The sequence below is a fragment of the Ceratotherium simum genome, chromosome 35, assembly GCF_057802395.1.
Source record: "Ceratotherium simum simum isolate JZ-2026a chromosome 35, ASM5780239v1, whole genome shotgun sequence".
Classification (NCBI taxonomy): Eukaryota; Metazoa; Chordata; class Mammalia; order Perissodactyla; family Rhinocerotidae; genus Ceratotherium; species Ceratotherium simum.
This window is the reverse complement of record NC_141934.1, coordinates 6,123,947-6,268,125: the sequence shown is the minus strand read 5'-3', so window position 1 is coordinate 6,268,125 and position 144,179 is coordinate 6,123,947. Positions and strand designations below refer to the sequence as shown.

Sequence of the window (144,179 nt, the reverse complement as noted above, 5' to 3'; positions counted from 1 at the left end):
TCTTCCACCACCCACCAACTACCACATAGCAGGTGTTTCCCTGGGGTGGGCAGAGACACTTTCCTACAAGTAGAGAGGCCCGAAAGAGTGGACACCCAGCAGATGACACAGAAAGGACTGCCCTCGGCCTGGGATGATCACAGAGACACCTTCACATCACAGCAGAGACTCTGAAGGACCAGGGGTCATCAACGTGAGGGACATCAGCTGATTTTTTCTCTTGTATAAATCAGGTACAAAAAATTCAGCTTCCTAATCTTTAGGAAACACATGCCAAAATGTGTGAATCTGTTCCGATATGCTGTCCAGGGATACAGAAGTATCTACAATTAAGGACCAGGTCAGAGGGGATGAGGAGAGGCTGGTGCAGGAAGCAGATTTGCATGGAGGCCCCCCCCTCCTCTGAGGCAGGGGGAAAGGATAAGAGAGGTCTTGGGAGCCAGGCCCAGAGTTGGGGTCTCAGAAGGCAATGATCTTGGGGTGTCTACACCATGGCCTGGGCTGTGCTCCTCCTTACTCTCCTCACTCAGGGCAGAGGTTAGCCCTCTAGGGAAGGGACTAGGGTGACATCTGATGTCATTCTTTGTCTTCTCCTTCTCAGGCTCACCTGGGGCCCAGCAATGAACTCACCAAAGTGTGTTTTTCCTCTTTTCAGCGTCCTGGGTTCAGTCTGCTCTGACTCAGCCTCGCTTAGCATTTGGCAATCTCGGAAAATCAGTGACCATCTCCTGTGATGGAAGCAGCAACTTCCCAACCTCTTATTGGGGGTTATAACCTTGTTTCCTGGTGCCGACATCACCAGGGGCTGCCGGGCGACTTGCTGACTTGTGATTTAAGTTCTCAGCCTTCAAGGAGCCCTGATCAACTTCTCTGGCTCTATACCTGGTGACATGTCTTCCCTTACAATCTCTCAGCTCCAACCAAAGGGTGAGACTGATTGTTACCGCTACTCACACAGAGGGTCATACTCATACTCATACACAGTGGTCCATGTTTGAGAGAGGGACACTTAAACCTGCCTTGTGCTCATAGGCTCCCTTCTTTCTCCAAAGATGCGTCAACAACTCTCTGCATAGGGGTTCTCAAGCAACATGGCCCTGAGAATTCAATTCTCTCTTACTTCCTCTCCCCTCCCACAATGAAGTTCAAAAGCAAACACCTTCTGAGATGAGTTATCAGTGCACAATGAAGGCATCCTCTTTGTCTGTGTGATGTTGTCCCACAGGCAAATCTTTTGGACTCTTCCACCACAGGGACAGAGCAACAAGGAGACCCCTGCTTGGTGCAGCTCCTGCCCTTCACAGGGAAATCCTGACCTTACATGCCTGCCTCGACCACACTGGGGAGGACCAGCCCGGATTCAGGCCTCCAGAAATGAGGTTGTCCTAGTCATTTCTGTGTCCCGCATGCTATAGTCAAGATGGCCCTCCTTGAGGAGTTATTCCTCTGCACATCTGTTGATCAAGGAATTGCAACTGAGAAAGATCTGAAAACGCTGTGAGAGAAAGAAGACAGTGAGCAAGAGGTTGTTTTTCATTTAGCGTCCCTCATCTTTAACTCCAAATCCAGTGGTGCAGGGGTCTGAGTGACAGACTCTGTACTGAATCAGAATCACCCCACCCCCCATATCCCTGAACCCTTGTCCTGAAGGAGGTCCTGCACATGGACTTTCTCCCTGTGGGATGAGCGCTTTCAAAATGGCTCCTTCGTTCCACAAGTTAGAGATATCTGCTAGATCTCTCTCTTATTCTTCAGGAATAGCCAAGGGTGTTGATTTCCAGAGAAAGTCAACCCCGTTTCTAGATGGAATCCTGTTAAAGTGAGTCACTAAGTGCACACACGCCCAATGTCAGTGAAAGTATCATTGACTCCTGTGGGAACTCGAGCTTTCCTTCCACATAGACCTGGTAGGGTGACCCATTCTCACCGTCCGGTTTTAGCACTGATTTCCTGTATCCTGCTTGCACCCTGAGTCCAGGGTCCCCCATGATGGTGGGTCACCATGCCAGAGCTCAGCCTTTCTATCCACCTTCAATTACTTTTTGAAAACTTTTTCCAATAGCCTTCTTTCTTCCTAAGTAAAGGTCAATATCTTCATACTTGAAACAGCTTGAGCTGGAGCCGTGATCACATTGACCCCTAAGCAGATGCCAGAGGACCATGCATGGGAAGGTGCCTCTGCTCTCGGAGTCACAGAATAAATCCCTGAATCACAGCCCTGTGTCTGGGATAGGCTGATCTTGGCTGCACATGCCCAAAGGGTGTGAGTCCCTGTGGAGATAATCGGTAGGGGGCAGAAGGTCACTGTCTGGTTTTCATCTGTTGTTCTTTTCCAATAGCTGCTCCCTGACTGTAGTAAAAACTCTAGAATTCTTGATGAAAATTTAAGTGTGGGCAGGAGGGCGGGGAGCCACCACTAAGTCTTCTATTGTTTCTACTCTTTAAGATTTGTACAATTCCCTTCTAAGGATATTCACTATATTTTACACATAAGGAGCAGAATATAGAACACCAGTAGTTGATACTGAGTCCACAGGTTCCATCCATAGTGCCATTGCTAGAGCTGCCACAGCCCTTTCTGTCCTGTTTACGTGGACACTCATGCTGCAGGAAGAGCCTGCTGCGTTTTCTCAGTAATAAGTCCACACATTTAAAAAATACTTTTAGGGCTGGCCCCGTGGCTTAGCGGTTGGGTGGGCGCTCTCCACTGCTGGCGACCCGGGTTCGGGTCCCGGGCCCGCACCAACGCACCGCTTCTCCGGCCGTGCTGAGGTCGCGTCCCACATGCAGCGACTAGAAGGATGTGCAGCTATGACATACAGCTATCTGCTGGGGCTTTGGGGGGGAAAAAAATAAATAAAATCTTTAAAAAATACTTTTAAAGGGCCTGGCCCAGTGGCGTAGTGGTCAAGTTGGCATGCTCCACTTCAGTGTCCCGGGGTACACGGCTTCAGATCCTGGGCACGGACCGACACACCACTCATCAAGCCATGCTGTGGTGGCATCCCTTGTACAAAGTAGAGGAAGACTGGCACAGATATTAGCTCAGGGACCACCTTCCTCAAGCGAAAAAGAGGAATATTGGCAACAGATGTTAGATCAGGGCTGATCTTCCCCTTTCCCCCACCAAAAAAAAATATATATTTTAATAAGTTTATAGATGGGGCATTTTGATAGATGTCATTTGCAATATTTTGGTGTCCCCATTGTCAAAATATTTGAGAGTGTGTTACTGCTGTTCACCGAAACCAGGGAATCAGCATCTTAGGACATTTTCCATTCAATCGTCCATCGGATTCTGGGTCAGGTGTCACACATTTTCCATAGTATTTCTTCTGGATATTTCACTCTTTTTAAAAATTGCTATAGTGCAAGGAACCATCAGGTTAAATTAGGCCTGAGAGAGAAGCATCAAGAATTAATTTTTGCATATTTTTAATACATTTCTTTGGTTTAATTGGTTGTTAATCATATCACGTGCAGGGGCTCTGTTTGCTTCTCCATTGCTGGTGTCATCCTTCTTCTTTCCATGTCATGTTTGAAGTCAGGGCACAAAAATCCAGAGCAATCTTAAATAAGAATTGGGAGTCTTGCAGCATGTGACTCTTGCTGAGTTTGCTCCTGTTCGTGAACATGAGAAAGAGACTACGACGGCCTCTTCTGAAGACCAGAGGTTTCCCTCCTGAAAGAAGAATGAAGACCCCTGGAAAGTACAGGGACCTCTCCACAGTGATCCCAAGACAAGGATGAAACACTCCACTGGCCCCTTGCCAGAACTCAGTCACCAAGTTGATGGCTTTCTAAGCAGACAATCACACAGTTACCATTTTATTATCTAAAGTAATAGAAATTGTTGACAAACCTAATGTCTAAAATATGCAGCACATGAAATTTTGAAGCACACACTCACACAGACGATAGTCTGAAGTCCAAAACCATTACTTCCTTCAATGACCTTTCTCTCCCAATCCCTGAGGACACCACCTTGTTCCTCTCACCCTTGGCCAGGAAGTCATCTTTTCATGGTCTTGAAAACATCTGACATGTGGTATAAACAGTGACTAAAATAATTTCCTCACAACATTCACACCTCACAGAACTCCTAGTCCATTTGCTGAGGAGATGTTTCTATTTCCGTTCTTGCAATGACCAGTTGGCCATGATTAGAGTCTTTACCACAAACCCATATCTTTCAAAAAAACACCATGGGTCAAGCATTTGTCTTTGAAGGGAGGAGACATTACCTCAGAAAGGTGTGCAGAACTGAGGTGAGATCATCTCAGTATCCACAAGGGGGCAAGAGAAGGAATGTCCACTTCCCCATGTGACAGGGAGACACACCTCCATGAGAGGTCCTTGGAGCTGAGTCCTTAGGACAATCCTGAGTGCAGTCCCTTCTCTCAGATCCTCAAACACTCGAACCTCTCCTGCTTTCCATCAGGTTTTTCTCAATCCTACAGATCACTCTGTGATTCATTGTTTTCCCCAACATATTTAGAAGTCATTCAGTCCATTCCTGGTCCCATATTTCTCATCCAGCCTTCCTCTTGGGGTTGGTTTTATTTTACATCTAATGTTTCCTCAGCCTGAGGAGGAGAGCTTCCACAGGAGCTCTAACCCTGTGACAAGGTCATCCTGTGACACTAGGTGGTCTTGAAGGGGAGTGTCAGGGCCACCTGGTATGTCAGGGGACACATTCTCTCCTGGAGGAAGCTAATGGACAAAGGGAAAGGAACATGGAGAGGGTGAGAAGGACAGGGGTTTGGTCCTGAGCATGAGGGGAAGTAGGGAGGAGGGTAGCTGGCAGGGATTTGAGGCCACCAGAGAGCAGCCAGGGCCTGGATTGAGGAAGGTCATTGCTGTGGTTCACCCTGGTCTCTATGAACTCCCAAGAGCTGCTTTTCGCTGAGCTCCTTCTAAAGGGGAAACGTGGTGGTGTGCCCCAATTCTCTTTTGTGTGTTGAATCCAGGCCACGGGACACTGAGGGAAAAACAGGACAGCCTCCATAGGTTCGATGTTACTTCAAATGCCGTTGTGTCTCCCCGAGTCTGCCTTCCATGGTTCACTTTCCTATGCACTCAAATAGCTACTCCCTGCATGTTCCCCAGGCTCCTAGTTGCATTCAGTGGGAGAAGTGGTGGTGCATCCTTATGAAATCTTAAGAAGAAACAGAACCTGATATTACTACTTTCAATCTGGAAATATAAGTCAGTTTGAACCCTAGGGAGTAGAAAAAGGGGAGAATTAAAAAAGAGTTTTAAAAGCTTTTAGAGAGAAGAAAGAGGAAGACCTCTTCACAATGGGCTGTGTCTTCAGTGTTCCAGCACTGGGATGTCAGTTTTTTCTTGGGCTGCAAATTTGGTGAGGTAGAAGAGAACACTTGTGTGTAGAAAAAGACAAGTTTCTGACCAAGGAAATAAATCAAGGATAAAATAGAATGAAATCTTGCATAATGTAAAGTTCATAAAAATTTCACTCCTGTGTACTTAGAAATGCCCCATAATCACACCTGTAATTCCCTTCTCTGAGTAACCTCTCCACATAACACCTGTCATGGGAAGCACAATCTATCATCTTCTCAGATTGAGATCAGAGTCAGAGATAGGGCAAGATGTGTGTTCAATAGTGTAAAGGGCAGAATGAGGAGAAGCAGACACGGGGTCAGGACTGTGGCTCACGGCTGGTGCTGCTTCCTTTCAAAGGCTCCTGCACCCCTGTGCACCTGGGTGCTCCGTGTGATGTGAGGGTAAGTGGACTGAGAGTGAGTGATATGCTCATGGGATTTGATGCTGCAGATGCTTCAGCACAAGCAAGTGAGGATGGGGATGGTGACAAGGCTACAGGTAGAGGAGACACCCCCACCACCCCAACCCCACAGCAGGTGTCTCCCCAGGGTGGGCATCAACACACCCTAATGGTAGGGAGACCTGAAGAGTGGGAACCCAGGAGAGGGCACTGCCAGGGGTACCTCAAGCCTCGGAGGGTCACAGAGACACAATCACATCACAGCAGAGACACTGAAGCTCTATAAGCTCATCAACATGAGGGACTTCAGCAGATCAGTCTCTCCTGTGCAAATCAGGTAAAAAGAAATCTAAGTTCCCACCTCTGAGAAAATACACATCAAAGAGAGTTAATTCCCAGCTATGCCGTCAAAAGATACAGAAACATCTAGCGTCCAGGGCCAGGGCAGAGTGGGTGAGTAGAGGCAGATGGAGGAAGCAGATTTGCATGGAGGCTGCTCCCTCCTCTGAGGTGGGGGGAGCGGAATAAGAGAGGTCTGGGGGAGCCAGGCCCAGGGTTGGAGTCTCAGAAGGCAGTGCTCTTGGGGCATCTCCACCATGGCCTGGGCTCTGCTCCTCCTCACCCTTCTCACTCAGGGCACAGGTGAGGCCTCTAGGGAAAGGGCCCCTAGACATCTGGGCTGATTCTTTGTCTCCTCCTCCTCAGGATCAGCTGAGGCCCAGCACTTGAACTCCCCAGAATGCATTTTTCCTCTTTTCAGAGTCCTGGGCCCAGACTGCCCTGTCTCAGCTTCCCTCTGCATCCGGGACTCTGGGACATTTGGTCACCATCTCTTTGCGCTGGAAGCAGCACTGACATTGGGAGCACTGTGTCTCCTGGCACCAACAGCATCTGGGCACAGCCCCCAAACTCCTGATTTACTATAACAGTAGGCTGCCCTCAGGGATCCATGATCGCTTCTCTGGCTCCAAGTCTGCCAACACAGCCTCCCTGACCATCTCTGGGCTCCAGGCTGAGTACACAGCAGATTATTACTGTAGCTCATATAGGAGCAGTTACCCTGTCCACAGTGGTTCAAGCTCATGAGGAAGTGAGACCAAAACCTCCTCTGAGCTCACTTGAGTCCTTACATCTCTAACTCAAGCTCTCTTCTAATTTTTCTTTGTTATTATTTTATTATGATTTATTTACAAGCTTAAAGAAAATTTTTAAAGATATTATCAAGAACTCCTGCATATCAATTTCTCAGACTCATCAATTTTCTTTCTTTCTTTCTTTCTTTCTTTTTTTGTTGATGAAGATTTGCCCTGAGCTAACATCTTTTGCCAATCTTCCTCTTTTTTTGCTTGAGGATGATTAGCCCTGAGATAACTGTGCCAGTCTTCCTCTATTTTGTCTGTGGGTCACCACTGCAACATGGCTGTTGAGTTGTGTAGGTCCACGCCTGGGATCTGAACCAGTAAACCCAGGCCACAGAAGTGGAGCAGGTGACCTTAACCACTACACCATGGAGCCGGCCCCTCCTTTGCCCAGACTCATCATTTGAAACAAAAAAACTGTATTTGTTTTTCATTACAACAATTTTTCTCTCTGTATATCTGCCCCTTTGTGTCTCTCTCTCTCTATGTATATACACATATAGTATACAACATACACACACACGCACAAACACCAACACAGAGATACATACTCATAGTCACACAAAAGCACACACAAAACTTATTCATTTTCTGAACTGTTGGAGAATGTGTTGCATCCATCAAGCCCCTGGACCTTAATACTTTCTGGGGGTATAATTAACATCCCCTAAATTCATTATTTTATGTTGTGTAATTCAGTGATTTTTAATATTTTTACAAGTGTGTTCAACCTTTAACACTCTCTAAATCCAGAACATTTTCAATCACTCCTACAGGAAACACCTCACCAGTTAGCAATCACTCCCCATTGTCCACTTCCTCAACCCCTGCCAGCCATACCTTCTGTCTCTATGGATGTGCTTCGTCTGGCCATGTCATGTACATGGAACCCTAGAAGATGTGGCCCTTTGTGTCTGGCTTCTTTCACTTATCGTCATGTTTTCAAGGATCATCCATGTTGGAACATGTATCTGTACTTCATTTGCTTCTATTATTGACTAATACTCAATTGTATGGATATACCACAGTTGTTGATGTATCCACCAGTTGATGGACTCTCATTCATTTTTGCTGTCCTTCTCTCACAACCCAAGCCAGAGTGACCCTTTTGAGATCCAGGGCATGAAAATCCTACATTGACATCACTCCTCAAGAAAAAATAAAAATACCATATTCACTCTCAGGGAAATTTTTACATTCTTCTCTCATTCTTAGAGCCTGATAAGGATTCCTCACTGAACTGCACATTTCCTTCTTTTCCGCTTGCTATCTGGACATGCCCTGGACACGCTGGACAAGGCAGGGAGGGGGCCCTGGATCTGGGCCTCAGCTTCATCAGAACTGTATGAGACGGTGCCTTGTTCAGTCACTGGTTCTGACTTTTTCTTTTCCAGATTCTTTGTTCAAGGGTTCTGGCTGACTTTATTTCTATTGACATTCAAAAAACTTACAAAGTCAGTTCTTTCACATTTTTTTGGTAGTTTCAGATGGAAACTTTCTCCACTTCTACATTTCTTCTGAGTCCTTGTCTATGTAGTCAAGGAAAGTCAAAGGATTCTGACGTTTCATTTTATTTTTCTGTAATCCCTTTATTGTGAAGTGTTTCCTACTTTAAAAGGAGTGCATGAAATGAGTATTTACTATTTAAAGAAGAAGAAGAAATGGAATCCACAAGTACCCACCCAAATCATATCCATCCATGCTAGGCTCCAAGTAGTCAGTATCCGAACTTGAGGTCAATCATTCCATTGCTTTGTGTTCATTCTTGCCAACAATATCTGCATCCCTAAATAATATAGATTATGTCACTGACACAGTGATTAGCAAACATGAACAAGCTGAGTAGGGAAAGGACACTGTTTGCACAGATGTGGCCCACAGGAGACATTACGCACATCAGAGACTCAGGGTCGGTGTCTGGCTGAGCTTCCCTCGGAAATTACCACAGCTCCTCCTGAGAATTAGAGCAGCAGGGGAGCCCTCAGAGAAAGGCAAGGATCCATACAGTCAGGCACCATCACTGATGGGGTGTGGGCCAGGTACCAGGCATCTAGAAAGAATCCTGTCTGCAGATTACGTACCCCACATTCTCTGCTTCTCAGATCAGCATGTTCTTCCAGGAGTAGTCCATGATCACTCTCTACTAGGGGAGAGAGGAAATTATTATTCTTGTCTTATGAGAACACTAGGGCATGCTTGTGATCAAGATACGCAGATAAGATTCTGAGTCAGAGGCAAGCAAATATCACATCCTCGGGTGTACAGATGATATGGCTACCAGCAGCTTGGAAAGGTCAGTTTTCCTACAAATGAGCTGGGCTTTCTTGCCTGGCAAGAAGGGTCTTTGGGGACAATGAGTAGAGGTAGGTGGTCCCAGAACTGAGCATCCATGAGGCATGCAGTGTTCTCCTCATGATACCCACAGGGTCCACTCTACCTCACCTGCCTTCATCCAGAGATGTGGGCTTTGTCCTCTGCCTGGGAAAATCAAGGTGGAGGAGGGGCTATTTGGCAGCGGTCTACCTGCCTCACTACTGGGAATGACACAGGGTCTAGGGACCTACCTGCTTCTCTAACAGCTCCACTCACCTGTTCTAACTTTAGTCTTCCCATCACCCATCTCAGCCACACCCACAGTCAAGTAAGAATTTCCACAGGAATCTCAGGTGGGCTCTGCCTGCAGATTTGGCACTGGTTTCCCTCAGGTGTAAGTCAGGTAACATTTGTCCACCTGCTTCCTGGCTCCAGACAGGGACTTTTATCCTGCTGTTCCTGACAACCCTGACAGTGAACACATGCTTGAATCTCTTCAGGGCAGTTTTAGTGGAGTTTCAGTGGGGACACACTCAGATGTGTGTTCACTCACTTTCAGTCCATCTACTTAAGCTGTTCCCGGCCCAGGTGCATCTTCTCTGTAGTCCCACTGGCTCCAGAGAAGTGTTCCTGTGATTGTCAAAACCAGGACCCAGCTGTCACATTGGCTGCGTGAGAATTAGCCTTGAGATTATAGTCTGTGGCCTGAGTGTGGGGAGAGGAAGTGAAAGAAGGAAATTTGCTGATAGAATCTTCAAGGAACTGTCCTCCATTGTTGACAATTTACTAACAAATGAATAGAGACTGAGGAGAAAGTGGTTCTAGACAGGCTTCTGCCAAAAAAGGAATATTGTTTATAATGAAACTTGGTGTGGTTTTTTCCGTGTTTCTCATGCTTTGCCTTCATGGAAGTCTTGGCTCCATGAGGTACAGTTGTCATCAGGTGGGGGAGGGTTTTCTCCATCAATTCTTCCTCTGTTGCTTCTCCTTTCAAGACCACAGTTCCATGTATAGTGGGACGTTGGAAGTTATCACACAGCTCGCTGATATTCTTTTTTTTTTATGGTCATTTTTGGGTTTCCTTTTGTTCATAGATTTTTGATTCATTTCTATTGCTATACTTTTGAAGTCCTAATGTTTTCTTCTGTAATATCTAATCCCCTATTAATAGCATCCAGCATAGTTGTCATTTCTCCCAGTGCCACTTCATTCCCCCCCTTTTTTTTTTTGTGAGGAAGATTAGCCATCAGTTAACATCTGTTGCAAATCCTCCTCTTTTGGCTGAGGAAGATTGGCCCTGGGCTAACATCCATGCCCATCTCTGCCTACTTTATATGGCATGCCACCACAGCATGGCTCGACAAGCGGTGTGTTTGTCTGTGCCTGGGATCTGAACCAGCGAACCTAGGGCTGTCAAACAGAGCACCTGAACTTAACTGCTACGCCACTGGGCCGGCCTCCTCCACTTCATGCCTTTTTGTATCATTGATCTCTGTAGAAACTTTCTTTCTGCTCATTTCAACAGTACTCTCCCTTACTTCTTGGATCAATTTTATGATCAAGGCTGTAATGCTTTCGTCAGATGATTTCAATTATAGTGTTACCACTGGGTAATCAGGCTTTCAGTGTCTTTCCCACATCGGGTAAGATTTTTCTGCTTTTATAGGTTAAATTATTTAGGGTTCTATCCTAGACATATAAAATATTATGTAGGAGAGAAGTCAAGATGGCGGTGTAAGCAGACTCTGAACTCACATCCTCCCGCGGACACAGCCAATTTACAGCTACTCGTGGAATAATTACCACTGAGAGAGAACTGAAAACTGGATAAGGGGAACTCCTGTAACAAAAGACAATCCTAATTGAGGTGGAAGAGGCAGAAACTCCCTTCTGGAGAGAAAAAACGCCACCTTCACAAGCAGCAGCACTTCACGGCCACCCGGGAGCAGCCCACAGGTATGCAGCCCTCACTGGAGGAGCGGGGCCCTGAGCCGAGGAGCACTCCCACTGTGGGAATTCTGTGGACCCGGGACAATCGAGATGAGTGGCATAACATCTGACTTTGCCAGCTACTAAGACATTAGGGAGTACCCCCAGAGGAGCTGGTTCACAAAGAAATTAAAACTGGTGGGCCCACGCGCAAACTCACCCATTTCAGAAAGCACCCTAAAATCACCAGAAATAAAGGTGCACAGTGCTTTGGTGAAAAGAGACTCACCAGATAGGCTCTGAGTGCATTGCAGTGAGAGGTGAGACCTCTCCAGGGACTGGGACATTGACAGTGGCCATTGTTGTGGCCTCGTGTGGGCATGCTGACACAGATGCCATTGGAGTTCTCCCTGGGGCCTGCTAGCCCAGGATCTGCCCCACCCACTAGAGCACCTATTTAATCCAGCTTAGCCAGGGCAGGTAGCCCACCCTAGGGACTGGCCCCACCCAACAACAAGCCCTCAGGCAACTTGTGGGCCTGCATAGATTGGTGACTGGATTCTCTGCAGGCTGGTGACTGAGCCCACTTCAGTGGGGCAGGGTGTGCACAAGGAGTGGGTGGAGAGTGTGGGGCGGTGGTGGAGTGTGTGGGGCTCCTGCCGTGGAGAGACTGGTTCCACATCAGGAGGTAAGGGCACGTACACAGGGCAGGACTGTGTTGACTGTGTGTGTGGACCTGTGGGCAGAAGGCCTTGTCAGATGCAGAAGACTTGTGCTTCTCAAAGACTCACATAGGGGGTTTGCCCCACCTTCTAAAACCTGAAACAATTGGGTGCTCCTGTGACTGAGGCCAGCCCCACCTAGCTGCAATCCTCAGGGAGCTGACAAGAGACATAAAGCCTGGAGGCTTATAGCAATTGTAAGCCCCTGAGCCTAACAACCTGCCACGCTGCGGGCCTACTCACTTAAAAGAAATACTGCAACACAAATGTGGTATTAGAACTCGCAACCAACTGTGCTGGGGCTTCCCAGACCCAATAAAGAGACTGAAGGACCCACAACAACTACAGGCAACTGAGTATTACAACAGCTGGCCAAGAGCATAACTCAGCCTCCCTGGGTGCCTACAGGGAGAGCAAACACGCCACAACAGAAGGACACATGTAGCCCACATAGGGGTCACTCCTGGAACATTGAGAACTGAGGGAAACACACTGCAGATCTCCTAAGGCATCAGTTATATAAGGTCACCTATCCAAATGCAGGAGACATAGCTGACCCACCTAATACACAGACACAAGAACAGGGAAAGAGGCAAAATGAGAAGGCAAAGGAATACATTCCAAGTAAGGGAACAGGACAAAACCCCAGAAAAGGAACTAACCGAAACACAAATGAGCAACCTACCTGACAGTGAGTTCAAACAAAGAGTGTTAAGGATGCTCACTCATCTGGGGAGAAGAATAGATGAACTCAGTGAGAACATCAACAAAGAAATGGAAGATATAAAAAAGAACCAATCAGAAATGAAGAATACAATACTGGACATGAAAAAGTCACTAAAGGGAATCAAAAGCAGAGTAGAGGATACAGAAGAACAGATCTGCGAGCTGGATGAAAGACTAGAAGAAATTACCCAAGCTGAACAGGTAAAAGAAAAAAGAATTAAAAAGAGTGAGGACAGTATAAGGGACCTCTGGGACAACATCAAACATGCTAATATCCATGTTATAGGTGTCCCAGAAGGAGAAGAGCGAGACAAAGGGGCAGAGAATCCATTTGATGAAATAATAGCTGAAAACTTCCCTAACCTGATGAAGGAAGCTGATATCCAGTTACAGGAAGCACAGAGAGCACCAAACAAGATAAACCCAAAGAGGCCCACACCAAGACACATGATAATCCAAATGTCCAGAATTAAAGATAAAGAGACAATCCTAAAAGCCGCAAGAGAAAGACAAGTTACATACAAAGGAAACCCCACAAGGCTATCAGCTGACTTCTCAGCAGAAACTTTACAGGCTAGAAGAGAGTGGCACGATATATTTAATTTGCTAAAAGGAAAAAACTTACAGCCAAGAATACTTTACCTGGCAAGGTTATCATTCAAAATAGAAGGAGAGATTAAAAGTTTCTCTGACAAGCAAAAATTAAAGGAGTTTGTCACCAAGAAACTAGTGCTACAATAAATGTTAAAGGGACTGATTTAAGGGGAAAAGAGAAGACCACAAATAGGAAAAATAATCTATTTCCATGATAAGAGGGTAATGGATAAAATGCACAATAAAGAGGTTAGATATGATATCAAAAACATAAAATGATGGAGGACGGGTGTTAAAGAGTAGAGCTTTCAGACAGAGGTCAAAGTAAAGAGATCATCAATTCTGTATAGAGGACTACTAAAACACTGAAAAAAAAGTTAAAATATGGCAGTAAGTACATACTTATCAATAGCTACTTTAAATGTCAATGGACTAAATGTTCCCATTAAAAGGCATAGGGTGGCTGATTGGATAAAAAAACAAGACCCATATATATGCTGCATACAAGAGACACACTTCAGACCTAAAGACACTCACAAACTGAAAGTGAAGGGATGTAAAAAGATACTCCACACAAATAGCAATGAAAAGAAAGCTGGGGTAGCAATACTCATATCAGACAAAATAGACTTTAAAACAAAAACTGTGAAAAGAGACAAAGAAGGGCATTACATAATGATCAAGGGAGGAATCCAACAAGAGGATATAACACTTGTAAATATCTACGCATCCAACGTAGGAGCACATAAATATATAAAGCAATTATTGACAGGCATAAAAAGATAAATAGACAGTAACACAATAATAGTAGGGGACTTTAACACTCCACTTACACCAAGGGATAGATCATCCAAACAGAAGATCAATAAGGAAACATTGGCCTTAAACGACACACTAGAACAGATGGACCTAGTAGATATATACAGAGGATTCCATCCAAAAACTGAAGAATACACTGTCTTTTCAAATGCACATGGAACATTCTCCAGGATTGATCACATATTAGGCCACAAAACAAGTCTACATAAATTTAAGAAGATTGAAATAATACCAAGCATCTTTTCTGACCACAACGGTATGAAACTAGAAATCAACTATAGGAAGAAAATCAGAAAAGCCACAAATATGTGGAGATTAAACAAAATGCTACTGAACACCCATTGGGTCAATGAAGAAATGAAAGCAGAAATCAAAAAATACCTGCAGACAAATGAAAATGAAAATACGACATGCCAGAATTTATGGGATACAGCAAAAGCGGTTCTAAGAGGGAAGTTTATAACAATACAGGTCTATCTCAACAAACAAGAAAAATATCAAATAAATAATCTAACAATGCACCTAAAGGAGCTGAAAAAGAAGAACAAAGTCCAAAATCAGTAGAAGAAGGGAAATAAGAAAAATCAGAGCAGAAATAAATGAAATAGAGACTTAAAAAACAATAGAAAAAATTAATAAAATCAAGAGCTGGTTCTTTGAAAAGATAAATAAAATTGATAAACCTTTAGCTAGACTCACCAAAAAAAAGAGAGACGACTCAAATAAATAATATCAGAAATGAAAGAGGAGAAATTACAACAGACACCTCAGGAATACAAAGGATTATAAGAGAATACTATGAAAAGTTATATGCCAACCAACTGGACAATCTGGAAGAAATGGATAAATTCTTAGAATCATACAACCTTCCAAAACTGGATCAAGAAGAAGTAGAGAATTTGAATAGACCAATCACCAGTAAGGAGATCGAAACAGTAATCACAAACCTCCCCAAAAATAAAAGTCCAGGACCAGACAGCTTCCCTGGTGAATTCTACCAACCGTTCAAAGAAGACGTAATACCTATCCTTCTCAAACTCTTCCAAAAACTTGAGGAGGCTGGGAAGCTCCCTAACTCATTCTACGATGCTGACATTACCCCTGATACCAAAACCAGACAAGGACAACACAAAAAACGAAAATTACAGGCCAGTATCACCCACGAACATAGATGCAAAAATCCTCAACAAAATACTAGCAAATCACATACAAGAATACATTAAAAAGATTATACACCATGATCAAGTGGGATTTATTCCAGGTATGCAGGGATGGTTCAACATTCGCAAATCAATCAACGTAATACGCCACATTAATAAAATGAAGACTAAAAATCACATGATCATCTCAATACACGCAGAGAAAGCATTTGACAAGATACAGCATCCATTTATGCTAAAAACTCTGAATAAAATGGGGATAGAAGGAAAGTACCTCAACATAATAAAGGCCATATATGACAAACCCACAGCTAGTATCATCCTCAATGGTGAAAAACTGAAAGCTATCCCTCTAAGAACAGGAGCCAGACAACGATGCCCGCTCTCACCACTCCTATTTAACATAGTACTGGAAGTCTTAGCCAGAGCAATCAGGCAAGAAAAAGAAATAAAAGGGATCCAAATTGGAAAGGATGAAATGAAACCCTCACTATTTGCAGATGACATGATTTTATACATAGAAAACCCTAAAGAATCCACCAAAAAACTTTTAGAAGTAATAAACGAATACGGTAATGTTGCAGGATACAAAATCAACATACACAAATCAGTTGCATTTCTATACACTAACAACGAAGTAGCAGAAAGAGAAACTAAGAATACCATCTCATTTACAATTGCAACAAAAAGAATAAAATACCTAGGAATAAACTTAACCAAAGAGGTGAAAGAGCTGTACACCAAAAACTATAAAACATTGCTGAAAGAAATTGAAGAAGACAAAAAGAAATGGAAAGATATTCCACGCTCTTGGATTGGAAGAATTAACATAGTTAAGATGTCCATACTTCCTAAAGCAATATATAGATTCAATGCAATCCCTATCAAAGTTCCAACAAATTTTTCACAGAAATAGAACAAAGAATCCTAAAATTTATATGGAACAACAAAAGACCCTGAGTAGCTAAAGGAATCCAGAGAAAAAAGAACAAAGCTGGAGGTATCACACTCCCTGATTCAAAATATACTACAAAGCTATAGTAACCAAAACAGCATGGTACTGGCACAAAAACAGACACACAGATCAATAGAATAGAATCGAAAGTCCAGAAATAAATCCACACATCTATGGACAGCTAATCTTCAACAAAGGAGCCAAGAACATACAATGGAGTAAAGAAAGTCTCTTTAACAAACGGTGTTGGGAAAACTGGACTGCCACATGCAAAAAAATGAAAGTATACCCTTACCTTACACCATACACAAAAATTAACTCCAAATGGATTAAAGATTTGAATGTAAGACCTGAAACTATGAAATGTCTAGAAGAAAACATAGGCAGTACGCTCTTCGACATCGATCTTAGCAACATATTTTCAAGCATCATGTCTGATCGGGCAAGAGAGACAATAGAAAAAATAAACAAATGGGACTACATCAAGCTAAAAAGCTTCTGCACAGCAAAGGAAACCATCAACAAAACAAAAAGACAACCTAACAATTGGGAGCAGATATTTGCAAACCATACATCTGATAAGGGGTTAATCTCCAAAATATATAAAGAACACATGCATCTCAACAACAACAAAACTAACAACCCAATTAAAAAGTGGGCAAAAGAGAACAGACATTTCTCCAAAGAAGATATACAGATGGCCAACATACGCATGAAAAGATGTTCAACATCATTAACTATCAGGTAAATGCAAGTCAAAAGTACAATGAGATATCACCTCACGCCAGTCAGAATGGCTATAATTAACAAGACAGGAAACAACATGTGTTGGAGAGGATGTGGAGAGTAGGGAACTCTCATACACTGCTGGTGGGAGTGCAAACTGGCACAGTCACTATGGAAAACAGTATAGAGATTCCTCAAAAAATTAAGGCTAGAACTACCATATATCCAGCTATTCCACTGCTGTGTATTTATCCAAAGAACTTGAAAACACCAATGCGTAAAGATACATGCACCCCTGTGTTCATTGCAGCATTATTCACAATAGCCAAGACTTGGAAGCAACCTAAGTGCCCATCAAGGGACGGATGGATAAAGAAGCTGTGGTATATATACACAATGGAATACTACTCAGCCATAAGAAACGATGAAATCCATCCATTTGTGACAACATGGATGGACATTGAGGGTATTATGCAAAGTGTAATAAGTCAGAGGGAGAAGGTCAAATACCATATGATCTCACTCCTAAGTAGAATATAAAAACAACAGACAAACACATAGAGACAGAGATTGGATTGGTGGTTACCAGAGGGGAAGAGGGTAGGGAGGAGGGCAAAAGGGATAATTAGGCACATGTGTGTGGTGATGGGTTGTAATTAGTATTTGGGTGGTGAACATGATGTAATCTATGCAGAAATAGAAGTATAATGATGTACACCTGAAATTTATACAATGTTATAAACCAATGTTTCTGCAATAAACAAAAAAATAAAATCAAAAAGATATATTTAAGATGAAAAGAAAATATTGTGTAACAAGGTGTAGGTATTCTTTAAATACCATGAATATGTTTTTGTATTAATAACAATCCACCCCGTTTGGTGAAGGCTGCAAATTCCAAACAGGCTTCTGTGGGTTGTTGTTTCTTTGTCACTTCAATTCCACAACCTTTTCAATGTTGTTTTCATCTGTCCTGGGTGTGCACCACCAAGTGTCTTACCTGGGATCTAAGTGGTGTTCTGACCTCTAATTTTGTTCTCAAAATCTTTCCCATCCTACTGATGATTCAATACACTCTGGCCTCACATAGAGTAGGGCCAGGGCCTCTTATACTGATTACAGAATTTGCTTTCCCAAGCTGATCTCTTTCTACAAACCTCCTAGTACCACCCAGGCCTGGGCAGGACTTTACTCTGCATTGCTGGGTACTTCCTGGGTCTGAGCCCATTCCCTGGGTCGGGTAGCAGGAGGATGGAGGAACCAAAGCAATGCTGTCATCTCAATGTGCACAAAGAGGACAACAGGAAAAATTCCTTTTTTCTATGACAGACAGACATATCCTTATGAGAGGTCCCTTGGCCTGGAGCCCTTGGGGACAATCCTGACCCGAGTCTCCTTCTCTTGGAAACTCAAACATTGGAACTATCCTTCTTTCCAAGGGTCTTCTCAATCCTACTGAGCTCTCTTTCCTTCAGGCAATATTTTTTTCTTTCACCATTTTGAGAAGCCAGTTTGTCGATCCTCTTCTATTTTGGTCATCCCATCTTTCTACTGGTTTGGTTGGTTTTATTTTATTTGGTTGGTTTCCTCAGCCCTGAGCTGAGAGCTGCCTCAGGAGCCCTAACTCTGTGACAAGACTGGGACAAGCAAAGTGGTCCCGAGGGCAGCTTGTGAGCTATGATGTGGCAGGTGACATATTCCTTTCAGGAGAGAGTTATTGGACAAAGAAAAGGAGCGTGGAGAAGATTAGAAGGGGTCAGGGGGCCCAGTGCTGAGCTGGAGGAGGGGAGGGGAGCAGCGCAGGGATTTCCAGTCGCACTCAGCTGCTTTCCCTGGTACTTGGGTTGCACCACATGCGGCCACCAGGGGGCAGCGGTGGCCTGAGTTTGAGGAGGTGATTGCTATGGTTTACCCTGACCTGTATGACGTCCCAATAGCTGGTTGCTCCTGAGCCACTGCAAACGGGCATGAACTGTGTGCCATGAGCAAAATCTATTGTGCCCCAATAAGTCTTTGCTAGAAAGGGCAATAAACGTCCCCTGGCCTCAGCCTCAGAGCACTGCAGAGGCAGGGGACAGAGGGATACATGAGGACCCATCCTAACTGAGGAGGATAGGAAGGGGATGAGGGAGAATGAACAACCCACAGCTCTGCCTCTCGTGTGTGGGAAGAGAAACAATTGAATCTCTCCTAATCCCAGGCCTCCTTGCCCCCCTCCTCACCCTCCATGCTCGCAGTGAAGACTAAGTACTGGGATTATGAACAACCAAATCGTGACTCCCACAGTGGGAAGGACAGAGACATTTCAAGTCTGCCCGCATTTCCAGGGAACCATCTTGGGTTCGTTTTAGAAAATCTATGTCAAAGGTTTTAATCCCTCATATTACCTCGGCTGTCCAGGGTGCAGAAGTACTAGAGTCCAGGACCAGTTTAAAGTGGGGTGAGGCCAGGCAGGTGAAGTAGATTTGCATGGAGGCTCCTCCATCCTCTGAGGCGTTGGGGGGTGACAAGAGAGATTTGGGGGTGCCAGGCCTAGGGTTGGGGTCTCGGAAGACAGCACTTTAAGGCATCTCTACCATGGCCTGGGCTCTCTTCCTCCTCACCCTCCTCACTCAGGGCACAAGTGACGCCTCCAGGGAAGGGACCATGGAGACATCTGGGCTGATCCTTTGTCTCCTCCTTCTCAGGCTCTGCTCAAGCCCTAGCCTGAACTCACCAGAATGTGTTTCTCCTCTTTTCAGGATTCTGGGCTCAGTCTACCCTGACTCATCCTCCCTCAGTATCCGAACCCCTGGAAATTCAGTCACCATCTCCTGTTCTGGAAGCAGCAGTCACATCGGGGATTATAATCTGTGTCCTGGCAGCAACAGTGCCAGGGCACAGCCCCCAAACTCCTGATTTGTGTTGTCAATATTCAGCATTAAGGGATCCTGGATTGCTTCTCTGGCTCCAAATCTGGCAACACAGCCTCCATGGCCATCTCTGGGCTCCAACCCGAGGATGATGGTGACTATTACTGTTGTTAAAATACAAGCCGTGAAATTCACCACAGTCGCCCAAGTTCATGAGGAAGTGAGACAAAACATGCACTCTGCTCACAGGCTCCCTCCTTGCTCTGAAGATGTTTCCCCAACCCTGGGCAGAGGGGCCTCCCTGCAGCATGGTCTTCAGAACTCAGTTTTCTCAGTTCCTCTCCCCACCACCATGATGTCTGAAAGGAAGCATGCTCTGTTTTTTTTGTTTGTACAGTAAGAGTTTCTTTCTTTGCCTGTGTCACATTTGTCCCCAAAGACGAGACTCTTTCCACCTCTTCACTTGCAAGAACTTCATGAAAAGGAGATGACTGCTGTGTGTAGTTTCCACAGGTCTCATGGGAATTTTCACGTTTACAAATTTTTTGTTCTTTTTGTTGATGATTTTACCATGGAAAACGTCTCCTAGGGATAATATGAGATACTGTGTAGTGTTCCTAAATTCAAGAAGGCTGTGATTTGCCTTAGAGAGAAAATCTACATGTTAGATGAACTTCATTCAAGCATGAGTCCCCTCCATTCCACCAACTCAGTGGCATTCCCATATCCTATTATCTTCTGGTCCCATCTCTGAGAACCTAAGAAATTGGAAGTAGACAGGTGTTCAAACTTTTCCTTTCAGATACATCTTGACAACTCTGGTTTTTTAAACTCTGGCTTAGTTTGATCTGTGTCTTCAAATGTCATGCTGGTCTAAAGCTGAGTAAATATTTTCTTTATTCACTGCATTTCAACTTTTACAAAAAGTTTCTTTGTACCTGTGATTGGTCACAGATCAGGTACAGTGTAAAGAATCTTTACTCAATCCTTTTCTGGACCTTAGTCTTCATTAGACATACAGCAGCTGCTTAGTCTGTGCAATGCAGGAAGTGGAGTGTTTTTGCACAGGGATGACATTTTTAGAGCGTGTTGGTGAACACAAAATTAAGGATATCTTAGTCTGCCTCTTAAACATGATGTGATAATATGTGGACAAGTTTTGACACAATTTGGAAGGTATGCTTGATACTGTAGGATTGCCAAATGACTCCTTTCCAAGGTAGATGCTGTTTTGATTCTCTGACTCTCAATGAGAAATAAATCTCAGAACACAAAGAAACAGATTCGAGTTAAAAGTGTCTCTGCCCTTTTATCCCCCAGGACTCAGCATGGAGTCGTACTCATTCTGTAGTTATTACAGCGACATGAGCCAACGTGACAACAGCAAAGGGAAAATGTCCATGAGGCTGTGCCCAGAGAAACCAGAAGAAGCTTCCAGGAGTCCTGGCCCAGTGGAGTTCACGGGACGTGCTTCATTCCCCAGCATCAAATCGTGACAACCACATGTGAAGTACTGTTCACCAGGGAGGATCCTTAGACACTCAGTACTCAAGGATTTTATTGGAGGCTGGTGACCTAGGCACCCCCTGCCTTGCATCTACTGAAATTCCAGACTTCCAGAAGGAAAGCAGGCATTCAGCAAAAATCATATTGCTTTCACAACCAGCATAGGCACAGTGGCTCATTCTTATCACAGAACAGTGGGAACTCTCTGGAAATCAAGTTCCTAGACACAAACCAAGGGCCACACCTGCCCACAGGTCTTCCCAAGGAGAGCAGTCTCAGAGCTGCCAGGTAACTCTTTTCTGCACAACTCCTCTTTCTATTCTGGTCTGAGCTTAGGGTCTGGATCCAAGGGAAACCCAGCACTTCACCGTGAACTCCATGAAATCGTCAATCTCAATCTCAGCTCACTCTTTATCTCTCTGTGTCTCTGTTTCTCTCTCTCACTCTATGTCTCTCTCTCTCTGTCAAACACACACACACACACACACACACACACACATACGCACACACACACAGTGTTCTGTCACTCCTGCGACCCCCATGACTGCACCCTGGAAGGAAACGGTATTCAGACTATGGATTTCAGGTGCTACCTTCTACCATCACTACCAAAGGCTGCACACCCAAGAAGCAGGAGAGTAAACCCTGGGTTTCAAAAGACAATTAAACCAATTGTCAGTTTTCTGTGTAATCAGGTGCAACATATTTAAACTAGATGAGGAAATGATAACCTTGAAAGTCATAATTCTCCACACTTATTGAGCATCTACCAGGTTTTGGAAAAATAGGCCCTTACCTATGTTACCACCTTTAACTCCCACAGCACTCTCCCATGTCAGTGTTACTATTCACGTCTGAAGGCTAAGGGGCTGGGTCTGGGAGGTTCAGTGGCTTGGCCAATATCCCAGTTGGCAGATGGGCTGAGGGGAGGAGTCAGGTCCCCCGTGTGATCAGTTAGAACAGGGCAAGAACAGACAGAGGGTTCAGCCTGGATGAAAGAAGTCTCTGGAACTTCAAGGAAAGCAGCAAAGTAGCAGAAGCACCAGCCAGTTTGGTTTAAGATACTTGGCCCCCAGGGGAGGAGAGAGAAGCAGGTATAAAATCATTTCAGAAGTCTTTTTAGCCACATTACATTTGAGACATCCCTAGTGTTGATTGAAAAAATCAAGGACAGATAGTTCATACAATATCATCTTATTCACATAAAATCATAAAGGTTTATTCATTTCTTCTTCCCATTGAATGACTATTGAAACGTCTCCATCTGGACTTTATCCAGGACTCCAAGGGGGTGAGAGGAAGGCTGGTGTTCTCTGGCTTGAGAGTGACCTCTGCTCAGTGGCTGTGTCTCCCTGAGGATTCCATTTAGGCTTATTTCAGGGAAACGCATCTCTTGACCACACCGTCCTGGCCAGGCTCCACATGGCAGGACACCCTGAAGGGTCCCATCCTCAAGGATCGGGAGCCAGAGAGAGCAGAGAATATGGATGAAGATTGGTGAGAATTTGCATAAAGCTCCTACCCCCACAGCCCCTGAAACACAGTGCAGCCTAGTGAGATCAAGACCCTGGAGTCTGCCCTGCCCAGCTGTGGGCTGAGGAGGGGGATCTCGGACTGTCTCCACCATGGCGGGACCCTGCTGCTCCTCAGGCTCCTCACTCACTGCACAGGTGAGACACCCCATTATTGATTCATGGGTGACCCCCACTTTTACTCCTCCTTCAACCATCTGTGTCTTCGTCCTGAAATCACCAACACATTTTGTGTTTTTCTTTTCAGAAACAGCAGTAGGAAGTGCCTGCTAGGTTTCCACAAATATTGAAACTACTTTTTAAAAAGGAGGAGAGAATAATCATTTTATAATGGCATTTAAAGTTGGTTGTGCACATCTCATGTTTCTGAGACATGTCACAGCACTGCTGTGAAGCATCCTGGGACCAACACCTCAGGCCGTTTCCTATGCATGTGCCTCAGTACGACTTGAGGGCTGGTTTGGTACCTTGTGTAATGTCCCCAAAGATATCCATGTCCTAGTCCCTGAAACCCGTGAATGTAATCTTATCCGGCAGATGTGATTAAGCAACTTGAGATGGGAACATTACCCTGGATTATTCAGTGTGCCCTAAATGTCATCACGTGTCTTTATTGGGGGTGCAGAGGGAGATGTGAGGACTGAAGAGAAGGAGGTATGACCACAGAGCAAATATTGGAGTGATGAGGCTCTGAGCCAAGGAACACCAACAGCCTCTAGCAGCTAGAAGAGGCAAGAAAACAGACTCTCCTTGGAATTTCCAGAAGGAACCAGCCCTGCTGAGACCTTGATTTCAAAGCTTCATTTCAGACTTCAGGCATTCAGAACTGTAAGAGAATACCTTTCTGTTTTTACAAGTAACCAAGTTTGTGGTAATTTGTTATAGCAACAGAATGAATCTAAGAGATATGGGTACCAAATCTTTGTGACAAAGTCTTCCCAACATCACACCATTTTAATTTGTAATGTATGTCCGTCCACCTCTCACTTGGTAATGCGACTTGGAGATCCTGAAGTGTCACAGCACAGGGACTCATTCCCTGATCCTGCTCCCTCCCATCCCTTGCACAGGGGTTGATGCCAACAGTGCTCCCTAATAAACATCTGTGTGCTCACCTCCACCTTAGTGTCTGTTTCCAGGGAGAACCAGTCTGTGACAGACAGTATCAGGAAGGTGACTAACTAGCCCAATTTTCATAAAAGTGATGGGTTGTCGGGACATGGGTCTTTCAGTGCTAAATCCAGGATAACTCTGGGTTTCCCTAGACCAGGAGTGTCTGAGAAACAGACATGGAGAAATGGATTCTGGAACAATGGTAACTCCAGTATGGGAGGCAGAAGCATGGATAGTCCCTGCCACAGAGGAGAAATGTATGATATTAAACTTTTCCCACCTGAAGGAGGAAATGCAAAACAGAGCAATGTGTCAGACATTTGAGAAATATGAAGCATAGAGGGCTTTTAAGGACCGTGGATTTTCAACCCTGCTGCTTGTGCAATTGATGATTTGTAAGACATAAAAGAATGAGAGTGAAAATCAGAGAGGACAAGCTAAGAGTGAAAACCAGAAGGTCTCCTTATTCCCTGAAAACCCTCTCATCTGCTCAGACAGAGTCAGGGAGAGCTAAGGTCCAGGACTGAATCCTAATAGCGGCAGAGCTTGGAGAACAGTGAACACTCCAGTGGGCAGCTCTGCTCTGCCTGGTCAGCGCCCTGTCTGGGAAACAACAGGGTCCTGAGTCATGAGTGGGGCCATGTGGAATCAAGTGTCCCTGAATGTTCAATCTAAAATTCCTCTGAATATCCCAGTCTGCAGAGTTGTCCTTCTCTTACACATTCTGGCCCATGTCTTCCCTCACTTTGCTTAAAGATGGTGCAGAGGCCTCTGCCTTGTGAGATAATATTCACTGTCACCAGCAGCCCTTGTGTCTGCTCCCTCTTCTGGTTAAGCCAAATAGACCATTGACTAGGAATGAGTCCCAGCAAACCTGGTCAGGTATGTGCAGGGCTTGCTCACAGGGCTAAGGAGCTACAGAATCAGCCAACAATGTGGTGGGACCCGGGAGAATGTGCACAGGGTGGATTCTGAGGGTTCAGGATCAAGGGGTGCAGCTAAGAATGAAGAGGGAGTTTATCTGCTGGAAGATCTCTCCAGAGACTCAGGATTTAACCCTGTGGCATGGACATCAAGACCATCTGCAAGCCTGCTTCTGGGAGGACTCTTAGCAGGAAGGAGAAAATGATGGTCTACACCAGTGAAGTGGACTGTCAAACTCGCCATGGAGTGACAAGAAAGGAATTAATGGGCAGAGAAATTGCTTAGCAGGAGTGGCTCTACCAGGTAAGGATGGACACCTCCCCAGGGGAGATGATCCTCAGGAGAGCCTGGAGGACACAGCATTTACTCCAGTGATAAGGACTGTGCAGGCAGAGAAGCACCAGCATCATTGAGAAGCTCAGTGGACGTCTCTCCTCCAGGACCAGGTAGAGCAGGTGGGTCAGGAAGAGCTTCTTCGATACCAACAGAGATGGCAGGACCCAAAGTGTTAGAGGCACACTGAAGAGGCTTAACCACAGAAGCCAAGTGAGCGGCAAAAGAGAAGTGACAGTCAGGGCGCCTGACCCTTGGGATCCTGGAGAGGGTCTATAGAGTACAGCACTGCTCAGAACAAGACAGATGGGCCCCCAAGAAAGGTACCACTCACTGTAAGTGGTCGGAGGGAAACAGGGAAGGAGGGCCAGGAAACTCAGAGCCAAATATCTCTAACAAGTTTCCTAAGAGCCCAAACTGCAATATCCAGTCACCTCAGAGCAGAGTATTTACCTCATGAATCAGTTTCCTCAGGCTGCCATGACACACATAGATTGGGTGGAAAAAAACCAAGAGAAATGATTCTGTCATAGTCTGCAGCCCAGGATTTCTTTGGGTCCACATCAAGGTGTCTGAGGAGGCTGGCCTCCCACCAGGGGCTCTAGGGGAGAATACCTTCTTGGTTCTTCCAGCTTCATGGGGCTGCCGGCATTCCTTGGCTTGGTGCCATACCACCAATCTCTGTCTACTGGTCACATTGCCTTCTCCTCTGTGTGTGTGACATCTCCTTCATTCTTTCTCTTATAAGGACACTTGCGATGGCATTTAGAGCCCTCCCAGATATTCCAGGATAATCTTCTTTACTCCAGATCCTTGATTTCATCACAACCACGTAGAAGCCTTTTCCAAATATGGTGAAATTTACAGGACCTGTAACTGATTAGACCTGATGTCTTTGAGGCCACCATTCAGCCCACCTCATCCCATTCCAAGTCTTCGTAGAAAAACATAGATAAATCACACATGTATTTACAGGTGAAAGGCTTCACTCCAGGTATGCAAACTGCTCTCAGTTATGACTTTCCCAAGAAGGAAATGGCAGATGATAAAGGAGGAGCCAGAGTCCTGCTGCGTTCAGACAGGACTCCACTCTGAAGGGAGGTCCTTGGACTGGCCATAGGGTCAAGCCTCCTTCCAGACCTGTCCACATTCTCCCTAGTTGAAAGACAACATTTGTGAGGGTTCCTGGAATCTCCTCATTCTCCCTGTCTCTTTCCTCCTGGAGCTTCATGTCACACATGTTGAGACTCCAAAATGTTTTCTCCCTTTTTCCTTTCTCCTGCATTTCTAATACCAGGGCTGGCTTCATTTTACACCCAGTATTTCCCTATCCCTGAACAGAGACCTGCCTCCCAAACAGTGATCCATTGACAAGGGTCCCTGGTTAAGCTGTTGATCCTGAGGGAGGAGTATTTTGGTCAGCAGGTGTGGTGGGTGACACATTCCATTCCAGATGGCGCTGCAGGAACTGAGCCAGGGAGCTCAGAGTCAATTAGAAGGAAAAGTTGGGGTGCGGAAGGAACAAGTTCGTATTTGTGAAAGAGGTGGAGGAAGTGTGCTGGGGAAGCAGAGCGGTGATTCATGGAACTCTCCCCTCCTGTCAGGCTCTCCCATCTGAGCTACCAGGGGGCAGTGAGGGTCTGAGTTTGGGGACTGCAATGGCCCCAAGGCACTGCTGAGGATTTCCCTGGGTGTAGGAGATTCCAGTAGCTCCTTTCTCTCCTGTCACTCCAAAGGAGACACACTCATAATTCCCTGTCCCCATTCAATCCCTTCTCTACATAGGACAGTAAACACCCCAGGCCTCATTCTCAGACCAAATCTCAGACCACTGCAGAAGCTGGGACAGAGGGTGTGAGCATCCACCCCAAGGAGAGGTGGAGGCGGACTGCCACGTCCCCACCTTGATTTTTCCCTGGGAAGGGAGTTACTGGACATTTTCTCAGATAGATTGGAATCCTCTCCTCCACCTCAGCATTCAGAGCAGGGGAGAGTAAGTAAGTCCTCAGCCTTCTCTGCAGCCATATCCTGCTTTCCAGAAAAGGATAACATGGGAAAGATCAGATCCTATGCCCCTTCCCTCCTCTAAGCCATGGGCCACTGCAGAGAGAGAGCAAGAGAGTGCAAGCAGAGCCCCAAGTGTGACATTTGCCGGGGGACATATGAGGAAACTGCATCAAAATCTATCTCTATTTGGGGTCCTCTCTCAGACCCGAATGGGGACATTTTTTTTCTAACCTGCTGAATGCGGCCCTGAGACTCTTTGGGGAAATGCTGCAGCTCAGCTTCCCCACCTGAGCTCTCTCCTCGATTCATTCAACAAACAGGCCTTATGGAGTGGGTGGCTGGTGCACATTTCTGCCTCCTCAGACAGATCCAGACATGTGAATATGAGGACATGAGAATTTCAGACAGAGGAGCTGCCTGTGCAAAGGCACTGAGGTAGCAATAATATGGCCAATTGCAGGACCAGAAAGAAATCCACCCTGCCTGAAGTATCATCAACTGGGGCCTGAGAAGAGGAAGATGAGGGGGAATGGTGGGTGGCACAGAGATCACATGATGACTGACAGCCTAGGTAAAGAGGTTGAGTATTTTTCTACACAAAAAGGGAATTACTTTGAAAATTTTCCATAATTTGTCCAGTCAGTATTGCTGAGACTTTACCCCAAACCCATTCCTTTTTAGAAAAACACACTAGCAAGGGGAGAAGTCAAGACGGTGGCATAGGCAGACTCTGAACTCACCTCCTCTCACAGACACAGCCAATTTACCACTACTTTTGGGAAAATTCCACCTGAGAGAGAACTGAAAAGTGCATAAGAAGAACCCCTACAACAAATGACAATCCTAACTGAGGTGGAAGTGGCATAAATTGCCTTCTGCAGAGAAAAAATGCACCTTCACAAGCCATAGCGCTTCACAGCCACCCGGGAGCAGCCCCAAAATATGCAGCCTTCCCTGGAGGAGTGGGGCCCTGAGCCAGGGAGCACTCCCGCTATAGGCATTTTTGGACCCAGCACAACCGAGATGAGTGGCATAATATCTGACTTTGCTTGCTACTAAAAACATTGGGGAATACCCCCAGAAAAGCTGGTTCACCAAGAAATTAAAGCTGTCTTTGAAAGGGCCCACGCACAAATTCAGCCATCTCAGAAAGCAACCTAAAATCACCAGAAAGCAAGGTGCACAGTCCTTTGATGAAAAAAGACTCACCTGATAGGCTCTGAGGGCATCTTGGTGAGAGGTGAGACCTCTCCAGGGACTGGCACATTTGTGGAGGCCATTGTTGTGACCTGGTGTGGCCATGCTGACACAAACGCTGGCAGACGCCATTGGAATTCTCCCTGTGGCCTGCTATCGCAGGGTCTTCCCCAGCCACTAGACCATGGATTTAATCCAGCTGGCCAGGGCAGGCAGCCCATCCTAGGGACTGGCCCCACCCACCAACAAGCCCTCGGGCAATATGTGGGCCTGCATAGATTGGTGACTGGATTCTCCACTGCCCAGCTAGTGGGTCTACCTCTGTGGGGCAAGGTGTCCACAAGGAGCAGATGGAGAGTATAGGGCATTGGTGGAGTGTGTCGGGCTCCTGCCTTGGAGAGACTGGGTCCACTTCAGGGGTTCAGGGTGCACACATGAGGCAGGACTATGTTGAACCTCTGGGCGGCAGGGCTTGTCAGCTGCAGAAGACTTGTGCTTCTCAAAGACCCACATAGGGGATTGGCCTACCTTCCAAAATCTGAAACAATTGGGTGCTCCTGTGCAGTGGGCCAGCCACGCTCAGCTGCAATCCTCAGAGAGCTGTCAAGAACCTTATAGGCTGGAGGCTTATAGCAATTGAAAGCACCTGAGCCTAACAGCCAGCCACGCTGGGGGCCTACTCACTTAATAGAAAAGCTGTAGCAGGAATGTGCTATTAGATCTTCAGCCAACTGTGCTGGGGCTCCCCTCACCCGAAAAAGAGACTGAAGGGCCCACAACAACTACAAGGGGCTGAGCATTACAACAGCTGGCCAGGGGGACAGCTCAATCTCCCTGGGCACCTATGGGAAGAGCAACCATGCCACAACAGAAGGACACATGTAGCCCACACAGGGGTCACTCCTGGAACATTTGGAACTGGTGATGAGAGGGAAGCACACTGCAGGCTTCCTAAGGCATCACTTACGTAAGGTCACCTCTCCAAGATCAGGAGATGTAGCTGACCTACCTAATACTTAGACACAAGCACAGGGAAAGAGGGAAAATGAGGAGGCAAAAGAATATGTTCCAAGGAAGAGAATAGGACAAAATCCCAGAAAAGGAACTAAATGAAGTGGAAATGAGCTACCTACCAGACAGAGACTTCAAACAAATAGTGTTAAGGATGCTCACTGATCTTGGTAGAAGAATGGATGACCTCAGTGAGAACGCCAACAAAGAAATACTAGATATAAAAAAGAACCAATCAGAAATGAAGAATACAATACTGGAAATAAAAAATTCACTAGAGAGACTCAAAAGCAGAGTAGAGGATACAGAAAAATGGATCAGCGAGCTGGATGAAAGACTAGAAGAAATCACCCAAGCTGAACAGATAAAAGAAGAAAGAATTAAAATGAGTGAGGACAGTCTAAGGGACCTCTGGGACAACATCAAGCACACTAACATCCATATTATAGGTGTCCCAGAAGGAGAAGAGCCAGACAAAGGGGCAGAGAATCTATTTGAAGAGATAATAGCTGAAAACTTCCCTAACCTTAGGAAGGAAACCGACGTTCAGGTACAGGAAGCACAGAGAGCACCAAACAAGATAAACCCAAAGAGGCCCACACGAAGACACATCATAATTAAAATGTACAGGATTAATGATAAAGAGAGAATCCTAAAAGCCCCAAGAGAAAGCCAACAAATTACATACAAAGGAAACCCCATAAGGTTATGAGCTGGCTTCTCAGCAGAAAACTTACAGGCTAGAAGTGAGTGGCACGATCTATTTAAAGTGCTAAAAGGAAAAAACCTACAGCCAAGAATACTCTCCCCAGCAAGGTTATCGTTAAAAATGGAAGGAGAAATAAAAAGTTTCTCAGACAAGCAACAAATAAAGGAGTTTGTCACCAAGAAACCCGTCCTACAAGAAATGCTAAAAGGACTTTTCTAAGGGGGAAAGAGAAGACCACAAATAGGAAAAATTATCTATTTCCATGATAAGAGAGTATCAGATACAAATGCACAAAAAAGAGGTTAGATATGATATCAAAAACATAAAATGTGGGACGACGAGTGTTAAAGTGTAGAGCTATCAGATAGAGGTCAATATAAGAGACCATCAACTTAAAATATTGCTATATACGTAGGTTAATGTATATGAACTCCATAGTAATCACAAACCAGAGACCTATAATAAATACACAAAAAACTAACAGAAAGAAACCCAAACATAACACTAAAGAAAGCCAACAAACCACAAGGGAAGAGAGCAAGAGAAGAAGAACAACTGAGAAGAACTAGTGAAACACCAAGAAAAGAAAGTTAAAAAATGGAAGTAAGTCCATCCTTATCAATAGCTACTTTAAATGTCAGTGGACTAATGCTCCAATTAAAAGGCATAGGGTGGCTGATTGGATAAAAATACATGACCCATATTTATGCTGCATACAAGAGACACACTTCAAACCTAGAAAAACACACTAGATGAAACAACTCTCTGTGGATGGAAGAGACTTGACCTCAAGAAGTCTCACAGCACTGAGGTGAGGTTGTCTTGATGTGTGTGAAGAGCAGAATAAGAAGAAAAGTCCCCTCTTCCGTGACACCAAAACATGCTCTGAGGAGAGGTCCCTGGAGAGGGGCCCTCAGGCCAATTCTGACCCAGGTGCTCTTCTCCCAACTCCTCAAACACTGGAATTCACCTCCTGCTTTTCTTGAAGTCTTTCCCAATCGCACAGAGCTTTCTCTTCCTCAGGTAGTATTTTTTCTTTCCAGACATTGAGAAGCCAGTCTATCTTCACCACGTCTCGTTTTTCTCATCTGCCCTTCCTACTGGGGGTTGGTTATATTTCACAACTAATGTTTCCTCATCTCTGAGCCCACAGAAGCCTCACAAGCAATAATCTTGCGAGGCTGTGGTGGGACATGCTAGATTGTCCTGAGGTGACCCATGGGCCACCTGGAGTGGCAGGTGACACATTCCATTCTGGAGGAAGTTAATAGACAAAAAGAACAGAGATAAGAGGGAAATGGAAGGGATCAGGGGCCAGGTACTGAGCTGGACAGGGAAGGAGGGAGGAGGGGAGGGGAGCAAATGAGGGGTTTCCAGCTCCTGCTCAGCTGCCTTCCCTGGTGCTTGGGCTGTACCATCTGAGGCCACCAGGGGGCAGAAAGCACCTGGACTTGGGAAGGTCTTTGCTGTGGCTTGTGCTGTCCTGGATGAAATTGAAGAGCTGCTTCCCTCTGAGCCCCTCTGTGTCCCAAAGTGCTTTTGCCCCCAAGAACTCACCTTCTAAAAGGGCTAATAAACCATCCAGGGCTCAGCCTCAGACCTCAGTCTCAAGCCGCTGCAGAGACAGAGGGTAGGGTGATTCCTGAAGTACCCTCCTAACAGAGGGGTCTAATGGTTGAGGGCCCTAAGTGGTCCTTAGCTTTCCCCTGATACCAGGGAAATGAAGCAATGGGATCTCTATCAGCCAGTCTGGCACCCTGTCCTCACATTTGCCCCACACAGCACAGAGTGCAATCCTGGGATTTCTTACCCAGGAGCTACCTCATCTCCATAACAGGAAAAAGGGGGATACCCCTGGGCTGGATCCAGTTCTGCAAGTGTCATAGGCTGAGTCTGTCCTGCCTCAGAACATGTTAAAGAGTTTTAATCCATGTGCAAGTTCTGCTGACCAAGGATGCAGAAATATCTAGAATCAAGGACCAGGTCAGAAGGGATGAGGAGAGGCAGGTGCAGGAAGCAGATTTGCATGGAGGCCCCTCCCAACTCTGAGGTAGAAGGAAGGGATAAGAGAGGTCTGGGGGAGGCAGGCCCAGGGTTGGGGTCTCAGAAGGCAGTGCTGTTGAGGCACGTCCACCATGGCCTGGGCTGTGCTCCTCCTCACCCTCCTCACTCAGGGCACAGGTGAGGCCTTCAGGGAAGGGACCATGGGGACATCTGGGCTGATCCTTTGTCTCCTCCTCAGGCTCATTGAGATGCCAACAGTGAACTCACCAGAGTGTATTTTTCCTCTTTCCAGGGTCCTGGGCGCAGTCAGCCCTGACTCATCCTCCGTCTGCGTCTGGGGCTCTGGGTCAGTGGGTCACCATCTCCTGTGCTGGAAGCAGCAGCGACATTGGGGGTTATAACTACATCTCCCGGTACCAACAGCACCCAGGCATAGTCCCCAAACTCCTGATTTTTGATGTCAGTTCTAGAGCCTCAGGGATCCCTGCTCGCTTCTCTGGCTCCAAGTCTGGCAACACCGCCTCGCTGACCATCTCTGGGCTCCAGGCTGAGGATGAGGCTGATTAATACTGTAGCTTGTATAGAAGTAGTCACAATTTCCACAGTGGTTTAAGTTCATGGGGAAATGAGACCAAAACCTCCTCTGAGCTCACTCAACTCCCTTCATTCCAAAACTCAGACTTTCAATTTTTCTTTATTATTTTATTTTGAAATAATTACAAATTTTTAATAAAAAATTAAAGAAAACTAAAGAAATCCTGAATAACCTTTTTCCAGATGCACCAATTTTTAACAATTTGCTTATTTGTGTTACATTAAATCTCCTTATTTCTCATCTCTCTCTCTGTATATATATGTATGTGTTTGTATATGTGCATACACATCTATAAATATACGTACACAACAGACACACACAAAACTTATTCATTTTCTGGATCATTTGAGAGTAAGTTGTATACACTACCTCCTAAGCCTTAATACTTTTTAAAGATAGAATTCACATTCTGTAAAATTCTTCATTTTAAGGTGTAGAATTCAGTGGATTTTAATATATTCACAGTTTGTGCATCTGTTGACACTTACTTATTCCAGGACACATTCGTCCCCCTAAAGAAACTCCGCATCCATTAACAATCACTCCCCACTTCACTCACACTTCAACCACTCACAACCCTTAATTAATACCTCTGTGTATGGATATGCCTATTCTGGACATTTCACATACAGGAAATCCTACACTAAAGGGTCTTTTGTGTCTGGATTCCTTTGCTCATCATGGTGTTTGCAAAGTTCATCCATATGGAAGCATATAGTATCAGTACTTCACCACTTCTTGTGACTGAATAATATAGCATTGTATCGATATACCCCATTTATTTATCCATTAATCAGTTGATGGAGTGCCATTAATTTTTCTGTCTCTTCTTGTGTCACAACCCAAGGGCGAATGATCCTTTCAGGATCTAGGGCAAGAAGATTCTAAGTTTACATGACTTCACATGACAAAATAAAAATATCACATTCACTCTCGGGGACACTTTAGGAGGCAGTCAACGCTACCTTCTTCTCTCATTCTTAGACCCTCCTAAGGATTCCACATTGAAGGGCATCCTTCCTTCTTTTCTATGTGTTGTTTGAACTTGTCCTGGAAATGCTGGAGAGAGCAGGGTGGGGTTGGGCCTCAGATTCATCAAAGTAAGAGGGAACTTTGTCCCACATTTGACTCTTTCTTTTCCTTTTTCAGTTTCATTTCTTTTGCTCCTGAGGAAGATTTACCCTGTGTGAAGATACACTGCCAATCTTTCTTTATTTGTATGTGAGCCGCTGCCAAAGCATGGCCACTGACAGACAAGTGGTGTAGGTCCATGTCCAGGAAGCAAACCCTGGCCGTGGAAGTGGAGGGCACTGAACTTAACCACTAGGCCCCTGGGGTGGGGTCCCTTTCCCAGTTTCTTTGTACAAAGGTTCTAGGTGACGGTTTCTACCATCTCCAAAGGCTAAAAACACAGACTTTTCACCTTATAATTGTGGTTTCTCGCAAAAACTTTCTCTACATCTACATTTGTTCCGAATTCCTAACTATGTAGCTAAGGAAAGGAAAAGCGTTCAGGTACATTTCAGTTTATTTTTCTAAATTCCTCTTATTATGAAATGTATCATTCCTAAAGAAGTGGACATGAAATGAATATTCACAACTTAAGAAAGAATAATAAATGGAAACCACATGGACCCACCGATACGTCTACCCACTGAAGCCTCTGCATCCATCCCACTCTCCAATTAGTCACTGTGCTGCAGTTGGTATTAATCATCTGTTGTTTTCTTTACATTCTTTCACTGCACCTTCCTAGGTTGTATCCCCAAACAACAGAGTTTGAAACAGTGGGAACCAGCAACAACTTCCTTGAGTGAGGAAAGGACAATGTGTCTATCAGGGGAGGCTCCGGGAGACATTGACCCTATGAGAGGCTCATTCTCATTCCTGGGTGAAGGTTCCCTAGGATCGATTGGAGCCCCTCCTGAATACAACAGTCCTGGCCCCGGAGGAAGAAAAGGGACCCTAGAGTTGTGTATGTGTCTTTACTGGATGTGGGCAGGTCCTGGGTATCCAGTAGGAGTATTTTCAGGGATATAGCTGCCCCACTTTTTCTGTGCCTTGGTTCAGCATGGACCCCAGGAGTAGTCTGAGATCACTTCACCGGGAGGAAGAGAGATTATTCTTGGCTGATGGGGACCCTGTGACAGGCTCATGTCAAGACAAGCCTGGCATAGACGGGATGTACAAATCCAGGCCACGCAGACCTGAACATTACAGGGTGCTGTCATTGCTGTCAGCCTCTGGCAGACGTGCTTCCTTATAGGTGAATCCTTCTGTCTATTGCCTACCAGGGAATGCATCAATAGAGAGGACCATTAGAGAGAGGTGGGCAGAGGACACAATGATCGTGAGACACATGGGGTTGTCCTCATGATTCCCACAGACTCAACTCCACCTGGCCTCCCCTCATCCAGAGAAGTGAGATTCAACATCTGTGCAGGGAGGGGTCATGGGCAGTTGTCAACCAGCCTCACTACTAGGAGGAGAGAGGATGTGGCGAGCCACCTGCTACTGGAACAGCTTTCATTTATTTTAACTTTTAATTTATATCAACTCATCACTTGCATACTCACAACTGATCGAGATTTAAAAATAATATGTCAGGTTGAACTTTTGCAGACTTGGGACTGGGCTTTGTCAGATTAAGTCAGTTAACAATCGTCAATATGCATCCGGGCTTCCAAATTTGTGTTGCTGTGTATATTCCTGCTCCTTGGTCTCTTACAGAAAACTCTGGCATATGACTATTACCTTCAATACAGGTTTAGTGGGGTTTAGGAAGAGTAGACATAGCTGGGTACTCACTCAGTTTCACCTGCAATGACCAGAGTGAGGATTCTCTGTTGACTACGCTTTGTGTTGTGAGAGTTGGAGAAGAGAGAGAGAGAAAGAAACGATGTGACAGATTCCTCAGGGAGCAAACTTCTGTAGTTGACATTTTACTAATAAATCAATAATCAATGAAGCCAAAGAGCGGTCTGGAAAGGTGTCCACACAAACAAGCATTGTTTATAATGAGTCTTGATGTGGTTTTCTTCATGTGTCTTACATTTGGGGTTTGTTGAGCTTCTGGAGATGTGGTTTCCTGCTGTCAGTCTGTCTCTTCTCCTTTGAAAATTCAAATTATATGTGTTATTAGGTCACTTGAAGTGGTCCCACATTGACTGATAATATTCCATGTTATAGAATTCATTTTCCCCTCTGTGTTTGCTTTGGACACTTCCATTTCTGTGATTGGAGGTCACTAGTTTCATTCCCAGGACGCAATCTGCCATTAATCCCGTCTCGTGCACTTGTCATTTTCAGTACCTCCACTTTGTGCTTCATTATATCTTCTGTTACTTGGCTAAGAATTTCAATATTTTCATTCCCTTTTCGAGGCTTTGTTTCCTACATTATTTTTAAAAAGGTGGTTTAAAATCTTCGTGAGAAAGTCCAACATGTCTCCCTGATAGGAGTTGCCTTTTTAAATTTTGACTTTTATTACAGTTGAGCTTTTCCTGGTTGTTCACATGTCGAGCATTTTGTGTTCTATCCTGGATGTAGCCGTCATTCTACGATGAAACAAGGGGTCTTGTTTAAATCCCCTGTTGATACTTTGTTTAGCTCAAGATCTGTCTGTTGGGTCCAGGTTGCTTGTCCCGTCATCTTCTGTGAGCTGTGGTTTCTGCATCAGCTCAATTTGAAACCCTTTTGAGTGACACACTGTGCTCTCTCCAAATAGCGCCTCCCGTCAGATCCCTGAACCCCAGTCCTGGAAGTGCCCGGCACGTGGACTGTCTCCCCATCAGGATGGACCCTTGCCAAACGGCCCCTTTGTTCCATAAGGGAAGAGAGATTTTGTGATTCTTTCCCCAGTTCCTTAGGAATTCTCACAGCTATCCGATTTCTTGGTGAAACGATTCCATTTGTAGCTGGAATTCCAGTTATGAGGAATCACTAAGTACACAAAGAACTAAATCTCTGTGTAAGAATTTGTTGGCTACTGAATAAAACTGGGCTTAAGTTCAAGAAGACCTGGTAGGGGGACCAACTCTTCACTTTCCTGCTTTCAGCACTGACACCCTGAGTCCCAGACGTGCCCTTATTCCTGTCAAACCAGGCGATGGTCACCCCATCTAATAGTTCAGTCTTTCTCATAATGTTCACATCCTCCCATTTGTTTTCAAAATTCTTTTCCAGTTTTCTTCTTTTGTTTCCAGAATATGGAAAGTAACTTCATGCTCTAATCATTTAAGACTGGAAGAGTGGCACAGAGTGACCTATACGTGGCTGGTCAGAGCACCAGTCGGGTGGGGCATCTTCTTCTGGAGACACAGAAAGAGTCCTGAGTGGCAGCCCTGGGTCAGTGTAAGGCTGGGGGGAGGGTCTGTGTTGTGGAGGGTGTGCCCGGTGGAGACAACCTACAGGAGGGGGAGGAGCTTCTGTGCTGTTTTCATCTTTGTTCTGATCCAGGACTTGCTCCCTGACTGTAGAAACAGGACTGAGATTCTCTAAGAATATATTACATGTGTGCATGAGGGCAGGGAGCCTCCAATGCCTTTTCTGTGTTTCTGCTTTTGAAGATGACATGATAATTTTCTCTTAAGGGGATAATTACAATATTTTGTAATGGGAGCAGTAGATGGAAAACCTGTAGCCAGATGTTGAACAAACAGGATTTTTCCAAATATGACATTTCTGGAAATACCACTGCACTGTGCATCTTGTTTTTTTGCTGACTGTGGTGCGGGACTAGGCACCTGCATTTTCTCAAACGTCACTATAATTGTAACTGTATATATGGTTTGTATACTTTTCTTTTTGAAGATGACTGTGTAGTCATTATTTAGAGGAGATTTGAAATGTTTGGTGTTCTCACTTTAACAACATCCTCTGTGTTTTACTGTCAATGCAACCAGAGAATTAGTTCCTCAGACAACTGCCATTCAATTTCCTGTAGGATTTTTAGGTCAGATGTCTTACATTTTTCATAGCATTTCTTCTAGATGTTTCATCTCTTATAAAAATGGTGTGTTTGTGAAAGGAAACATAAACTTTAATTTGGCTGCGGATATAAGAAAATGCAGTTTGATTTTTGTATATTTTTAATTTATTTACTTTAATTTTTATTGGTTATTAGTTATTTTGTGTAATTGGTCCTTTGGCCTCTTCTTTGGTATCATTTGTGGTTCTTTCAGCATTTTAAATCTGATAACACTTTGAGGAGCCAATTGGTCTCCTCATCCCGTTTTCTCATCCAACCTTCCTGCTGGGGTTGATTTTATTTCTCAGCCAGCGTTTCCTCAGCCCTCACTCCCAGAGCTATCTCAGGACACTAAGCCTGTGAAGAACTTTCCCAGGACAGGTAGTGTGATCCTGAAGGGCAGCGTCTGGGCACCTCGTGTGGCAGGGGACACGTTCCTTTCTGTAGGAGGTTCAAGAGAAAAGGGAAAGGAACATAAAATGGATTCGAAGGGATCAGGAGGTGTACTACTGAGTTGGGAGGGTAATGAGTGAACACAGGGGAAGGGACACAGTAGGGATTTCCACCTCCTGCTCAGCTGCCTTCCCTGGAGCTTGAGATGTCCCACCTGAGACCACCAGGCGGCAACAAAGGACTGGATTTGGAGGAGGTCATTGCTGTGGTTCACTAGGCCTGACGATGTCCCAGGAGCTGCTTCCTTTTCAGCCCTTCTAAAGGGATATAGGGAAAGGGACAAAATCCATTGTACTCCAATGAGTTCTTCTGTAGTGGGACCAATAAATGAACCTCCTGGCTCAGACTCAGGCCCCAATCTCAGGCAGTGCAGAGGCAAGGGACAGAATAATGCATGATGGTCTACCCTTCTGGGCAGGACCAAGAAGATTAAAGGCAAGTGAGAAGCATCCTGCTTTGCCTTTAGACCCCTTAAACCAAGTTAATGTATCACTCTCAGCCTGTCTTGGAACTTGTCCTCACCCTCATCCCTCAGACAAGGAGTTGAAGTCCTAGGATTCCCTAGGAGGAACCACCATGACTCCTACAATAGAAAGAACAGGGACGTCCAAGATGAGCTCCATTTCCTGGTCTCCGTCCTGTGCTCCGTCTGTCCTGACTTAGGAAATACAGGTCAAAGAGTTTTAATCCCAGAGGTAAGCTCTGCAGCCTAGGGATACAGAAGAATCTAGAATGAAGGGCCAGTTCAGAGGAGTGTGAGGAGAGGCAGGTGCAGAAAGCAGATTTGCATGGAGGCCCCTCCCAACTCTGAGGCAGAGGGAGGGGATAAGAGAGGTCTAGGGGAGCCAGGCCCAGGGTTGGGGTCTCAGAAGGCAGCGCTCTTGAGGCGTCTCCACCATGGCCTGGGCTCTGCTGATCCTCACCCTCCTCACTCAGGACACAGGTGAGGCCTCCGGGGAAGGGGCCACCAGATCCCTGGGCTGATCCTTTGTCTCCTCCTGAGGTTCATTGAGATGCCAACAGTGAACTCACCAGAGTGTGTTTTTACTCTTTTCAGGGTCCTGGGCCCAGTCTGCCCTAACTCAGCCTTCCTCTGTATCCGGGGCTCTGGGTCAGTCAGTCACCATCTCTTGCTCCGGAAGCAGCAGCGACATAGGGGGTTATAACTACGTTTCCTGGTACCAACAGCTCCCGGGCACAGCCCCCAAACTCCTGATTTATGCTGTCAGTTCTCGGGCCTCAGGGATCCCTGCTCGATTCTCTGGCTCCAAGTCTGGCAACACGGCCTCCCTGACCATCTCTGGGCTCCAGGCTGAGGATGAGGCCGATTATTACTGTAGCTCATATAGTAGTAGTAACAATTTCCACAGTGGTTTAAGTTCCTGGGGAAGTGAGACCAAAACCTCCACTGAGCTCACTCAACTCCCTTTATCCTAAACTTAAGCTTTCAGTTTTTATTTGTTATTATTTTATTTTGAAATAATTATAGATTTATATAAAAATTTAAAGAAAACGTAAAGAACTCGTGAATAACCTTTTTCCTGATTCAACAATTTTTAACAATTTGCCATATTTGTTTTTCATTATATCTCTTTATTTCTCATTCTCTCTCTGTATATATATTTACATGTTTTATATGTGCATACACATCCAGAAATATGTGTACAGAACACACACATACAAAACTTATTTATTTTCTGGATCATTTGAGAGTAAGTTGTATACACTACCTCCTAAGCCTTAATACTTTTGTAAGACAGAACTCACATTTTGTAAAATCCTTCATTTTAAGTTGTAGAATTCAGAGGTTCTTAATATATTCACTGTTAGTACATCTGTTGACACTTAATTACTCCTGGACATTTTCATACCTCTACAGAAACTCCTCATCCCTGAGCAATCAATCCCCATTTCCCTCATCCCTCAACCCTTCACACGCCTTAATTTACAACTATGCCTATAGATTGCCTATTCTGGACATTTCACATAAAGGGAATCCTACATTAAAGGGCCTTTTGTGTCTGGCTTCCTTTGCTTATCATGATGTTTTCAAAGTTCATCCATATGGAAGCATATTGCATCAATACTTTACCCCTCTTGTGACTGAATAGTATGGCATCGGATTGACATACCACATTTATTTATTCAATAATCAGTTGAGGGAATGTCATTAATTTTTCTGTCTCTTCTTGTGTCACAACCCAAGGGTGAGTGATCCTGTCAGGATCTAGAGCAAGAAAATTCTAAGTTTACATGACTTTACATGACAAAATAAAAATATCACATTCACTCTCAGGGAAAACTTTAGGAGGCAGCCAAGGTTCCTTTCTTCTCTCATTCTTAGACCCTCCTAAGGATTCCACATTAAGGGCATCCTTCCTTCTTTTCTACATTGTTTGAACATATCCTGGAAATGCTGGAGAGAGCAGGGTGGGGCTGTGCCTCAGATTCATCAAAGTAAGAGGGAACATTGTCCCACTTTTGACACTATCTTTTCCTTTTCCAGTTTCATTTTGTTTTGTTCCTGAGGAAGATTTGCCTTAAGCGAATATCCAATGCCATTCTTTGTCTTTTTGTACATGAGCCGCTGCCACAGCATGGCCACTGGCAGACGAGTGGTGTGGTTCCATGCCCGGAAACTGAGCTCGGACCAAGGAAGTTGTGGGCGCTGAACTTAACCACTAGGCCCCTGGGGCGAGGACCCTTTCCCAATTTCTTTGTACAAAGGTTCTAGGTGACTATTTCTACCATCTCCAAAGGCTACAAACACAGATATTTCACCTTATGCTTGTGGTTTCTCACAAAAACTTTCTCTACATCTACATTTGTTCTGAGTTCTTAACTATGTAGCTAAGGAAAGGAAAAGCTTCAGGTACATTTAAGTTTATTTTTCTAAATTCCTCTTATTATGAAAGGCATCATTCCCAAAGAAGTGCACGTGAAATGAATATTCACAACTTAAGGAAGAATAATAAATGAAAACCACATCCACCCACTGCTACATCTGCCCACCCACAGCCTCTGCATCCAGCCCAGTCTCCAATTAGTCACTGTGCTGCAGTTGGTGTTAATCATTCTGTTGTTTCTGTACATTCTTTCCTGGCACCTTCCTAGGTTGCAACCCCAAACGACAGAGTTTGAAACAGTGGGAACTAGCACAAAGCCAGCTGAGCGATGAAAGGATAATCTGTATATCAGGGGAGGCCCCAGGAGACACTGACCCTGCCAAAGTCTCGTTCTCAGTCTTGGGTGAGGGTTCCCTGGGATCTACTGGAGCCCCTCCTGAAGATGGCAGACAAGGCCCCAGAGGAAGAGAAGGGACCCCTAGACTTGTGCATGTGTCCTTGCTGGATGTGGGAAGGTCCTGAGTCTCCAGCAGCAATACTGTTAGAGATTAGCTGCTGCACATTTGCTGCTACTCAGCTTCGCGTGGACTCCAGGAGTAGTCTGGGATCACTTCACTGGGAGGAAGAGAAAGAGGTGATTCTTTGCTGTTGGGGACACCAGAGAATGGCTTATGTGAAGGCAACCCTAGTGCAGGCAGGAAAGTACAAATGAGAATCCAGGCCACTCAGACCTGAACATTACAACATGGTGTCATTGCTGTCAGTACCTAAAACATATGCTTCCTCTTAGATGAGTCTTTGCATCTATTGCCTATCAGGGAAAGCATCAATGGACGTGACCATTAGAGAGAGGTGGGTAGAGGCTAAATTGCTTGTGAGGAACACAGGGTTCTCCTCATGATCCCCACAGACTCCACTCTGCTTGGTCTCACCTCGTCTAGAGAAGTGAGTTTTACCCTCTGTGCAGGGAGGGGTAGTGGGCAGTGGTCTACCAGCCACACTACTGGGAGGAGAGAGGATGTGGAGATCCACCTGATTCTGTAGCAGCTGCCACTTATTTTAATGTTCAATTTATATCAACTCATCACTTCCACATTCACAACTGGGGGAGAATTAAAAATGGTATTTCAGGGGCCGGCCAAGTGGCTTAGCGGTTAAGTGTGCCCGCTCTGCTACTGGTGACCCGGGTTTGGATCCCAGGCGCGCACTGATGCACCATCTCCGGCCATGCTGAGGCGGCGTCCCACATACAGCAACTAGAAGGATGTGCAACTATGACATACAACTATCTACTGGGTATTTGGGGGAAAACAAAAGGAGTAGGACTGGCAACAGATGTTAGCTCAGAGCCGGTCTTTCTCAGCAAAAAGAGGAGGATTGGCATGGATGTTAGCTCAGGGCTGATCTTCCTCGAGGTAAAAAATAATGGTATTTCACGTTGTAACTTTTACAGCCGTGGGACTGGGCTTTGTCAAGTCTAAGTCAGTTAGCACTTGTCAACATGCATCCTGGCTTATAGTTTGTGTTGTTGGTATCCCTGTTCCTTAGTGTCTTACAGAAAACTCTGACATATGACTATGACCTTCAATATATGTTTAGTGGGGTGTAGGAAGAACAGACGTATTGGGTGTTCATTTAATTTCACACACAGTGGCCAGAGTGAGGATCTTCTTGTGACTGGAGTTTGTGTTGCGAAGGTTGGGGAGAGAAAACAGAGAAAAAAAACAAAAACCAAAAAAAACTTGATAGGTTTCTCAAGGAACAAACTTCTTTAGTTGACCTTTTACTAATAAATCAATAAACTGTAAAGCCACAGAGGGGTCTGTAAAGTGTCTAAACAAAGAAGAATTGTTTATAATGAGCCTTGAGCTTGTTTTCTTAGGCTTGGGGTCTGTTGACCATCTGGAGATGTGATTCCTTTCTGTAATTCTGTCTCTTCTCTTGGGAACACCAATTACATGTGTATTTCGTCACTTGAAGTGGTCTCCCATTTGCTGATAATACTCCATGTTATAAAATTCATTTTTTCCCTCTGTATTTACCGTGGACAGCTCCATTGCTATGATTTGGAGGTCACATGTTTATTCCCAATGACCAATCTGCCCTTAATCACATCCATTGCTGTTTTTATTTGTAGTACTTCCATTTTGTGCTTCATTGTATCTTTTACTGCTTGCCTGAGAATTTCTATCTTTCGATTCTGTCCAGAAGCTTTGTTCTAATTTCTGGTATCATTTTTTAAAGGCTCTTTTGAAATCTTTCTTAGATAACTCCAACATATCTCTCAGTTTTGAGTTAGCCTCTGTTAATGATCATTTCCATTGTAGCTAACCTTTTCCTGGTTCTGCATATCTTAAGTGGTTTTGGATCCTATCCTGGCTAAATCCAATATTTTGGATGAAACTATGGGTCTTGTTTAAATCATATTTTAATATTTCTGTATTAGCCGTCAATCTGCCTAGTTGTGTCCTGGATGTTGGTTCTCATTCTTTTTGTTAACTGTGGTTTCTATGTCAGGAAAATTTATAATCATTGTTTTTTTTTGGATGGGATGGTTCGCCCTGAGCCAACATCTATTGCCAATCATCCTCTTTTTTTTCCTCCCCAAAGCACAAGTACATAGTTGTATACTCTAGTTGTAAGTCCTTCTAGTTTTTCTATGTAGCCACCACCACAGAATGGCTACTGACAGATGAGTGGTGTGGTTCCGTGCCCGGGAAACTGAGCTCAGGCCAAGGAAGTGCCATGTGCGAACTTTAACCACTAGGCAATCAGGGCAACTCTATAAAATTTTTGACCTACTATTGGGATCTGTCCTAAGTGTGAGCTACACAGTAGCTCATCTTGGATCTGGGTCGTTGTCTATCCCTAAAATCTTTTCCTAATATCTTTCTTATTATATTAGTATCCATGCAAATGCAGCTCAGAGGGGAGCCTAGGGATCATAAATAATTTTCTGGATTACTTTCCAAGCTTCTTCCACTCCACAATCTCCACAGCATTTCTACCTTCCTGGTCTTGACTTTTTCGATTTTTGACCAAAGCAAATTTTTACTCTAGCTACTCTGCACTGTTAGGCACCTCCTGTGACAGGGCCTGTGTCCATGCCAAGTAGTGGAATGACAAAGAGAAACAAATGCAATGGTTTGATTGTCACCTTGTTGGGAAAAATGTTCCTAAGGAGAAAGGACTGCCTCCATGGCTTCCACTGTCACTATTGTCACCACAGGAGACTTGCCCGAGACTGGGGCATGGGAAATGAGAAAAAAAACAAAAGGAAAGGAAAATGTGAATACCTTTTATTTGTTCTGAGCACTAGGAGCTCTCTTTTTCATCTTCAGGCCAGAACAAGGGAACTTCTCCTGCAGCTCTTTCTGCCTCACGCTGGTGCCCTTTCCAGCTTTCTGTCTGCCTTGAGTCTGGGCCACGGGACACTGAAGGAAAAATGGGAAACTCACATAGAGTCGATGAGATTGCAAATACCAATGTCTTCCCACTGTCTGCCTTGTATGAATTAACTTTTCTAGGTACTGAAATATCTCCCTCATGCATTCTGTTGAGGTTTTATAGCTGCATTTGGGAGAAAAGGGTGGTGCACGCTTACCACACCTTAAATAACACCTAAATAACCTGATAAAACTATTGGTGCTCTTTGTCCCCCCATGGGGCTCCCTCACACCTGTGCTCCTGCTCCTTCATGTAGCATGTGGGTGAGTGGCCGGGAAGTGACTGATTGCCTTGTGAAATTTGATGGTGCAGGTGCTTCAGAACAAAGTAATAGGGGTGGAGATGTGACAAGATTGCAGCTAGGAGACCCCACCACCGCCCATCAACTACCAGATAGCAGGTGTTTCCCTGGGGGTGGGTAGCGACACCTTCCTAACAGTAGAGAGATCCTGAAGACAGGGCAGCGAGCAGAAGACACAGAAAGGAGTGCCCCCGGACCTGGGATGATCGCAAGAGCAGAGTCAAATCACAGCAGAGACTCTGATGGACCAGGAGCTCATTAACATGAGGGACACCAGCTGATTTTTCTCTCTTGTGTAAATCAGGTAGAAATTCAAGGTCCTGATCTTCAGAAAATACACGTCAAATGATTGAATCTCTTCAGAGAAGCTGTCCAGGATGCAGAAGTATCTAGAATCAAGGACCAGGTCAGAGGGGCTAGGAGAGGCAGGTCAAGAAGCAGATTTGCATGGAGGTCCCTCCCTCCTCTGAGGCAGCGGGAGGGGATAAGAGAGGTCTGGGGGAGCTAGGCCCAGACTGGTGTCTCAGAAGGCAGTGCTCTTGGGACGTCTCCACCACCGCCTAGGCTCTGCTTCTCCTCACCCTCCTCACTCAGGGCACAGGTGAGTCCTTCAGGGAAGAGACCACGGGGACAACTGGGCTAATCCTTAGTCTCCTCTTCCTCAGCTTACCTGGGGACCCAGCACTGAACTCACCAGAGTGTGTTTTTCCTCTTTGCAGGTTCCTGGGCCCCATCTGCCCAGAGTCAGCCTCCTTCAGTGTCCGGGGCTCTGGGGCAGTCAGTCACCATCTCTTGAGCTGGAAAATGCAATGATATTTGGGGTTATGACTGTGTTTTCTTGTACCAACTGCACCCGGGCACAGCCCCCAAGCTCCTGATTTATAAAGTCCATACTCAGGCCTCAGTGATCCCCGCTCGCTTCTCTGGCTCCCAGTCTGGCAACATGGCCTCCCTGACAACCCTGGGCTCAAGTCTGAGGAAGAGGCTGATTATTACTGTTGCTCATATTCGAGCAGTTACACTTACCACAGTGGTCCAAGGTTGTGGGAAAGTGACACCAAAACCTCCTCTGAACTCACTCTAGTCCCTTCACCTCTAACTCCGTCTGTCTTCTATTTTTTTCTTTCTTTTTATTTTATTTTGAAATTATTGCAAACTTAAAGAAAATTTCAGAAAATAATATAAAGACTCCTACATATCCTTTTCCCTGATTCACCAAGTTTTTACATTTTGCCATGTTTGCTTTTCATTATAACAATAACTCTCTCTTTGTCTCTTTTTAAAGAGATTTAAAGATTTAAAATGTATCTCTGTCATTTTAAATCAGCCCTACAAAAAACTCCTCAGCCATCAGAAATCACTCCCCATTGTCCACTTCCTCAACCCCTGCAAACCACACGTTAGTCTGTGGATGTGCCTCTTCCAGCCACGTCACATATAGGGAATCGTAGATGATGTGGCCCTTTGTGTCTGGCTTCTTTCACTTGTCATCATGTTTTCAAGGATCATCCGTGTTGGAACATGTATCTGTACTTCATCTGTGTCTATCACTGAATAATAGTCAATCGTATGGATACTCTACAGTTGTTCATCCATCCACCAGTTGATGGGCTCATTCATTTTTGCTGTCTCTTCTTCTGTCTCAACCGAAGGCACAGTGACCCTTTTGAGATCCAGGGCATGAAAATCTTACATTGACATCATTCCTCATAAAAAAATACAAATATTATATTCAGTCTCAGAGAAATCTTTATATTCTTCTCTCATTCTGGGAGCCTCCCAGGGATTCCTCACTGAGCTGCATCTTTGCTCCTTTTCCACCTGCTGTCTGGACATGCCCTGGACGTGCTGGACAGGTCAGGGAGGGGGTCCTGGATCTGGGCCTCAGCTTCATCAGAACAGTATGATACGGTGCCTTGTTCAGCCATTGGCTCTGCCTTTTTATTTTCCAGATTCTTTGTTCAAGGGTTCTGGCTGACTTCTGTCTATCAACATTTGAAAAATCCAGTCAGTTTTTCACTATTTCTCATTAGTTTCTCCTTGAAACTTTCTCCACTTCTACATTTGTTCTGAGTCCTTGTCTATGTAGTCAAGGAAAGTTAAAGAATGCAGATACTTTCACTTTATTTTTCTAAATTCCATTTATTGTGAAGTGTTTCCTACCTTAAAAGGAGTGCATGAAGTGAACAGTCACTATTTATGGAAGGAAAAGAAATGGAAACTGCAAGTAGTCACCCAAAGCTTATCCACCCATGCCGATCTCCAAGTAGCCAGTATCTGAATTTGATGTCCATCATTCCATTGCTTTGCGTTCATTCTTGCCAACTCTATCTGCATCCCTAAATAATATAGATTATAATCCTGACACAGTGATTAGTAAACACGAACAAGCTGAGGAGGGAAAGGACACAGTTTGCAAGGATGTGCCCCACAGGAGACATTAGTCATATCAGAGACTCAGGCTCAGTGTCTGGCTGAGCTTCTCTTGGAAATTACCAGAGAATTAGAAATTACTGAGAATTAGATCATCAGGGGAGCCCCCAGGGGAAAGACAGGGATCTAAACAGTCAGGCATCATCACTGATGGTGAGTGGGCCAGGTACCGGGCATCTAGAAAGAATCTTCTCAGAGGATTAGGTACCCCACATTCTCTGCTTCTCAGATCAGCATGTTCCTCCAGGAGTAGTCCAAGATTACTCTCTGGGAGGAAGAGAGGGTAAGTTAGTATTCTTGGCTGATAGGGACACTGTGGTATGGTCATGATGAAGACAAACAGATAATATTCCAAGTCGTTCACAACACACATCACATCCTCTGGTGTAGAGATGTTCTCATTGCTGCCTGCAACTTGGCAATGTCAGTTCTTCAGAAATAAGCTGGGCTTTTTGTCTGGAGAGAAGGGTCTAAATGAGGGACAATGAGTGGAGGTAGGTGGTCCCTGAACCCACCATTCATGAGGCACACAGTGTTCTCCTCATGATACCCACAGGGTCCACTCTGCCTGGACTGCCCTCATCCGGAGGTGTGGGCTGTGTCCTCTGCAAGGGAAATCCTAGGTGGAGGAGGGTCTATTTGCCAGTGGTCTACCTGCCTCACTACTGGGAAGGACAGAGGGTCTAGGGACCTACCTGCTTCTCTAACAGCTCCATTAACCTGTTCTAACATTAGTCTTCCCCTCACCCATCTCAGCCACATCCACAGTCAGGTGAGAATTCCACAGGGATCTCAGGTGGGCTCTGCCTGCAGACTTGGGACTGGTCTCCCTCAGGTATAAGTCAGGTAACATGTGTCCATCTGCTTCCTGGCCCCTGAGTGTGTGTCCTTTATGCTCCTCTTCCTGACATACTTGTTTGTGAGCACACATTATAATCCCTCAGGACAGTTTTAGTGGAGTTTCAGGTGGACACACTCAGGTGTGTGTTCACTCACTTTCAATCCAGTGACCTAACCTGTTACTGCCTGGGTGCATTTTCTCTGCAGTCCCCCAGGCTCTGCAGCAATAGGTCTTCTGGGATGTCAGAACCAGGACCCAGCAGTCACATGGGTTGAGTGAGAAGTAGCCTTGAGATTGGAGTGTGTGTCCTGAGGATTGGGAGAGTAAATGAGAGAAGGATATTTGTTGATGGAATCTTCAAGGAACAAACCTCTATTGTTGACATTTTACTAACAGCTGAATAGTCATGGAGGAGAATGTGGGTTCCAGAAATTCTTCTGTCGAAAAATTAATATTGTTTATGATGAAACTTAGTGTGGTTTTCTTCGTGTTTCTTGGACTTTGAATTCATTGACTCTTGTCTCGGTGAGTTACAGTTTTCACTGGACTGGAGAGTGTTTTTGCCATAATTTCTTCCTCTGCTTCTCCTTTCATGACTCCGGTTCCGGGTATAATAGGACGTTTGACGTTATCACACAGCTCACTGATATTTTCCTTTTTTCCCTCATTTTCAGTTTCCTCTTTTTCATATGTTTTCTTTTGATTCCTTTCTCTTGCTCTACTTTCCAAGTCCTAACATTTTCTTCTGCAATGTCTAATCTCATTTTAATAGCATCCACCACAGTTGTCATTTCTCACAGTTCCAATTCATTCTTTTTTGTGTCATTGATTTCTTGGTGGAAACTTCTTTTCATTCATTTCAACAGTGTTCTGCCTTATTACTTGGATCATTTTTATGATCGCTGCTGTAAAGCTTCAGTCACAGAATTCCAACTGTAGTGTTATCTCTAGGTAATGATGCTTTCCTTTTCTTTCCCACGTCAGGTGAGATTTTTCTTTTTGTTATAAGTTAAGTGATTCGGGTTTTATTCTGAACATATCCAATATGATGTAATGAAGGTCTAGGTCTTCCTTAAATACTATGATTATATTTTTGTATTGGCAGACAATTTACTCACTTGGGTGAAGGCTGCAAATTCCAAATGGTCTTCTGTGGATTGGGGTTTCTTTGTCACTTCAGTTATACAGCCTTTTCAATGCTGTTTGCATCTGACCTGGGTGTGCACCACCGTGTGTCCTATCTGGGATCTGAGTGGTATTCCAGGCATAATTTTGTTCTCAAAATCTTGCGCATCCTACTGAGGATTCCGTTCACTCAGGTTTAGCATAGAGTTGGGGCCAGGATCTCATATACTGACACAGAGTTGCTTTCCCAAGATGACCACTCTCCACAAACCCCTTGTTCCATCCAGGCCCTTGTGCTCCTCTGTTCAGAAAACCAGCACGTTAGTTACATTGTGCAACTGGGCACTTCCTGGGTCTGCACCCATTCCCTGGGCCAGGTGGCAGGAGGATGGAGGAACCAAAGCAATGCTGTTGTGTCAATGTGCAGAAAGAGGGCAAGAGGAATAAAGTTCCTTTTCCTTTGAGAGACAGACATGTCTTGACGAGAGGTCCTTTGACCTGGAGCCTGTGGGGACAAACCTGACCCCAATTTTCTCTCTGAAACTGAAACACTGGAACATTACCCCTGTTTTTCCAGGTTCTTCTCAATCCTACTGAGCTCTCTTTCCTTCAGACAATATTTTATCTTTCATCCTTTTGATAAGCCAAAGTGTCTGTTCCTTGAACTAATTTTTTCAACCAGTCTTCCTACTGGTTTGGTTGGCTTTATGTATCATCTAATGTTTCCTCAGCCCTGAACTGAGAGCTGCCTCAGGAACACTAACTGTGTGACAAGGCCGTCCTGGCACAGACACAGTGGTCCTGAGGGGCAGTGTCTGGGCCACCTGGTGTGGCAGGTGACACATTCCATTCTGAAGGGAGTTAATGGACAAAGGAAAAGGAGCATGGAGAGGATTAGAAGGAGTCAGGGGGCCCCAGTACTGGGGTGAGAGGAGGCGAGGGGAGCAGAGCAGGGATTTCCAGCTCCCACTCAGCTGCCTTCCCTGGTGCTTGAGTTGCACTACATGCGGTCACCAGGCGGCAGCGGGGGCCTGGTTTTTGAGAGGTCATTGCTGTGGTTTACCTGCCCTGTATGAAGTCCCAACAGCTGGATCCTCCTGAGCCCCTGCAAAGGGGGATGAAGTTTGTGGGGTGATCCAAATCTATTGTGTCCCAATACATCCTTTTCTAGAAAAGCCAGTTAATGTCCACAGGACTCGGTCTCAGAGCACTTTAGAGGTAGGGGAAGGAGTGATGTGTGAAGACTCATCCTATCTGAGGGGGATAGGAAGCGAGTGAGTGAGATGACCAACCCCCAGCGCTGCCTTTGGTGCTTAGGAAGAGAATTGAATCTCTCCTAATCCCAGCCCTTCTGTAGTTTGTCCTCACCTTCTCCCCACACAGCACAAAGCGTGGAATTATTAACTGGGATTATTAACTGGATAAGTACTGGGATTATTAACAACCATATCATTGTGCAATAGGAAGGACAGGGATATTTCAAGTTTGGTTCCATTTCCAGGGAACTGTCATGGGCTTTTTTTAGAAAATCTGTGTGAAAGCATTTTATTCCTCTTATTTTCTGCACTGTCCTGGACGCAGAAGTAAGTAGAGTCCAGGGCCAGGTCAAAGGGGCTTGGGGAGCTGCAGGCCAGGAAGCAGATCTGCATGGAGCCCCCTCCCTCCTCTGAGGCAGGGGGAGGGGATAAGTGGGGCCTGGGGAAGCCAGGCCCAGAGTTGGGGTCTCAGAAGGCAGCACTCTTGGGGCGTCTCCAACATGGCCTGGGCTCTGCTCCTCCTCACCCTCCTCACTCAGGGCACAGGTGAGGCCTTCAAGGAAGGGACCATGGGGACATCTGGGATGATCCTTAGTATCCTCCTCCTCAGGCTCACCTGGGCCCCAGCATGGAACTCACCAGAGTAATTTGTTCCTCTGTTCAGGTTCCTGGGCCCAGTCTGCCCTGAGTCAGCCTGCCTCAATTTCTAAGTCTCTAAGACAGACGGTCACCATCTCCTGTGCCCGAAGCAGCAGTGGCATTGGGGGTTATAGTAGTGTCTCCTGGTACCAACAGTACCCTGGCAAGGCCCCCAAACTCCTGATTTATAATGTCAATATTCGACCCTCAGGGATCCCTGATCACTTCTCTTGCTCCAAGTCTGGCAACTGGGTCAGATGATCTGGCAGATGCTCAGCCTCCCTGACCATCTCTGGGCTCGAGGCTCAGGACGAGGCTGTTTATCACTGTGGCTCATACTCGGGCAGTTACAATTATCACAGTGTTCCAAGTTCACGGGAAAGTGAGACCAAACCCTCCGGTGAACTCACTCAGTCCCTTCACTTCTAAACTCAGGCTTTCATTTGTTTTTTCTTTATTATTTTATTTTGAAATAATTACAAACAAATAAACATTTAAAGATAACATAAGGAACTCCTTTGTAATCTTTTCCCTGATTCAACAATTTTTAACATTTTTCCATATTTGATTTTCATTATATCTCTTTATTTCTCATTTTTCTCTCTGCATAAGTATGCATATGTACATGTTGTGTATATGTACATACACACATATAAATTTGCATACACAACACACATGTGCTCACAAAACTTATTAATTTTCTGGGTCACGAGAGTAACTTGTATCCACTAGCATCTAAGCCTTGATATATATATATATTTTTGTTTTTGTGAAGAAGATTAGCCCTAAGCTAACATCTGATGCTGATCCTCCCCTTTTTTCTGAGGAAGAGTGGCCCTGGGCTAACATCCATGCCCATCTTCCTCTACTTTATGTGGGACACTGCCACAGCATGGCTTGACAAGGCGTGCATCAGTGCATGCCCTGGATCCGAATCTGCGAACCCTGGGCCGCCGAAGCAGAGCGCGGGCACTTAACCGCTACGCCACCCGGCCGGCTCCAAGCCTTGATATTTTTTTTTAGGTAGAATTCACATTCCATAAAATTCCTCATTTTAAGTTATATAATTCAGTGGTTTTTAATATATTCACAAAGTTGTGCATCTGTTAACACTCTATAACTTCAGAATGTTTTCACTCCCCTAAAGTAATACCTCATCAATTAGCAATCGCTCTCCATTTCTCTTTTCCTTCAACTCCTCACAACTGTTAATTTATTTTCTGTCTCTATGGATTTACTTCTTTTGGACAGTTCACATAAATGGAATCATATACTACATGGCCCTTTGTGTCTGGTTTCTCTCGCTCATCATATTTTCAAGGCTCATCCATAATGAAGGATATAGTATCAGTACTTCATCCTTTCTTATGGTTGAATAATATTGCATTGTATGGACATAACTCATTTATTCATCCATTAATCAATTGGTGGAATCTTATTAATTTTCTGTCTCTTCTTCTGTCACCACCCAAGGTCACAGTGATCCTTTTGGGATGTGAGGAGGGAAAATTCTAGATTCCCATCACTTAACATGACAAAAACAAATATCATATTTAGTCTCAGGGAAATCTTTAGGAGGCAGCCACAGCTACATTCGTCTCTCAATCTAAGAGCCTCCTAAGGATTCCACGTTGAGGGGCATCTTTCCTTCTTTACTACCTGTTGTTTGAGCATGTCCTAGAAATGCTGGAGAGGGCAGGGCAGGGGTCTGGGCCTCAGCTTAATCAAAAGAGGGGACTTTTTCCCACTATTGGCTCTTTCTTTTCCTTTTCCAGTTTCTCTGTTCAAAGGTTCTAGGTGACAGTTTCTATCATCTCCAAAGGCTACAAAGGGTCAGTGTTTCACCTTACACTTGAGGTTTCTCATGAAAACTTTCTCCATGTCTATGTTGGCTCTGAGTTCTTGTCTATGAAGCTAAGGAAAGGAAAAGTATTCAGGTCCATTTCAGTTTATTTTTCTAAATTCCTTTTGTTATGAAATACATTATTTCTAACGAGTGCATGAAATGAATATACACAATTTAGCAAAGAATAATAAACGGAAACCACATCTACCCACAGTTACATCTACCCATCCAAAGCCTCTCCATCCATCCCACTCCCCAGTTAGCCACTATGCTGATGTTAGTTTTAATCATTCTATTGTTTTTCTTTACATTCCTTCCCCACACCTTTCTAGGTTGCATCACCAAGTATCACATCATTTGAAACAGTGAGAACTAAGAACAAACCAGCTGAGTGAGGGAAGGACAATGTGTCTATCAGGTGAGGCTCTGGGAGACATAGACCCTAAGAGAGGCTCAGGCTCAGTGTTTGGAGGAGTTCCCCTGGGATCTACTGGAGCTCTTCCTGAAGATGGCAGATAAGACCCCAGAGGAAGAGAAGGGGCCCCTAGAATTTGGCATAAGGCCTTGCTAGACATGGGCAGGTTCTGGGTCTCTAGCAGGAATATTATCTGGGGTATTAGCTGCTCCACATTTTCTGCTACTTAGCTTGGCCTGAACTCCAGGAATAGTCTGAGATCATTTCACTGGGAAGAAGATAAAGAGATTACTCTTGGCTGATCAGGACACTGGGACATGGCTCATGTCAAGACAAACCAAGAAGAGAGAGGAAAGTACCAATAAGAATCCAGGCCACTTTGACCCAAACATTACAGGATTCTATTATTGCTGTCAGCAGCTAGAAAATGTCAGCTTCCTGTTAGATGAAAGTTTTTGTCTATTGCATATCAGGGAAAGACATCAATGGAGATGACCAATAGAGAGAGTGGGGCAGAGGATACAATGTTTATGACGAACGCTGGTTGTTCTCATAATCCCCACGTACTTACTCCTCCTGGCCTCCTTTCATACAGAGAAGTCAGTTTCAACTTCTGCGGAGAACAAATATGTACAGGAAACACCTATTGATCGGTGATCTATAGCCTCACTACTAGGAGGAGAGAGCATCTGGAGATCCATTGGCTTCTGTAACAGCTTCCACTGATTCTAACTTGTCATTTATCTCAGCTCATCACTTCCATACTTACAACTGATTGAGACTAAAAATGGATAATCGGGGGGAACTTTTGCAGGCTTGGGACTGGGCTTTGTTAGGACCAAGTCTGTTAACACTTGTCAACATGCATCCTGGCTTTCAAATTTGTGTTGTTGTCTATATCTCTGTTCCTTAGTCTGTTACAGAAAACTCTGGCACACGACCATAACCTTCAATGTAGGTTTAATGGTGTTTAGGAAGAACAGATGTGGTTGGGTGTTCTCTCAATTTCACCCTCAATATCCAGAGTGAGAATCCCTTTGTGACTGGAGTTTGTGTTGTGAGGGTTAGGAGAGGGAGAGAGAGAATGAAATGATGTGACAGATTCCTCAGGGAGCAAACTTCTGCAGTTGACATTTTAGTAATAAATCAATAATCAGTGAAGCCATAGAGGGGTCTAGACTTGTGTCCACACAAAAGAGAACTGGTTATAATGAGCCTTGAGGTGGTTTTCTTCATGTTTCTAGTGCTTGGGGATTGTTGACCTTCTGAATATTTGAGTTTCTTTCTGTCACTGTCTTTTTTCCTTTGGTAACTCCAATTATATGTTCATTATGTTAGTTGAATTATCCCAAATTCACTGATAACATTCTATTTTTTAAAATTCATTTTCCTCCCTGTGTTTTACAGGAAACAGTTTCCTTTGCTATGACTTCAAGGTCATATATCCTTTATTCCCAATGCTTAATCTGCCATTAATCCCATCTAGTGTAGTTTTCATTTGCAATACCTCAACTTTATGCTTCATTATAACTTCTATTTCTTGACTAGACTTTCTCTCTGTTCATTTCAACAGAGTGTGTCCTTATTTGTTGTACCATTTTTAAACAGCTGATTTAAAGTATTCATGACGTAAACCCAGCATATCTCTCAGATTGAAGTTAGCCTCTGTAATTTTCATCTCCAAGGTGGTAAGGTTTTCCTGGTTCTCCACATGCCAAGTGATTTTGGCTCCTTTCCTGGATATGTCCAATGTTCTGTGATGAAACTACGGGTCTTGTTTAAATGCTAGTTTCATATTTTTTTTTTTAGCCGACTGTCTGCCCAGTTGTGTCTAGGCTGTTAATTTCGCCCAACTTTCTGTGGGCTGTGCTTTCTATGTCAGTTCAATTCATAAAAGTTTACCTGCTATTTGATTCTCTCCCATGAGTGAGCTACACAATGGTTCATCTGGGTTCTGGGTGGTTGACTATCCCTTAAATCTTTCTCAATATGTTTATAACATCTTAGAATCTATGCAAGTGAGGCTCAGATGGGAGCCCAGGTTTCATAAACAGTTTTGAGTATTACTTTCCCAGGCTTCTTCCTCTCCAAAATCTCCTTCTGGTTCTGGTTCCCTGGCTTTGTCTTTTTGGTTTTCTGGTCAAAACAAATTTTCACTTTAGTTACCCTGTACTGTTGGCCACTCCTGTGGCAGTGCCCATGTCTGTCTCAATTAGTAAGAATATAAACTGCAAAAAATGCAATGGGTTTTCATGCCACCTTCTTAGAAAAGCAGCTCTAAAATAGAAAGTCAAGACCCATGGCCTCCACTGTCACTGTTGCCACCATAGGAGACTTGCCTGGAAACAGGGGCATGGGGAACGGACAGAGAAACAACAAAAGAAAAGGAAGGTGTGAATATCTTTAATGTGCTCTGAGCATTAGGTGCTCTCTTTCTCGTCTTCAGGCCAGAACAACAGAACATCTCCTACAGCTCTTTCTGCCTCACGCTGGTGCCCCTTCCAGCTGCATTGAGTCCAGGTCATGGGACACTGAAGGAAAAATGGGAAGCTCACTCAGTGTCAATGAGATTGCAATTGCCAGTGTCTTCCCACTGTCTGCCTCGTGCGATTAGCTTTTCTAAGTACTCAAATGTCTCCCTCATGAAGTCTGTTGAGGTTTTAGAGCTGCATATCGTAGGGGAAAATGCTTGTGTATGTTTCCTACACCTTAAATGGACATCAAACCTGACCAAACTATTTTTATTTTGAAATTAAATCAGTTTGAACCATTGACAGTCTAACAACAGGAAAGAGGAACAAGAGTTTTAAAAGCTATTTAAGGACAGAAAGAGGAAGAAGTATCTTCACATGGTTTTTTGTGTTCTAGGGATTGGGAGGTCGTTTTATCTTGGCCTGTGGACATGGTGAGATGGAGGAAAACAAGCAGAAAACACATCTTTGTGACCAGACTAATAAACCAAAGATAAAATGGAATGCAATCTTTGGATAATATAAAGTGCATAATCAACATCACTGTTGTGTGCATAGGAATGCCCCATTATCAAACCTGCACTCTCTGCTCTCATTAATCTCCTCTTAGGTCCTGTACAAAGGCCAGTGGCCTTGATAATTTTCATTTCTCACATTGATAAAAAGAAGCTGAGAAAGGATAAGTCACCTGCTCCAGAATGGAAATGGCTAAATAGGGAGAAGCTGACTCTGGGTCGGGACTGTGGCTCCTGCCGCTGCTCCCATGGGGCTCCCTGACATGCGCACCTGACACTCTGCGTGGCGTGTGCCTGGGACTGACTGATCAGTGTCTGAAATTCGATGCTGCAGATGCTTCAAAATAAAGAAGTGAGAGTGGGGATGTGACATGATTGCAGATAGGGAGACCCCACCACCACCCACCAGCCAACAGCTGGTGTTTCCACAGGAGGGGGCAGTGACACTGTCCTAACAATAGAGGGAACTTGAAGAGTGGGCACCCAGCAGAGGGTGCTGAAGAGTGTGCTCCCAGCCTGAGAGAGTCACAGTGACACAGTCACATCACAGCAGGGCCACTGAAGGTCCAGTAGCCAATTAACACCAGGGACTTCAGCAGATCTTTCTCTCCTATGCTAATCAGGTATAAACAATTCAAGTTCCTACCCCTCAGAATATACTTATCAAAGAGATGTATACCTTTCAGCCACACCCTCCTAACAAGTGATGCAGAAATTTCTAGAAGCAAGGGTCAGGGCAGAGGGGAGTGAGCAGAGGCAGGTGCAGGAAACAGATTTGCATGGAGGACCCTCCCTTCCCTGAGGCAGGGGGAGGAGATGACAGGTCTGGGGGATTCAGGCCCAGGGTTGGGGTCTCAGAAGGAAGTACTCTTGGGACGTCTCCATCATGGCCTGTGTTTCTCTCCTCCTCACCCTCCTCACTCAGGGCACAGGTGAGGCCTCCAGGGAAGGGACCATGGGGACATCTGGGCTGATCCTTTGTCTCCTCCTCCTCAGGCTTATCTGGGTCCCAGCACTGAACTCACCAAAGTGTGTTTTTCTTTTCAAGGTCCTGGGCTCAGTCTGCTCTGACTCAGTCCTCCTCAGCATCTGGCAATCTTGGAAATTCAGTCACCATCTCCTCTTCTGGAAGCAGCATCAATATTGAGCATTATAACCTTGTGTCCTGGTACCAACAGTGCCCGGGCACAGCCCCCAAACTCCTGATTTATATTGATAGTTCTCAGCCCTCAGAGATCCCTGATCACTTCTCTGGCTCCAAGGTCAACAACACAGCCTCCCTGAGCATCTCTGGGTTCAAGTGTGTGGACAACGGTGATTATTACTGTGCTCTCATGTGAGAAACAGCATTTACCACAGTGGTCAAAGTTTACGGGAAGTGAGACCAAAACCTGCACTGTGCTCACAGGCTCCCTCCTTGTTCTGAAGATATGTCACCAACCTGGCACAGAGGGGACTTCATGCAACATGGCCTGAGAACTCAGTTCTCTCTCAGGGGTTCTCCTTTTTCACCATGAAGTTCTAAACGAAAGGCTGTCTCTGGTTTATTGTCTAGGGATAATGACTGCTTCCTCTTTGCCTCTATGATGAGGTCCTAGAATGTGTGGCTCTTTCTACCTCTTCAATGGCAGGAGGAGAGCCACAAGGAAACTGCTCTTTGATGGGTTCCAGCTGTTCTCAACAGTGAAGATGGGCCTCTGCCATTGGAGACACAGAATAACGTCCTGAGTCCTAGCCTCTTGTCTGTGGAAGGTTGGTTAGAGTCTGGGCCTGCCCATAGGGTGTGTGGCCTTACCAAGAAAATCTTTAGAACGTGAATGCTCCAATGTTCTGGTTTTCTTCTGTGACCTCTGTTCCACCAGCTGTTCCATGACTGTAGGAGAATACCTAGGAATCTGTCCTAGTAATCTTCATGCGTTCATGAGAGCAGGGAACACCAATGCCTCTTCTAGTGTTGCTGCTTTGAAGGAGGCACCACAATTTCCCTTTGAAGGGCGATTAATATATTTTTAAAAGTGAGGAGTCGTTAGAACAAAACAATAGCCCATTGATGAGTGAACAGTATTGCTCCAATGCAACATTTCTGGGGCTACCATAGCCATTTGTATCTTTTGATTGTGGAGACACAAGCTGTTAGGAAAATTCTCTTATGTGTTCTCCATAATTATATTCTGTATTAGATATTTTTAAACAGATGATAGATAAGTTATTTTTGTTTGAGGTATTTTGTTGTCACCATTGTTGAGTATTGCCCCCGGTTTTATATGTTCAATGCAACCTGGAAATCAGCACTTCAAGGTATTTCTCATTCATGTGTCTGTAGAATTTCCATGTTAGATACCACTCACTTTCCATAACACTGTTTCTTACTATTTTACCTTTTATTTTTCTTTTTGCTATTTTGCAAGGAATCATCAGCTTTAAATAGACCTGAAAGATAAGGATCTAGGAATTGATTTTTGTGTATTTTTGATTTATTTGGTTTGCTTGAATTGGTGTGTTTGCTCCTGGTACCACAGAAGATGGAAGAGAGGTCAAGGTGTCTCCTTGTGAAGATCAGAGATGTGCTTCTTGCATTAATCACATAGACACCTGGAGGCCTCTCCACAGTGATCTCAGGAGATGAGGATACAGTCCATGAGCTAGGGTTAATCCAACCCCAGACACTCAGCTTATGGGTTACTGAGAAAGTAATCAACTCATTATTTTTTAATTATTATATTAAATAGTAGAAATCATTTAAACTAATGTCTAAAACAACATGGTGCATAATTGTGAAAGCACACACACAAAAGCATTAGTGTTAAATTCACAGCCATCACGTCCCTCAACTACCATCTTCCTTGTTCCCCTACACTGAGGAGAGCACTTAGCTCCTCCCACCCTTGGCCTGGGCATCACCTTTCTTGTGCTCTTAGAAATCTCCATTACATGCTATGAGAAGTGGCAGTATAATAGTTTCCTCAGAACAGTCACGTCCATGGAACTCCTTGGTCATTTCCTGAGGGCACAAGTCCACTTCCATTCTGCAAAGACCAGTCAGCCCTGATTAGAGACTTTCCCCTAACCTATCTTTTTCTGGCAAAACACACAAGGTTAAGCATCTCTCTGTAGATTGAGACTTAACCTCAGGAAGGTGCAGAGCTCTGAAGTAGTCTCCCTGTGCACATAAAGGGCAAAGAAAGAATACTGTGTGTCCTGTGTGACATCCAGATCTGCTCTAACGAGATGTCCCTGGATCTGGATCTCTGAAACCCATTCTGACCCCTTATCTTATTTCCTCAAACACCAGAATGTCTCTCTTAAACTTTTCACTAGTTCATTCTCAATTTTGACTGAAATCTCTCTCCTTCTTACAGTATTTTTCATTCAACCCATTTTGAGAAGCCAATCAGTCTGCTCAACCCATTTTCCTCATGCAGCCTTCCAGATGGGGTTGATTTTATTTCACACAAAACATTTCCTCAGACTTGAACTGAGAGCTGCCTCATGTACACTAACCCTGTGACAAGGCTGTCCTGGAAAAGCAAAGTGGACCTGAGGGGGAGGTGCTGGGTCTCCTGATGTGGCAGGTGACACTTTCCTTTCTGGAGGAAGCTGGAGGACAAAGGGAAAGGAGGGTGGAGGGAACTAAAAGGGACCAGGAGTCTTAGTACCAGGGTACTAAGCTGGACGAGAAGGAGGGGGGTCAGGAGTGAGCAGAGCAGGGATTTCCAGCTCCACTCTGCCACCTTCCATGGGGCTGGCGATGCACCAACAGAGGCCACCAGAGGGCACTAAGGGCTGGGATTGAGAGAAGGTCATTGCTGTGGTTCACTAGGCCTGTAGAAATATTCCAGGTTGGCTTCCTCCTGGGTGTCTGGTAAGAGTATGTGGGGAGTGAGGAGTCCCAAGTGTGTGTGACCCAAGAAGCACTTTTCTAGAAGGTCCATAAACAGCTCCAACCTGAGCCTCAGGCGCCAGCCTTAGCCACTGCAGAGGCAGAGGATAACAATGCATGAGGACCCTTCATAACTGAGGGGACTAAGAAGCGATGGGTCCTGAGGACGGGGAGTGACTAGATCTCTGCTAATTCCAGTCACCCTGGGACTCTGTCCTCACCATCATCCCACAAAACCAGGAGAGGAAGACCTAAGATTCCTCATGCAGCCACATGCTGACTCCCACAATAGGAAAAATAAGGACATCCCGAGGGGGGCTCCATTTCCTGGGCATACCCTGGGACAATGGCCATGCACCTCACCCTCCGCTAATTGAGAATCTAATTTCTCAAACAGAGAAATCCCTACAGAGTGGGAGCTGAGAACTGAATTTGACATTGGTTTGGGACAGGGGAGGAAGTTGCACACATTCCCATTGATACCTGTTGTCCTGCTATCAGGCTGGCAAGTAAAGAAGATTCCTGTCCTGTAGACTAGAGACTCCAGGGCATGAGTCATGATCATCTCCTCCCTCCTCTGCACCAGGATCAGTCAGTAGCTCTTTGTTTTCAGGAGGAGAGAGAGGAGGTGGGACAACTGCGTTAAATGGGAGACACAGTTTCTGCTGGTGGGGCGTGGGAGAATGAAGACCAATGTGAGTCAGAGGGGAGGTCAAGAGCTGGGGAAATCCTGGAGGTTTGGTTAGAACCACAGGATGGGTGATGGTCCTTTATACTCTGGTGGCAAGACTCAGAGGAAAGCAGGAAGGAGGTAAGGATGGAGTTCTGCTTGTGTTCATGGTACTGAGGAGGTGGAAAGGTGGACCATCAGAAGATGGTGGTGATGATGTGTCTAGTGTTGGGTGCAAAAGGTACGTCAGATAAGGACAGAGATAATATGATCACATTCATATAAATCATATATTTCTATATCTATCTATCTATCTATCTATCTATCTATCTATCTATCTATCCATCTATCTACCTACCTACCTACCTACCTATCAATCATCTATCTATTCCTAAGTATCCACCCACTAATTCATTGTTTCCGGTAACCAATTACCCTGGAAAAGAATGGTGGCCACACCAGTATGGTCCTATCCTCATAGAACACACAGACAGAGAGAACTAGAACATATGTTTGGGGCATAACATATGTAGCCAATGGACATGTCCATAGCAAAACACACTAAAGTGGAAATGTTGGTTATCTTAACAGTTCTGAGATCTTGGATTATAACTCTAATCTGTGATTCTGTACTTTATGAATATATGCTATGAACTGGTATTATTTTTTGTAAATTGCTAAAATGATTTATATATTTTCATTTTGAAAGGAGCAGGGTAGTGCCTATAGTGCTTTACAGAGGAGACGAGAGTCTACAGACTTTCTCTGGGGAAAGACTCTGATAAGTGAAATGAATATAATCTGGTCCTTGCCCTTCCTTATTCCAGCCATGAGGAAAAGACCACCTAGGCTGGTCATTGGAAGGGTCAGGTCAGGGACAATCAGGAGGAAAAACGCCTGTGAAGCAGCCCGACCAAGACTGCTGATGACATGACTCAGCACTCAGACTACAGATGAAGGGATCTGTTTTCTATCCTGAGCAATGAGGAGAAACACATGCTCATGTGCTCTTTTGTCATTGTGGTTTCTGGCAGAATCCTGGAGGCCTGGGACTGAGATTCATCTGCTCTTTGTTGAGGACACTGAGGTATGGAGGGAGGGGTCACAACAGCTGCCCCCATCACAGCGTTAGGAAGTGATGGAGTCAAGAGAGGAACCAGGGCCCGGACCCTACCATGGGCCTCTGCTCACCGTCCCACACTGAGATTTCATGGGGAAGATGATCATGATGCAGGCACTTGCAAGAAATGGCTTCACACACACCAAGTGCCTGTGCAATCAGCTGTTATAGGTTCTCAGCAGAGGAGGTGCCAGAGAGAACTCAGGGATTGTCTCTGTGTCTTGATGGGCAGTCGGGAAAGGTCAGGGAGAGGCAGGAACTTCATGGGGGTGGGCAGCACCATTTCAGGGTCTGCATTTATAGAGGGCAGAGGGTCTTCTCCAGGTATGTGAGGACAGGGAAGCCTGGGACATCCCTTGGAGGAAATCACTAAAGGGGGGCGATTCAAGGCTAGCCCCAGAGAAACTTCCAGAAGGATCCAAACTGGTATCTCCAAATTCCTCCTCACCTGAGCAGGGGCCACAACCAGAGCAGGTCTCACCCCTGGATGTGGGGTTGAGGAACAGACCTGCATGGAGGCCCTTCCTGCATCTCAGAACATGGGGAGGGGATAAGAGAGCCCTGAGGGTATAGTCTGAGAATTGGGATCCCTGGGACATCTCCACCATGGCCTGGGGTCCACTTCTCTGCTTTCTCCTCGGTCTCTGCACACGTGAGCGTCCCCGAGGATGAGGTGATCTGGGTGCCTGTGCTGACCTTTCTCACTCTCCTCTCCTGGCTCCTTGGCATGCCATGACCTCGTGTTTCTCTGCATTTCTCCCTCTTCTCGGTGTCCTGGGCCCAGTCTGCTCTGACTCAGCCTCCCTCAGTGGGGACAGCTCTTGGACAAATGGTCTTCTGTGTTTTAAGCAACGGTGACATTGCAAGTTATCATTGTATCTCCTGGTACCAACAGCATCCATGCACAGCCCTCAAATCCCTGATTTATAATGTTAGTGCTTGGCCCTTGGGCTCAGCTCAATTCTCAGGCTTCACATCAGAAAACACAGCCTCCTGCCCATCTAGGGCTGGAACCTGGGATGAGGCGATGCTCACTGTAGGTCATGTTTGCGCAGCACTGAGTTCAGTGTCCACGTTCATGGTGAGTGAGCCCAGCCCTCCCTGAGCACTCAGTGTCCTCTCTCACCACAGACTCTCATCCACTTCTGCTGTTTCTTCATCTCTTAGGACATGACAGTAGACTGATCTTTCTAGATGAAGGGCATTGGAGTCCTATCCTCATCACCGTTGATGGGAAATGGAATTCAACAATAAAATTTCCTGCCAATTCAGAAAATCTCTTCCTCTCCAAGAGGAAAAAGAAAACAATTTTATCATTGAAAAAGCCTTAAGCCCAATGTGAGGATATGGCAGGCAGTCCACTGAAGGGTTTGCAAAGACACAAAACAATCTCTTCTTCTATAGAGTAGAGCCGTCCCAGCCCATTCTTGGATCTTCTCAAGACAAATCATTGCTAGTGCTCCAGTAAAAAGACTTGGGAGCACCATTTGTCATTCATGGTTCTTCCTAAATTCATCTGGCACAGGGTGACCATCTGTGATTGCTAATTGTCATTATCCAAAGGGAAAATAACTTCTGAGATCTTTTTGACAGGAGGTACATTTGCAACTTGGATCCAGGCTCTCGGTGAAGTTAGGCCCCTAGCCTCTCATGTAGACTGAGAGATGCGACCCTATCTTTCTTCAATGTCACAGTTCAAAGAGATTGACATTTATAGGTTGTTAAGCTTGCAAGAGGATTCTTCAGGTTTAAAAAGATTTACACATATTTTAAAGGGGCAAGGAGACAATTTACAATACAACTTTTCTAAAATAATGATGAAAGAAATGGGAAGAAGGGAGTCTCTATTTTTTGACTAGAGAAAATTATTTTTCCCTTTTTCTTACATTTGTATTTGTGTTTAAACCATTACATCTCACAAGAAAAGCGCAACTCACTCTCAGGGAATTTTTTTGAGACAGCCAAGGCAACTTTCTTCTCTCATGTTGGAGCCCCACAAGGATTACACCCTGAGGGGCATCTTTCCTTACTTCCACCTGCTGTGTGGACACAGCCTGGATGTGCTGGACAGGGCAGGGAGGGGTCCACGACCTCAGCTTCCTCAGAAAAGCAGGAGAAGGGCCTTTGTCCTACTATTGGCTCCAGGTATTTCTTCTCCAGTTTTTGTTCAAGAATCTAGGTGACTTGGTTTCCACCAGGTAAAAAGAAGTTCACAGAGGCAGTTCTGTCACCTTCGTTTTAGAACTCATGGAAACTTTCTCCCCTTGTGCGTTAGTTCTGAATCTCTGTTCTGTGTAGTTAAGAAAAGGAAAATTGTACTGCTACATTTCAGGTTATTCTTCAAAATTTCTTTTCTTGTGCAGTTTATCACACCTAAAGAAGAGTATGTGAAATAAATTTGTATGATTGAAGGAAGAATAACAAATGGAAACCATATTTACCCACTTCGATATCTACTCACCTAAAGAACACCCATCTATCACACTGCTAATTAGCCAGTATCTTGAATCTGGTGTTGATCTCTCCATTTATGTTCTTTACCTTCTTCCACCTAGCTTGCATCCCCAAACAATGTGTACATTGGAAACAGTGAGAAGAGGCAACAAACCAACTGAGTGAGGAAGGAGAATGTGTCTATCACATGAGGCCCCAGGAGACATTAAGCATAAGAGAGACTCAGGGTCAGTGTTAGGTGAGCTTCCCTGGGATCTACTGGAACACCTTTTGAGGATGGCAGACAGGGCCCCAGAGGAAGAGAAGGGTCTCTTAGACTTGAGCTTGAGGCCTTGCTGGATGTGGGCAGGTCCTGGGTCTCTACCAGGAGTACTGTCAGGGGATTGTGTGTCCCACATTCTGGCTACCTAGTTCAGCATGGTATCCAGGAGTAGTCTGAGATCACTTCTGTGGGAGGGAGAGGGGAGATGATTATTCTTGGCTGATGAGGACATTGGGGCACAGCTCACGTCAAGACAAGAGAAGCACAGATAGGAAAGTACAAATGAGAATCCAGGCCAGAGACTCCCAGACATTTCAAGATGGTACCATTGCTGTCAGAATCTTAGTGACGTCAGCTGCCTCATAGAAGAGCTATTCATTTTCTTGTCTGTCATGGGAGAGTCTGAAGATGGGATGATCACCAGAGGGAGGAAGTCACAGCTGAGATTTTCCTGGTTCTTCCTATACTGAGAGATTCTAGATTGTATTCTGGATATGTCCAATGTTATTTAATGAAGTTATGGTTCTTGTTTAAATTCTATGTGTTATTTTTGTTTTACCAGACATTTGACCCAGTTGGGTTCAGGCTACTCTTTTCAAACAGCCTTCAGTGGAATGTGGATTACATGTCAGTTCAATTTGAAAATATCTCTGTCCTGATGTTTGCATCTGGCCTGAGGGGGAGCTGCAGTGAGTGGCACAGGTCACATCTGGGATCCTGGTGGAGGTCAATTCTTTATTTCTGTTCTCAATGTCTTTCCATCCTTTAGCATCAGTCACCATGCAAGTGCAGCTGACAGATGAGGCCAAGAGTTCACAAGAATTTATAGCACTGCTTCCCAGGCTCGTCCCTCTCCACAACCCCCCGGTGCTTACACTTCCTGAGCCCTCCTCTTGGTCTTCTGGACAGAAAATGTGACTTAGTTACTCTGCACTGCTGTGCACTGCCTGTGACAGCATTCGTGTGTCTGCCAAGTCTCAGGAGGACAGAGAGGAACAGAAGTAATGGGATTGGCTGCAGTCTAGTATTTCCTGGACCTCATTTTGTCTCATGCTGGTGCCCCTTCCTGGATACCAGCTGCCTTGATTCTAGCCCAGGGGACACTGAGGAAAAGATGGGAAACTCACCATAGGTTTGATGTTTCTTCAAATGCTGTTATCTCCCCCAATCTGCCTTCTATGATCCACTTCTCTAGGGACTCAAATAGCTTTATAGCGGCATTCAGAGGAAGAAATGGTGGTCTGTGCTTACGTCATCTTAAATGGATCCCAAATGTGATACTATTGTTTTTAGTTTGGAAAATTAAATCAACCTGAACACAGAAGTTGCACTCCCCTTCTCAAATCAATCTCTCCATAGTCACCTACCATGGGCATATATTTTATAGTCTTCATGTTCAGGCTGAGAATCAGAGTCAGAAAAAGGACAAGTGGCTTGCTGAAAATAAAAAGCCCAGAATGTGGAGAAGCTGACATGGCTTCAAGACTGCGGCTCCTTGCCCGTACTTCTTGTCCCCCACGGGCCTCTCTGCATGTGCATCTGATGCTCCGTGTGGCGTGTGGGTGAGGGGCCTGGGAGTGTGTGATCTGCTTGTGAGATTCGATGCTGCAGAAGCTTCAGCGAAAAGCATGGTGATGGGGGCAGTGACAAGGCTACAGCTGGGGTGACCCCACCATCAACCTCAGGAGGGGGCAGCAACAGTTGCCTAACAGAACAGAGACTCTGAAGAGTGGGCATCCAGCAGAGAGCACTGCAGAGCTTGTCCCCGGCCTGAGAGGATCACAGACACACAGTCACATCCCAGCAGAGATACTGAAAGCCCAGGAGCTGATTAACATGAAGGACATCAGCATACCGTTCTCTCCTGTGCAAATCAGGCATAAACAATTCAAGTTCCTGCCTCTCAGAATATACCAGAGAAAGAGTTTTATTTCTTTAACCTGAAATCTACTGTCCAGTGATGTAGAAGCATCTAGAATCAAGGGCCAAGTTGGACTGAGGTGAGGAGTGGTAGGCGCAGGAAGCAGATTTTCCTGGAGGCCCCTCTCAACTCTGAGGCAGGGGGAGGGGATAAGAGAGGTCTGGGGGAGCCAGGCCCAGGATTGGGGTCTCAGAAGGCAGTGCTCTTGGGACGTCTCCACCATGGCCTGGGCTCTGTTCCTCCTCACCCTCCTCACTCAGGGCACAGGTGAGGCCTCCAGGGAAGGGACCATGGGGACATCTGGGCTGATCTTCTGTCTCCTCCTCCTCAGGTTCACCTGGGGCCCCAGCACTGAACTCACCAGAGTCTGTTTTTCCTCTAAAAGTGTGCTGGTCCCAGTCTGCCCTGACTCAGCCTCCCTCAGCATCAAGTGCTCTGGGACAGATGGTCACCATGTCTTGTGCTGGAAGCAGCAGTGACATTGGGAGTTATAACTATGTCTCCTGGTACCAACAGCTCCCAGACAAGGCCCCTACACTCCTGATTTATGACGTCAGTTCTCAGGCCTAAGGGATCCCTGCTCACTTCTCTGGCTCCACCTCTGGCAACATGGCCTCCCTGACCATCTCTGGGCTCCAGGCTGAGGATGAGGCTGATTATTACTGCTGTTCTTATAGGAGCAATGGCACTTCCCACAGTTGTCCAAGTTCCTGGGGAAGTGAGACCAAAACCTGCCCTGTGCTGACAAGCTGTGCTCTGATGACTCTTTCCAGCCCAGTGCAGAGGGGGCTTCAAGCAACGTGGCCTGAGGACTCAGTTCTGTCTCAGGAGTTCTCCTTTCTCACCATTAAGTTCTAAAGGAAACACTGTCTCTAGTTTATTGTCTGGGGACAATGATAGCTTGCTCTTTGCCTTTGTTTGGTGGATCTAAAAGACATCTAATTGTTATGAACAGCCACAAAGAAATGCCTACTCATTGAGTGGATTTCGCACAGCTCTCAGAGAAATCCTCACTTTTAAGTCTTGGTCTCCCACACCTGTGCAGATCAGCCTGGATTCAGTTCTCCAAAATGACATTGTCTTTGTCAACACCATGCAGTGTTCAGGAGGGACCTCCTTGCTGTGCTATTCTTCCTCATGTCCTTTGCTGAAGCAATAGCAAGTGAGGAAAACATACGAAGATGTTGTTCCACTGAGCACAAAGGGAAAGATGGGTTAAGGAAAGAGTTAAAAAAATTTTTCTTTAGAGCCCCTTGTTTTTGATCTATAACCATTGGAGTTTTTCAGTGAGAATGTGAGTGACACACTCTGTGCTCTCTCAGAATTGCCCTCCCCTCAGATCCCTGATTCCTTCTTCTGGAAGCACAACCTATGTGGAATGTCTCCTCATTAGGATGAGCTCTTTCCTAAAGGGTTCCTTTGTTCCACCGGTGATTTCTGGTGGGAATGGCCCTTCCTTCCTTAGGAATCCTAAAAGTGTCTATTTCCATGATGATTAAATCAAGTTCTGGTGGACTTCCAGTTTCAATGAATCACTAAGTACATGTACACATAACTGTCTGGGCAAGAACTCCTGGGCATTTGAATGAAGATGGGCTTAGGCCTCAGAAGACCTGATGCAGGAAACAGCTCTCCTCACCTTGCCAGCTTTAGCTTTACCTTCTTCTCCCAGCTTTAGCCCTGAAAACGCCACATGCTGGCAATGACCTCACTCCCGGTCCAGTCAGGGTGGACAGTCACCTCACCTGGGATCTCAGTCCTTCTCATGGTGTTCCCTGTTTAACTACTTTTCTCAAATCTTTTCCAGTTACCTTCTTCCTATTCCTGGTAAGCAGTCAGTAGCTCCATGCTTTAGTCATCCAGGCTGGATCAGTGACACACATGGACCCTCAGCAGCTGGGTCACTGCACAGGGGAAAGGGAGCTCTGTATTGGACACAGAATAAGGTCCTGAGTCACGGCCCTTTGTGTGTAAGGCTGGTCAGAGGCTGCACCTGCCCATAGGGTGTGTGACTGTGTGTGTGTGTGTGTGTGTGTGTGTGTGAGACACAATGTCCTTCTGTAGAAAACCAGTAGGAAGCAGAGTGGCCACCGATCTGCTGATTCTCTGAGGCATCTGACATAAGTCCTGCTCCGTGACTGTGGCAGCAGGACTGGTCGTTTACAAGTTCTTTAGAGGAGCACAGGACTGCGGGAGCCCCCATGCCTCTTCCAGTGTTTCTCCTCTGGGGTCGTCCCCAGTTTCCTTTGAGAGGTAGTTACTATTTTATAATAGAGATCATTACAGTAGAACCAGTATCTAGGTGTTGAGAGAATAGGGTCTCTCCAACGTTTCTGGAGCCACCAGGTCACTTTGTTCTTGTGTATTTGGAGTTTCCAACTGTAGGAACAGTCTCCTGCATTTTCTCTAATAACGCAGCAGCAAACATTGAAACAATTATTTTTGTTTTGATGTGGGAATTTTTTAAAATGTTATTTGATTATTTTTTTGAGGAAGATTGGCACTGAGCTAACATCTGTTGCCAATCTTCCTCTATTTTGTATGTGGCTTGATGCCACAGCATGGCTTGGTGAGCAGTGTATGTCCACACTGGGGATCCAAACCTGCAAACCTGGACCACTGAGGCAGTGCACGTGAACTTAACCACTATGCCACCAAGCCAGCAACATAGAATGGTTTAAGTTGATAGAAGAATTCTGAAATGTTTTAGGTGTCACTATTGACAAATATATGCCAACATTGTTCTGTTCAGTGCTGTCAGGGACTCAACTCTTTGGGCAATTTCTGGGTCAGGTGCCACTTATTTACTACTGCACCTCTTATGTATATTTTATCTTCCTTTTTAAAATCACTACTGTTTAAAGAATCATCATATATATATTTTGGCCTGAAAGATGTGTTTTGGGGATTAATTTTGTGTATGTTAATTTTTTTGCTTTCACTTTATTGGTTATTAATCATATTATTTGCAAATGATCATTTTGGCTCCTTTCCAGTCAATCTTGATCTGTCACCTCCTCTCAGGTTCTCAAACACAGGGATTCCTCTCCTGCTCTCTATTTGATAGTTCTTAATCCTACTGAGTTCTCTGTCCTTCGTGGATATTTTCTCTTTCAACATTGTCAGAAGTCAATTGGTGTTTTCTTCAACATGTTTTTCTTATCCAGCCTTCCTATTTGGTTTTATTTAACCTTTAACATTTGCTCAGCCCTGAGCCAAGAGCTGTGCCAGGAGCACTAACCCTGTTCAAGGCCATCCTGGGACAAGCACAGTGGTCCTGAGTAGGAGGGTCTGGGCTACCTGGTCTGGCAGGTGACACATTCCATTCTGGAGGAAGCTGGAATCAAAGAGATGAGGTTGGATGGATTTAAGGACAGAGGGGACTGATACTGAGCTGGGAGGATCAGGAGAGAGGAGGGGAGTCCAGGAGTGCAGATCCCAGTTCAGTTGCCATCACTGGCATTAGGGTTCCACTCTTTGTGTCCACCAGGCGGCAGCGAGGGCCTGGATCGAGGGAAGATACTTGTGGTGGTTTACCCTGACCTCTGTGATGTCCTAATAGGTGCTGATCCTGAGATCCTCCTGAGCAGGACACAGAGTTGAGAAGTATCCCATATCTATTGTGCTCCTATTTATTTCTTTCCAGAAGTGCCAATAAATGTCCCCAGGCCTCAGGCCACTGCAAAGGCCGAGAACAAAGGGATGCATGAGGACCCACTCCAACTGAGGAGGATGAAGAAAGGGTTGAGGAGGAATGTGAGGTCCATGCTCTGCCTGTGGTCACTGGGTAGGTAAGCAATTGGATATCTCCTGGCCGTTAGGACCCTGTCTACACTCTCCTCCCACACAGCACAGGGAAATCCTGGGATTACTCAGTCATCTACACCACTGCCTCCACAATAGGAAGGACAGAGACCTTCCGAGACTGGATCTAATTCCTGAACACTGCCATGGGTTCATTCTGTTTGTACAGTGAAAATGCGTGTTAAAGAGTTTTAAGCCCTTCATCTAACCTCTGTCCTCCAGAGATGGAGAAGCATCTAGAAACAAGGGCCAGGTCAGTGGAGCATGAGGAGAGGCAGATGCAGGAGGCAGATTTGCATGGAGGCCCCTCACTCCTCTGAGGCCAGGGCACGGGATAAGAGAGGTCTGGGGGAGCCAGGCCCAGGATTGGGGTCTCAGAAGGCAGTGTTCTTGGGGCAACTCAACCATGGCCTGGGCTCTGCTCTTCCTCACCCTCCTCACCCAGGGCACAGGTGAAGCCTCCAAGGAAGGGGCCATGGGTACATCTATGCTGATCCTTTGTCTCCTCTTCCTCAGGCTCAGCTGGGCCCCAGCAAGGAAGTCACCAGAGTGTGCTTTTTCTCTTTTCAGGGTTGTGGGCTCAGTCTGCCCTGACTCAGCCTCCCTCAGTGTCTGGGACTCTGGGACAGTCTGTCACCATCACCTGTGCTTGAAGCAGCAGTGACATTGGGGGTTATAACTATGTCGCCTAATACCAACAGCTCCCAGACACAGCTCCCAACCTCCTGATTTATAACGTGAATAGTCAGGCCTCAGAGATCCCTGTTGACTTCTCTGGCTCCAAGTCTGGCAACATGGCCTCCTTGACCATCTCAGCGCTTGAGGCTGTGGATGAGGCTGATTATTACTTTGGCTCATTGAGGAGTGATAACACTCATCACCATGGTTGAAGTTCATGGGGAAGTGAGATCAAAATCTGCCTTGTGCTCACAGACTCCCTGCTTGCTCTGAAGATGTTTCCCCAACCCTGGGAGAGGGGGCTTCATGCGCATGGCCTGGAGAACTCACTTCCCTTTCAGGTGTTCTCCTTTCTCACCTTGAAATTCTAAAGGAAATGGTGACTCTGGTTTATAGTCTTGGGACAATGACAGTTTCCTCTTTGCCTGTGTTTGGTGGACCTAGAAGGCAACTAATTGTAGGAAGAGCCACAAGGAGATCCCTGTTGTTTGAGTGGATTTCCCTCTGTCCTCAGGGAAATCTTCACTTTAAGGTTCTTGGTCTCCTACAGCTGTTCAGACCGGCCTGGATTCAGTTCTCCAGAATGACATTGTCTTATTCAACTTCAAGTGCACCCCAGGCTGTACTCAGGATGGCCCTCCTTGCTGGTTTTTCTTCTGCATTTCCTTTCTTGAAGCAACAGCAAGTGAGGAAAAGATATGAAGACATTGTTCCACAAATGAGGACAAGGGGAAAGATGGGTTAAAGAAGTTGCTTTTTTGTTTGTTTGCTTGTTTGTTTTTAACACCCCTGGTTTTTGACCTGGAACCAAGGGAGTTTTGAGCTGAGAGTTTGAGTGAGACATTCTGTGTTCTGTCGGGATAACCCTCTCCTGAGATCCTTTTTTCTGTCCTGGAAGCACCCTCCATCTGGACTGTCTCCCCATCAGGACAAGCTCTTCCCAGGCTCCTTTGTTCGGGTGGGCATGGCCCCGCTTCCTTAGGCATCCCCGAAGTATGTGATTCTCATGACGATCCAACCAATTTCTAGCTAGAAATGCAGTTAACGATGAATAACTAAGTACATGTACACATAAGTATCTGGCCAAGAATCCTTTGACCATTGACTGAAGCTGGGCCTTGTCCCAGATGACCTGATGCAGTGACCAACTCTTCTCAATTTGCCAGCTTTAGCTTTAGCTTCTCCCGGGTTTAACCTTGAAAATGCCACATGCTGGCAATGACCTCACTCCTGGTCAAATCAGGGTGGATAGCCCCTCACCTGGGAGATCATTCCTTCTCAGAATCTTCTCTGTTTAAGTCATTTTGTCAAATCTTTTACCAGTTACCTTCTTCCCTTTCCCCAGTGTGTAGTCAGTACCTTCATGCTTTAATCATCCAGGCTGGAACAGTGCCACACGTGGACCCTCACCAGCTGGATCACCGCACAGTGGGAAGGGGGCTTTGCATTGGACACAGGATAAGGTCCTGAGTCACAATCCTGTTTGTGTAACACTAGTAAGAGGCTGAATCTGCTCATGGGTGTGTGTGTGTGTGTGTGTGTGTGTGTGTGTGTGTGACAATGTCCTTGTGTAGAAAACCAGTAGGAAGCAGAGTGGCCACTGCTCTGGTCATCCTCCAAGGCATCTGAGTCCTGCTGTGTGACTGTAGCAAGACTGGATGTTTACATGTTATTTGGAGGAGCACAGGACTACAGGAGCCCCTACCCTTCTTTTAATGATTGTCGTCTGTGGTTGTCCCCAATTTCCTTTGAGAAGGTAGTTACTATTTTATAATAGGGATCATTATAGTAGAACCAGTAGCAAGATGTGGAGAGAACAAGGTCCCTCCAGTGTGACATTTCTGGAGCTACCATTGTTTCTTGTGTAATGAGGAGTCCCCAACTGTAGGAACAGCCTCTTGCATTTTCTCAAATAGTACAACTGTATACATTCTCAAATATTTTTTTTTTGATGAGAGATTTTTTTTGTTGTTGAGGAAGATTGGCCCTGAGCTAACATCTGTTTCCAATCTTCTTTTTATTTTTTCTCCCCCAAGCCACAGTACATAGTTGCATAGCCTAGTTGTAGGTCCTTCTAGTTCCTCTATGTGGGACGCCGCCTCAGCATGGCTTGATGAGCGGTGTGTAGGTCCGTGCCCAGGATCCGAACTGGCGGACCCCAGTCCGCCAATACAGAATGCGTAAACCTAACCGCTGAACCATGGGGCTGGCCCCAGAGAATGATTGTTTTTGGTGTAAGAAGTGTGAGATGATTTAGGTGTCACTATGGACAAATATACGCCAACGTTGTCCTGTTCAGTGCAGTCAGGGACTCAACACTTCAGGCAATTTCTGGGTCAGGTGCCACTTATTTTCTACTGTACCTCTTGTGGATATTTTATCTTCCTTTTTAAAATCACTTTTGCATAAGGAATACTGATATTTATTTTGGCCTGAAAGATATGTTTTGGGGATTAATTTTGTGTATTTTTAATTTATTTGCTTTCACTTTATTGGTTATTAATCATATTATGTGCAAATGGACATTTTGGCTCCTTTCCTGGCAGTCCTGCTTATTATATCTGTCTCATGTCTTATCGTGTAGGCACCTGTATACAGAAGAGTTTTCAATGAGAACAGAGGCCCCTGTAGCATGTGGTATCCTGAGTTTGCTCCTGGTAGTAACAGAGCATTGGACAGGGGACAAGCAGGAATCTCATGAAGATCAGAGGGTTTCTTCTTGCAGGAAGTACATAGAGATCTGGAACGTGCCCAGGGAGCCTCTTGGTTTTCCCAAGAGACAAGGATCCAGTCTACTGGCTCCAGGCACCCAGCCTGATGGATGTCTGAGCAGGTCATTGACCTACTACCATTTCATTATGATCTTACACTAAAGACATTAGTATCTAAACTGTGTAATGTAAGATAGCACATTAATGTTTAAATCACACACACTGAAACTATTATCTCAAACCCAAAATTGCCACTTCCTGCCACCACCCATTTCCTCTCCTCTGATGCTGAGGGTGCCATAAAGCTCTGCCCACCCTTGGCCTGGGAGTCATCTCTCTTTGTTCTTGGAAACATCTGTGACATAGTATACACAATGACACTAAAAAACTTTCCTCAGAGTATTTGCATCCAAAAAAATTATTGTCCACTTCCTGAGGACATTGTCATCTGGCAAGGACCAGTCAGTCCTGATGTGTCCATCCCTGAAACCCACCTCTGTCTAGAAAAATACACCAAGCCAAGCATCAGTCTGTTGATGGCAGAGATTTTGGTTCAGGAGGAAACGCAGCTCTGAAGTGAAGTCATCTCAATGTGCTACATAGGGGACACAACCCAGAATGTCATATGTCCTGTGTGACAGACAGAGACTCTATGGGGAGAGGTACCTGCAACTAAGGTCCTAAGGCCCATCCTGATCTGTCACCTTCTCCCAGGTTCTCAAACACAGGGATTCCTCTCCTGCTCTCTATTTGGTGGTTCTCAATCCTACTTAGTTTTCTGTCCTTCATGGATATTTTCTCTTTCAACACTGTCAGAAGCCAATTGGTATTTTATTCACCCCGTTTTCCCAATCCAGCCTTCCACTTGGTTTTATTTAACCTTTAACACTACCTCAGCCCTGAGCTGAGAGCTCTGTCAGGAGCACTAACCCTGTTCAAGGCCATCCTGGGACAAGCACAGTGGTCCTGACTGGGAGGGTCTGGGCTACCTGGTCTGGCAGGTGACACATTCCATTCTGGAGGAAGCTGGAGACAAAGAAAAATGATGTTACATGGATTTAAGAAGGACCCAGGGTCCTGGTACTTAGCTGGGAGGGCCAAGAGGGAGGAGGCGAGTCTGGGGGTGCAGGTGCCAGTTCCCTGTCATCAGTGGTGCTAGGGTTTCACCATCTGTGGCCACCAGGGGGCAGTGAGGGCCTAGATTTGGGGAAGGTTCTTCTGGTGGTTTACCCTGCCCTGTATGAAGTCCTAATAGGTGCTGAGCCTGAGACTCTCCTGAGTGGGACACAGTGGTGAGGGGTATCCAATACCTCTTGTGCCCTTATTCATGTTCTTCCAGATGTACCAATAAATGTCCCCAGGCCTCAGGCCACTGCAGAGGCTGGGAACAAAGGGATGCATGCGGACCCATTACAACTGAGGAGGACAAAAAAGTGTTGAGGTCGAATGAGAGGTCCCAGCTCTGCCTGTGGTCACTGATTAGGAAGGCAATTGGATCTTTCCTGGACATTATGAGCCCTGTCCATACTCTCCTCCCATTCAGCAGAGGAAAATCCTGGGATTACTTAGCCATCTACACCATTGTCCCCACAATAGGAAGGACGGGGACATCCAAGACTGGCTCGTTTTCCTGTGCACTGAATCGATTCATTCTGCTGGGACAGTGAAAATACATGTCAAAGAGTTTTAATCCCTCAGCTAAACTCTGCCTTCCTGAGATGGAGAAGCGTCTAGAGTCAAGGGTCATGTTAGAGGGGGGTGAGGAGAGGCAGGTGCAAGAAGCAGATTTGCATGGAGGCCCCTCCCTCCTCTGAGGCAGGAGGAGCGGATAAGAGAGGTCTGGGGGAGCCTGGCATAGGGTTGGGGTCTCAGAAGGCAGTGCTCTTGGGGCGACTCCACCATGGCCTGGGCTCTGCTCCTCCTCACCCTCCTCACTCAGGGCACAGGTGAGGCCTCCAGGGAGGGGACCATGGGGACATCTGTGCTGATCATTTGTCTCCTCCTCCTCAGGCTCAACTGGGCCCCAGCACTGAACTCACCAGAGTGTGTTTTCCCTTTTTTCAGGATCCAGGGCGCAGTCTTCCCTATCTCAGCCTTCCTCAGCATCCGGGACTCTGGGGCAATCGGTCACCATCTCCTGTACTGGAAGCAGCAGTGACATTGGGAAGTATAACTATGTCTCCTGGTTCCAACAGCTCCCAGGCACAGCCCCCAAACTCCTGATTTATAATGTGAATAGTCGAGCCTCAGGGATCCCTGCTCGCTTCTCTGGCTCCAAGTCTGGCAACACGGCCTCCCTGACCATCTCTGGGCTCCAGGCTGAGGATGAGGCTGATTATTACTGTAGCTCACCTACAAGCAGTAATACTGGCCACAGTGGTCCAAGTTCATGGGGAAGTGGGACCAAAACCTGCCCAGTGCTCACAGGCTCCCTGCTTGCTCTGAAGATACTTCTCCAAACCTGGGCAGAGGAGGCTTCCTGCAACATGGCCTTGAGAATTCACTTCTTTCTCTCTTATCTCCTCCCACAGTGACTTTCAATTGGATATATGCTGTTAGGTTCATTGTCTTGGGACAGTGACAACTTCTACTTTGCCTGCCTGTGTGATGTGGTTCCTGAACATGCCACTCTATCCAGCCTTTCTACAACAGTGCAATGATTAATTTTATGTGTTAACCTGACTGGGAAAAGAAATGTTCAGTTAGCTGGTAAAGCTTTATTTCTGGGTGTGTCTGTGAGAACATCTTTGCAAGAGATTTGTATTTGAATTGTAGACTGAGTAAAGAAGATCACCCTTGCCAGTACCAGTGACATCATCCATCAGGTTGAGGGCCTGAATAGAACAAAGAGGTGGAGGAAGGGGGAATTTGCTTTCTCTGCTGCATCTGAGACATCCACCTTCTCCTACCCTTGGACATTGGCACTGCTGGTTTCAGCTTTTGGACTCAGACCAGTATTTACACCATCGGCCCCCAATTCTCAAGACTTTGAACTCAGACTGAATTATATGACTGGCTTTCCTGGTCCTTCAACTTGCAGACAGCTGATTGTGGGACTTCTAAGCCTCTATATCTGTGTGAACCAATTCTGATAATAAATCATATATAATTCTGTTTCTCTGGAGAACCCTGACTAATATGGATTTTGGCACCTGGAGTTATTCTAGAGGAATAGAATTTTAGTGATGAGTTTTCTAAATTGATTCTGAGGTTTCTGGAATTGTCTGTCTAATCTGATTAGATTTAATGATTCTAATAACTCTATTTCCATTAGTAAAGAGAGCCCTGATAGTCCATGTCATGAACTGTTTAGAGATAAACAAAATATCTGCATTGGCTACTTCTAATCAACCACTCATAAGAAGGAAGGAGCTAAGTATGTGATACTTGTGAAAATTTTTGAAAAACTAAGGACTATAATGACATTGATTGCTTGTTCCTAATGTTGCTGGACAAAATACAGAAAAAGATGAGTTTAGGGTATCAAAATTTCCAGCTCAAGGGCCACATAAATGACCAGAGAGCTTCTAGATGTGTGGGAAGACCTTCATGAAGCTGGGGACATTGAGCCCTTTAATTCTGATGAGGCTTCTTTGCCAGTGGAAGAGGTCTCCCAACACCAGTAGAAGAGGTCTCCCCACCCCTTTCAGAGGGGATTACTCCTGCATTGCCTGAGGAAAAGATAATGATCTCCCTGAGGCAGTTGCCATGGGATGCAATGCTGATTCTCCTCAGGGCCGACCCACACCACACTTCTTTTCTCTAGACCTATAGTTAGACTCAGATCCAAGCAGGTCCCTAAAGGTGAGGTACAGAGTGTGACCCAATAGGAGATGCCCCACCCTTCAAAAGAACTACTTGATTCTTCTAATTTATACAGATGGAAATCCCAAGAATGTGTGTGGGAATGGATATTAAGGATGTGGGATAATGGTGGGAGGAACATCAAATCAGATCAGGCTGAATTTATTGATATGAGCTCACTAAGCAGAGATTCTGCATTTAATGTTGCAGCTCAGGAAGTTAGAGAGAGCTCTGACAGTTGTTTTGTTTAGTTGGCTGAAATACAGACCAAAAGGTGGTCCATAGTGAGTGAATTAGGAAAGCCAGACATGCCTTGGTGAAACTGGGAACAGTTACTTGTTAATCATTAGGTAGCTAGTGATGAAAGTTTTACTAAAATTTGTAATTGTAGCTCTTCGTTGTTTGCCCACCCATTGCTTCCTGTACTGCTTATGCAATATATTCTCCCACTCCCACTAGGTTCCCAAAGACCACACCTCCCTGGTGGCTAGGCCTCCATGGTAACAGGTGCTTGAGTTGTTTCTCAGAAATTGGGAATCTACCACCATCTGGTTCAGGCTGGTTGAGACCACAAACTCCACAACTAAACCTGAACAAATGCCTAATAAGTGAACTCCTGACATCAGGAAGCTAAAAACTCCACCCTCAGACCGTGCCTATGCCACCATGCATCCCATGAAGAGGCATAAAGTTTGACTACACCTGTGCAGATCATCAAAATTCTCACTACTCCTTGACTCCAATCATCCATCCCCACATTTCAGACTCCTTGCACCACTACCCCATGAATATCCCTAAGTCACCATTTTAAAGGAGGCAGATTTGAGACTTGTTATCCCACCTCCTTGCTTAGCTTCCTTGTGATTAAAACCCTTTCTCTGCTACAAACTTGTCATTTGGCTGATTGTTTTTCTTTGCAATAGGCAAAATGAACCTGGTTTGGTATCGCTGGTTTAATGTAGAGGAAAGGATTGGAAAGGTAGAAAGATGGGAATGTGACAGTGGATTTGTCATTTAAGAATTACTCAACCACACTGGGAGGATCCAGAAGACATATCTTCCACCATAACTGTGAGAAGTATGTTTTTGAGCAGAACCTCAGTGTTCATGAAGATGTGAGTGGACGCTCCTCTCTAAGCTAGAACTTACAGTGGAAACAGCAGCCACTCAATTGGAAAATCTAAATGCATTGGAGTAATTGGATCCTGTAGTGGCACTCAGGGCCACAGGTAAGGTGGGTGTGGTCACCATAACGGACAGCAAAGTCAAAGCAGCAATCAGAAGAGTCTGACTTATGCAGACCTATGTCATTGGCTAGTTAATCATGGTGTTCCTAGAAGTGAAATAGGTAGGAAGCCTACTAAATTCTTGCATGATCTCTACAAGCAGAAAACTTTTAGGTCAAGTGAACAAAAGTCTAACCCAAATCATAAAAACAGAGAATCATGGCTTCTCAATCAGTTCCCAGACTTGAGCCAGTTTACAGACCCAGAACCCCTTGAACAAAAGGAAGGCGGAGTCACCTTCAAGCGGGACTTCAGCACAGTATCAAAATTTTATACTGCAGCTGACCCATTGGTGTAGTGGTTAAGTTCGTGGACTCTGCTTCAGCATCCTGTGGGTTCAGATCCTGGGCGCTGATCTACACTGTTCATTAAGCCATGTGGTGGCCGTGACCCATATACAAAGAACAGAGGTAGATTGGCACAGATGTTAGCTCAGGAACAATCTTCCTCAAGCAAAAAGAGGAGGATTGGCAATGGATGTTACCTCGGGGAGAATCTTCCTAAGCAAAAAAATTCATACTGTTGGTCTTTCTTGCGGCTTTCCCCAATGACACCAATGGCCATTTACCAGGGTGATTATGTAATGGGGAAAAGGAAATAATTAGACTTTTTCAGGGACTACTGGACACTGGCTCTAAACTGACATTGATTCCAGGAGACCCAGAACATCACTGTGACCTTTCAATCAGAGTGGGGCTTCTGGACATCAGGTGATTAATGGGGTTTTATCTCAGGTCTGTCTCACAGTGGGTCCAGTGTGTCCCTGAATCCATTCTGTGGCTATTTCCCCAGTTCCAGAATGTAATTACCATGTGACCTGGGCTTCCCATCATGAACTGGGTGTTATCTGACCCATGAAAGCATAGAGCTGGGCATGCACAGCAATAGTCCATCATCAAATGGAAGTGATGTGTATGTGCTCAGGCCCAAGAAGTCCCTGAAGGCACAAGTAAGTTACATGAAGAAGTGGCTCAAATGCCCATGGTCCCCGCTTCTGCTCCATTGCCTTCTCTCTCCCAGCCTGCACCTGATGCCTCATGGGGGGTTCCCTATCAGTGGACAGAGGAACAAAGGTCTTAGGTTTAGTTTGCTGATGATTCTGCATGATATGCAAGAGCCACCAAAAAGTGGACAACTGCAGCATTACATCTCCTTCCTGGGGCATCTTGAAGGACAGTGATGAAAGGAAATCCTCCCAGTGTGCAGAACTTCTGGCAGTGCTCCTGGTTGTGCACTTTGGAAAGAGAAATGACAAGGTGTGCAATTACTTATCGATTCCCGGGCTGTAGCCAATGGTTTGGTGGATGGTCAGGGACTTGAAAGGAATATGATTTGAAAACTGATGAAAAAATAACTATGGGGCAGAGGTATATGGGTAGACCTCTCTGAATAAGCAAGGAAGTGAAGATATTTGTGTCCAAAGTGAAGGCTTACCAATGGGTGACCACAGCAGAAGAGAATTTTAACAATCAAGTGAATAGGATGAGTCATTCTGTGGATACTAGCCAGCCTCTTTCCCCAGCCACCCCTGTCTTCATCCCATGGTCTCCTGAACACAGTGGCAATGGTGGCAGGGATGGCATTGATGCATGGACTCAGCAACATGGACTTGCGCAAACCATGGCTGACCTGGCAGATAACCTAGACCCTTTTGGGATGAAGGTTTGGACACTTCACCAGGTCAAGAACCATGACCAGCTGAACTGCTTGCTGAAGGCAAGGGAATACAGAATGGTAGTGGAAGAAGGTAGTTAAAAATACCAGCTATGCCCCTGTGACCAGTTACAGAAGTGGGAATGGTAATTGTCATGAACATTTCCTCTTTATTTTGTTAATGACACATTTGTGTATGTATATACATATATTAGGACACTAGCTTTGTCTTGTTTCCTCTCTTATTCCCTTATCATGTAATTAGAGGTCACTGTCACTTCTCAGGGAGTGAATGGGCTCAATTTACGGTTCAAATCTTTTGGAAACAAATAATCTCCAGAGACTTATTGGTGCCTCCACCTCCCAGGTCTCAAATCCTTGCAGTTGACTGAGTTATCTTACAATGTGGGGAACACCATCTAATTGAATTGAAGAGAGAACTGACATGTCTAAAATACCTAACCCTGTCCCAAAGAATAGGATCACATCTACCACTTCATCCTCTCTCCTTCAGTCACTCCCATGAGGATTGGAACAAGGCTTAGGAAATAGACACCCAACACAGAGCAATGAGTCCCTGGTTCCCTGATTCCTTGTGTCCATAAATGACTAGGCTTCTGGGTGGATCAAAGATAGGAGTCTCCAAATTACCACATGCACTCTCCTTCTGTCAGAATGCCCCAGGGGACACAGACAGTGTTTGATACAGAGCTACTAGCTGGATTCTAGTGCTTCTAAGCTCAAGCAGACCCAGAGAGAGCAATTTCTACCTGAAATGGAGCAATTTTCCTTGGAGAATTAGTGAGCTTGAACGTAGAAATCTGTGAATGATTCAGGTGGAAGAGGAGAGAGAACTAAGATCTTTAAAAAATGAAGAAATTCTACAAGAACTATCTAGCTTAATTAGAAAAAGCAACATAAGGATAATGGCAACCCCAGAAGGAGAAGAGAGGGAGAAAGGAGCAGAGAGCATACTCAAAGAAATAACAGCTGAGAACTTCCCAAACCTGGGAAAGAAACTGGATGTACAAGTACACGAAGCTAATAGAACTGCTAATTATCTCAAAATACAAAGACCTCATCCAAAGTATATTATATTAAAAGTGTCAAAAGTCAATGAGAAAGAAAGATTGTTAAGGGTGGCAGGAGAGAAGAAAATAATAACCTACAAAGGAACCCCCATCAGGCTATCAGTGTATTTATCAACAGAAACTCTGTAGCCTGGGTGAAAGTGGAAAGATATATTCAAAACATTGAAAAACAAAAGCTATCAGTCAAGAATACTCTATCCAGCAAAGTTATTCTTCTGATACGAAGGAGAAATAAAGCTTTCCCAGACAAACAAAAGCTGATAGAATTCATAGCCCCTAGACCTACTTTATAGGAAATATTGAAAGGAACCTTCCTACCTGAAGCAAGAAGGCAAAGGTTTAGAAAGGTTTGAGCAAGGTAATAAATACACAGACAGAATCAGAAAATTGTAACTCTTTAACAGAATTGTTTAGTGTACACTTAAGTATAACATAAAGGCTAAAGGGAAAGAAAGCATAAAAGAGAACCATGACCACTTCAACTGGGTAACTAACTTACAACACATATGGATAATTTGTGACAACAAAAATGTAGAAGGGGATGAGGAAAAGAACAGAACTGCATAGGCTAATAGAGATAAGATGCTATCAGGAGAAAAAGGACTATCTCATCTATGAGATTTTTATACAAATATAATGGTAACCAGAAAACAAAAACTCAGAGCAGAGTCACACGTCATAAATAAAGATTAAACTGAGAAAAAACATCACAGAAAACCACAAAAGTGAAATAGCAGACAGAAATACAGGGAAAAAGAAACAATGGAAATATAGAACAATCAGAAAACAAAAGATAAAATGGCAGTACTACGTTCTCATATATCAATAATCACCCTAAATGTAAATGGATTGAATTTACCAATCAAAAGATATAGAGTGGCTGGATGGGTCAATAAACAAAATCCCAAAATATGCTACCTCCAGGAGACCCATCTCAGCACTAAAGACAAACAAAGACTCAGAGTGACGGGATGCAAGATGACACTACAAGCAAATGACAACCAAAAGAAATTGGGTGTAGCCATACTTACATAAGACCAAATAGATTTCAAGCCAAAAACGATAACAAGAGAAATGATGTTCATTATTTAATGATAAAAGTGACATTCCATCAAGAAGACATAACACACACACACACACACACACACACATATATACACAGACACATATATATGCACCTAATAGAGGAACATCAAAGTATATAAAGCAGTTATTAACAGATCTAAAAGGAAAACTTGACAGCAGCATGATAATAGTAGGGGAATTTAACACCTCACTTATGTCAGTGGATAGATTATCCAGATAGAAAGTACAAGGGAACATTGGCCTTTAACAAAACACTAGAGCAATGGAATTAAGATATATATATATATATAAAACAGTCTATTCAAAAACTGCATAAAACACTGTCTTCTAAAGTGCACATGGAACATTCTCAAAGATAGATCATATGTAGAGAAACAAAGCAAGTTGCCATAAATTTAAGAAGATTGAAATCATACCAAACATCCTTTCCAACCACAATGGTATGAAACTAGAAATCAACTACAAGAAAAAATCTGGAAAGGTTACAAACATGTGGAGATTAGAGAACATGCAACTGAACAACTATTGGATCAATGAAAAAATCAAAGGATAAATCAAAAATGACTGGAGACAAATGAAAATGAAAACACAACATACAAAAACTTATGGATGTATTAAACGTGGTACTAGGAGGGAAGATTAGAGCAATAAGGGCCTACCTTAAGAAACAATATAAATCTCAAATAAACAAGCTTACTCTAGACTCAAAAGAAGTAGAAAAAGAACAAAGCCTAAAATCAGTAGAAAGAAGGAAATAATAAAAATCAGAGCAGAAATAAATGAAATAGAGACTAAAAAGACAACAGAGAGTATTAACGAAACTAAGAGTTGGTTCTTTGAAAAGATAAACAAAATTGACAAATCCATAGCTAGACTCACTAAGAAAAAAAGAGAGAAGCCTCAAATCACAAAAATATCAAATGAAAGAGGAGAATTTCAATGGATACCACAAAAATACAAAGGATTATAAGAGAATACTATGCAAAGCTATACAGCAGCAAATTGGATAATCTACAAGAAATGGATAAATTCTTAGATGCATACAACCTCGTAAAACTGAATCAAAAAGAACTAGAGAATCTGAATAGACCAATCACATGTAAAGAGATTGAAATAGTAATCAAAAACCTCCCCAAAACCAATAGTTCAGGACCAGACGGCTTCTCTGGTGAATTCTACGAAACATTCAAAGAAGGATTAATGCTCATTCTTCTCAAAATCTTTCAAAAAATTGAAGAGGAGCCAATGCCTCCTAATTCATTTTACAAGGCCAACATTACCCTGATACCAAAACCCAACAAGGACAACACAAAAAAGAAAAATTACAGGCCAATATTGCTGATGAACATAGATGCAAAAATCCTCAACAAAATATTAGCGAATCAAATAAAACAATACATTAAAAAGATAATACACCAAGATCAAGTGGAATTTATTCCAGGGATGCAGGGATGATTCAATATCCACAAATAAACCAATGTGATACACCACATTAACATAGTGAAGAGTAAAAATCATGTCATCATGTCAATAGATGTAGAGAAAGCATTTGACAGAGCTCATCATCCATTTATGATAAAAATTCTGAATAAAATGCGTATATAAGGAAACATAATAAAGACCATATATGACAAATCAACGGCCAACATCAAACTCGAGGGTGAAAAAATGAAAGTTGCTCCTCTGAGACAGGAAGAAGACGAGGATGCCCACTCTTGCCACTCTTATTCAACATAGTACTGCAGGTTTTAGCCAGAACAATTAGGCAAGAAGGAGAAATAAGGGATCCAAATTGGAAAGGAAGAAGTAAAACCGTCACCATTCACAGATGACATGACTCTATATATATAAAAATCTAAAGAATTCACCAAAGAACTATAAGAAATAATTAACAAATAAGGTAAAGTTGTACGGGTTCAAAATCAACATATAAAATCAGTTACCTTTCTATGTACTAATGATGAACTATCAGCAAGAGAAATCAAGAATACAATCCCATTTACAATCGCAACAAAACGAATAAAATATCTAGGAATAAATTTAACCAAGGAGGTGAAAGATCTATACACGGAAAAATATAAGACATTATTGAAAGAAATTGAAGAAGACACAAGGAAGTGGAAAGATATTCCATGTTATGGAATGGAAGAATAAACATAGTTAAAATGTACATATTACTTAAAGCAATCTACAGATTCAATGCAATCTCAATCAGAATCCCAAAGACACTTTTCACAGACATAGAACAAAGAATCCCAAAATTTATATGGAACAAGAAAAGACCCCAAATAGCCAAAACAATCCTGAGAAAAAAGAACAAAGCTGGAGGTATCACACTCCCTGATTTCAAAATACACCACAAAGCCATAGTAATCAAAACAGTGTGGTACTGGCAGAAAAACAAACACACAGATCAATGGAACAGAACTGAGATCTCAGAAAATAAATCGACACATCTATAGACAGCTAATTTTTGACAAAGGAGCCAAGAACATACAATGGAAAAAGGAAAGTTTCTTCAAAAAATTATGTTGAGAAAAGTGGACAGCCATACGCAACAGAATGAAAGTAGACCATTATCTTACATCGTACACAAAAATTAACTCAAAATGGATTAAAGACTTGAATGTAAGACCTGAAACCATAAAATTCCTAGAATAAATATAGGCAATATGCTGTTTGACAACCATCTTAGCAGTATCTTTCTGAACACCACGTCACCTCAGGCAAATAAAACAAAAGAAAAAATAAACAAATGGGACTACATCAAACTAAAAAGCTTCTGCATGAGAAAGGAAATCATCAACAAAAGGAAAAGACAACCCACCAACTGGAGGAAAATACTTGCAAATCATATATCCGACAAGGGATTAATTTCCAAAATGCATAAAAAAACACATACAACTCAACAACAAAAAAACAAACAACCAGATGATAAAATGGGCAGAAAATCTGAACAAACATTTTTCCAAAGAAGATATACTGATGGCCAATAGGTGCATAAAAAGATGTTCAACATCACTAATTATTAAGGAAATGCAAATCAAAACTACAATGAGATATCACATTACACATGTCAGAATGGCAATTTTTAAAAAGAAAAGAAAGAACAAGTGTTGGAGAGGATGTGGAGCAAAGGGAACCCTTATATACTGCTGGTGGGAAATGCAAACTGGTGCAACCACTATGGAAATCAGTATGGAGATTTCAAAAAAAAATTAGAAATAGCAATACCGTATGATCCAACTATCATATTTCTGGACATTTAGCTAAAAACCTGAATACATTAATTTGAAAATATATATGCACCCATATGTTCATTGCAGCGTTATTCAAAATATCCAAGACTTGGAAGCAACCTAAGTGTCCATCAACAGATGAATGGATAAAGATGTGCTATATATATGCAATGGAACACTACTCAGCTGTAAAAAAGAGGTAATTCTACTATTGGTGACATCATAGATGGACTTTGAGAGTATTATGCTAAGAGAAATAAGTTGAACAGAGAAAGACAAATACCATATAGTTTCACTAATATGTGGAAGATAAACAAATAAAAATCACACAGATACAGAGAACAGATGGGTGCTTACCAGAGGGGAAGGGGGTTGGGCGGAATGTGAAAAGGGTAAAAGGATGCATATGTATGGTGATGGATGGAAACTCGACTTTTGGTGGTGAACATGATGCAGTCTATACAGAAGCTGAAAAATAATGACGTACACCTGAAATTTACCTAATGTTATAAACCAATGTGACCTCAGTAAAATTTAAAAAAAAAGAGAGCTGGAGAAGGAAGAGACTTAAAATTGGAGGAGGCCAGACCCGCCTGTGGGGGCAGGAAGCATTGTCCTCAGGAGAATTGCCAACACGTCCAGGGCCACTGTCCTCTCCATGGGCCTCTGCGCAGGTCTGGGCAGAGTCCCTAAGCTTTGGAGAGGGCGCATGAACAAGGGGCCCCGCGGAGGAGTCGCCCTAACTACAATGCTCATGGGCGTCTCCTTCTGTTCTCCCCTGTCAGCTCCCAGCTTGTGGTGACCCAGGACCCCTCCTTCATGGTGACATCTGGGCTGACAGTCACCCTCACCTGCTCTGTGAATATGGGACCTGTCACAACTGGGAATGCGCCAGGATGGTTCCTGAAGAAATCTGGTCAAGCTCCTCTGCAGCTCATATACCAGACATCGAATGCCCAACATAATTTTCAACCACTTTTCAGGCTCCACCCTTGGGGGCAGAGCTGCCCTCCCCTTTGTTGGGGCACAGCCTAAGGACGGGGCTGAGTATTTCTGTACAGTCTGGTACAATGCACCTGCTTCAGAGTGACAGCTTCTAGTGAGGAGATGTATCAGAAACTTCAATGTGCTCTGCCTGTGGTAGCAGCATCGTGAGTAGAGAGAAAATCTCCCCACCCCAGGCAAGGGCTGACATGCCTAAAACCCAGTTATGCTCACTCAGCCGATGGTTGGTCTGTGTATAATGTTCTTGGGACACACTTCTCTCCTCCAGAGGATGATGCCTCACTGTTTCACTAGCATTCAGTGCAAAAGGGAATAGATGTGAAGATGGTCTGATTTTCATTCTTTTGGGTCACAGGACTTTTGTTTGGTGAAGTTACAGAATTCTTTAGAACAAATTTAACTAATTTGAATTTGAGCACTAGATACTAAATGTACATCAGCAGAAAATTTTCAAATAGTACCAGTATCAGATGCTGTTGATGCAATGGCTCAGTTGGTGTGTTTATCTCTCGGCTATGGAGGGTCTTCTGGCTAATGCTCACACAGGCAGCCTTCTGCCATGGTCCTCTGAAGACTGAAGTTGCCTCAGGAAGAGGTGCCTGGAAGCTATCCACCATCTTCTGGAGCCAATGACTGACTGGTCCAGGGGTACACAAGCCCTGCTCCCTCTCCTTAAACTGAGACACAACTTATGCTCCAGAGCTTCCCACTGGATCAAGCAGGGGCCAGTCTTCACCCTTGTACCTTGCACACCTTGCTTCCCTCTCTCCCTTCCTGGTTTCTCTTAGGAACGCTCCTCATTAATTACATGGGCCCCTGTTCCTCTCTCAGGCTCTCCTTCCAAAGAACCCACATGAGGCTTTACATGGGGGTAGAGGGAAGAGTAAGTCCCCTGCCCTGGTCCTCTGTACCCAAGACCACCACATGCAGCATGTCTCGTACATCCTTCCAGAAAGAGCTGAGGCGTATATCACTGCCCCATTCTTTACAAGGCTGCAGAGCATTCCCTGGTAGCATGTCAACCAACTGGACCCTAATGGTTATCACCAAGACTTTCATCTTACAAATAATACTACAATGATAAACTTATATATTCCTTTGGATTCATGTGTGAATGTGACCATAGGATACATTTCTAGAAGTAAAATTGCTGATCAGAGGATGTGTAGTTGTAATGTCGTCAATTGTTTCAGATTCACTCAACAGATGTTGAATCGTTTTACAATGCCAGTAACACATATTTGATGTTCATCAACCTGTTAGATGAAAAATGTTATCTTGGTATAGTTTTATTTTGTACTTTCTCCCATTACGCTTGAGGTTGAGCATCTTCTTAAATGTCTCAGTGCTCTTTATATTTTAGGAATTGGTACTTTTCCTTTTTTTTTTTTTTTCGCTGAGGAAGATTAACCCTGAACTAACATCTGTCCCAATCTTCCTCTTTTTTCCTGAAGAAGACTTGCCCTGAGGTAACATCTATGCCGTTATTCCTCTATTTTGTATGTGGTACGCCACCACAGCTTGGCCTGATGCGTGGTGTAGGTCCATGACTGGGAACGGAACCCGTGCCACCAAAGCAGAGCATGCCGAATTCAATCTCTAGACCACAGGGCTGGCTACAGATACTTTTTCTTTTTTTGTGAGGAAGACCAGCCCTGAGCTAACATCCGATGCCAATTCTCCTCTTTTTTGCTGAGGAAGACTGGCCCTGAGCTAACATCTGTGCCCATCTTCCTCTACTTTATATGGGACGCTGCCACAGCATGGCTTAACAAGTGATGTGTGGGTGCGCACCCGGGATCCGAACCAGCAGACCCTGGGCGGCTGCAGCGGAGCCCACGCTCTTAACCGCTTGCACCACCAGGCCGGCCCCTACAGGTACTTTTTCTTAAAGGGACAAATAGCAAATACTTTAGGCTTTGTGAACAGAGTCAAATTTGAGAGTATTATGTAGGTACTTATAAAACTGTTACTGCACAAAGGGCATGATCTGCTCTCCATGAGACAAAAACCAATTGTCAAGAGGCAAGATGGTGGGAAAAAAAAGGCAGTTTATTACAGCTTGCTAGCAAGAGGGAAGATGGCCGAGTAATGTCTGAAAAAAACGTCTTAAGGGGACACAAAATCTTAAAGCAGTTATATAGCCCATTGAGTTATAGGGGATGGGGTTAGGAATGTTAACCCTCAGGTGTTACACGCTGGGAGTGCCACATAAGCTCTTTCAGTTTTCATTGATGATGGCTATCAGCATAGACTCTCTGTTTGGGGGTCATCACGTTCCTAAGGAACTCAAAAGAACAAAGTCATCATCTTATCGCAGCTGGGAGGTACACGCACAAGCAGGGGTCATAAAATCTACAGAACAGTTAGATGTCCTGGAGGGTGCACATCCAGCTGGGTTAGTTTGTCAGAGGTCATTCAATGTTACTATAGGGTTTCTTCTCTGCAGTGGCTTCCCTCATGTCAACCTTGTCTTGAGCCAGTATCAATTTCCCCCTTTGCTGTTTAACCCCTCAGTCTTGAGGGATATCCTGTTGTTCCATCTTATTGAAACCTTAGTAAGATGGTGATGCAGGTGGGCTCCCAAAGTTAGGCCTATATTGTGGAAGCAAGTACCCAGGTAGTCAACAAGACTAAAAGAAAAACAAAGTTAATGGTGGGAGCAAATTATAAACCAGTTTCTGAGTCCATGGGTCAGCCAGTCATAAAGAATCCTAGATATCAGAGTCAAAGCATCTTTTGTGGTTTGAAATGTCTCTGATGATGTCATCAGGTGTTCAGGTATCTTTCTGAGTGGCTTACACAGCAACAGACATGAATCTCTCTTAAGTTTGTATCAAGTTCACCAGTTTCAGTTTACAAGGCTTCAGGAAAAAAAGGCAGGTTCAGTTCTCACTGATTGCAAATGAAAATGATGGAAAAAAATTGAAAACATTAGTTTGGATATTTGTAGCCAGATATTTCAGGAGACTAGAAGAATTCAGGATCCAGTCCATTTAACAGATATAAAACAGAAACCTCAAAACAATGATCAGAACTAAAACCTAATATCCATGAATGTGTACTATAGTTTCTATTGAAACATATTTTTCTCTCTAAAATCACGCTCAATTTATAAAAGATAGCCAAATTAAAACTAACTAGTTTGCAAAATAAGTTTAGTTTCAATAAACTTGGTCCAATTATTTACATCAGTACAGCAAGAAAAGCCATTGAACATATAGGCTCTTTTAAATCCGCATTGCTGGAACTCTTTATAAGGAATTTCAGATTGAACTAGAAAGGCCTCTTGAGGCAGGGAAAGCCAAGCCAAGGACTTTGTCATCATCCTTTGCCTGCAATAGGTACAGGGTGAATTCCTCTCTTCTCGAAGTCCCCCAAAATAATTTGAAGTTCCTTGCACATGCCAGATAAGTGACATTCCCTACTCATCCTGGTAAGTGTTGCTTGGAATGCTGTACATAAGGTACCAGGCCAATTTTTTCATGTGGTTTTATTCCACAAAGTCCAATCTTTGTCTCTCCAAAGCTGTCTTGTCACATCTGAGTCTCTATGTTTTTCTCAAATATAATATTCCAGTCAAAGCTTTGGTAATATAACCAATGTTTCCAATTGTGTCCTCTTATAAGGAGAACAGATTCTTTTTGAACTTATGCAAGTAACCATATTGCCATGAAAACAATACTCAGTCACTAAGAGTCTCCAAATCCTGGAGGGCTCAGGTACGGAGATAATTTGTTAAATTGCTGTAAGTCATAGCTAGCTCAGGAGAAAAGACAAAAAGTTTTCCTTAAATCTGAAAAAGAAACAAAACATTAAAATAATCAGCAATATTTCAAACAAAAGTTATAAAAATTACAATCATCCCCATCTGTTCATTCAGTCTAGTGTAAATGATTCTTTTTTTTTATTTATTGTGGTAACATTGGTTTATAACATTGTATACATTTCAGGTTTACATCATTATACTTCTATTTCAGCATGGATTACATCATGTTCTCATATTCACCACCCAAATACTAATTACAGTCCACACCACCCTGAACGTGCCCGATCTCGTCTGATCTCGGATGATTCTTGATCTTAATCTTCTGATAGCAGTTTCATGAAGTCAGCAGTTTCTCTGTTTGAGTTCTGTTATTTCTTACCCAGTTCACTTTTATAATCTGAAAGTTTATCAGAAACCTGTATTCTAGAGTAAGGGCCAGAGTCCTTTCCATGAATGTCTCTCAAGATGAAACATATTTTGCAAACGCATCAAACAATAACTCTCTGTAAACAAGAGCCCAAAATGGCAATTTATAAAGAAATTTGGTTAATTTTGTGACATACAATACTTTAAAATAATAACCGGAACCCGACTGATAACCAGGACAGTTCAGATTTTCAGTAGTGCTATACAATTTCAAAACACCTATATCAATATAATTCACCCACACAATATAACCTAAGAAGGTTTATCATCACTTATTTGACAATTCTCCTCATGTAATTTAACTTACCGAATAAGCCTAATAAGTTTAGTATCTTCCTCCTTATAGAAAGAGAGCAAATTTCTTTCAGAAGTTCCAGGGACTCTTTGAAAATTCTCAAAGGAAAAAGTCAAAGGAAAGACTTTATTTAAGATATGAATTTTGAGATACTTGTCAAAAATATCAAAAGGTTTTAAAACACTTGGTCAAATAATAAACAACCCTCATTGCAAAACAATGCTCAGTTATCCATTCAAGGTGACAACAGAAACAGTCAAGGGCAAAGAGAGTTAAAATAGTCAAAAAACCTTAATAGAGAGACCTCAGTCCTTTTGAACATAGGAAATTATTTCAACACAGTTTTTCTGTCTTTTAGATAGACTCACTCAAAGGTAAAGAAAATACCTTTCATAAACTCTTTATCAAGTTCAAGAAAATTATCGTTTTAAGAGAATGAATAGCAAATTTTAATTTTGTACCAGCTTACTTTGGATATTAAAACTTATTACTTAATTAATTTTTTTTAATCTTAGCCAACTTGACCATCCATAAAACTCTTTTTCCAGAATTCCTCTTCCACAAACCTTTTGTAACTTTCTTTTTACGTTCAGAATATGTTCCATGCCTTCCTTTCTTCCCTTCTAGTATTTTGGGACAAATTTATCTTTCTTAACCAACCAAACAAAATATTTCCATTCTTTGTACCTTCTTTACTATATACATCTTACTTTCCTTGTATACAGAGCTGGTTTCCTATTAATTTTTAGTAACTTTAATCATATATATTAATTAGAATTTTTAACCCTTATAGACTTCGACTTCTAAGTAAAAACTAAGTAAGCAGTTATAAACTTCTATATTAGCATTCTATGGCTTGGCAAATTTATTTGTTGGCAAATTATTGGCAGACACATTTTTTTAATTTCTGGAAACATGTTACTTGATAGTACACAAGACAGGTTTACTAATAGACACAAAACACCTTTTACTTTTTCTGTAATAAGCCAAAAGTAGATAAACTTATATATGTTTAGCAATAATGTTTCAGTACTTTACCTTATTTGAAAATGACCCCCATACTAAATGAATTTTTATCAAAAACTCTAAAGTTTTAAGTTACTCAAAGGTATTTGGAAGCTCTTTTTTTCAAGTGTATAGACCATAAACATAATTATTGTACCCCAAAACTCTTACAAATTTTCATTTATCTAAATCATTTGTTTCCAACTGTCAATCAAACCAACAAACTTAAACCAGCTTTCATTTACCAAAGATTAATTTATATCATGTTAACGTGAAAGACATCTGGGTTAACTGCATTTAGAAATAATTTTTGTAAGCACTTACTTCAAATTAATTGAATAGAGCTCTTAATTTTGACTATACCATCTGGAGGTAAAATATCACACATATGTAACATACACATACACACACATACACAGAGACTGCACAGCTATTACTGCCATGAATCAAGTACAAGGCTGCCTAGTTATGAATCCAAAATTTTGTTTTAAGCCTTTTTACTAATATTTGTGGAGAAGACACTCAAGATGCTAGATTTTTGACCAGACATGCTCCTATGGCTGTTTTTTGGCCTTTTTACTCTTTTTTTCCTTCAGTCTTAGGAATTGGTGATGAGCTAGATAACACTTCCCAGAGATGTGAGGTGATAATCCTTTTTGAGATAAAGGAACTGGCTGAATCTGAACTGCCTCTAGAGCTGCTTTTCCAGTCTTACAAGATTTTTTTTTAAGGACACTTGCTCTTAATGTCTCAGAAATTGAGACATTGTTGTAACTGAAATGACATTATAGATTGATCTATCCATCCAACTATATCACAAAGGCACAGAGAAACCATTCAAGTTTTATCCAAGATAGAGTTCCTGGGGAATATTTGCTTTGTCAGTTTTTAATGTCCCAATATCTACAAGCATTTATGGCTTAACTATGGATGCTAGAGGTGTCCCCAAAATAGAGTACAAAAGGAGTAACCTTCACAAGATCCAGAAATTTCAATCCCAAAAAAATAGCCCAAGAAAGCGAAGGCTTACACTGCGTAGGTGGTAGTGCACTAACAAACAAGGAAGATTGAGAAGACAAAGGTCCCCGATGGACTGGGACCCCTCATGACCAAAGAGGTCACAAAGCCCAGCTCTCAAGACAAAAAGAGGAAAAAAAAACCCCTTCATCTTATATGCACATTAACAGCTTTAGCTATGCTTTGGGTCTCTTGGATCCAAACTAATACCTGGGGGTGGGGGAGGCGGTGTCACAGGATTGGGGAACTGCTTGACCCATGCCCGCCAATATTTCAGCTCTTTTGGCTTCCAAGACGCCCTGTTAGCAATAGCTTCCACTTTATGTGCATACTCCATAGGCGGGGCCCTTATAGCAAAGTCTACTGCGGGCCCGCCCAGACAACAGGCTTATGTTGGTGCCTGAATCTTGTTCTATGGGTTTTCCTTTGTGACAAATGACACACACAAACAAAACAGAAACAAGGACAGATAGTGACCGTCTCTGGGAGGAGAAGGATCAATAAAGCAATAAGTACTTAGTAGCTTGTACTGCTTACTTGTAGATGAAATTCACCCAACTCAGGAGAAGGCAGACTAAGGGGTTTCAGGTGGGGATCAAATTAGCATTTCCCATTGTTTCAGAATTTAGTGACAGCTGGTCAAAAGTATATTTATGCTGCAGCTAGAATCAGATTGTGAAAATTTAAAGCATCCCTAAAATCAAGACCCTTACAATGATGGCCCAACCAAGGCTTTCTTCAAATAGCCAATGTGATTCCCCTGAGGCTGACGGCTATTTGGTAGGACTCTTAGCCACAAACAGGAGTGCAACTCGCATTTCTGTCCAACCATCTCTGATCACGAAATGAGGTGCAACCATATTTTTGTCTGACTGTATTTTGGGATCCCCCCACAACCTGACAATTATCAAGCCAAGCCCTCAGGACACAAAACAAGCTTGGTAAGACTCTGCTGTTTTCCGTAAACATTTTTACATTCTGGATACTTTTGGTCAAAAGGTGGAGCCCTTGACTCTATAAAGATTAAAGATTTTTCCTTGTTCCTTGGTTTAGAGGCTCAAAAAGAGCCCAAAATGGCCACTTTAATTTTAAATTAATCTGGGTAATCTTACCAGCTGTTTACAGTTATCTCCATTTTAGGGGGCTTTTATCAAGGTAGGCACAACAAACAAGGTCTGATAGTGAGCTAGTGGGAACAGCTCCCCCAATAATAATCAAGGGGTCAGCTCTTTCTCTTATGTGTTGTGGCACCCACAAAATTCAGGTGATTTAAGCCCTGGATGAGCTGCTGGTGCCAAGAGCCTCACCATGAACAATGAGGGCCCAGTAAGATATGTTCTTCAGGAGGGGTCCCTATGAGGCCGTTGCACGTCATGGTCAGACACCCAAACACCTCAGTAAAGTCCCCAATCACCTGGGAATGTCCTGAAGGACCAAAGGGAACATTGCCTCTTTTCTTCTGAGTCTAAAGACCCTCACAAGATTATTCTAAAAGGTAGCTTGTTATGGTCACCGAGAAACTCAGTCCCCAAACAGTCAATTTTAACAAATAGCACAGTCAAACATAGACAAACATGGACAGATACAGAAATCCAATACTCCGGGACTCTAACTCTGGGACCCCACCCGAGAGTTCGGGACTCTAACCCGATCCTTTTGAGTGCCCCAGTGGCTGTAACCTTTACATTGTCTCCCACAATCCTAGCCTTGGGACTTTAACCCAGCAACCAAATCTCATCAGTGGGGCTTCTAACCAACTCTCCTGGTGAGATATTAGACAATTTTAGGTACAGGCACGTTTTAACAATGTCACTCACCCAAATCCAAAAGACGTCTGATCCTGGAGCTCTTTACAGACACAGACACAGACAAACCAGATGCTGGTTCCTAGATTCCGGGTGAAGTCCTGTTGCTCTTCCCACTCTGGCAGGGCACCCTATTTACCAGATGGCCCTCGTTCTCAAAGAGGGGACCCCACATGGAGGGGAAGGAAACTTCTTGGTGGTGGACCCCCGAGGCGACTTACCCTACTCCAGATGTGAGCCTGTCAACCCACCAGAAGTAGCCGTTTCTCTTTCCACCACAGGGAGCGTTAGGCAGCAGCCAGTGGTGGCACGGGAGAGCAGGTAGGGCAGATCTCCGAGACAAACAGAGTCTCAGCAGCCACTAGGGACTTACCCAACAGGTGGCCTGTCCGAGGTCAGCTGGCCATGAGCAGGACTTACTGTCCCACTAGAGTTGCCAGATTTCTGTTACGGCACAAAGAGCACAATCTGCTTGCCATGAGACAAAAGCCAATCGTCAAGAGGCAAGGTGCTGGAAAAAAAAGGGCAGTTTATTACAGCTTGCTAGCAAGAGTGAGGAAGGCCGACTAACGTCTGAAAAACCATCTTAAGGGGGCACAAAATCTTACAGCAGTTATATAGGCCATTGGGTTATAGGGGAGGGGGTTAGGAATGTTGACCCTCAGGTGTTACATGCTGGGAGTGCCACACCAGATCTTTCAGTTTTCATTGATGATGGCTATCAGCATAGATTCTCTGTTTGGGGCTCATCACATTCCTAAGGAACTGAAAAGAATAAAGTCATCATCTTCTCACAGCTGGGAGGTATGTGCACAAGCAGGGGTCATAAAATCTACAGAGCAGTTAGATCTCCTGGAGGGTGCACATCCTGCTGGGTTAGTTTGTCAGAGGTCATTCAAAGTTAATATAGGGTTTCTTTTCTTTTCTACAATGGCTTCTCTCATGTTAACCTTGTCTTGAGCTGGTATCAAAACCATTTAAAATGTAACTATATAAAAATCTAAAAACATTCTCAGCTTGAGGGCCAAACAAAAACAGGCACATGACCATGTTTGGCCCATAAGGTGTGGTTCAATGATCTCTGTTTTATGGGTTATTTGAAGTCTGAAAGTTCCATCAGCAGATGTTCTGGGTGAAGATCTCTTTGGTAGAAAGGCCACTTCTTACCTCATATAGTGGTCTGGTCTTTCTCTGGATAAGAACATACTTTTACCATTTATTTGGTTGGATCTTGGGTCTGTCCAAGATAGCCCTTATGCCATAGTCTCATAATTTTTATCTCTATCCATCTGCTCTGAGTTTTGGGAGTATTTCAGTCTCAGAAGTAGGATCCCACTAGGGGCTGGCCCCATGGTGTAGCGGTTGAATCTGTGCATTCCACTTCAGTGGCCTGGGGTTCACTGGTTTGGATCCCGGGCACGGACCTACTCCTTGCTCATCAAGCCATGCTGAGGTGGCAACCCACATAGAGGAAGTAGAAGGACCTACAACTACGATATACAACTATGTACTAGGGCTTTGAAGAGACAAAGAAGAAGACTGGCAACAGATGTTAGCTCAAGCACCAGTGCATCACTTGTCAAGCCATGCTATGCCGGCGTCTCATATAAAGTGGAGGAAGATGGACACGGATGTTAACCCCGGGCCAGTCTTCCTCAGCAAAAAGAGGAGGATTGGCAGATATTAGCTCAGGGCTGATCTTCCTCACAAAAAAAGAAAAAGATGAGAGAAAATTTCCTTTTCATAGAGATAATATGAAATGCTTTAGATGTCCCTATGGTCAATATATCTGTCAGTGTTTTTATTACTCAATGTAATGGAGGGATCAACATCTCAGGACAATTACCATTCGTGTGATACGGCTCCCACTGTATCTCTTTTGAATATTTTATCTCTTTTTACAAATTGCTACTGTTTAACGAATCACCATAATTAATTCATCCTAAACGATGATAATTAAGGGATTTATTTTTGTGATTTTTAAAAAATTTACATATTATAGCTTTATTGGTTAAGAACCATATTATGTGCAATTGGTGATTTTGCCTCCTTTTTGTGGCAGTCATGCTTATTATCTCTACATCACGTCTTATTGTGTGGGCACAAAATATGGAAGAATTTTCAATAAAACTGAGACTGCTGTATCCTGGGGCCCCTGAATGTGTTCCTTGTACTCACACAACATGGCACAGATTCAAGGCAGCTCCTCGTGAAGATCAGCAGCTTGCTTCTTGCAGGAAACACGGGGACCCCTGGAATGTTCACAGGAAGCCTCCACAGAGATCTCAAGAGATAAAGATCCAGGCTGCTGGGCAATGAATCTAGTCTCACACGCCTAGTGATTGATTTATGAGAAGGCCATCAACCAGTTACCATTTTATTATCATCTCAAAAATAGACCTCATTATCTAAACTAATGTCTAAAAGTAGAATATAAGTGTTTAAACACACACAAACAATAGTCTCAAACCCAAAATGATCATTTCTCCCAACCACACTTTTGTTTCTCTCCTATGCCCAGAGGCCACAACTTTGCTCCTCCCACGTTCGGCCACAGCCAGACGTTTCATATGCTCTTGGAAATGTCTGTCACATAGTATGAACGGTGGCACTAAAGTAATTTTATCAGAACATTTGTATTCCATTGAATATTTTGTCCATTACCTGAAGGGACATGTCCAGTTCCATTAAGAAAAGGACCAATCAGCTCAGATTAGAGTCTTTGGCCCAAATCCACCTCCTTCTAGAAAAAGACATTAGGCCAAGCATCTCTCTGTGGATGAAGAGACTTTGCCTCAGGATGTCTCACAGCTCAGAGGTGAGGTAGTCTCAATGTGCACAAAGGAGCATGGCAAAGAACACCCCATGTCCCCTGTGTCACACAGATGTGCCTGATAGAGGTCCCTGCAGCAGTTCCCTGAGGCCAATCCTGACCCCAGTCCCCCTTTCTCAGATGCCCAAACAATGGAATCTTTCTATTGATTTCCATTAGGTCATTCTACATCCTGACTGAACTCCCTGTTTCCTGCATTATTCTTTTGACTAACCATGTTTCAAAGTGAATCATCTTCTCATGGGCCTATTTTTCTCATCCACATACCTACTTGGATTGAATTAATTTAATGGCCAGCATTTCCTCAGCCTTGATCCAACACCCACCTCACTTACACTAACTGTGGGACAAGGCCTTCCTGGGATAAGCAAGGTGACTCTGAGGGGGAGCATCTGGGTGACCCGATTTATTCAGGTGACATATTTCGTCTGGAGGAAATTAAAGGAAAGGATCAGGAATTGAATGAGATGGGGTCCGTGGCCTGGTACTGAGCTGGAAGGGGAAGGAGGGAGGACAGGCGCAGGAACAGAGCGTGGGTTTCCAGCTGTCTCTCAGCTGCCTCCCCTGGTGCTTGGCATCCACCATCTGTGGCCACCAGGGTTCAGCAAGGGCCTGTATTTGAGAAAGGTAATTTTTCTTGTTATCCTGTTTTGTTTAAACTCCCAATAACTGCTTCTTGATCCACTCCTAAGTGAGACTCAAGGGAATGGGTGTCCCATATCTATTGTGCCCAATAAATCTCTTTCTAGAAATGCCAATAAACACCTCCCAACCTCAAACCACTGCAGAGAGAGGACAGAGTGATGCATGAAGACCTGATAACTGAGGGGACCAAGAAGGGGTGGAGGGAGATGAAGGGATCCCAGCTCTGCCTTTGCTCCACGAGAAGAGAAGTAATTGAATCTCCCCTCATCCCAGCCAACCCTGGATGCTGTCCTCACCCTTGTCCCACCCAGAAAGGAGGGGAAGTCCGTGGCTTCTTCTACCATCCACACCGTTATTTCCACAATAGGAAAGTAAGGACACCCAAAGTCTGCTTGATTTCATAGGCTCTGTCATGAGCTCAGTCTGTCCTGACTCAGAAAATATATTTCAAAGATTTTTAATCATCTCAAATTAGCTCAGCTGTCCAGTAATGCAGAAGTATCTAGAATCATGGGCCCGCTCAGAGCGGGTGAGGAGAGGCAAATACAGGGAGCAGATTTGCATGGAAGGCCCTCCCTTCTCTGAGGCAGGGGGAGGCGATAAGAGGTGTCTCAGGGATCAGGGCCCAGAGTTGGGGTCTCAGAAGGCAGTGCTCTAGGGGTGACTTCACCATGTCCTGGGCTCTGGTCCTCCTCACCCTCCTCACTCAGAGCACAGGTGAGGCCTCCAGAGAAGGGACCATGGGGACATCTGGGCTGATCTTTTGTCTCCTCCTCCTCAGGCTCAGCTGGGTTCCAGCACTGAACTCACCAGAGTGTGTTTTCCCTCTTTCCAGGTTCCTGGGCCCCATCTGCCCTGACTCAGCCTCCCTCAGCATCTGGGACTCTGGGACAGACCATCACCATCTCCTGTGCTGGAAGCAGCAATGACATTGGGGGTTTTAACTATGTATACTAGTACCAACAGCACTTGGACACTAAGCCCCCCAAATCCTGATTTATAATGTGAATAGTTGGGCCTCAGGGATCCCTGCTCACTTCTCTGGCTCCAAGTCTGGCAACACGGCCTCCCTGACCATCTCTGGGCTCCAGGCTGAGGATGAGGCTGATTGTTACTGTTGTTCATTCACCAGCAGTGGCAGTTTCCACAGTGGTCCAAGATCATGGGGAAGAGAAACCAACATCTCCTCTGAGCTCATTCAAGTGTCCTCACTCCTCAACTCAGGCTAACATTCACTTTTTCTTTCTTTTCTTTTGAAATAATTACAACATTCTGAAATGATGCAAAATATCATAAAATCTCCCATCTATTCATTACCTAGATTGATGAACTTTTAACATTTTGTCATATTTCCTTTATTATTCGGTGTCTGTACAAGTGTGTGTATAAGTATATACATTCTCACACAACACAAATATTTCATTTTCATAATTATTTGGGAATAGGGTCTATAATTTATATCTTTTATTTCTTAATACTGTTTCTTTTACATGTATTGCACATGTCATCAAATTCACCATTGTGAACTGTGAATAATTCAGTAATTTTACTTTATTCAGAAAGGTGTGCAAGCATTACCACTATGTATGTCCAGGACACATCATCATCCAAAATGTGAACTTCGTACAAGTCAGCATCACTCCACATTCCCCACGCCCCTCCCTAGGCAAACATCTTCTACTTCCTGTCTCTGCAGTTTATTCTTCTGCACATTTGACATGAATGTTTTCATACAATATGTGGTCTTTTGTCTCTTGCTCCTACAATTAGCCTGATGTTTCAAGGTTCATCCATTTTGTAGCAGGAATCTGTACTTCATTTGTTTTTATGGTTGAATAATATTCCATTTTATGGATATGCCACCTGTTATTTTTGCATGTATCTGTTAATGGAGTTCACTGATTCACAGTAATTTGGTTCCACTGTCTCCAAAACCACATGCACAGTTTTGTTCAGTTATATTTACTCTTTCTCATGGACAATTTCTCCACTTCTACAGGAGTTCTGAGTTCCTGTGTATCTAACTAAAGAAGGAAAAATATTCAGGTACATTTCCATTTAATTTTCTAAACCTTTTTTAATTATGAAGTACATCATTTCTCAAGAAGAGTGCCCAAAATGAATATTCACAATTTCAAGAATAATAATGAATGAAAACCACACCGACCCATAGCACATCTACCCACCCACAGCCTCTCCATTCTTCCCACTGCCCAATTTGCCTCAGTGCCGATGTTGGTGTTAATATTTCTGTTGTTTTCTTTGTATTCCTCCCCACACCTTACTAGGTTGCATCTCCAAACAACACATATTTTGAAACAGTGAGAACTAGGAACAAAAACAGCTGAATGAGGAAAGAATAATGTGTCTATCCGATGAGGCTCCAGGAGACAGTGACCCTAAGAGAGGTGCTCGGCCTTGGGGAAGTCCCTGGGATCTACAGGAGCCCCTCCTGAAGACAGCAGTCAACACCCCAGAGGAAGAGAAGGGACCCCTAGACTTGGGCATGTGTCCTTGCTAGGTGTGGGCAGGTGCCGGGTGTCCAGTAGGAATATTGTCGGGGATTATATGTCCCACATTTTCTGTGCCTTTGCTTAGCATGGATGTCAGGAGTAGTCTGAGATCACTTGATTGAGATCAAGAGAGATTATTCTTGGCTGATGGGGACCCTGTGACATGGCTCGTGTCAAGACAAGCCTAGCGCAGACAGGATGTAGAAATGAAAATCCAGGCCACCCATACCTGAACATTACAGGATGCTGTCATTGCTGGCAGCCCCTGGCAGATGTGCTTCCTCATAGATGAATCATTCTGTCTATTGGCTATCAGGGAAGGCCTCTATGGAGAGGACCATTAGAGAGAGGTGGGCAGAGGACACAATGTTCGTGAGGCACGTGAGGTTGTCCTCATGATTCCTCAGACTCAACTCCACCTGGCCTCCACCCATGAAGACAAATGAGCTTTACCCTCTGTGCAGGGAGGGGTCATGGGCAGTGGTCAACCAGCCTCACTACTAGGAGTAGACAGGATCTGGAGATCCACCTGCTTCTTGGAACAGCTTTCAATTATTTTAATTTTTAATTTATATCAACTCATTTTTCCCATACTCACAACTGATTGAGATTTAAAAATAATGTGTCAGGTTGTAGTTTTGCAGACTTGGGACTGGGCTTTGTCAGATCGGAGTCAATATGCATCCTGGCTTCCAAAATTGTGTTGTCATCTCTATCTGTGTTCCTTGGTCTCTTACAGAAAACTCTGGCATATCCCTATAACCTTCAATACAGGTTAGTGGGGCTTAGGAAGAGTAGACATAGTTGGGTATTCACCCAGTGTCACCCACAATGGCCAGAGTGAGGATCCTCTTGTGACTGGACTTTGTGTTGTGACGGTTGGGAAAGGAACAGAGAGAATGAAATGATGTGATAGATTCCTCAGGGAGCAAACTTCTGTAGTTGACATTTTACTAATAAATCAATAATTGGTGAAACCAAAGAGCGGTCTGGAAAGGTGTCCACACAAACGAAAATTGTTTATAATGAGCCTTGATGTGGTTTTCTTCATATGTCTCATGTCTGGGGTTTGTTGAGCTTCTGGAGATGTGGTTTGTTTCTGTCGCTCTGTCTCCTCTCCTTTGGAAACTCAAATTATATGTGTTTTTAGGTCACTTGAAGTGGTCCCACATTGACTGATAATATTCCATGTTATAGAATTAATTTTTCCTTCTGTGTTTGCTTTGGACAGTTCCATTGCTGTGACTGGAGGTCACTAGATTCATTCCCAGGACCCAATCTGCCGTTAATCCCATCTCGTGCACTTTTCATTTACAGTACCTCCACTTTGTTCTTCATTATATCTTCTGTTACTTGGCTAAGAGTTTCAATATTTTCTTTCCTTTTTCGAGGCTTTGTTTCCTACATTATTTTTAAAAACGTGGTTTAAAGTCTTCATGAGAAAGTCCAGCGTTCTCTCAGATAGGAATTGCCTTTTTAAATTTTGACTTTATTACAATTGAGCTTTTCCTGCTTGTTCGCATGTTGAGTATTTTGGATTCTATCCTGGATGTAGCCTTCAGTCTATGATGAAACAAGGGGTCTTGTTTAAGTCCTCTGTTGATACTTTGTTTAGCTGACGATCTGTCCGTGTGTCCAGGTTCCTTGTTCCATCATCTTCTGTGAGCTGTAGTTTCTGCATCATGTCAATTTAAAACCCTTTTGAGTGACAGACTGTGCTCTCTCCAAATTGCCACTCCCGTCAGATCCCCGAACCCCTGTTTGGAAGTGCCCTGCACATGGACTGTCTCCCCATCAGGATGGACCCTTTCCAAATGGCCCCTTTGTTCCATAAGGGAAGAGAGATTTTGTGGTTCTTTCCCCAATTCCTCAGGAATTCTCCCAGCTGTCTAATTTCATTGGTGAACCAGTTACATTTCTAGCTGGAATTTCAGTTACAAGGAATCACTAAGTACACAAAGAACTAAATCTCTGTGTAAGAATTTGTTGGCTCCTGAATAAAACTGGGCTTAAGTTCAAGAAGACCTGATAGTGGGACCAGCTCTTCACTTTCCTGCTTTCAGCACTGACATCATGTGTCCCAGACATGCTTTCATTCATGTCAATCCTGGCGATGGTCACCCCATCTAATAGTTCAGTCTTTCTCATAATGTTCACATCCTTGCATTTGTTTTCAAACTCTTTTCCAGTTTTCTTCTTTTATTTCCAGAAAATGGAAAGTACCTTCATGCACTAATCCTTTAAAACTGGAAGATTGACACAGGGTTACCTATAAGCAGCTGGTCAGAGCACCAGTGGGAGGAGGGCTCTTCTACTGGAGGCACAGGTAAAGTCTTCAGTGACAGTCCTGGGTCAGTGTAAGGCTGGTGGGAGGGTCCATGCTGTGGGGAGTACGTCCTGGGGTGACAACCTACAGGAGTGGGAGGAGCTTTTGCTCTGATTTTCATCTTTGTTCTGACGCAAGACTTTCTCCCTGACTGTAGTAACAGGACTGAGATTCTTCACGAATATTCTACATGTGTGCATGAGGACAGAGAGCCTCCAATGCCTTCTCTGTGTTTCTGCTTTTGAAGGTGATATGATAATTTCCTCTTAAGGGGGTGATTACAAGATTTTGTATTGAAAGCAGTAGATGGAAAACCAGGCACCAGATGTTGAACAAACAGGATCACTCCAAATATGACATTTCTGGAAATACCTTTGCCCTGTGCATCTTGTTATCTTGTAACTATTGTGGAGGACTAGCCACCTGCATTTTCTCAAATATCACTATAATTGTAAATCTATGTATAGTTTGTAAATTTTTTTTTGAAGATGACTTTGTATTCATTATTTAGAGGAGATTTGAAATGTTTTGGAGTTCTCACTTTAACAACATCCTCAGTGTTTTACTGTCAATGCAACCAGAGAATCAGTTCCTCAGACAACTGTCATTCAATTTCCTCTAGGATTTCTAGCTTAGATGTCACACATTTTTCATTGCATTTCTTCTAGATATTTTATCTCTTCAAAAATGGTGTGTTTGTGAAAGGAAACATAAACTTTAACTTGGCCAGAGATATAGGAAAATAAGATTTGATTTTTGTATATTTTTAATTCATTAGATTTCATTTTTTTGGTTATTAATTATTTTGTGTAATTGGTCCTATGGCCTCTTCTTTGGTATCATTTGTGGTTCTTATAGCATTTTAAATCTGATAACATTTTGAGGAACCAATTGGTCTCCTCATCCCATTTTTTCATCCAACCTTCCTGCTAAGATTGATTTTACTTCTCATCCAGCTTTTCCTCAGCCCTCACCCCAGAGCTACCTCAGTACACTAACCCTGTGATGAACCTTCCTAGGACAGGTAGCATGATCCTGAAGGGCAGTGTCTGGGAACCTGGTATGGCAGGAGACATGTTCTATTCCGTAGGAGGTTCCAGAGAAAAGGGAAAGGAGCACAAAATGGATTTGAATTGATCAGGAGGCCTAGTACTGAGTTGGGAGGGGAATGAATGAAGACAGGAGAAGAGGCACAGCAGATTTCCACCTCCCACTCAGCTGTGTAGTGTAGGCCCTTTGCATCTGGCTTCCTTTGCTCATCATCATGTTTTCAAGGCTCATCCATATGCAAGCAGGTAGTATCAGTACTTATCCTTTCTTATGGCCAAAATATTGCTTTGAATGGACATACCTCATTTATTTATCCATTAATGAGTTGATGGAATCTCATTAATCTTTTTGTCATCTCTGTCAAATCCCAAGGGCACAGTGATCCTTTTGGGATCCAGGACATGAAATTACTAGGTTCCCATCACTTCACATGACAAATTAAAAATATTATATTCACAATAGGGAAATCTTTAGGAGGCACCCAGGACTACCTTCTTCTCTCATTCTTAGAGCCTCCTGAGGATTCCACCTTGAGGGCCATCTCTCCTTCTTTTCTATTTCTTGTTTGAACGTGTCCCGGAAATGCTCAAGAAGGTATGGCAGGGGTCTGGGCCTCAGCTTCTTCAAAACAAGAGGGGACTTTGTCCCACTACTGGCTCTTTCTTTTCCTTTTCCATTTTCTTTCTTCAAAGCTGCTAGGTGACTGTTTCTAACATCTCCAAAGTCTACAAACACAGATTTTCCCCCTTCTTCTTGTAATTTCTCACAAAAACTTTCTCCACATCTATATTTTTTCTGAATTCTTGATTATGTGCCTATGGAAAGGAAAAGTACTCAGTTCCATTTTAATGTGAACCATTGGCAATAGAAAAAAAAGAAAGAAGAATAAGAGTTTTAAAAGCCAATTAAGGAGGGCTGGCCCCGTGGCTTGGCAGTTGGGTGCGCGTGCTCCGCTGCTGGCGGCCCGGGTTCGGATCCTGGGCGCGCCCCGACGCACCACTTCTCCGGCCATGCTGAGGCCGCGTCCCACATACAGCAACTAGAGGGATGTGCAACTATGACATACAACTATCTACTGGGGCGTTGGGGGAAAAAAAATAAATAAATAAAAATTATATTAAAAAAAAGCCAATTAAGGAAAGAAACAAGAGGAAATATTTTCACAATGGTGTTTCCTTGTTCTAGGAATTGGGAGGTTATTTGTAGCTTGGCCTGTGGACATGGTGAGGAGGAAGAAATAAGCAGGTAGCATGTCTTGGTGACCAGACTGATAGATGAACAATATAATGGAATGCAATATTTAGATAATATAAAGTCCATGATAAACATCACTGTTGTGTACATAGAAATGACCCATTATCAAATCTGCACCCCCCCTCATTATCCTCACCTAAGTTCCTATATAAAGGCCAGTGGTCTTTATAGTTTTCATTTCTCATGTTGAGAATCAGAAGCTGAGAAAGGATAAGTCACCTGCTCAAGAGTGGAAATGGCAGAATGATGAGAATTTGCTCAGGGTCAGGACTGTGGCTCTTGCCTAGTGCTCCTTGTAGATGCTTCAGAACAAAGAAGTCACACTGTGGACATGACAAGACTGCAGCTGGGGAGACCCCACCACCACCCACCAACTACCAAATAGCAGGTGTTCTCCTGGAGGTGGGCAGAGACACCTTCCTAACAGTAGAGAGACTCTAAAGAGTGGGAAGCCAGCAGAAGGCACAGAAAGGAGTGCCCTAGGCCTGGGATGGTGACAGAGACACAGTCATATCACAGCAGAGGCTCTGAAGGACCAGGAGCCATTAACATGAGGGATACCAGGTGATTTTTCTCTCCTGTGTAAATTAGTTATAAAACATTCAAGTTCCTGATCTTCAGAAAATACACGCCAAAGTATTTGAATCTCTTCAGACAAACTGTCCAGTGATGCAGAAGCATCTAGAATCAAGGGCCTGGTCAGAGGGGCTGAGGAGAAGCAGGTGCAGGAAGCAGATTTGCATGGAGGCCCCTTCCTCCCTGAGGCAGGGGAAAAGGATCAGAGAGGTCTGGGGGAGCCAAGGCCAGAGTTGGGGTCTCAGAAGGCAGTGCTGTTGGGATGTCTCCACCATGGCCTGGGCTCTGCTCCTCCTCAACCTCCTCACTCAGGACCCGTGTGAGGCGTCCAAACAAGGGACCATGGGGACATCTGGGCTGATACTTTGTTTCATCCTCCTCATCTCCACTTGGTCCCCAGAAATGAACTCACCAGAGTGTGTTTTTCCTCTTTTCAGGGTCCTGGGCCCAGTCTGCCTTGACTCAGCCTCCCTCAGTGTCCAGAGCTCTCAGACAGTCAATCACCATCTCCTGTGCAGGAAGCAGCAGTGACATTGGGGGTTATGACCATGTCTCCCCGTACCAACAGCAACCGGACACAGCCCCCAAACCCTTGGTTTGTAATGTGAATACTCAGGCCTCAGGGATCCCTGTTCGCTTCTCTGGCTCCAAATCTGGCAACACGGCCTCCCTGACCATCTCTGGGCTCCAGGCTGAGCACGAGGCTGATTATTACTGTGGCTCATATGTGGGCAGTTACACTTTCCACAGTGCTCCAGGTTCATGAGGAAGTGAGACCAAAACCTGCTCGGAGCTCATTCGAATCCCTTCATCCCTAAACTCAGACTTTCTTCTATTTTTCCTATGTTATCATTTTTTTTGAAATTATTACAGTCTAAGAAAAATTTGAAAAAATACTTGAAAAGACTCCTGGGTATCCTTTTCCCTGATTCACCAACTTGTTACATTTTGCCATATTTGCTTTACATTATAACAATTTCTCTCTCTCTGTCTGTCTCTCTTTACATAATATACACACGCCCAAACACAAACTCACAGATACATACTGATATTCACGCAATAACACACACAAAATTTATTCATTTTCTGAACCATCCAGTCCATAGGCCCTAATAATTTCTGGAGATATGATTTACATTCCATTAAATTCATTATATTATGTTTTATCATTCAGTGATTTTTAATATTCTTACAAGTCTGTGCAACCTTTAACACTCTCTAAATCCATAAGACTTTCAATCACCCCTACAGGAAACACCTCACCCATTAGCAATCACTCCCCCTTTTCCACTTCCTCAACCCCTGCCAACCACACGTTCTGTCTGTAAGGATGTGCCTCTTCTGGCCATGTCACATGTCTGCAATCATAGATGATGTGGCCTTTTGTGTCTGGCTTCTTTCACTTATCATCATGTTTTCAAGGATCATCCATGTTGGAACATGTATCTGTACTTCATTTTTTTTTTTCAAGCATCATCCATGTTGGAACATGTATCTGTACTTCATTTTTTTTCTATCACTGAATAATAGTCAATGATATGGATACACTACTGTTGTTCATCCATCCACCAGTTGATGGACCCTCATTCACGTTTGCTGTCTTTTCTTCTGTTGCAACCCAAGGAACAGTGATTCTTTTGGAAATCAGGGCATGAAAAATCTATGTTGACATCATTCCTCATGAAAAAATATAAATATCATATTAACTCTCAGGGAACTCTTTACATTATTCTCTCATTCTTAGAGCTTCTCAAGGATTCCTCACTGAGCTGTATCTTTCTTTCTTTTCCACCTGCTGTGGGACATGCCCTGGACGTGCTGGGAAGGGCAGGAAGGGGGTCGTAGATCTGGGTCTCAGCTTCATCAGAACAGTATGATGTGGTGTCTTGTTCAGCCGCTGGCTTTTTCTCTTTCTTTCTAGATTTTCTGTTCAAGGGACTGACTTTATTTCTGCCAACATTCAGAAACCCCACAAAGTCAGTTGTTTCACTATTTTTTGTAGTTTCTCATGGAAACTTTCTCCACTTACACATTTCTTCTGAGGTTTTTGTCTATGTAGTCAATGAAAGTAAAAGAATTTTGGTACTTTTCACTTTATTTTTCTAAATTCCATTTATTGGGAAGTGTTTCCTACCTTACGAGGAGTGCAGGAAATGAATATTCACTGTTGAAGGAAGAAGAAGAAATGGAAACCACAAATACCCACTCAAATCATATCCATCCATGCCGATCTCCACGTAGCCAGTATCTGAATTTGATGTCAATCATTCCATTGCTTTTTGTTCATTCTTTCCAACTATGTCTGCATCCCTAAATAGTATAGATTATATTCCTGACACAGTGATTAGCAAACATGAACAAGGTGAGTAGGGCAAGGACACTGTTTGCATAGACGTGGCCCACAGGAGACATTAGGCACATCAGAGACTCAGGGTCAGTGTCTGGCTGAGCTTCCCTTGGAAATTACCAGAGTTCCTCCTGAGAATTAGAGCAACAGGGGAGCTCACAGCGGAAAGGCGAGGGATCCAGTCAGGCACCATCCTTATCGGGGAGTGGATCATGTCCTGGGCAACTATAAATAATCTTATTAGACTGTTAGGTACCCCACATTCTCTGCATCTCAGATCAGCATGTTCTTCCAACAGTAGTCCAAGGTCAGTCTCTGGGAGAAGGAGAGGCAAAATTATTATTCTTTGCTTCTGGGGACACCGGGGCATGGTCATGATCAAGACATGCTGATAATATTCTGATTCCGATGCAAATAAACGTCGCATACTCAGATGTAGAGATGTTCTCATTGCTGCCAATGACTTGACAAAGTCAGCTTCCTCAGAAATAAGCTGGGCTTTCTTGTCTGGCAAGAAGGGTCTGAATGAGGGACATGAGTGGACGGAGGTGGTCCCAGACCCACCCTTCATGAGGCACAGTGTTCTCCTCATGATACCCACAGGGTCCACTCTGCCTGGCCTGCCTCCATCCAGAGATGTGGGCTTGGTCCTCTGAATGGGAAAATCAAGGTGGAGGAGGGGCTATTTGGCAGTGATCTACCTGCCTCACTACTGGGAATGACGAAAGCACCTACCTGCTTCTCTAACAGCTCCACTCACCTGTTCTAACTTTACTTTTCCCCTCACCCATCTCAGCCACACCCACAGTCAAGTGAGAATTCCACAGGTGTCTCAGGTGGGCTCTGCCTGCTGATTTGGGACTGCTCTCCCTCAGGTCTAAGTCAGGTAGCACTTGTCCCTGTGCTTCCTGGCTCCTGAGTGTGTGTCCTTTACACTCCTGTTCCTGACATCCTTGTTTGTGAACACACACTGTAATCCCTTCAGGACAGTTTTAGTGGAATTTCAGAGAGGGCACACTCAGGATTATATTTAGTCACTTTCAATCCAGCAACTTAATTTGTTACTGCCTGGGGCCTTTTCTCAGCAGTCCTCTGCATTGTCAAAAGCAGGACCCAGCAGTCACATTGGCTGAGTGAGAATTAACCTTTGGATTGGGGTGAGGAATGCGTGTCCTGAGGGTTGGGAGAGTAAGTGAGAGAAGGAAATTTGTTGATAGAATCTTTAAGAAATTATCCTCTATGGTTGACATTTTACTAAGAACTGAATAGTCACTGAGGAGAAAGTGGGTTCCAGAAAGGCTTCTGTTGAAAAAGAATACTGTTTATAAGGAGTTAATTTTTGTGTATGGTGTCAGATAATGGTCTGCTTTCATTTTTTTGCATGTGGCTGTTATTGTTTATAAGGAAACATAGTGTGGTTTTCTTCATGTTTCCTATGCTTTGAATTCATTGAACTCTTGGCTCTGTTAGTTAGTTTTCATTAGCCTGGAGAGTGTTTTTGTGATTATTTCTTCCTCTGCCTTTCCTTTCATGGCTGCAGGTCCATGTATAACAGGACGTTTGGAGTAATCACACAGCTCACTGATATTTTGCTTTTTTTCCTCCTTTCTGAGTTTCTTTTCTTTCATATGTTTTCTTTTGATTCCTTTCTGTTGTTCTACTTTCAAAGTTGTAAAATTTTCTTCTGCAAAGTGTAAACTCTGTTAATAGCTTCCAATATAGTTTTTATTTCTCACAGTTACATTTCACTCTTTTTAGTATTATTGATTTCTTTGTGGAAATTTCTTTTCATTCATTTCAACAGTGTTTTCCCTTACTACTTGGATCGTTTTTATGATCACTGCTGTAAAGCCCTGGTCACATAATTCCAACTGTAGTGTTATCTCTTGGTAATCATGCTTTCATTGTCTTTCCCATGTCAGGTGAGACTTTTCTGCCTGTTATAGGTTAATTGATTTTGGATTCTATCCTGGACATATCCAATATTATGCAATGAGGGTCTGGGTCTTCCTTAAATAGGAAGGTTATATTTTTGTATTGACAGACAATCTACCCATTTGTATAAAGGCTGAAAATTCCCAACAGACTTCTGTGGGCTGTGATTTATTTGTCAGTTCAATTACACAACCTTTTCAATGCTGTTTGCATCTGTCCTGGGTGTTCACCACTGAGTGTCCGTCTGTGATCTGAGTGGCGTTCTAGTCCATAGTTTTGTTCTTAAAATCTTTCCCATCCTATTGAGGATTCAATACACTAAAAGCCCAGAATAGAGTTGGGGCCAAGCCCTCATATACTGATTATGAGTTCATTTCCCAACTTGATCTCTCTCTACAACCCCCCTAGTACCACCCAGGTGCTGTGTCTTTCTTTTTTGCTCCTCTGTTCAGAAAACCATTGTACAGTTGGACACTTCCTGGGTCTGTGCCCATTTTCTGGGCCGGGTAGGAGGAGGACAGGAGAACCAAAGCAACATGTCAATGCTGCTTGCATTCAAAGAGGACAATAGAAAAAAAGTTCCTTTTTCCTATGAAAGATAGACATTCTCTGATGAGACGTCCCTGGACCTGGAGCCCATGGGGACAATCCTGACTGCAGTATTCTTGCTGAATCTGAAACACTGGAACTCTCCTCCTGCTTTCCCAGGACTGAGAAATCCTAGTGAGCTCTCGTTCCTTCAGGCAACATTTTTTCTTTCATCCTTCTGAGAAGCTAACCTGTCTGTTCCCTGGCCCGTTTTTTTCATCCAGTCTTCCTACTGGTTTGGTTGGTTTTATGTAACGTCTAATGTTTCCTCAGCCCGGAGCTGAGAGCTGCCTCAGGAGCACTAACTCTGACAAGGCTGTCCTGGGACAGGCACAGTGGTTCTGAGCGGGAGTGTCTGAGCCGCCTGGTGTGAAGGGTGACACATTCCATTCTGAAGGGAGTTATTGGAAAAAGGGAAAGGAGCATGGAGAGGATTAGAAGGGGTCAGGGGGCTCAGTACTGAGCTGCGAGGAGGGGAGCAACGCAGAGCAGTGATTTCCAGCTCCAACTGAGCTGCTTTCCCAGGTACTTGGGTTGCACCTCATGTGGCCACCAGGGGGCAGCAAGGGCCTAAATTTGGGAAGGTCTTGCTGTGGTTTACCCTGATCTGTATGGTGTCCCAACAGCTGGTTCCTCCTGAGCCCCTGCAAAGGGGGATGATGTGTGTGGGGTGACCCAAATCTATTGTGCCCCAATAAATCCTTTGGCAGAAAGGCCAATAAATGTCCTCAAGACTCAGTCTCAGAGCACTGCAGAGTCAGGGGCTCAAGAGATGCATGAGGACCTACTCTAACTGATGAGGATGGGAAGGGGGCGAGGGAGAATGAAAAATCCCCAGCTCTGCCTTTGGTGCTTGGGAAGAAAAACGACTGAATCTCTCCTAATCTCAGTCCTTCTGGATCCTGTCTTCACCTTTGACCCACACAGCCCAAAGTGTAAGTACTGGGATTATTAGCCAATCACATCGTGACTCCCAAAATAGGAATGACAGGGGCATTTCAAGTCTGGCTCCATTTCTTGGACACCATCATGCGCTCATGTTATAAAATCCATTTGAGAGGGTTTTATTCCCTCAGATGAGCTCTGCTGTCCAAGGTACAAAAGTAACTAGAGTCCAGGGCCAGGGCAGAGGGGGATGAGGAGAGGCAGGTGCAGAAAGCAGATTGGCATGGAGGCCCCTCCCTCCTCTGAGACAGGGGGAGGCATAAGAGAGGTCTGGGGGAGCCAGGCCCAGGGTTGGGGTCTCAGAAGGCAGTGCTCTTGAAGCATCTCCACCATGGTCTGGACTCTGCTCCTCCTCATCCTCCTCACTCAGGGCACAGGTGAGTCCTCCAGGGAAGGGACCATGGGGACATCTGTGCTGATCCTTTGTCTCCTCCTCCTCAGACTCATCTGGGTCCCCAGCACTGAACTCACCAGATTCTGTTTTTCCTCTTTTCAGGATCTTGGGCCCAGGCTGCTTTGACTCAGCCTCCCTCATTGTCTGGGGCTCTGGGACAGTAGGTCACCGTCTCCTACGCTGGAAGCAGTAGTGGTATTGGGTATTATAATGATGTTTCCTGGTACCAACAGCTCCCTGACATAGCCCCTAAACTCCTGATTTACTTTACCAGTCTTTAGCCCTCTGGGATCCCTGATTGCTTCTCTGGCTCCAAGTCTGGCAACACAGCCTCCCTGACCATCTCTAGACTCCAGTCTGAGGATGAGGTGGATCATTACTTTTGCTCATATATGAACAGCAGCACTTTCCACTGTTCCATGTTTATTGGGAAGCGAGACAAAAATTTGCCATGTGCTCACAGGCTCACTCCTTACTCTGAAGAAGCTTTCCCAACGCTGTGCAGAGAGGGCTTCACGCAACACGGCCTTGAGAACTCAGTTATTTCTGAACTTTTTCTTCTGGCTATGTAGCAAAAGGGAATATGCTGTCTGACGAATTGAATGGGAAATGAAAATCCCTGTTTGCTTGTAAAACTTGTGCCCCAGGAGGCGACTCTTTCCAGTTCTTCAATGGCAGGAACAGAGCCACAGGGTTACCTCTGCTGGGTGCAGTTCTGCATTCTCAGGGAAATCTTCACTTTCAATGCTTCCATCTCCCACACAGCTGGAGAACAGCCTGGGTTCACTTGTCAGGAAATTATTTTCTTGTCCAGTTTGGCGTCTACCATGCTCCAGTCAGGATGGCCCTCTGGCTGTGCTCTTCTTCTGTGTTTCTGTTGTTGAAAGAACAACAACATAGAAAAGACCTGAAGAAGATGCAGAGGAGGTGTAGACAAAGGGGAAGATTTTTTTTTTTTAATATCCCTCATCTTTGATCTTATGTCCAAAGGGCTGAGCAGGGAGAATGTGAGTGTCAGACTCTGTTCCCTGTCAGAATCATCCTCCCCTCAGATCCCTGAAGCCCTGTCCTGTAAGCAGCCTTGCACAGGGCCTGTCTACCTAATAGGATGTGCTGTTTCCAAAATGGCTTCTTTGTTTCCCAAGGAAGAAAGATTTGGTTGTATGTCCCCATTCCTCAAGCATCCCCAAGGATGTGTGAATTTCATGGTAGATAAGTTCAATTTCCAGCTGTAAGCCTACTTACAGTGAATCACTAAGTACCCATGTACAGAAATATCTGGCCAAGAATTCGTGGACATCTGAATGAAGCAGGGCTGAGCTCTGGAAGCTGTGGAGCAGTGATCAACTCTTCCCAGTTCACCAGCTCTTTATCAATTTACCACTGACAGTGCCATGTCCTGGCAATGACCTCACACCCGGGCAGATCAGGATGGATGCACCTTACCTGCGAGCTCAGCCTTTCTTATAATGTTCTCCCCTTCAATTATTTTTTCAAATTTATTTTTTCAGTTACCTTCTCTCTTTCCCCAGTAAGCACTTAGTACCTTCATGTTTTAATCATCTCTGTCTGAGTCATGGCACAGATCCACCCCTTAGCTGCTGGATCACAGCATAGTGGGAAGGGACCTTACCACTGGGCATAGAAAACAAACTGAGACATGGTCCCATGTCTGCATAAGGCTGTTCAGATGCTGTGCCTCCTGTAAGGTGTGTTACTTGTGCAGAGAGCAAGTAGGATGTAGAGGGGCCCTGTCTGGTTATCTTGTCTGGCATCTGATGTAAGACTTGCTCCCTGACTGTGATGGCATCAATGGGATCTTTACAATGGCATCAATGGGATCTTTACAGAGTATCTCCATGTGCAGGAGTCACAACCGCCTCTTCGAGTGTGTCCTTTTAAGGTGGGACCCCCATTTCTGTGGAGAAGGTAGTTACTATTCTTTAAAAGGGGATGTTACCAAGAAAATCTGTATCTGGATCCTCAGTGAATAGGATGGTCAGTACGGCATGTCTAGAGCTACCATATCCCTTTGTGTCTTGTGTACTTGTGTCTCACGATGTGAGAAGGCCTCTTGAGTTTTCTCAAATAATGAAATTAAATATATTTTTAACACTTTTTGAGAAGAGGCGAAAAACCACTTTTGATGGAAGGGATTTGAAATCTTATAGGAGTTCCTATGGTCAAAATATCCACCAGTCATTTACTGTAATCAGCCATCAGGGCAGTGGCCATTCATCTGTCATAGAATTTCTGCATTAGGTGCCACTTATTTTCTACTGCATCTGTCCTTTTTGTCTTCCTTTATTCATTGCCATTGTTTAAGGAATCGTGTTATTTAATTCTACCTGAAAGATGAGGATTTGGAATTGACTTTTGTGTATTTTTAATTTATTTGTTTTGGCAGGTTGATTATTAACTTTACTATATTAAAGTGGTCGTTGGCTTTCCTGTTGGTGGCAGTCATGCTTCTTCTGTCTATGTCATGTCTTTTTGCATGGGCCTAAAAATCCAGAACAATTTTAAATAAAATGCTGACCCTCCACATGGGAACCTGAGTTTGCTCCTGGAGCTCACAGAACACGGAACAGAGAAGAGGACAGGTCCACGTGCACATCAATGATTTTCCCCCTGTGAGATCTCCGGGCCACCAGGAATGCTTCCAGGAATTTCACCACAGGGATCTCAAGAGCAAGCACCCAGGAGATGGGGCTTCTAACCTAGTCCCAGACACCGGCTGATGGATTTGTGAGGTCACCGACATCTTCCTGTTTTATTATCTCCAACGATAGAAATCATCATCTAAACTAGTTTCTAAAATAATAAAGCATACACCTCTTTCAAACTCATATAAATAATGGTCTCAAATCCCAGACTATCTCTTCTCTCAACCACCATTTCCCTGCACCTCTCTCCAGAGGTCAACACTTAGCTCCTCCACTTGTGGCCACAACAGTTCTGTACTTTTTGATGTTTCTCCCATGTGCTGTGAACAAGGACAGAGGTAGTTTTCTCAGAACATTCACACTCCTTAGAACTCCTACCCTATTTTCTGAGGAGACATTTCTATTTGCATTGTGTCCTGACCAGTCAGCACTGATTAGATTCTTTACCCCAAACCCATTTTTTTCTGGAATAACCCACTAAATCAAGCATGTCTGTGGATGGCACAGACTTTTTACCTCAGGAAGGTGCACAGCTCTGAGATGAGATAGTCTCATTGTGCACAATGGACAAGACAAAGAGTTTCCTCATGGTCCAGTGTGACAGACACACCCACCCTGAGGTGTGTCCCTGGGGCAGGGGCACTTCGAGCACTCCTGACTCCAGGTCTCTGCCCCACAATTTCAAGCAGATGAATCCACCTCTGGCTTTCCTTTAGGTTATTCTCAATACTGCTGGGCTCTCTATTTCACAGTATTTTTTTCTTTCAGATGTTAGCTTTTGAGAATCCATTTGGTCTCCTGTCCCACCAAGTTTCTCATCCAGCCTTCCTACTGGGGATGCTTTCATTTCACATCCCATGCTTCTTCAGCCCCAGGCCAAGCGGCCTCAGCAGCACTGACCTGTGACAAGGCCTTCCTAAGACAAGCACGCTGGTGCTGAGGGGGAGGTTCTGGGCCATCTGATGTGGCAGATGACACTTTCGACCATGAAGGAAGCTGGAGGACAATGGGGAAGTATCATGGAGAGGATTAGAGGGACTGGGGGACCTGGAACTGACCAGTGAGGAAGGAAGAAGGGGTGAAAGCAGTTCAGGGATTTCCAGTTCACACACAGCTGTTAGGTCTATCTGTTGTAGTGTGTCATTTAAGGCCAATGTTTCCTTATTGATCTTCTGTTTGGATGATCTATCCGTTGGTGTAAGTGGAGTGTTAAAGTCCCCTACTATTATTGTGTTACTGTCTATTTCTGTTTTTATGTCTGTTAATAATTGCTTTATATATTTAGGTGCACCTACATTGGGTGCGTAGATATTTACAAGTGTTATATCCTCTCGTTGGATTGTTCCCTTGATCATTATGTAATGCCCTTCTTTGTCTCTTTTTACAGTTTTTGTTTTAAAGTCTATTTTGTCTGATATGAGTACTGCTACCCCAGCTTTCTTTTCATTGCCATTTGCGTGGAGTATCTTTTTCCATCCCTTCACTTTCAGTTTGTGAGTGTCTTTAGGTCTGAAGTGTGTCTCTTGGATGCAGCATATATATGGGTCTTGTTTTTTTATCCAGTCAGTCACCCTCTGCCTTTTAATTGGAGCATTTAGTCCATTGACGTTTAAAGTAGCTATTGAGGGCCGGCCCCATGGCTTGGTGGTTAAGTGAGCGTGCTCCACTGCTGGCGACCCGGGTTCGGATCCCGGGCTCGCACCGACGCGCTGCTTCTCTGGCCACATACAGCAACTAGAAGGATGTGCAGCTATGACACACAACTATCTACTGGGGCTTTGGGGGGAAAAATAAATAAATAAAATCTTTAAAGTAGCTATTGATAAGTATGTACTTACTGCCATTTTTTAACTTTTTTTTTTTCTCAGTGTTTTAGTAGTCCTTCTCTGTTCCTTACTTCTTCTATACAGAATTGATGGTCACTTTAGTTTGACCTCTGTCTGAAAGCTGTACTCTTTAACTCCCCTCCTCCCTCCTTTTATGTTTTTGATATCATATCTAACCTCTTTTTTGTGCATTTGTATCCATTACATTCTAATCATGGAAATAGATAATTTTTCCTATTTGTGGTCTTCTCTTTCCGCCTTAAATCAGTCCCTTTAACATTTCTTGTAGCACTGGTTTCTTGGTGACAAACTCCTTTAATTTTTGCTTATCTGGGAAAATTTTGATCTCTCCTTCCATTTTGAATGATAACCTTGCTGGGTAGAGTACTCTTGGCTGTAAGTTTTTTCCTTTTAGCACTTTAAATATATCGTGCCATTCTCTTCTAGCCTGTAAGGTTTCTGCTGAGAAGTCAGCTGATAGCCTTATGGGGTTTCCTTTGTATTTAACTTGACATTCTCTTGCGGCTTTTAGGATTCTCTCTTTATCTTTAATTCTGGACATTTTGATTATGATGTGTCTTGGTGTGGGCCTCTTTGGGTTTATCTCGTTTGGGGCTCTCTGTGATTCCTGTACCTGGATGTCTGTTTCCTTCCTTAGGTTAGGAAAGTTTTCATCTATTATTTCTTGAAATAGATTCTCTGCCCCCTTGTCTCGCTCTTCTCCTTCCGGGACACCTATAACACGGATGTTAGTGCGCTTGATGTTGTCCCAGAGGTCCCTTAGACTGTCCTCAGTCTTTTTAATTCTTTTCTCTTTTACCTGTTCACCTTGGGTAATTTCTTCTAGTCTTTCTTCCAGCTCACAGATCCGTTCTTCTGTATCCTCTACTCTGCTTTTGAGTCCCTCTAATGAATTTTTCATTTCCAGTATTGTATTCTTCATTTCTGATTGGTTCTTTTTTATATCTTCCATTTCTTTGTTGACATTCTCACTGAGTTCATCTATTCTTCTCCCCAGATCAGTGAGCATCCTTAACACTCTTAGTTTGAACTCTCTGTCGGGTAGGTTGCTCATTTGTGTTTCGGTTAGTTCCTTTTCTGGGGTTTTGTCCTGTTCCCTAACTTGGAATGTATTCCTTTGCCTCCTCATTTTGCCTCTTTCCCTGTGCTTGTGTCTATGTATTAGGTAGGTCAGCTACGTCTCCTGCTCTTGGATAGGTGACCTTATGTAAGTGATGCCTTAGGAGGCTTCCAGTGTGCTTCCCTCAGTTCTCAATGTTCCAGGGGTGGCCCCTATGTGGGCTACGTGTGTCCTTCTATTATGGCCTGTTAGCTCTCCCTATAGGCGCCCAGGGAGGCTGAGTTATGCTCCTGGCCAGCTGTTGTAATGCTCAGCTGCTTGTGGTTGTTGTGGGCCCTTCAGTCTCTTTATCAGGTGTGGGGAGCCCCAGCACAGTTGGCTGTAAGTTCTAATACCACATTTGTGTTGCGGTATTTCTTTTAACTGAGTAGGCCCCCAGTGTGGCAGGTTGTTAGGCTCAGGGCCTTACAATTGCTGTAAGCCTCCAGGCTTTAGGTCTCTTGTCAGCTCTCTGAGGATTGCAGCTGGGTGGGGCTGGCCTCAGGCACAGATGCACCTAATTGTTACAGGTTTTGGAGGGTGGGGCAAACCCCCTATCTGGGTCTTTGAGAAGCACAAGTCCTCTGCAGCTGACAAGCTCTGCCGCCCACAGGTCCACATACACAGTCAACACAGTCCTGCCCCATGTGTGCACCCCGACCTCCTGAAGCAGACCCAGTCTCTGCACGGCAGGAGCCCCACACACTCCACCACCGCCCCACACTCTCCACCCACTCCTTGTGCATGCCCTGCCCTGCTGAAGTTGGCTCAGTTGCCTGGCTGCAGAGAATCCAGTCACCAATCTATGCAGGCCCGCAAGTTGCCTGAGGGTTTGTTGTTGGGTGGGGCCACTCTCTAGAGTGGGCTGCCTGCCCTGGCTGAGCTGGATTAAATCGGTGCTCTAGCGGGTGTGGCAGACCCAGGGCTAGCAGGCGGCAGGGAGAACTCCAATGGTGTCTGTGTCAGCACGCCCATACCAGGCCACAACAATGGCTGCTGCCAATGCCCCAGTCCCTGGAGAGATCTCACCTCTCACCAAGGTGCACTCAGGGCCTAGTAGGTGAGTCTCTTTTCACCACAGCACTGTGCACCTTTCTTTCTGGTGATTTTAGGTTGTTTTCTGAAATGGGTGAGTTTGCAAGTGGGCCCTTTAAGAGCCGGTTTTAATTTCTTTGTGAACCAGCTTTTCTGGTGGTACTCCCCAATGTTTTAGTAGCAGGCAAAGTCAGATATTATGCCACTCGTCTCAATTGTGCTGGGTCCACAAAATGCCCACGGAGGGGGTGCACCCCGGCTCAGGGCCCCGCACCTCCAGGGAGGGCTGCATACCTGTGGGCTGCTGCCGGGCTGCCGTGACGCACTGCAGCTTGTGAAGGCAGCGTTTTTCCTCTCCAGAAGGGAGTTTCTGCCTCTTCCACCTCAATTAGGATTGTCCGTTGTTGCAAGAGTTCCTCTTATCCAGTTTTCAGTTCTGTCTCAGGGGTAATTTTTCCACACGTGGTTGTAAATTGGCTGTGTCCACGGAAAGAGGTGAGTTCAGAGTCTGCCTACACCACCATCTTGACTTCCTCTCCTCCAATTTTTGTTCAAGAATCTAGGTAACTTGGTTTCCACCATGTAAAAAAAGTTCACAGGGTTAGTTCTGTAACCTTATTCTTGTAGAAATCATAGAAACTTTCTCCACTTGTACGTTAGTTCTGAAGTTCTGTTCTACGTAGTGAAGAAAAAGAAAAGTATACTGCTACATTTCAGGCTATTTTTCTAAATTTATTTTATTGTGTAGCTTATCATACCTAAAGAAGAGTACATGAAATAAATGCATGCAATTGAAGGAAGAATTATCAGCCACATCTACCCATCTCCACATCTATCCCCCCAAAGAATATCCATCTATCTCATTACCAATAAGCCAGGATCTTGAATCTGGAATTGATCTATCATTGCTTTTCTTTACATTCTTCCACCTGGATTGCATCCCCAAATAATGTTTACATTTAAAACAGTGAGAAGAGGCAACAAACCAGTTGAGTGAGGAAGGAGAATGGATCAGTCAGGTAAGGCCCCCATGAGACACTGACCCTGAAAAAGACTCAGGGTCATTGTTGGGTGAGCTTCCCTGGGATCTACTGGAACCCCTTTTGAAGATGGCAGAAAAGGCTCCACAGGAAGAGAAGGGTCTCTTAGAGTTGGGTTTGAGGACTTGCTGGATGTGGGCAGGTCCTGGGTCTCTAGCAGGAATATTGTTAGGGGATTGTGTGTCCCATGTTCTGGCTGCCTAGTTCAGCATGGTCTCCAGGAGTACTCTGTGAACACTCCTGTGGGAAGGAGAGGGGAGATGATTATTCTTGGGTGGCAAGGACATCAGGGTGTGGCTCATGTCAAGGCAAGAGAAGCACAGACAGGAAAGTACAAATGAGAATCCAGGCCAGACACTCCCAGAGATTTCAAGATGGTACCGTTGCTGTCAGCACCTTAGTGACGTCAGTTGCCTCACAGAAGAACTGTTCATTTTCTTCTCTGTCATGGGAGAGTCTGAAGAAAGGATGATCACCAGAGGGAGGCAGTCACAGCTGAGTTTTCCTGGTTCTTCTCATGCCAAGTGATTTTAGATTCTATTCTGGATATGTTCAATGTGATGTTATGAGACTTTGGTTCTTGTTTAAATCCTATGCGATATTTTTATTTTTGCAGACACTTTACCTGATTGAGTTCAATCTACTCTTTTCAAACAACCTTCATTGGAATGTGGTTTCCAGGTCAGTTCAATTTACAAAATATTTTCCCTGCTGTTTGCATCTGTCCTGAGTGGGAGCTACAGTGAGTGTCACAGGTCACATCTGGGATCCTGGTGGAGGTCAGTTCCTTAACTCCATTCTCAATGTCTTTCCATCCTTTAGCATCAGACACCATGCAAGTGCAGCTGAGAGATGAGCCCAGGAATTCATAACAGTTAACAGCACTGCTTCCCAGGCATGTCTCTCTCCACAATCACCCAGTGTTTACACTTCTTGTTGGTCTTCTGGACAGAAAATGGGACTTAGTTACTCTTCACTTCTGTGCACTACCTGTGACAGTGTTCGTGTGTCTGCCAAGCCTCAGGAGGACAGAGAGGAACAGAACTAATGGGATTGGTTGCAGTCTCGTTGGGAAAACAGACTGAGAGATGAGAAAGGAAAGTCCCCACAGCCTCCAGTGTCATTTCTGTCACTACACTAGTATTTCCTGGAGACTGGGTTGTAGAGTATGAGGAGAAAAATAACATTAAAAGAAAAGAAAACATGGATATCCAGACTTGCTCTGAGCATTATTGAGTTACCTTTCTCCAACTTGGGGCCAGGACAGGGAGATGTTCCTGGAGCTCTTTCTGTCTCATGCTCGTGCCCCTTCCAGGCTCCAGCTGCCTTGAGTCCAGCTCATGAGACACTGAGGGAAAAATGGGAAACTCTCTTAGGTTTGGTGTTACTCAATGCCAGTCTCTGATAACCTGCCTTCTATGGTTCACTTCTCTAGGGACTCAAACAGCTTTATAGCAGAATTCAGCGGGAGAAATTTTGCTTGTGCTTATGTCATTTTAATGGAACCTAAATGTGATAAAATTGGCTTTTTCTTTTCTTTTTTTTTTTGTGAGGAAGATTAGCCATGAGCTAACGTTTGTTACCAATCTTCTTCTTTTTGCTGAGGAAGATGGGCCCTGAGCTAACTTCTGTGCCCATCTTCCTCCACTTTGTATACAGGATGCTGCCATAGCATGGCTTGATGAGTGATGTATAGGTCCACACCTGGGATCTGAACCCAAGAACCCCAGGCTGCCAAAGAGGAGCATGCAAACTTAACCACTACACCGCTGGGCCAGCCCCTGATAATGTTGTATTTAATTTGGAAATTTAAGTCAACCTGAACACATTTAGTGGAAAAAAGGGAAAGTTGAAAATGAGTATTAAAAGCTTCTTGAGGACAGAAACAGGAAGGAATATTTTCACAGTGGTTCTGTGTCTTCAGTGTTCCAGGATCAAGGAGGTCTTTTTTTCATGGCCTGTGGATTTGTCGAGTTGGAGGAATAAATACATCTATGATCGGACAAATAAATAAAAGGTAAGATGTAATGAGATCTTGGATAACATAAAGTTCGTAATAAATATCCCTCTTGTGTACGTCCAAATATCTCATTTTCAAAGCTGCACTTCCCTTCTCAGATCAATGTCTCCATAGTCAATTACCGCGAGCATGTAGTTTATATTATTGATTTTCAGGCTGAGAATTGAGTGAGAGAAAGGGCAAGCCGTTTGCTAAAGAATAAAAAGTGCTGTATGGGGAGAAGCTGACACAGGATTCAGGTTGTGACCCCTGGTGGTGTTCCTTGTACCTCCACGGGGCTCCCTGGCATGTGCACCAGACACTCTGCATGGCTTGTGGGAGAGGGGCCTGGGAGTGACTCATTGGCTTGGGAGATTTGATGCTGCAGAAGCTTCAACACAAAGGGTGGTGGGGGGGGCAGTGAAAAGGCTTCAGCTGGGGAAACTGCACCATAAACCACCAAATAGCAGGTGTTTCCATGGGAGGGGGCAGTGACACTTTCCAAACAGTAGAGAAACCCTGAGGAGTGTGCTTCTAGCCTCAGAGGGTTACAGAGACACAGTCACACCACAGACAAGACATTGAAGGTCCAGGAGCTGATTAACATGAGGAACTTCAGCAGATCTTCCTCTCCTGTGCAAACCAGGTTTAAACAATTCAAATTCCTTCCCCTCAGGATATACATAAGAGTTTTAATCACTTCACGTAAACTCCACTGTCCAGAGATGTAGAAGCATCTAGAGTCTAGGGACAGGTCAGAGGGGCTGAGGAGAGACAAGCGCAGAAAGCAGATTTGTATAGAGGCCCCTCCCTCCTCTGAGGCAGGGGGAAGAGATAAGAGAGGTCTGGGGGAGCCCGGCCCAGGGTTGGGTCTCAGAAGACCATGCCCTTGGGGCGTCTCTGCCATGGCCTGGGCTTTGCTCCTCCTCACCCTCCTCACTCAGGACACTGGTGAAGCCTCCAGGGAAGGGACCATGGGGACATCTGGGCTGATCCTGTGTCTCCTCCTTCTCAGGCTCACCTGGGGCCCCAACACTGAATTCACCAGAGTGTGTTTTTCCTCTTTTCAGGGTCCTGGTTCCAGTCTGCTCTGACTTACCCTTCCTAAGTGTCCAGGACTCTGGGACGATAGTCACCGACTCCTCTTCTGGAAACAGCAGCATATTGGGAGTTAAAGTAATGTTTCCTGGTAACAACAGAGCCCCAGCACATCCCCCAAAGTCCTCATTTATGGAGTCCTCAGACCTTAGGGATCCCTGATCTTTTTTCTGGCTTCACGTTTGGCAACACAGCCTCCCTGACCATCTCTGGACTCCAGTCTGAGGACAAGCCTGATTATTACTGTTCCTTACATGTCAGCAGTTACAGTACCACAGTGGTCCAATTTCATGGGGAAGTGAGGCCAAAATCTGCCCTGTGCTCACAGGCCTCGTCCTTGCTCTGAAGATGCTTCCCTAGCCCTGAACAGAGGAGGCTTCCTGCAGCATGGTTTTGAGATTTCACTTCTCTCTCAGCTCCTCTCCCCATCACAATGAAATCTGACAGGAAACATGCTCTCAGCATTATTGTTTGTGGACAGTAAGAGTTTTCTCTTTGCCTTTGTGTCACATGGTCCCCAAAGGTGAGACTCTTTCCAACTCCTCATTGGCAAGATTTTCATGGAAAGAAGATGTGTGCCATGTCTAATTCCCACGGTTCTCAGGGAGATGTTCACTTTTTCAAATTTTTTTTCTTTTTGTTGATGATTCACAATGGAAAACATCTCCCAAGTGTTCCTAAGTTCAAGAAGGCTGTGAATGGCAGTAAGTACATACTTATAAATAGCTACTTTAAACGTCAATGGACTAAATGCCCCAATTAAAAGGCATAGGGTGGCTGACTGGATAAAAAAACAAGACCCATATATATGCTGCATCCAAGAGACACACTTCAGACCTAAAGACACTCACAAACTGAAAGTGAAGGGATGGAAAAAGATACTCCACGCAAATGGCAATGAAAAGAAAGCTGGGGTAGCAGTACTCATATCAGACAAAATAGACTTTAAAACAAAAACTGTAAAAAGAGACAAAGAAGGGCATTACATAATGATCAAGGGAACAATCCAACAAGAGGATATAACACTTGTAAATATCTACGCACCCAATGTAGGTGCACCTAAATATATAAAGCAATTATTAACAGACATAAAAACAGAAATAGACAGTAACACAATAATAGTAGGGGACTTTAACACTCCACTTACACCAACAGATAGATCATCCAAACAGAAGATCAATAAGGAAACATTGGCCTTAAACGACACCTTAGAACAGATGGACCTAGTAGATATATACAGAGCATTCCATCCAAAAACCAAAGAATACACGTTCTTTTCAAATGCACATGGAACATTCTCCAAGATTGATCACATATTAGGCCACAAAACAAGTCTCCATAAATTTAAGAAGATTGAAATAATACCAAGCATCTTTTCTGACCACAACGGTATGAAACTAGAAATCAACTTTAGGAAGAAAATCAGAAAAGCCACAAATACATGGAGATTAAACAAAATGCTACTGAACAACGACTGGGTTAACGAAGAAATCAAAGAAGAAATCAAAAAATACCTGGAGACAAATGAAAATGAAAATACGACATGCCAGAATTTATGGGATACAGCAAAAGCGGTTCTAAGAGGGAAGTTTATAGCGATACAGGCCTATCTCAACAAACAAGAAAAATCTCAAATAAACAATCTAAAAATGCACCTAAAGGAACTGGAAAAAGAAGAACAAACAAAGCCCAAAATCAGTAGAAGAAGGGAAATAATAAAAATCAGAGCAGAAATAAATGATATAGAGTCCAAAAAAACAATAGAAAAAATTAATAAAACCAAGAGCTGGTTCTTTGAAAAGATCAACAAAATAGACAAACCTTTAGCTAGACTCACCAAGAAAAAAAGAGAGAAGGCACAAATAAGTAAAATCAGAAATGAAAGAGGAGAGGTTACAACAGACACCTCAGAAATACAAAAGATTATAAGAGAATACTATGAAAAACTATATGCCAACCAATTCGACAATCTGGAAGAAATGGATAAATTCTTAGAATCATACAACCTTCCAAAACTGGATCAAGAAGAAGTGGAGAATTTGAATAGACCAATCACCAGTAAGGAGATCGAAACAGTAATCAAAAACCTCCCCAAAAATAAAAGTCCAGGACCAGACGGCTTCCCTGCTGAATTCTACCAAACATTCAAAGAAGACTTAATACCGATCCTTCTCAAACTCTTCCAAAAAATTGAGGAGGGGGGAAGCTCCCTAACTCATTCTACGAAGCTGACATTACCCTGATACCAAAACCAGACAAGGACAACACAAAAAAAGAAAATTACAGGCCAATATCACTGATGAACATCGATGCGAAAATCCTCAACAAAATACTAGCAAATCGCATACAACAATAAGTTAAAAAGATTATACACCATGATCAAGTGGGATTTATTCCAGGGATGCAGGGATGGTTTAAATTCGCAAATCAATCAACGTAATACACCACATTAATAAAATGAAGAACAAAAATCACATGATCATCTCAATAGATGCAGAGAAAGCATTTGACAAGATACAGCATCCATTTATGATAAAAACTCTGAATAAAATGGGTATAGAAGGAAAGTACCTCAACATAATAAAGACCATATATGAGAAACCCACAGCTAATATCATCCTCAATGGTGAAAAACTGAAAGCTATCCCTCTAAGAACAGGAACCAGACAAGGATGCCCACTGTCACCACTCCTATTTAACATAGTACTGGAAGTCCTAGCCAGAGCAATCAGGCAAGAGAAAGAAATAAAAGGGATCCAAATTGGAAAGGAAGAAGTGAAACTGTCACTATTTGCAGATGACATGATTTTATATATAGAAAACCCTAAAGAATCCACCAGAAAACTTTTAGAAGTAATAAACGAATATGGTAAAGTTGCAGGATACAAAATCAACATACAAAAATCAGTTGCATTTCTGTACACTAACAACGAAGTAGCAGAAAGAGAAATTAAGAATACCATCCCATTTACAATTGCAACAAAAAGAATAAAATACCTAGGAATAAATTTAACCAAAGAGGTGAAAGATCTGTACACGAAAACTATAAAACATTTCTGAAAGAAATTGAAGAAGACACAAAGAAATGGAAAGATATTCCGTGCTCTTGGATTGGAAGAATTAACATAGTTAAGATGTCCATACTTCCTAAAGCCATCTATAGATTCAATGCAATCCCTATCAAAGTTCCAACAACATTTTTCACAGAAATAGAACAAAGAATCCTAAAATTCATATGGAACAACAAAAGACCCGAATAGCTAAAGGAATCCTGAGAAAAAAGAACAAAGCTGGAGGTATCACACTCCCTGATATCAAAATATACTACAAAGCTATAGTAACCAAAACAGCATGGTACTGGCACAAAAACAGACACACAGATCAATGGAATAGAATCGAAAGCCCAGAAATAAACCCACGCATCTATGGACAGCTAATCTTTGACAAAGGAGCCAAGAACATACAATGGGGAAAAGAAAGTCTCTTCAACAAATGGTGTTGGGAAAACTGGATAGCCATATGCAAAAAAATGAAAGTAGATCCTTACCTTACACCATACACAAAAATTAACTCCAAATGGATTAAAGACTTGAATGTAAGACCTGAAACTGTGAAAGTTCTAGAAGAAAACATAGGCAGTACGCTCTTCGACATCGGTCTTAGCAACATCTTTTCAAACACCACATCTGACCGGGCAAGAGAAACAATAGAAAAAATAAACAAATGGGACTACATCAAACTAAAAGCTTCTGCACAGCAAAGGAAACCATCAACAAAATGAAAAGACAACCTAACAATTGGGAGAAGATATTTGCAAACCATACATCTGATAAGGGCTTAATCTCCAAAATATATAAAGAACTCAAGCATCTCAACAACAAAAAAACTAACAACCCAATTAAAAAATGGGCAAAAGACCTGAACAGACATTTCTCCAAAGAAGATATACAGATGGCCAACAGACACATGAAAAGATGTTCAAAATCACTAACTATCAGGGAAATGCAAATCAAAACTACAATGAGATATCACCTCACGCCTGTCAGAATGGCTATAATTAACAAGACAGGAAACAACATGTGTTGGAGAGGATGTGGAGAGAAGGGAACTCTCATACACTGCTGGTGGGAGTGCAAACTGGTGCAGCCACTATGGAAAACGGTATGGAGATTCCTCAAAAAATCAACGATAGAACTACCATATGATCCAGCTATTCCACTGTTGGGTATTTATCCAAAGAACTTGAAAACACCAATTTGCAAAGGTACATGCACCCCTGTGTTCATTGCAGCCTTATTCACAATAGCCAAGACTTGGAAGCAACCTAAGTGCCCATCAAGGGACGAATGGATAAAGAAGCTGTGGTATATATACACAATGGAATACTACTCAGCCATAAGAAACGACGAAATCCAGCCATTTGTGACAACATGGATGGACATTGAGGGTATAATGCAAAGTGAAATAAGTCAGAGGGAGAAGGCCAAATACCGTATGATTTCCTTCATTAAGTAGTAGATAATAACAACAATAAACAAACACATAGGGACAGAGATTGGATTGGTGGTTACCAGAGGGGAAGGGGGGAGGGTGGAGGGTGAAAGGGATAATTCGGTACATGTGTGTGGTGATGGGTTGTAATTAGTATTTTGGTGGTGAACGTGATGTAGTCCATGCAGAAATAGAAGTACAATGATGTACACCTGAAATTTTTGCAATGTTATAAACCAATATTACTGCAATAAAAAAAAAAAAAAAAAAAAAAAAAAGAACGCTGTGAAGTTCCTTCCGGAGAAAATACATGTGTTAGATGAGTTTCATTCAGGCAGGAATCTCCTCCATTCCACAACCCAATGGCATCCCCATATCCTATTATGTTCTGGTCCCATCTCTGAGAACGTAAGAGATTGAAAGTAGGTGGGTCTTCAAACTTTTCCTTTCAAATACCTCTTGGGAACTCTGATTTTTTAAAACTCTAGCTTACTTTGACCCACGTCTTCCAGATCTTATGCTGGTCTAAAACTGAATGAATAGTTCCTATATTCACAGCATTTAAATTTTTAAAAAATCCTGGTCTTTGTATCTGTAATTGGTCTCAGATCAGGTATAGTGTAGAGAATCTGAAGCCGAGTACCTGAGGGTTACTGTAAATATCTAATAAGAACATGATTACCCTTCAACCTTGTTCCCAGCACAGACACAGATAAAACGAAGTTAATCTAGTTAATTTGCTGTTTTATTGTTTAACCTGAGTGATGACTCAAGGGTCACAAAGATTTATGAGCTTTTTTTTTGCATAATAAAAAGAATGACTTTAAGGAAGTTAGGATCACCAGATAACCAGCCCTCAGCTGCCTTTGATGCCCAGAAGTCTGACTGCCCAAGGTCTTATCTGGAGGGAAATAAACATGGATTTCCCCTTTGTTTCTCCTAAACTCCTCCTCCCAAGGCCCTTGGCTGTATAAAGACCTCTTGCTTTCTTCTTTCATCAAGGTGGACAGAAACCAATCTTGAGAAAACCTATCTTCCTGATTTCTCATTGGGGCCCATTGGAATAAACCTTTCTCCATCTCCAAGCACCAATATCTCAGTGATGGGTTTCTTGCACATGGGGCACAGGAATTTGAGATTAATAGGTTCAATATCAAACCTTTACCATATGCTTTTCTAGACCTTATTCTTCATTAGACTCATAGCAGCCGCTTAGTCTGTGAAATGCAGGAATTGGAGTGTTTTGACACAGAGATGGCTCTTTTAGAGCATGTTGGTGAACAAAATATTAAGGATATCCTAGTCTGCCTCTTAACATGATGTGAAAATAGATGAACAAGTTTTGAGACAATTTGGAAGGTATATTTGGTAATATAGGATCTGGCAAATGACTCCTTTCCACGATAGACGCTATTTTGGTTCTCTGACTCTCAATGACAGAAAAATCTCAAAACACAAAGAAACAGACTCAAGTCAAAAGTGTCTCTGCCCTTTTATCCCCCAGCACTCAGCATAGAGTCATCCTCATAATATATTTATTACAGTGAAGGGAGCCAACAGGAAAACAGTAAAGGGAAAAAGTCCATGAGGCTGTGCCCAGAGAAACCAGGAGAAGATTCCAGGAGTCCTGTCCCAGTGGAGTTTCATGGGACATGCTTCATTCCCCAGCATCACATTGTGACAACACGTGTGAAATACTGTCACCAGGGATGCTCATTGGACACTCAGTGCTCAAGGTTTTTATTGGAGGCTGGTCACCTAGGCATCCTCTGCCTGGCATCTACCAAAATTCCAGACTTCCAGAAGGAAAGTATGTGTTCAGCATAAACCATATTGTTCACACAAACGGTGTAGGCACAGTGGGTCATTCTTTTCAGACAATAGTAGGAACCCTCTGGAATCTAGGTTTATAGAAACAAACCAAGGACCATGCTTGCATGCAGATCTTTACAAGGAGAGCCATCTAAGACCTTCCACGTAACTCTTTTCTACACAAATCCTATTTCTAGTTGTGGTCAGCTTAGAGCCTGGATCCAAGGAAAAACCAACACTTCACCACCAGCTTCATGATATCTTCCCTCTCAAGCTCAGCTCTCTCTTCATCTCTCTGTGTCTCTGCCTCTGTCAGTCTGTATCTCTCTCTGTCACACACATACACATACACACATACACACACAATGCTAGTCACTCCTGGGACCCCCTTGACTGTACCCTAGAAGAAAATTGGGTTCTGTTCTGTGGATTTCAGGCGCTCCCTTCTACCATCACTACCTATGGCTGTACACCCAAGAAGCAGGAACATAAACCCTGGATTTCAGAGACAAAACAATTGTCAGTATCCTTTGTATTCAAGTACAAGATATTTAAAATAAATGAGGAAATGATAACTTGACAATCATAATTATGCCCCATATTAAGCATCTACCAGGTTTGAGAAATATGGGCCCTTACATTTGTTACCAACTCTAACCCTCACTGCAACTCTGCCAGGTTACTATTCACATCTGAAGGCTGAGGAACTAAGTCTGGGAGATGCAGCGACTTGGCCAAGGTCCCAGTTGGCAGACGGGCGCAGGGGAGGAGTCCCTTGGTAGTGTCCACCGTGTGGTCAGTCAGTAGAGGGCAAGGACTAACTGAGAGTTTCAATCTGGATGAAAGAAATCCCTGGAACCTCAAGGAAAGCAGGAAAATAGCAGAACACCAGCTAGGTTGGTTTAAGATAAGAAAACTGCCCCCAAGGGGAGGAGAGAAAGGAACAGCTATAAAAATATTTAAGAAGTCTTTTTAGCCATGTTAAATTTGAGATGTCAATAGTGTTGATTGAAAAAACCAAGGGGAGAATAGTGCATACGTATAATCCTATTCACATAAAATCATAAACATTTATTCATTTCTTCTTCTCATTGAATAACTATTGAAATGCCTCCATTTGAACTTTGTCCAGGACTCCAAGGGGTTGAGGGAAGTCTGGTGTTCACTGGTTTGAGTGATCTCTGCTCAGTGGCTGTGTCTCCCTGGGGACCCCACTTGTAGTTATTTCAGGGAAACACATCTCTCAATCACACCATCTTTTCCAGGCTCCACATGGAAGGACACCCTGAAGGCTCCCATCTTGAAGGATCTGGAGCCAGATGGAGGAGTGAAGATGGATGAAGATTTGTGAACAGATTTGCATTAAGCCTGCTCCCCTGACAGCCCCTGTAACACAGGGCAGCCTAGTGAGACAAATATCCCCGAGTCTGTCCCGCCCAGCCATTGGCTCAGGAGGGGGATCTTGGGGTGTCTCCACCATGGCAGGGACCCCCCCCTCCTCAGGCTCTTCACCTCCTGCCCAGGTGAGACACCCATTATTGATTCATGGGTGACTCCTTCTTTTACTCCGCCTGCAACTCATCTGTGTTTTGGTCCTGAATCACCAACCTGTTTTGTGTTTTTCTTTTCAGAAACAGCAGTGGGAAGTACCTATTAGCTTTCCACAAATATTGAAACTATTTTTTTAAAAGAAGGAAAGAATGGTCATTTTATAATGGCTTTTAAAATTGGTTATGCATGTCTCATGTTTCTGGGACATGTCACAGTACTGCTGTGAAGCATCCTGGGAATATCCCCTCAGAGCATTTCCTTTGCGTGTGCCTCAGTAGGTCTTGAAGGCTGGTTTGGTACTGTGTGCAATGTTACCAAAGATATCCAGGTCCTAATCCCTGGAATCTGTGAGGTAACCTTACATGGCAGATGTGATGAGGGATCTTAAGATATGGACATTATCCTGGATTATTTGGTGTGACCTAAATAAAATCACGGTGTCCCTTTTAGAGGGGGCAGAGGGAGGTTTGAGTACTGAAGAGAAGGAGGTATGACCACAGAACAGATATTGGAGTGAGGAGGCTCTGAGCCAAGGAATGCCAGCAGCCTCTAACAGCTGGAAGAGGCAAGGAAAGAGACCTTTCCCTGGAATTTCCAGGAGGAACCAGCCCCACTGAGATGTTAATTTCAAAGCTGCATTTCAGATTTCAGGCACTCAAAACTTTAAGAGAATACATTGCTGTTTTCATAAAGCAATTAAGTTCATAGTAATTAATTTTAGCAACAAAAGGAATCTAATATTCTTGGGTACCATACATTTTTGACAAAATCTACCCAATATCACACCATTTTAATTTGTACTGTCCTGCTCTGACTTGGTGATGCTACTTGGAGAGCCTGAAATGTTACACTGCAAAGTCTCATTCCCTGACGCTGCTCCCTCCCAGCCTTTTAACAAGGGTTGATGACACAGTGCTCCCCAATAAACCTCTATGTGCCCACCTCCACCTTAGCATCTGTTTCCAGGGAGACCCAGCCTGTGACAGATGGTATCAGGAGGGTGATGACTATCCCATTTTGCCTAAGACTTATGGATTTCTCAGGACTTGGATCTTTCAGTGTTAAATCCAGGACAACCCCAGGTACCCTAGACCAGATTGTCTGAAAGAGACATGGAGAAGTGGATTCTGGAACAATGGTGACCCCAGTATGGGAGGTAGAAGAATGGTTAGTACCTGCCATGGAGAAACGTAATGTTTTAAACTTTTCCTAGAGGTGAACAGGGATGATTTACCTGAAGGAGAAAATTTAATGCAGGGCCCTGTGTCAGGCATTTGAGAAATATGAAGATTACAAGGCTTTTAGGGACCGTGGATATGCATCCCTGCTGCTTGTGGAATTGATGATTTGTAAAAGATAAATGGATAGGAGTGAAAATCAGGGATGACAAGCTAAGAGTGAGAACCAGAAGGTCTCCTTGTTGGTGAAAACCCTCTCATCTGCTCAGAGAGACGTAAGGAGTGCTGAGGCCCAAGACTTAATTCTAAGAGCAGCAGAACTTGAACAGTGAACACTCCACTGGGCAGCTTTGCTCTGCTGAGTCAGCCTCCTGTCTGGGAAACAACATGCTTCTGACTCATGGGTGGGGCCCTGTTGAATCAAGTATCTCTGAACCTTGAATTTAAAATTCCTCTGAATATCCCAGCCTGAAGAGTTGTCCTTCTCTTACACATTCTGGCCCTTCCCTCCCTTTGCTTAAAGACGGTGCAGAGGTCTCTGCCTTGTGAGATAATATTCACTGTCACCAGCAGCCCTTGTGTCTGCCCCCTCTTCTGGTTAAGGCCAATGGATCATTAACTAGGAATGAGTCCCAGAAAATGTGGTCAGGAAAGTGTTGGGCCTGCTCACAGGGCTAAGGAGCTACAGAACCAGCCAACAATGTGGGAGGACCTGGGAGACCACAGTGCTGGATCCTGAGGTTTCAGGATCAAGGGGTGCAGCTAAGAATGAACAGGGAGTTTATCTCCTGGAAGGTCTCTCCAGAGACTCAAGATGTCCTGTGGCATGGACATCAAGACCATCTTTCAAGTCCCCTGCTAGGAGGACTCTTAGAAGGAAGGAGAAAGTGATGGTCTACACCAGCAAAGTGGCATGTCAGACTCGCCATGGAGTGCCGAGAAAGGAATTAATGTGCACAGAAAGTGCTTAGCAGAAGTGGCTCTACCAGGTAAGGATGGACACCTCCCCAGGGGAGATGATCCTCAGGAGACTGTGGAGGACACAGCGTTTACTCCAGTGATAAGGACTGTGCCGGCAGAGAAGCACCAGCATCATTGAGGGGCTCAGCGGACATTACTCCTCCAGGACCAGCTAGAGGAGGTGGGTGAGGAAGATGTTCCTCGATACCAATAGGGAGGCAGGACCCTGAAGTTTTAGATGCACATTGAAGAGGCTTAACCACAGAATCCAGGCAAGTGGCAAAGGGGATGGGGCACCCAGGGCATCTGACCCTTGGGGTCCTGGAGAGGTCTATAGAGTACAGCGCTGCTCAGAGCAAGACAGATGGGCCCCCAAGAAAGGTACCAGTCACTGTATGTTCTTGGAGGGAAACAGGGGAGGAGGGCCAGGAGACTCAGAGCCAAATATCTCTAATAAGTTTCCTAAGAGTCCAAACTGCAATATCCAGTCACCGCAGAGCAGAGTATTTACCTCATGTGTAAGTTTCCTGGGGCTGCTGTGACACAGTTCCACAAACTATGAGGTGATAAACAAGAGAAACGATTCTCTCATGGTTCTTGAGCCCAGGATTTCCTTGAGTCAACATGAAAGTGTCTGAGGAGGCCGGGCTATCACCAAAGGCTCTAGGAGAGAATCCGTTTCTGCCTCTTCCAGCTTCTGGGGGCTGCTGGCATCCTTAGCTTGTGGCTGTATCACGAATCTCTGTCTACTGGTCACATCACCTTCTCCTCCGTGTGTGTGAAATCTCCCTGTTTCTCTCTCTTACAAGGATACTTTTTTTTAAAATTTTTTGTTTATTGCAGTAACATTGGTTTATAACATTGTAAAAATTTCAGGTGTACATCATTGTACTTCTATTTCACAAGGATACTTCTTATGGCATTTATGGCCCATCCAGATAGTCCACGATAATCTTCTTTTCTCAAGATCCTTAATTTCATCACAATCACATAGAAGCTTTTTCCAAAGACGGTGACATTTACAGGACCTGTAACTGATTAGACCTGATGTCTTGGGTCACCATTCAGTCCACCTCTTCCTATTCCCAGTCTTCCTAGAAAAACACAGATAACATATCTATTCACAGGTGAAAGTCTTCACTCCAGGTATGCAAACTGCTCTCAGTTATGACTTTCCCAAGACAGACATGGCAGATGATAAAGGAGCAGCCAGAGTCCTGCTGCATCCAGACAGGACTCCACTGTGAAGGAAGTTCTTTGGAATTGGCCATAGGGTCAAGCCTCCTTCCAGACCTGTCCATCTTCCCCCTCCCCCTTCTCCTCTCCTGTCAGGCATTCCCATCTGAGCCACCAGGGGGCAGAGAGAGTCTGGGTTTGGGGACTGCAATGGCCCCAAGGCACTGCTGAGGATTTTCCTAGGTGTAGGAGGTTCCAGTAGCTACTTTATCTCCTGTCACTCCAAAGGGGACATACTCACAAGTCCCTCTCCCCGTTCAATCCCTTCTCTACATATGACAGTAAACACCCCAGGCGACAGTCTCAGACCAAATCTCAGGCCTCTGCAGAAGCTGGGACAGAGGGTGTGAGCATCCACCCCAAGGAGAGGGAAGGCCACGTCCCCACGTTACTTTGTCCCTGGGAAGGGGGCTACTGGACATTTTCTCAGATAGATTGGAATCCTCTCCCACAACTCAGCATTCGGAGCAGGGGGGAGTAAGTCCTCAGCCTTCTCTGCAGCCATATCCTGCTTTCCAGGAAGGCATAACCTGGGAAAGATCAGATCCTATACCCCTTCCCTCTTCTAAGTGATGGACCACTGCAGAGAGAGAGCATGAGAGTGCAAGCAGAGCCCCAGGTGTGAGATTTGCTGTGGGACATATGAGGAAATTGCATCAAACCTATATCTATTTGGGGGTCCTCTCCCAGACCCTAATGGGGACATTTTTTTTCTAACCTGCAGAATGTGGCCTGGAGACTCTTTGGGGAAATCGTGCAGCTCAGCTTCCCCACCTGAGCTCTCTCCTTGATTCATTCAACAAACAGGCATTATTGAGTGGGTGGTTGGTGCACATTTCTGCGTCCTCAGACAGATCCAGACACGTGAATATGAGGACATGAGAATTTCAGACAGAGGAGCAACCTGTGCAAAGGCACTGAGGTAGTGAGGATTTGGCCAATTACAGGACCAGAAAGAAATCCACTCTAGCTGAAGTATCATCAACTAGGGCTTGAGAAGAGGGAGATGAGGGAAATGATGTGTGGCAAGCAGCTCACATGATGACCTACAGCCTAGGTAAAGAGGTTGGATATTTTTCTACACATAAAGGGAATTACTTTGAAAATTTTCCATAATTTGTCCAGTCAGTATTGCTGAGACTTTACCCCAAACCCATTCCTTTCTAGAAAAACACTCTAATGAGGGGAGAAATCAAGAAGGCAGCTTAGCCGGACTCTGAACTCATCTCCTCCTGTGAACACAGCCTATTTACAACTACTCTGGGAAAAATTACCCCTGAGAGAGAACTGAAAACTGGATAAGAAGAACCCCTGGAGCAAACAACAATGCTAATGGAGGTGGAAGAGGCAGAAATTCTCTTCTGGAGAGAAAAAACGCCACCTTCACAAGCTACAATGCTGTACCGCTACCCAGGAGCAGCCCAAAGGTATGCACCCTTCCCAGGAAGAGGAAGTGATCCTGCTACAGGCATTTTTGGACCCAGAACAACCCCAACGAGTGGTGTAATATCTGACTTTTCTTGCTACTAACAACCCAGAAAAGCTGGTTCACAAAGAAATTAAAGCCAGCTCTTAAAGGACACACACACAAATTCAGCTGCCTCAGAAAGCAGCCTAAAATCACCAGAAAGAAATGTGCACAGTCCTTCTTGAAAGGACGCACACCTGATAGACTTTGAGTGCATCTTGGTGAGAGCTGAGACCTCTCTAGGGACTGGGACATTGGTGAAGGCCATTGTTGTGATCTGGTGTGGCCATGCTGACACAAACGCTGGCAGACACCATTGGATTTATCACTGTGGCCTGCTAGCCTGTGGTCTGTCCCACCCACTAGAGCATGGATTTAATCCAGCTCAGCTGGGGCAGGCAGCCTACCCTAGTGTCTGGCCCCACCCAACAACAAGCCCTCAGGCAATTGGTGGGCTTGCATAGATGGGTGACTGCCTTCTCCGAAGCCTGGCGAGTGGGCCCACCTCTGTGGGGCAGGGCGTGCAGAAGGAGTGGATGGAGAGTGTGGGGCATTGGTGGAGTGTGTGGGGCTCCTGCCTTCGAGAGACTGGGTTAACTTCAGGGGGTTGGTGTGCGCACATGAGGCAGGACTGTGTTGACTGTGTGTGTGTTGCCCTGTGGGTGGTGGGGCCTGTCAGCTGCAGAAGACTTGTGCTTCTCAGAGACCCACATGGGGTATTGGCCTTACCTTCCAAAGCCTGAAACAATTGGGTGCTCCTGTGATAGAGGCCAGCCCCACTGAGCTGCAATCCTCAGAGAGCTGACAAGAGCCTCATAGGCCAGAGGCTAATAGTATTTTAAGCCCCTGAGCCGAACAACCAGCCACGCCAGGGGCCTACTCACTTAACAGAAAAACTGAAACAGGAATGCGCTATTAGATCTTGTAGCCAACTGTGCTGGGGCTCCCCACACTGGAAAAAGAGACTGAAGGGCCCACGACAACTACAAGCAGCTGAGCTTTACAACCAGCAGGACAGCAAGACAACTCTGCCACCCTGGACACCTACATGAAGAGCATCCCCATCCCAACAGAAGGACACACGTAGCCCACACAGGAGTCACTCCTGGAACATTTGGAACTGGTGACAAGAGGGAAGCACACTGCAGGGCCTCATAAGGCATCACTTATATGAGGTCACCTATCCAAGATCAGGAGACATAGCTGACCTACCTAATACAAGCACAGGGAAAGACGCAAAATGAGGAGGCAAAGGAATACCGTCCAAGTAAGGGAACCGGACAAAACCCCAGAAAAGGAACTAAATGAAAGAGAAATGAGAAATCTACCTGACAGAGTTTAAACAAAGAGTGTTAAGGATCCTCACAGATCATGGGTGAAGAATGGATGAACTCAGTGAGAATGTCAACAAAGAAATGGAAGATATAAAAAACAACCAATCAGAAATGAAGACTACAATACTGGAAATAAAAAATTCACCAAAGGGACTCAAAAGCAAAGTAGAAGATACAGAAGAACGGATCAGCAAGCTGGATTAAAGACTAGAAGCAATCACCCAAGCTGAACAGATAAAAGACAAAAGCATTAAAATGAGTGAGGACAGTCTAAGGGAGCCCTGGGACAACATCAAGTGCACTAACTTCGTGTTATAGGTGTCCCAGAAGGAGAAGAGAGAGACAAAGGGGCAGAGAATCTCTTTGAAGAAATAATAGCTGAAAACTTCCCTAACCTTAGGAAGGAAACAGACGTCCAGGTACAGGAAGCACAGAGAGAACCAAACAAGATAAATCCAAAGAGGCCCACACCAAGACACATCATAATCAAAATGTCCAGGATTAAAGATAAAGAGAGAATCCTAAAAGCCACAAGAGAAAAACAACAAGTTACATACAAAGGAACTGCCATAAGGCTATCAGCTGACTTCTCAGTAGAAACCTTACACGCTAGAAGAGGGTGGCACAATATATTTAAAGTGCTAAAAGGCGGAAACCTACAGCCAAGAATACTCTACCTGGCAAGGTTATCATTCAAAATGGAAGGAGAGATAAAAAGTTTCTCAGACAAGCAACAAATAAAGGAGTTTGTTAGCAAGAAACCATTTCTACAAGAAATGCTAGAGGGACTTATCTAAGGCAGAAAGGGAAGACCACAAATAGGAAAAATTATCTATTTCCATGCTAAGAGGTTATTGGATACAAATACACAAAAAACAGGTTAGCTATAATATCAAAAACATAAAATGTGCTAGGAAGGGAGTTAAAGAGTAGAGTTTTGAGATAGAGGTCAAACGAAAGAGACCATCAACTGAATACAGATTGCTGTATACGTAGGTTACTATATATGAACCCCATGGTAATCACAAAGCAGAAACCTATAATAAATACACAAAAAATTAAGAGAAAAGAACCCAAGCATAATACTGAAGAAAGCCATCAAATCACAAGGGAAGAGAGCAAGAGAAGAAGAAAGGGACTGAGAAGAACAACTAAAACAACGAGAAAAGAAAGTTAAAAAATGGAAGTAAGTACCTCCTTATCAATAGCTACTTTAAATGTCAATGGACTAAATGCTCAAATTAAAAGGCATAGGGTGGCTGATTGGATAAAAAAAACAAGACACATATATATGCTGCTCACAAGAGACACACTTCATACCTAGAAAAACACACTGGATGAAGCAACTTTCTGTGGATGGAAGAGAATTGACCTCAAGAAGTCTCACAGCACTCACAGCACTCACAGCATCCTCACAGCACAGTGAGGATGTTGCAATGTGCGTGAAGAGCAGGATAGGAAGAAAAATCCCCTGTTCCCCGTGACACCAAAACATGTTTTGAGGAGAGGTCCCTGGTGAGGGGCCCTCAGGCCAATTCTGACCCCAGTGCTCTTCTCCCACCTCCTCAAACACTGGAATCCATGTCCTGCTTTTCTTGAAGTCTCTTTCAATCGTACAGAGCTTTCTCTTCCTCAGGTAGTATTTTTTCTTTCCACACATTGAGAAGCCAGTCTATCTTCACCACGTCTCGTTTTTCTCATCCCCCCTTCCTACTGGGGCTGCTTGTATTTCACATCTAATGTTTCCTCAGCCCTGAGCCCAGAGCAGCTTCACAAGCAATAACCCTGTGAGGCTGTGGCGGGACATGCTAGATAGTCTTGAGGATACCCATGGGCCACCTGGTGTGACAAGTGACAAATTCCATTCTGGGGAAAGCTAAAGGACAAAGAGAACTAAGTTTAGGGGGTAATAAATGGAATCAGGGGCCATGTACTGAGCTGGATGGGGAAGGAGGGAGGAGGGAAGGGGATCAGAAGAGGGATTTCCAGCTTCCACCCAGCTGCCTTCCCTGATGCTTGGGCTGCACCACCTGAGGCCAGCAGGGGGTAGCCAGTGCCTGGACTTGGGAAGGTCTTTGCTGTGGCTTCCATTGTCCTGGATGAAATTTCAAGAGCCGCTTCTCTTTGAGCCCCTCTTGTCTCCTGAAGTGGTTTAGCCCCCAAGAAATCATCTTCTAAAAGGGCTAATAAATCAACCAGGGCACAGCCTCAGGCCTCAGTCTCAAACCACTGCAGAGACAGAGGATAGAGTGATTCCTGAAGACCCCTCCTAACTGAGGGGACTAATGGTTGAGGGTCCGAAGGGGTCCTTAGCTTTGCCTTTGACACCAGGGAAATGGAGCAAAGGGATCTCTATCAGCCAGCCTGGGACCTTGTCCTTACCTTTGGCCCACATAACACAGAGGGCAGTTCTTGGATTTCTCACCAAGGAACCACCATATCTCCATAACAGGAAAGATGGGGATACCCCTGGGCTGGCTCCAGTTCTGCATACTGTCATAGGATCAGTCTGCCCTGACCCAGAACATGTTATAGAGTTTTAATCCTTGAGTAAGTTCTGCTGACCAGGGGTGCAGAAATATCTAGAATCAAGGACCAGGTCAGAGGGGATGAGTAGAGGCAGGTGCAGCAAGCAGATTTGCATGGAGGCATCACCCAACTCTGAGGTAGAAGTAAGGGGTAAGAGAGGTGTGGGGGAGCCAGGCCCATGGTTTGGTCTCAGAAGGCAGTGCTCTTGGAGCAACTCCACCATGGTCTGGGCTCTGCTCCTCCTCACCCTCTTCACTCAGGGCACAGGTGAGGCCTCCAGGGAAGGGACCACAAGACATCTGGGCTGATCCCTTGTCTCGTCTTCAGGCTCATTGAGATGCCAACAGTGAACTCACCATAGTGTATTTTTCCTCCTTTCAGTTTCCGGGGCCCAGTCTGCCCTGACACAGCCCCCGTCTGCTTCCGGGGCTCTGGGTCAGTCGGTCACCATCTCCTGTGCTGGATGCAGCAGTGACATTGGGGCTTATTTCTATGTCTCCTGGTACCAACAGCACCCGGTCACAGCCCCCATACTCCTGATTTATGATGTGAATACTTGGGCCTCAGGGATCCCTGCTCGCTTTTCTGGTTCCAAGTCTGGCAACATGGCCTCCCTGACCATCTCTGGGCTCCGGGCTGAGGATGATGCTGATGACTACCTAGCTCATATGTGGGCAGTAACACTTCCCACAGTGGTTTCAGTTCATGGGGAAGTGAGACCAAAACCTCCTCAGAGCTCACTCAAATTTCCTCACTCCTCATGCATGCTGTCATTCACTTTTTCTTTCTCTTATGTTGAAATAATTACAAACATGCTGAAATACTGCAAAATATTATAATATCTCCCATCTATTTATGACGTAGATTGATGAACTTTTAACATTTTGTCATTTTTGTCTTATTATTCTGTGTCTGTGAGTGTGTGTATAAGACTATACATTCTCACACAACACAAATATTTCATTTTCAGAATCATTTGGGAATAGGTTGTATAATTCATATCCTTTACTTCTTAATACTATTTCTTTTAGAGGTATTGCACGTGCCATCAAATTCACCATTGTGAATTGTGAATAATTCAGTAATTTTACTTTATTCAGAATGATTTGCAAGCATTACCACTATATATGTCCAGGACACATCATCATCCAAACCGTAAACTTCATACAACTCAGCATCACTCCACATTCCCCCATGCCCCTCTCCTGGGCAAACATCTTCTACTTCCTGTCTCTGTGGTTTATTATTCTGCACATTTCATGTAAAGGATTTCATACACTATCTGGTCCTTTGTCTATGGCTCCTTTCACTTGGCATGATGTTTCAAGGTTCATCCATGTTGTAGCATGAATCTGTGCTGCATAACTATTCCATTTCATGGATATGCCACCTGTTATTTTTGCACGCATCTGTTGAGGGAGTTCATTGAGTCATGGTAATTTCGTTCCACCATCTCCAAAAAACCACAGGGACATTTTTCTTCAGTTATATTTGCTCTTCCTCATGGAAACTTTTTCCACTTCTACATGTGTTCTGAGTTCCTGTGTATCTAGCTAGAGAAGGAAAACTATTCAGGTGCATTTCCGTTTAATTTTCTAAACATTTTTTTTAATTATAAAATTCATCATTTCTCAAAAGAGATTGTAAATTGAATATTCACAATTTCAGGAAGAATAATGAATGGAAACCACATCGACCCATGGCGCATCTACCCACCAAAAGCCTCTCCATTCTTCCCGCTGCCCAATTTGCTGCAGTGCTGGTGCTGGTGTTAATTATTCTATTGTTTTCTTTACATTCCTCCCCCACACCTTCCTAGGTTGTATCTCCAAAGAACACATAGTTTGAAACAGTAAGAACTAGACACAAACTAGCTGAGTGAGGAAAGGATAATGTAGCTATCAGGTGAGGCCCCAGCAGGCAGTGACCCTAAGTGAGGTGCTCAGTCTTGGGGGGAAGTCCCGTAGGATCAACTGGAGCCCCTCCTGAAGACAGCAGTCAATGCCCCAGAGGAAGAGAAGGGATCCCTAGATTTGTGTATCTGTCCTTGCCGGATGTGGGCAGGTCCTTGTTCTCCAGTAGGAATATTGTCAGGGATTATCTGCCCCACATTTTCTGTGCCTTGGCTTAGTATGGATCCCAGGAGCAGTCTGAGATCACTTCATTGGGAGGAAGAGAGATTATTCTTGGCTGATGGGGACCCTGTGACATGGCTCATGTCAAGACAAGCCTAGCGCAGACAGGATGTAGAAATGAAAATCCAGGCCACCCATACCTGAACATTACAGGATGCTGTCATTGCTGTCAGCCCCTGGCAGATGTGCTTCCTCATAGGTGAATCATTCTGGCTATTGCCTATCAGGGAAAGGCACTAATGGAGAGGACCATTAGAGAGAGGTGGGCAGAGGACACAATGTTCATGAGGCACATGGAGTTATCCTTACCATCCCCACAGACTCGACTCTGCCTGGACTCCCCTCATCCAGAGACGTGAGCTTACCCTCTGTGCAGGGAGGGCTCATGGACAGTGGTCAACCAGCCTCACTACTAGGAGGAGAGAGGATCTGGAGATCCACCTGCTTCTGGAACAGCTTTCACTTATTTAATTTTTAATTTGTATCAACTCATCACTTCCATACTCACAACTGATTGAGATTTAAAAATAATATGTCAGGTTGCAACTTTTGCAGACTTGGGACTGGACTTTGTCAGGTCTAAGTCAGTTAACAATTGTCAATACGCATCCTGGCTTCCAAATTTCTGTTGTTGTCTCTATCTCTGTTCCTTGGTCTCTTACAGAAAACTCTGGAATATGCCTATAACCTTCCATCCAGGTTTAGTGGGATTTAGGAATAGTAGACCTAGTTGGGTATTCACTCAATTTCACCTGCAATGGCCAGAGCAAGGATCCTCTTGTGACTGGAGTTTGTGTTGTAAGGGTTGGGAGAGGAGAGAGAGATAGAAAGTATGTGATAGATTCCTCAGGGAGCCAACTTCTGTAGTTGATGTTTTGCTAATAAATCAATAATTAATGGAGCCAAAGAGCGGTCTGGAAAGGTGTCCACACAAACAAGAATTGTTTATAATGAGCCTTGAGGTGGTTTTCTTCATGTGTGTTATGTTTGGGATTTGGTGACCTTCTGGAGATGTGGTTTGTTTCTGTCACTCTGTCTCCTCTCCTTTGGAAATTCAAATTATATGTGTTATTAGGTCACTTGAAGTGGTCCCACAGTCACTGATAATATTCCATGTTATAGAATTCAGTTTTCCCTGTGTGTTTGCTTTGGACAGTTCCATTGCTGTGATTGGAGGTAGCTAGTTTCATTCCCAGGACCCAATCTTCAGTTATTCACGTCTTGTGCACTTTTAATTTACAGTACCTACACTTTGTGCTTCATTATATCTTCTGTTACTTGGCTAAGAATTTCAATATTTTCATTCCTTTTTTGAGGCTTTGTTTCCTACATTATTTTTTAAAAGGTGGTTTAAAGTCTTCATGAAAAAGTCCAGCATGTCTCTCAGATAGGAGTTGCCTTTTTAAATTTTGACTTTTATTACAATTGAGCACATGTCGAGTATTTTGGATTCTATCCTGGAAGCAGCCGTCATTCTACGATGAAACAAGGGGTCTTGTTTAAATCCTATATTGATACTTTGTTTAGCTGACTATCGGCCTGTGGGGTCCAGGTTGCTTTTCCTGTCCATCTTCTGTGAGCTGTGGTTGCTGCATCAGCTCAATTTATAAACCTTTTGTGTAACAGACCATGCTCTTTCCAAATCGCGCCTCCCGTAAGATCCCCGAACCCCTGTCCTGGAAGTGCCCTGCACGTGGACTGTCTCCCCATTAGGATGGACCCTTTCCAAATGGCCCCTTTGTTCCATAAGGGAAGAGAGATTTTGTGGTTCTTTCTCCAGTTCCTCAGGAATTCTCATAGTTATCCGGTTTCCTTGGTGAAACGATTCCATTTCTAGCTGGAATTCCAGTTACAAGGAATAACTAAGTACACAAAGAACTAAATCACTGTGTAAGAATTTGTTGGGCTCTGGAATGAAACTGGGATTAAATTCAAGAAGACCCAGTAGGGGGACCAACTCTTCACTTTCCTGCTTTCAGCACTGATGTCCTGTGTCCCAGATGTGCCCTCATTCCTGTCAAACCAGGTAATTGTCACCCCATCTAATAGTTCAGTCTTTGCCATAATGCTGACATGCTTCCATTTGTTTTCAAAATTCCTTTCCAATTTTATTCTTTTGTTTCCAGAATATGGAAAGTAACTTCA

The 144,179-nt window shown here is 44.1% G+C and overlaps 1 pseudogene and 1 gene segment (V, D, J or C); both read left to right on the top strand.

Annotated features, from left to right (window-relative positions):
- The first annotated feature begins 32,148 nt into the window (after positions 1 to 32,148).
- On the top strand, positions 32,149 to 32,584 carry LOC101396516 (immunoglobulin lambda variable 2-8-like). The segment is given in 2 exon segments: positions 32,149 to 32,194; positions 32,310 to 32,584. Coding segments are annotated over 2 exon segments (321 nt in total).
- A 6,347-nt stretch (positions 32,585 to 38,931) lies between these two features.
- Positions 38,932 to 107,113, top strand: LOC147912439 (immunoglobulin lambda variable 2-8 pseudogene; annotated as a pseudogene).
- The last annotated feature ends 37,066 nt before the right edge of the window (positions 107,114 to 144,179 follow it).